Raw genomic sequence first — 144,179 nt, 5'->3', positions numbered from 1 at the left:
GTTCCCTCATGTGTTAATCAAAGGAGGATTTTTATGAAGCCAAACTCTACTCATTGCTGCTTCCAAATTCACAACCCCTTCGCCATAACAGAAGCAGCAAATATTGGGAATGATCATCTTGTCAGAAGCTTCTCTTAACCATTCTTTTAAAACTGTATTTTATCTATTCCTCTGTTTATTTAATCATGGACTCTTTGTTAAGCTTCCTCCCATTTTGAATAGTGGGATTAATGAAAACACATAATTTTTCCTATTATTTCACATTGAAATTCAACTATTCTGTCTCGTAAGTGGTGGAGTTGGGGCTAAAGAACAGGCTGAGTTTGTCTTCACCAACATTTAGTGCTGCTCATATACCCTACATTGCATGTACACCCCAGGGTGAAGATAAACCTCCCCGGACCCTGAGTTTAAAAATGAATTAATTTACATTTAAGCCCCTTCCACAAGGACCTGACAAATCCAGACAGACAGAAGAGTCACAGCCCATTAACATCTTGTCAAAACACACTCACTCACTGGTGCTCAGATGTCCATGCTGTGTGACAGAGGCTTCTGGGCCCAAAAAATGAACAGCTGTCAGACTCTGCGGCCTCTTTCAACCACTGCAAACACCCTTGATTTTCTTTAGAAAGTCAGATAATTTCACAAAACAACATCCTGTGTTGTTGTGTCTTCCAGCAAACCTCCTGGCTGGCAAACCCAGATCCTTCCTCCCCGTGCAGCCTTACCAAATTCATGGCATTGAGGTGTGTAATTCTACAGTGCAACCACTGCAAACCCCCTTGATTTTCTTTAGAAAGTCAGATAATTTCACAAAACAACATCCTGTGTTGTGTCTTCCAGCAAACCTCCTGGCTGGCAAACCCAGATCCTTCCTCCCCGTGCAGCCTTACCAAATTCATGGCATTGAGGTGTGTAATTCTACAGTGTATCCTGAGACTTGGAATTGCTCACACTGGGTTGGGAAATAATAGGAAGAGAAAAAAGCTTCCCTGAATTCAAGGCTTTCAGTCCCATATGCTGAAGTGATACCACACAGAGGACAATTCAATCAGGAATATTTTTGGCACGCTAAAAATATCATTGCTTCTCTGTTCTGTAACTAAACCATTAACTTCTGCTCCCTGTGCAAAATGTGTGTCAGACAAAGAGAGGAGGGAAGAGCCTCCAGCCAGAGGGAAGGAAGAGGATGGCAAGGGTTAGGGCGAGCTGCATGTTTGCTGACTTTCAGAGAGTTCCTGTGTTGGCTGCAGGCTCCAGGAAGGGTGTTACTGTGATTGCACGTCGCTGTCAGAGGCAGGAGTGCCTGTTTGCAGCTTTTCAGGCTGTTTTCTGAAGACTTTAACAGTTGCTGACTTGTCAAAAAAGTCCGTGGTGCAGCCTTAAGGGGTTTTGAAATCTGAGATGAAAAAGACATGGAAGGGAGTTCAAAGTGATAAGACCCCAGCCCTGCTATCTTGCTATCAGGCAGAGGCACAGTGATGCACTCTGGTGGGAACTGACTGATCAACAAACCAAAGGACTGGGCTGGGGCTGATGAAGGTTATTTTAAATCCTTTTTCATCTCCTTCAAAGTAATAGTTTCCCTTTTCCCATTCCAACTCCTCATATCACCCCTTGAAAGAGAGTAGACAGGTATATATCAGGAAGGAAGTTGGTGAAGTTCATCCAGAATTGGGTCATAGCATGGACCACTACAAAAAAAATTGCAAACTCTTGTTCGGATCAAATAAATAAATTTATAATTGCTTCAAAAAGGGAACACTATGGAACTGGAGGATGGACAGGGCAGGGTGCCCTCACTGCTGAGGAGAAAAGGACCTTCATTTTACATCTCAGGAATTCTACTAGTTATCAATTAAGGAGCTGGTGATGGTGCAAAGTGGTCAGCTGTGAGGACTTTCTAACCAGAACAAAAGACTGAGTGTCCACAACAACCCCTGAAAATGCCAGGGCACCACATCTGTGGAGCAGGATTTATGCAGGAAAGGCTCCATGTTCCAAAAATGCTCAGCTGTGAAGTGAGCACACAGTGGAAGAAAAGAAGAACAAAAGGAGATTGGATTCAGCAAATCATCAAAGAATAGCAGAACTCCAAAGGGCAGCTCAGCATCCCCCAGGACGGACCCCATTGCATTCAAAAAATACATCTCTCTGTCAGGGACTACAATGCAGTCTTTGGAGTAGCTACAGACTGAGACATGAATAATGGAATAAAGAGAAAAAATAAAAATGAAGCTTCAGGAAAGGAGTTGAAAATCCAAATTAGTTACTCTGAGCAGACTGCATCCTCCCTTGCCATAGTACACCACTCTTAGGGAGAACTGACTGAAGCCAACAGGAAGGTTGAGGAGTAAGGAGACTTGGAAGATGAAAAAGGAATTTAGAATACAGCCTTTGTTTAAGAGAAATTATGATAAGATGAACTGAAGCAAATCCAAGAAGTTTAAGAAAGGTGAACACTCATCCAGTAAGAAATGTGTCAACAACCTTTTTGCATCCCAAGCTCACTTTTTTCCCTTGTGGTTTGGTGTATTTCCAACATGAAATACAATAAAAGTAATCAATAAACAGGAAACCACAACAACTAATCAGGCTAATTTTTTGTGCTGCTTTATTTCTTGATGTTTTTACACCACAACTGTGTATCCAGTTCTTGGTGAGCCCAGCAGTTTAAGACTGATATACATCTTCCAAATTAGCAAGGCTAAAGTTTCAGAGGGTGACATTTCAGTTAGGTCAATCAAAGCTATTTTTATCATTCAAATTCTACCTGCAGACCCCCTCCGCCTCTGTTTCATGAGCTGGAGGAAGGAACAAAAGTGTGGGATTGTCTTCCATTCCTCCAGTCACAATGTTGTCAGACCCAGCTGAGCTGGTTGTCTAACCTACATTGTCAGTGGAAAAAGGAGAATACTTCTATAAATGTGATTCATTCAAATTATCTAAAAATATCATTAGTATGAGATGAGTCCCACCCTACAGATGACTACAAAGGGAGCCATAAGCCATGTGGGGACTGAGCTTTCAGCATTAGATGAGGTAAAATTCACATCTAGAGTGCAAAAACATGAGGAGTTTTGTTCCCCAGACCTTTGGCTCACACAGTGGCAAAACTGGGTTTAAGGACTGCAAAGGTTTCTGCAAGCCTTTGTCTAGAAAGCAGTTGTAAATCTTGGGATTTGATATCTTTCCATAAATTCTGACTCAGCTACTGCCCTAAACCACTAAATCAAGCCTTCTACACTAAAACAAGCCCATGGGGTACCAGCCATCCTCTCATTTGTGTCCCACATCCTGCAGCATCAACTTCTGCTGCAGGTGGATGTGCTAAAAAATGCTGTGATCCCAGTGAAACTTCCTGCATGGTATGAAAATTTTCTGTCTAGCCTGTTGATAACAGAAATGCCTCAAAATTTTGTTCAAGCTTTAAATTACTCTGTATTTTCATTAAAAAAAAAAAAAAAAAAAAAAGAAGAAGAAGAAGGAGAGTCCTGTGTTGCAAACCACCATGTTCTTGTGTTAGGAAAAAGGAGACCTAGGGGTTAATTTACATTGTGCTCTTGTTTCCCCTGTTCAAAAAGGCTTTTTGACTACTGAATATGAAAGAAAACACATGCCTGTGGCTCCAATAAATTGGTTTGATCCTGGGTAGAAAATGCCAGGTAACATTATATCCAAAAGGCTCAGACAGAGCCACTTTAAGTGTTGCTCAGCATTGCTCATCTGTTGTTCAGGTGAATTTAAATTTTTGGTAAGGGCTTATATTTTCCCAGCCTGATTAATGAAGTGGGAACAGGAGCATTTCTTTCTAGCCCAGACAGGAAAAATCTTGCTCTCATTTTGGAGGTGCCACTGGGGCACACCTCTCCCCAGCTCACAAGGGCACTGCACACATTCTCATCCTGCTCCCTGGGAGGTTGCTTTGCCACCTGGGATTTCCTCAGTTCCCAGGAACATCTCAGGACCAGAAGAAAGAGCAGCAAGCTCTGGCTTTGCCTTCACAGCACAAAGGGAAGTTGGCAAATGGCCCAGACAATCTGAATAAGAAACTAAAGTGGGAATCCCTCAGAGAGAGTTGAATATTCAGTTTTTTTCTATATTCACACTGCCCCATATGCAAGAGGAGCAAGGTTGGAGCGAATGGGCTTCCATGAACTGATTTTTGTTGATCCTAAGTACCCTCCATCTCCCTAGTCAGAAATTATTTGTCGAAAAGATTTTAATAATTTTTCCTCTGTTATGAATAATTGCTTCTTTTATTGTGTAGTTGTACATGTTTTAAATAGTCACAGGCTTTCTATGGGAAAATCTCAGGACAATTTGCAGCTTGGAAAGGTCTCAGGCTTGCTCAGAGTCAGACCAGAAAAGATTCCATGCTCCCTTTCCTGGAGTGGACATTCACTCCCTTTCCTGGATGCTTTTAGTCTGGCACAATGTGAGTCTGAAGGGAAAGAGCCAATCTTGATTTGCTTTTTATCATTTGTAAGATAAGCAAAATGCATCCTGTCTCACTGCGCTGCTGATGTATTCTATCACAAATGAATGTTTGACAACCATTTACCAAAAGAAATATGTATGTTTTCCCATTTTCCTGTGTGCTTGAACAGTTCAGAGTACCTGAAGTTTAATTAAGTAGTTATTGCTTTTAATGTGAATACCTGCCTCACAGCAGCAGTGTGATGACTCAGATCAGAAGCCAGGGAGAGGGGAAAACACTCATGAAAAATGAAAACCACTTCCCCCTTATCACTGAGCCACCATCCAATCTCGCTGCAGGCACTGCAATTTTTCATTCCTTGTTTGCTTCTAAGGGTAAATATACAGGGTGTTGGTATTGTGAAATGCTAAGGATGTTTTGCTGTGTAGAAATGTATCTTGTGAGTGTCCAGTTGAAAATGCTCTTTTATAACTCTGTTTTGATCAGGTGTGACCTGCTGGACTTTACACCTGCTCACTGGCTCATCTCACACGCTCTTCTCTGGCTGGCAAGTGTATTGATACCATCTTAATCCCCATGTTCCTGCCTTCCTTTCCTCATGGGATATAAGGAAATCTTCCACATTACTTGCCAGTGTGGTGGCTGCGAAAGGGAGATGAAATTCCACACAGTTTTTAATGGGGGTGTTTTCTGTTCACGTTGCATTTACAGGAGCATGGGCAGATGGGGGGAATGGCTTTAAACTGAAAGAGGGCAGGTTTAGATTGGATATCAGGAGGAAATTCTTTATTATGAGGGTGGTGAGACACTGGAACAGGTTGCTCAGAGAAGTTGTGTATGCCTCATCCTTGGTAGTGTTCAAGGCCAGGTTGGATGGAGCTCTGAGCAAGCCGGTCTTGTAGAAGGTGTCTCTGCCCATGGCAGAGGGTGGAACTGGATGAGCTTTGAGGTCTCTGCCAACCCAGGGCATTCTAAGACTCCTCGAGCAGAAAGTACCCAAACCAGATATGGAGACTTCAGACCTTCATCCCAGACAAAAAACGGCTTCAGTAGATTGCAAGTGGCAGCTCATCTTAGGTCATTAATGTTCCTCGTTGTTCCAACAGGAGAGAAATGGGCTGGGAAACCTCTGCATCTCTGGCTCTTGAGCAAAAACCAGTGGACTTGGGCTGAACTATGTACACAATATAATTAAGCAGACTTTTCAGGATTTCCTCTCCTTTCCATGGCACTCCCTCAAGGGAAAGAGCAATGTCACTGCATCTCATCAAGGTCTTCACATGAGCAGAGTATTGTTTACAGCAACCGAGAGGGAAATAAGATCCTGGCAGCTGACTGCCATTCCCTTTCCATTCACAAGCAGCAGCAGTGCCCATGAAGACATCATTGTAAAGTCAGTTTTGATAATACATAATTCAGTGCCTTCAATTTGGCCCTCAAGGCAACTGTGGTATTTTATATAATGGCTTTACTCGCGAGGGGCAAATTAATTGCATCTTCCTGGCTGGTTGCTCAGAGCTACAACTTCATGTGCATGAGACAGACTCCCCTTAGGAGTCCTGATTTTTGTCAGAACAATCTGAAATTGTCTCCGTGTCATTTATTACAGCAACAACAACAACAACAACTGAGCAGCCTATCTAAAATACAAATCTAGGTCCATTTAAAACCCATACGCTTTATTGCTGCTATGAACAGCATGTTTTAATGAAAGTCAAGGAAGAATAGATGTCAGTGAAATTTGCCTGGTGTAATTTTGGGACACTTGGCTATGGATAGGAAATGCTCTGAGGAAAACAAATGTGGACATATTGCAAATGGATATCTTCTTACTTATTCATTCATGCTTTCATTTGGCCCTTGGGGCTTGTAGAGAAATTAAAATGGCAAAAACAGAATGGGATGACTCCAGTAACCCCTGCTGTCCAAGCTGTCATGTATCAATAAAGACACTCACCTAACAATGGATTGTCCACATCAAATGTTCCCTGCTATCCACACAAAGAATCATTATCCAACCTGTCTGGAATCATTATCCAACCTTATCACCTCAGTTCAGTGAGGTGAGCATCCATAGTCATGGGGATTTGAAGTGCAACAGACAAAGCAGAAAGTTTTTGGAAGTATGATTACATATTTGTTATAGCATCATCTCACATTGGAGGCCCTAGTTACAGACAGAGTAAAAATTCTCTTTTAAAAATTGGACAAGCACAGAGTAAAAATTCTCTTTGCTTCAGGCCTGTGGCAAAGCTGTTGCAGCTGCCTGTTACTTCTTTGCAGAAGTTTTGGAGAGGTGTTGAACTGCCCAAAAATTGTCCCACTCAGTTAACCCTGATCTGGCGTTTAAGTGGAGGCTTTTCCATGTCTAGCATTGATGGAGCCTGTTCCAGTCCTTTCTACCACTCAAGGTACCACTAAATCTCAGTGATTTTGCACCAGAAATTTCACCTCAGTGTTTCTCAGTCATTAATAAACCTCTAGACCCTTTGAGTATCTGTAAATTCATCTCCCATCCTTTGATTTTTCTCATCTCTGCAGTGCCATGTTAAACATCTCACATGTTTAAGTCAGTATTTCCTTAGTTCATATAAGGGACTGGTGCTACATCACGAGACACAAGAGTTTTTGGTATTTTAGAGGCAATTCCTTGTGATAAAGTGTGTCTTTCTGCATTCCTGGCACAGATGCTCCAAATGTAAGTTGCATCAGCCCAAGCACGGAAACAGCTGGGCAAATCCAATGGTTTCTGGCAGGAATTGAGTCTTTCAGGGCTTTCACACAAGGAAAAGGAACAGAAGAGGCAGCCTAGAAAGGAAGAAAGCTCAGTTTCCTATGAAGTTCAGCAGTGGAAGTGCCTTCATGAAACATTCATGCTCACTTTGAATATTATATAAGAACTGTTAGGGAATGATTCATGCCGTGTGTCATTTACTCACCAAGTGCACAGATTGTTTATAAATATGTTATAGTCTATCTTTGGAAATATAAACGACTGTAATTAAAGACTCCTGTTTTTAAGCCTGGTGAAGTCAGTTAACTGTGGATAATGGTTACTGAATGCTGTTTTAAAATACCATCTGAAAGACCTTTACATATTCATGGGGTTGCTGCTTATACCTTGCTGTTGGGGACTGCAATTTGTTTTTCCAGATAGGGCCTTAGAGAAGGGATTTAGATCAAGGGTACAGTTGAAAATGCACACTAGCGGGAAGTCTCCACTTCAATTTCTGTTGATTACAGTGGACCAAATCCTCCGTTGGTGTAAACCTGCTTACTTAACTCTCTATATTGAAGAATTCATCCTGACCTTTCTGTTCCCATTTGGCTTTTGCTATTTAGTTGTGCATTCCAGCAAATGAGCCCTAATGTTAAAGACATGGAAAAGTGCTTTTCTTCAGCTTCTGTTTTCAGTTGCACCTAGATTTGACAATATTAGTTGTGAAAGCTGGGATCATCCAGGTATCTCTTCTTTGACAGTTATTTTGAAAATCTAAACAAATTTACCAAGATTGCCTTCAGCAGAATGGAAAGAAAATTCACTGCTATTAATTTTTACCAAGTGCTTCTCTTGGAAATTGGATTTGAAAGGTGATAGAGGGAGAGCACTTATCTTAGCAGAAGACTCCAAACTTTGAATATCATCTTCAGTGCACAAGGCCTGGACCAAACTCATCTTCCTGAAGGATACACAGGCAGGACCATGGATAAAAGAGTCATCTTCTTCTTCCCTCATTGAAGTCACATCTCTCCCTCTGGATAATGCTCAGTGTTGTGCATTTCATGGGACTCCTTATTGTCATTCATGACAGTTCCCATGTCTTGGATCCAGTGGCAGAACCACATGAGCGCTAAAAATCTGTTTCAAGCCCTGATGGCCCAAATAAGAAGTGGTTAGAGCTGCCTGCAGCAGGTTTACTTTGGACTCCCCTTTTCTTTTTGGTTAATTTTTGTTCCTTAAAAAAAAAGGAGAGGAAAGTGTGAGGAATACTCAAACTTAAGTCTGGTTTTGAAATAAAAAAATTGAACAGCAAAACAAGGTAAATGGCAAAATCGTGCTTGGCCTCTGATGCAAAATATAAGTCAGGAGAGCAACTCTTCAGATTTAGGCCAGGACAAATGAGAATGTAAAACCCATGCAGAAAAGGGGAGAGGGGACATGTACTGCAAGGCCTGGCTGGTGAGAGGCACCAGTGGTGGGCAGGGAGGCACGTTTCAGCTTTTTGCCCTGAGCCTGAGCTGCAGCATTGGAAAAGGAGTTTGCAGGAGGAAATTAAGGAGGTCAGTAATGCTTTCTGGCTTCCTCCCTGCCACGAGCCCAGCTACACTGGCAGCTACATCCAGGGGTGGAAATCCCTCAGAGGAACTTCTCTGCATCCCATTCCAACAGTCACAGTTTCCTGTGCTGGCCATCCCCTCTGGGCAGCTGAGGCCAAGGATGTGTGCACAATGGCAATCAGTCAAATAGAAGAGATTGCAATTTAATTTCATTTCAACCTCTCACCCGAGCTGTTAACGCTTGGGGAAGGCTTTTAATAAAATGGGACAAGCGGTGATCTCATTTGCCGTAACTAACGCTATCTTTACAGATGCACCATCTGATTCCAGGCACAGAAGAACAGAGGATTATTGGATTAATTCTAATCTCATAATTGATTCATTCTGGGTTTAGTCTGCTTGTAAAGCAAGATAAGATCTTAATATTGTGCATGCAGCACAACAACCACTTGCCTTTCAGAGCAGCCTCTAATTTCTGTGAGTGATTAGCTCATACCACATCCCCAGTTTGGCACAGACCCAAACTAGGGGGATATTTGGAGCAACATCCAGACTTCACAGCTGGCTTTTATCTAAAGAAGGGGCCTGGCTATTTTCATGGGCATTTACCATTCAAACAATATCAAACTCTAGAGCTGGAAACAAGTATGAGTTTAATAATTTACAAAAAAAAAAAAAAAATAAAGGAGAGATTGTCCCAATAGGGGTTACAACTGCATGGCTGATTTGACACAGGGAAAGGGGGAAAACAATGCAGTCAAAGATGTGATGGGGAACAAAATACTTATATTCCATATCAATGTCAGGCCTGGAGTTAGACCATGGGAACAGACACAGACACATTGATTGCTCTCAAGGTTAGGACCTGGACACAGTTAATGGTTATCTTGGTATTACTGATGACGCGGAAAATGTTTCTGGCTGCTCAGAGAAGCTCTGCTGTCAGTGTGCACAGTCAGGGCATGGCCTCGGGGCATGTTGCTGTGAAGTGACTCCTGTCTCACTGTGCCACATCTACTATCCACCTGAGAACCTCTCATCTCACCAGCTCGACACATCTCAAGGGAAGGATGAGCAAGATCAGCTGTCAAAACCTATTCCTGTAAGATGTTTCAATCGGCCTGACATCCATAGCACTTGTCTCTGTCTGTAGCCTCTTGTTCTGCTGTGTTTCCATTAAGATTTTAAGCCTTTAGAGAAAGGGAATACATATGTCAGTCTGTCTTTACAACACCCACCTAAAGCCTTTCTCAGAACTCAAATCTTTCCAGCCATGGATTTCAGCCTCAGTGAGTGGAGAAGACTGAAGTTTACTCAAAGCTAAGACCCAGGTAAGATGTGCAGAGGGGAACAGTATCTGTGTGCAGTGAGACATTTGGGCCTTATCTCGGCAGGCAGTAAAATCTCAAGTTGCACCTCCAGATGTGCTTGATGTCATTGGTAGTGCCTTGTAATTCGTTCATGGAGTGACAAGTCCCGAATCCTCCAGTTTGTACAGACATGGGAACTGGCACAACCTTTTGCCTGGACCAGCAGTGACTTCCCTGCTGGGAATAAAAGTTAAGAACTTGTGTAGGTGGTGCTGGTAGGAGTGGGGGACTGGTGAGATAATCAGGTAAGGTACAAACTCTCCTCTTGCTGATTCTTCAGCACATCTGATCATCCAGACTCACCACAGGCTGTCATTTACTCTGCCACACTCATGTCCTCTCAAGCTTGATGTCTGAATTCATGAACTCAACCTCATCCTGAACTTCTGCAGCAGATCCTTGATTGCTGTTGCTGTGGGAGGACATTCATGTAAACCAGTCAAGGGTTTTGCAGAAACAAGATGCAGCAACTGCCATGGGGAACCTCAATTTCAACAGAGTCATAGAGAGACCCCTAAAAAGGACAAATAGTGCAAAAAGTTTGCGAATAAAAGTAATACCAGGGTGACAACAATGCAGTTTTCATGTCTGCTGCCTGCTCCCAGGTCCTCTGCTCTGTCTTTTCAGAACAGGGGTGATTTCTGACTGTTTTGTTATGGATCCTACACCGAGAAATTAAGTGGAAACCACTATCCAACATCCCACCAATAATCTCCTTCTTCCCAGCTTGCTGCAGGACCACACTTCTGTGTGTTTTGTATGAAGATGTCTGGGCCTTGGAAAGATCAGAGACATGGAAGAAGACTGTGAAGAGCCTAAACCTGGGAGGAGGAGGAGGATGGGAGTACACCCAAACCTTCACTAATGGTTTCTTCTGTTGTTTCTCTCATGAAAAGGGCTTGGGAACTTACCCTAGAGTCACCAACCTGCCCAGGAGGCTGGGGGAAACAGAACAGTGAAGAGACAAAAGAAGGGGCTTTCTCTGACCCATAGCTCCTGAATCCTCACTGCCAACAGGATCATGATACCTGAGAGCATCCAGAGCCCCTTCTTCCATCTCTCATTCTTATGAAATGGCATCTTCCACCAAGCCCAACTGGGTTACATACATCCCTGTGAATGAACCAGTGTGCCTGAGGCTTCACAGGCTAAGATGACCCCAAACATCTGCTGCAGAATAAAGAGAACTATTTCAAACCTCCATCCACTTCCTGGCTGTACCCGCACCCTTCCTTTGTCTCCTCTTCATCTTTGCCTGCATGCCTCCAAGCTGAATTACCTTTCACAGAATTACAGATTCCCTAGTTTGGAAGAGACCTTAAAGATCATCGAGTCCAACCCTTTGCTCAGCTGTCACTGGCACCAAGTTTTTCACCCCCTGCTTTAATAAAATCACCCTGGCCCCTGCTCTCCTCCCTCAAATAGATTACTCCAGTATTTCAATTATTGTGCTGGTAATTAGAAATGTTGGTGAATGAATAGCAGCTTCATTTAAAGAGAGGCCAGAGGAATATCTTCTCCCCCAGGCACATCCCCAGGCATTTTAATTGCTGAAATGCTGAAATGCTGCTCAAGGCCAGCAAGAGGACCATCAGTTGCTATGAGGTGGCTTTTGAAAAGGTGGAGTGTGTCTAGCATGGGTGAGGACTGGGTGGCAGGAGATGTTATTTGTGTCTTTTTTTTTTTTTTAATATATCCACAGAAAAGGGAGAAATAGAAAGGGAAAAGCTCTTCCCACACTCAACTTCTGCACCATAAAAATAACACCTGAATTCAAGCAATGAGATTTTAAGGGCTTCATTGTGGTTTTCACTTTATTTTTGACTGTAGGATTCATAAGCAGTAGTCAGGAAAGAATCTGGAAACTGGAGAGGAGTGTTTAGCATAAAATAAGTGGGGTTAGAAGGTAGACACAGTGTGCCTGTCTCTCAGTAAGCCGTATTGCCTGCTGTAACAACCACATCAAACCAGAGCACTCCCATGGGCACTGCTGCTCCCCTGTGGATCATCTCTCTACCTGGACACTTCAGCTGGAAGTGGTGAAGGTTTTAGAGGCTTTGTCTTGTTAGAAACAGAATGTACATGAACCAGAGAGAGCTGCCAGCTTCCAAGGAATTTCAGTTTTCAGGGGATGATCAAAACAAAAAAGGAAGCCAATGAGGTCTTTTTGTAAAAGATCTTTTGCTTTACTTTCAGTGTAACATTTCCCTAAAAGAGGTACTTTTTGGACAATTGTGCTATAAACTTCAGAAGAATTGCAAATGGAATTAAACATTACAATGCTATAAAATTAATTGTTATTATTTGACTTTAATATTACTCCAGCTGTGATTTGCTGTAGCAAACTTATGCAGGAGAGGTTGGCTGCAAATCACATCGATCCTTTTCACTGCTGAGAGTTCAGTGCAAAGTTAAAGTGGCATCTGCAGTGCTGATGTTCTGGACCAGAACAACCTAATTCTTCTTGACAATAGTCTTGTGCTGCTCTTGGTACTTTTGCAGCACAGCAACGCATCCTTAATGCTGGGAAGAGCAATGGGGTTTGGTGTGTGTCCCTTTGTGCCTGCTCCTCCTCCAAGTGAGGAAGGATCTCATTAGACAGGAGCAAGGGAGGAAAAAAATATCACCTGATTTTAACAGAGATATACATTTTGGCCTCTAAGAAGAGCTCAGTATTTTTCAGGCTGCCTCAGAGTAAATTCCTGGTCCCCGTGAAGCTGTAGGAGCATTGTCAGGGACTGCAGGACAGGTAACAATGTGAAACTGAGAGGTTCAACCTAAGAACCTCCCCATAGGAGTTTGACACAACGGCATAGACATAATCCCACTGTGCTCCAGCAAGAGAAAATGAATCATTTGAATTTTTAAAGTGTTCATGGAAACAGATTCATCCCAGCCAGCATCCACACAGAATGGATCTATTAAAGACACTGTCTTCAAATGACTTTAACTCTTTGCCCAGCCCCAGATATGTCCTTAACACATCTGCAAAGTTTTGTTGCTGATGTCCTTTGATCAGGACAACTTTTATGAGTGTTTCTCCATGAAGTCTGAACACCAGCCAAGTAGCAAACACTAAGCATGTGTGACTGCAACGTGTCTTGCCATTTAGATGATGCTACTTCAGACCCAAAGGCAAGAGCAAAGATAGAGAATGTGTCCCAGATGACAAATATTGGCAGAAACCTTGCAACTTGGACAAAGATTATTGTCTTTTTGTTACTACCCATGCAGTGAATATAAAGGCCGTGGGTACAATGCTAAGCCTTGATCTTACATAAACTTCTGAACATGAGTAATTGAATACACAAATACATCCTAATTAAGTTTGGGCTGTCCCATGATTACCTACAGCTCTCAGCTAACATCAGTCCCTTATGTTGGCTGTGTAGGTGCACATCAGATAAATTACAAAGCACAAGTGGTTTAGGGACAAGAGACATGATGCTACATGAGGTCATGTAGGAAATCAGTGCTCAAGTTTTGAGAATTCCCACGTGGGTGGACTTGTTGGGAAGAGCTATTTCTGGGAGTGTTCATATGCACTAACAGGAAATAAGATCTCTGCCATAGAAGCTCCATCTCCCACTTTACTTGCAATGCACATGTGATTGTGTCCATCTGACCCCATGACTGGAGATGCTTCAAGGTCCCCACAAATGTGTGGGGAGAAATGATTCAAAAGGTCCCCACTGCAAAATGAGTCACCAGCCAGGCTTGGTTTCTGTTGATGCCTTGAGAAGGCTGCCCTAAAACAGAGGCTACATGGAGTTAAAGAATAAAGCAGGGATTTATTAAAAGGATCTCTTCCATGGATCCACCTTGGGCAGCACAAGAGCCCAGCCAGGGCTTTGCCCAAGATGAACCAAAATGGTCCCAAAATGCACGACCGCTCCTGGGGTCCCACACCCCTACAAGTTCTGGTCCATTATTGGACCAGATTATTATTAAATCCATAGTGGAGTTAATATTATCTTTTTAAATTATGGAGTCCGTTATTATTAACTCCATATTGGAGTTAATTGTCCAATTCCAGCTTTTGGTTATGAAGTCCCATCCTTCTTGTTTTTCTCTCCTCAGCCCACGGTGTCTGTGCTCTTGGGCCTGGGATTTGGATCATTTGTTCTTGGTGCCCAGCTAGAGAAGGAATTGTTTTGTCTCCCTACTCTGTGAATAGAACTAAATATCCTCTTATATGAAGCCCAGACCCACACACTAAAGCAGCACAGAATCTGAAAAATACAACAGCTAAAACCTGAGGCATCACTGTTATAATTTCAAGGTAAGTTTGTATTTTCAGAGACAAAGGTCAGGGGTTTAAGGGCAAATGGGTTCATTTGCAGGTTAGTCCAATCCCCCAGTGCAGTGAGAATGTTCCATTTCTGCCATGGATGATGCAGCTGGGAGGGCAAATCCAAGGATTACCATGAAGGCTTGACATCCAGATAACCATCTTCAAATCCCTTCTTGATGGGGATGGCCTGGGAAATTCACTTAGTCTCACATCCACAGTTATTCCTCATCCAGCTCCTGTACAAACAACGTGGACTGCATGTAGGGATGTTTCTGTCTTGTCAGCAAAGACTTGGATGTCTTTGGTGAGTGGAGCTTTAGACTTTGGAAGACATGCTCATAATTTTTAAATGGCCAACTTTTATGTAAATTGAAGATCAGACATGAAAAAAGGTGTAAGTGAACTGAGAGTGGCCAGGCAGAAGAATAATGGGAATCATTATGGGAACCACGGCACAGAGTGGTTCCTGAAACAGGCCAAATCTCAGAATATCCAAAATTCTTCTAGGATTTTCTATCAAATGTCTTTATTTTGTTGAGGAGAAATCCTGTTTGCCTTTGAGTGACATAATTGATCTGGTTTAGTGAGAACAAAATAGCCAGGCCTTATCAGAAACAGCAATTTGAGTCGTGAAATTAAATGTTTTCCTAATTTTTAACTGTTTTGGTGGGACCCCTCCCCAAAACTTTTCCACTCCTCAGTTACTGAAGCTGTCAAAAAAATACTGAATCATGAAAAAGCCATGTAAGAGAAAGTCCATGTTTCTGCTTTTTACATCTCTTCATATAAGCAGTTGTTGATATTTCTTCTATGGCACATTCTCCAGAGAGAGCAAAATGAAAGTTTTGTTTTGTATGAGAAGGAAACTTTAGAGTTCTTTTATTGTGATCAGTCCCTTTCTGTTCATGATTTTATTTACCCTTTTCTGGAGGCATACTTCATGTGTGGGGTAGAAGATAGAATTATGGGAAACGTTTTGGGCTCTGTATTTAGTGATGCGAAATTGGAGCTGGCAGCACCTGCCTAGCTGGGTAGTAACTGAAATCCTCTGATTCCTAGTGAAAAGGATTTAGTGCATTGATCCAGTTTTCAGTGGACAAAAGTCATTACTTCTGAATTAAAGGCATCACAGCTGCTCTGTCTGCCAGTGGCCCAATACTGAGAGTTTCTCTTAAGTGACTGTGGAAACTGATTTGTCACTGCCACAGCTGGGTCAGAGCAACACTGAAATGTGGATCTCTGTAAGGTGAGCAGAGGGACTTGAAAGCCCCATTTAAAAAGCATATTCCAAGCACAGTTATGGACTCAGATATGAATCAGTTACTTTGCAGTCTCAGAGAAAAGCATTTGTCTGAGCAACGCAGTGTTCTCATAGCTGTGGGGAGCTTCAAATCCTCAACTCAAGCCCATTTGATAGATGCTTTCTGTGGCAATAATAAGATTTCTCACCTCAGAAATACCATCGTCGGTTAATCCTCACACATGTAGATATTAGATCTTTTTCTCCCAATTGAATGTAAGCTTTATAAGGAAGAAAAGCAAATTCATACCCACATGGCATCCAGCAAGAATCGCTGCATGAATTATTAAAAGCCAGCATTCAAACCCTTCCCTTTCTGGGAGTAAAGGGTTGCTAAGGTGTACATTCCTCATAAAACCCAATTTGAAGTTAAAGAAAAGCTTATATCCATATCAGCACTTATCTGTCTACCTCTTCATTATCCATCTGGTTAGGACTCTCGCAGGCTTTTGAACTCAAGGTTAAATTCTAAACCCTCTAGAGATAATAGGGTTGAGCCATCAGAGCCAAAAGGATTAAAACTACATACTTAGTGATTTTCCTGTGAGTTTACACTGCTACTCAGAACCCAGCACTTAGTAACAGTTCAGCAAATTCAGAGATTCTAGGAATTAGCATTCCAAATTGTAAACAGAATAGACAAGCTGTTTCATTTGCCTTCACTTTTTGGACAAATTCTGCTAGGATGTGTGTAGAGGTGGTCATGCAGAACATACAGTTCCTCTCTCTTTGCCATGTCACTGATATTTGCAGGATGAAGAGAAAGGGATGGGTATTTTGGGTGGTTGCAGCCATCCAGGTGTCTGCTGCCTGCTGTTGACTCTGCAGCAAGAAAACACCAGGGAATGTTTGGCTACTTTGGTTGACATTTAACCCAAGAAAGAACCACAGATTTCATTGTAGGGCCACAGAAATCAGTGAAAAAGTTCACCTTTGCTTTCTGGATTTTAGATAAGCTACAGTTTCATTTATTTATTTATGTTGAATCCTCCAGTCCAGGGCAGTGGTCTTTCACAGTCCCAGGCAGCATATGCACTCAATAATATTGCGCACCTGAGTCAAAAATGACCCTGGAGTCCTTTTCTTTTTGCCTTGAGTGGACTCTGGAACAATAACTTTGGGAGATGCATCATTGCTGTAGCTCTGTCTATGACCAGAGACCACATTGCTCCTGTGTTGAAGCTGTCATTTGTCAGGGATACCCAAGCAAGAAGGTCTGGCAGACACACACAGAGCTTTGCTTTGGAGGCAGAATGAATGAAAAATGAGCCATTGAGTGTCTGGCTCGTGGCAAGCAAACACACACCACTTCAACCTTTGCATTGGTGTCAAAACAGCATCTCAGCTGTGCCAAGAATGGCACATTCAGGTTCTAAATGGCAGAAAACCTCTGTTGGCCACACTGCAAGACAGGAATGCAAGGTCTTGGAACCTCCAGAAATACCAATGTACACTCATGCACTGAGAATAGGTCTTACCCAAATTAGCTGGGGAAAACATCAATAAAAATTATATCCAGAGTTTTAAATTCATTTAGAGATGGAAACCCACTCCCACTTCCCAGCCCTCTCTACCACATGCTGTGCTCCTACTTTTTTTAGTCTCCTATTTCCATTCTCACTCTTTCCTCAAATTAGGACCCTTTCGACCTACCAGCCCTCCTCATCCCAAACATTTAGCCTTATTTTCCCTAAAAACAAGTCCCTGGAAGGACTGATGTCACCACAGAGAATGGATCTGACCCCCTTTACATACTTGAATCAGACCAACCTGCAGCCCTTGGCAAACTGTGGCCCATCTCCCCAGCACACAGAATAATTAATGGAAGTATTGCTCTCTTCATTGCACTTCCCGGGATTCAGTTGGCATTCCAGAGCCTCTGTTATCAGACAATTACAATTTAATTGTCTCAGCACACACACTTTTATTTAAAAACCCTCTCTGATTACTGCATTTGCATGTTGTCTATAATTTGCTTTCAGAAAGGAAAAAAGACATCAAGAACAACATTCAATCTAAAGGCACATTTCTAAGACATTTATAGCAGGCTACTAAATGCCTAAAGAGGAGTTGAAATAACTAGTTTATTAGAACAGCTTAAATGGTAGAGTCTGTAAAAATAGATTGAAACACTTTTTTTAAAAAACTAGATTATTTAAACAAGCTTTTCACAAAGGTAACATCCAGTTAATTTTTAATTATTTTCCATTGCATTGAAATGTACAAGAATACAAATTACCTTTTTTTCTTTTATTCTGCAGAAACGCCCCTGTGGGATATTTAGTGTAGCTGTTTCTACATTCTTGTCTGTGGATAAAGAAGACCTGGAGGGTTTTACATCTCCTACAGCTTGTTAGGGCTGGGATTCCACTGAATGCTTTTTATTCCCCAAACGTTGTTCCTTCTCTGCTCTTCTGTAAGGAGACCTCATGTTTTATCCCGAGGCGCATAGGAGTTCAGTGAAACCTACTGAGTGGAAGCAAATAATGTTCTAGCTCACCCCCAAAGGCAGTGTTGCAGCAATTAGGAACTGACTCTATTGCTTATTTGAAATAAAAATGGTATTGAAATTTGCATGCATTTAACCATTTGTAGTCAAGGAGATTATTCCAATACCTTACACCCATCTGCAATATGGGTGCAATATGAGCACTTGCTCATAACATCACCATTTTACATCTAGAGCAGCACTTCAGACTGCTATCAGTTGGACTTTTGAAAAGGCAACCTCCAGACCAAGTGAGATCAATAGTATTTAAAAATATACAAGGCAGGTTTTGGTCAAAATGCTTCCAGGATGTGCAGTAAAAAAGCCCTGGGGGTTGCCTGTGAGGTTTCTGTAACCAATGATTTTGGGTTTGTGCATTTGTTCCCCCTCTGTAAATCAATCCTTTGCCTCAGGGACATTATCATTCAGAGCTCGGCTGACCCTTGGGCTGTGAAGGGCTTGTTTTATCAGCACTGCAAAATCAAGCTATGCTGTGGCAAGTTAAAAGAGATTGCAACTATTAGTTAGGATTTTCTAAAAATTGCTGGTTGTTCCATAGAGTTGCTCATGGATTCAGAAGATGCCTCCTCCCAGCACATGAAGGAAGATGAGTTGGCTGGTGACAGTGTGGGGCTGGGAATACAAGGGTAGGAGAAGTTTAATCATCTTTTCCCAAATTTGTTTTCACTAGCCAGAGGATTTTGTAGATAGGAGATGATAAATCCCTAGCAACACAAACCCCTGACAGATGGTGTTAAATGGTTTTGAGAATATTTCAAAATCTGCCCTACTTTTTATTCCCCAAATGTTGCTCCCTCTCTGCTTCTTTTTTTTTTTTTTTTAATACAGAATTTTCCTACACTGTCTCCCACATTCTCATTTGTGTTATAATTTATGCTTCCTTATGCTCCAAACCGGAATCCAAATCACCAATTTAAACGGAGAAACAACCTGCTGAATTTTAAAGCCAATTCTTTTCCTCCTGTTGAGCTGAGTATCCAATCTGAGAGGAAGGAGAGTGTATCAGGCTGATGAGAATTTACTTCCCATTCTCCAGGAAGGATTGTCTGGGTACAGCACATGTAAATCAAGGGAGAGCTTGCCACTAGTCCCATTCTACAGAGAAACCAGCAAAGTCTCCTTTCACATGAACTTTGTTGAGTAAAAACTTTGTCTTTTTGATTTACCAGGGTGGGAATCCTACGTGTAACTCCACAGAGCATTTTAGGACTAGGAATGGCTCCTTAATGTGGTGCAAAGAAACAGAAAAATGTGAGGTTAAGAAATGTGGTAAGAATCAGCTTTTACAGTTTTCTTTAAAAAGGTTGGTGTTTAGGAAGCCTCTGTGTCAGCCCCCTGAGAGGAACTTCATGGCTTCCAGCTTTCTCTGGGATGCAGCTGCCACCTCCTTCCTTCAGACAGGGCCCAAAGTCCAATCTCTGAGACAACTGATGATGCATTGACAAAAAAAAAAACCTCCCAAAAACCCAAACCAAAGCAAACAGCCCCCCTGGACACACACTCATACAATGAAACACACACACAAAAAAAACCCCAAAAAATCCAAAGCAAACAGAAAAGGTGCATCTTCTTTTGGTTGGTATGAAACATCAAATCAGGACAAATTTTTTTTCTACAGATGGACGGGGTTGCCCATATTTTCATCAGTGCTCATAAGTGACCTCATCCTAAAGCAAAGGAAGATCAGAGACTAATTGCTGACCTTCTGCTGAGGGCTCTGCTACCTTCTCCATGGAGATTTGTTCCAATTTCTGCTCTGAGGGCAAACTGCTTTTTCTAAACAGAACCTGCAGATGGAAAAGGCAAACTTCACCTTTTGTCCAAGGCTTCACCGAATTCAAGTCAAGGGATTCTCACAGCAGTAAATACAGTTTCAGGGGAAGAAATCCACAAATCAGAAGTTAAAGTTGCACAGGACAAAGTAAATTTCCCATTCCACACCCCCAGTTTTTTCTCTTTTTGCCATCTCTGGTCACATGTTGAAGTTGTATATATTTTACCAAGTCATCAGATGATGCTGAGGGCCAGCACAACTCCCTAGCCTGGCAAAAAATAAACCTTCCCCTCCATCCCACTTTCCAAAAAAAAAAGGTTAATGAACTGTTTTTCCTTATAGTTCAACAAGCTAAGCAAGACCAGAGCACTCTGATAAGCAACAGCCCCAATACAAAGGGGAGGCAGAGCAGGAAAGAAAACAGATCTGGCAGCAGGAAAGAGGAAATGAGAAGAAAGTGTGTGACAGATGCTGCCTTTTCATGGCAGCTCAGATGTTCCTGTAGTCACACCCCAAATATGACAATGAAATTTTTTTTTTTGTTCCTGCTTTTACTTTATGCTTGCCCCATTAAGTCTGGAACTGGGTTTGCTGCAACAGGGATCTTGGACTGAACACCTGCCTTTCCCCATGGGTCTGGAAGCAAGAAAGTTCACCAGTACTTTTGGCAGATTTCAGATTTTAAAGATATCAAGACACCCTTAAGTCTAAAAGAACTGCCCTTCAGGACAAGAACACTGAATATTTATGGATGCCTGAAGAGAAAATGTTAAAGACCTCACAGCTGACAGCATTTTAACAGGTTGCCTGAACTAGTTTCCTGCCTATTTTCCAGCATGTGACTGGGAATGCTTGCTAATAGGCAGGAAAGAAATATGTAAACTTGTTTTCTATGTATGGATGATTACTGTTGAGCAGCCAATTACAAGCTGCTGCCAGTGACCTTTTTCTGGGTAGATGAGCCCTGGCTCCAGACAGAGATGTATTTAGGTCCCACTGGAGATACCTGCCCTATGGACTGCACAGGGAGCCGGGGCTGGCTCTAGAAGATGTACCTGTGACCATACCTGTGGCCTTGAGGACTTTTAGTTCAGCTAAAATACTGAAAAAATCTGTCTGAATCCAAATCTCTGTGGAGAGTCCCAGCTCACCCTGCCTGGCTGGTGGATGCCTATTCATATCTCCCTGACCAGCTCCTTTGTCCTGATGCCTCAGGTTTTAGATTTTATATTTTTCAGATTCTGTGCTGTTTTACTGTGTGGGTCTGAGCTTCACATTATGGGATAGTGAGCTCTCTGCACAGAGCAGGGAGACAAAACAATTCCTGCTCCAGCTGGGCACCAAGGACAAATGACCCAAACCTCAGGCCCAGGAGCACAAACAACGTGGGCTGAGGAGAGAAAAACAAGCAGGATGGGACTGCATGGGCTAAAGCTGGAATGGGACAATGAACTCCAACGTGCCAATGGAGCAGAGCTGATCCCAGTGAGAGCCCCCGGGAGCACTCGTGCATTTTGGGACCATTTGGGTTCATCTTGGGTGCAGCCCTGCTGGGCTTTGGTGCTGCCCAAGGTGGATCCACTGAGGATCCACTGAGGTGGATCTTTTTAATAAATCCCTACTTTAACTCTCTCTGGTCTCTGTTCTAGCTCAGCCGCCACAGGGTATCAGTTCCCAAATATCTTCCATGACAGAATCCACCCAATCCTCAAAAGTTAACTGCAAGTACCCAGCCCCAAAAGCCTTCCATTTTCAACAGGGTGGTGGTTTATCCACTTGTGTGGCCCCAAAACCTTTCTCTGCAGAGCAGTCGCCCTTAGGATCTCCCCAGGATTCCTTTGCTCTCCTGGGTGTCATCTCTGCCAGTGCAGCCTCCTGGAGGTAGAACTGCCATGGAGACCCAAAGCAGCTCAGTGTGGATGGAGATAAAGTTAAATAACCACTCAGGCAACACTAGACAGTTCTAAGGGTGACCCCTGCATTACAGCAATTGTCACATCCAAAGGCCACATGAACACCGCAAGGAAGGAAGGTTCATGGAGGATGTGCTAGAAATGGATTTATTCTCATTTGATGTGCAGGATGTTGTAGTGGATGTGAAATGAAGAAAAGGATCATGTTCAGAAGCTGTGACGCAAAGGGAAGCACTGTCTTGTAAGTTGTAAATAAATATGTTTGGATTCAATGACCTTAGAGGTATTTTCCAGTGATTAATGATTATAGGATTTTTTATTAGAGCCAGTGAAAGCCTTTTCTGTAGCTTGCAAACACTTGTGTGGAACATCATTTGCAGAAAGTTTTCAAGTTTCCAACTGCCGAACCTGCATCTTCCTCCCTCTGAGGAAAGATCTTCCTTCCATTGGACAAATTTTGTGGAACAGAGGACAAAACAGACAAAGAAGCAAAAATCAGACTAGACCTAGATCTGGCCATTCTGAGATTCACCAATCAAATGACAACTCCTTGGCTTTTACAATCTAGACAGTGAACAGAGACCCAAAAGCTGTAAAATCAAAGTAAATGGAAGGTTCTGGAGGGAAAGACATACTTCATACTCCCTAATTCTGAGGTGGGTTTTTACCAGGGAAGATTGCTTTCTGACCCAGTCCCTCTGGTGTTTTCTACAGGCAGTAATTTAGATACCTAAAAACCCTTGCATTCCAGAAATATTTAAAAACATTCTGAATTAAATGAAATTGGAATACTCCAATAAAGCCACAGCAGAAGCGGAACCACAGATATGTTTGGCTGGCAATCAAAGGATGGTTCCTGCCCATTCAAACAGTGATATTTCAGTGCAGTCTTTGGTTGGATTGAAGAGGGAACTGGTTAATTTTATGGAAGATTTACATTTTCTGAGAAATATTTTCCTGCCATATTTTTTTCTATTACTATTTCCAAGCCTCAAATTGCTCTAATCAGCCTCATGTTGTGGTACAGAACCAAGTCACCACTTCAAAGAAGATCCTCAGCCCCCCCCAACCATTGCTCCACCAAGGTTATTTAGTTCCTGGGCAGAGCTCAGAGATGGCTTGAGGCTAAAAAATCTTGATAATAATGTTACATGTAAACTCATGCAAGTAATTACTGAAGGAGGTTATAGAAGAGATTTTCCAGGTCACCTTTCCACTGCATGACACCAGGGTCAGTGCAAAGACCTTTGGGACACCAGGAGAAGACGATTTCATCTCTGCCTTGCTGTTTCTGCAGAACACCCCATGTAGCCCAGGTGCTCAGCTGGGTGAGGCATCGCTGGTTTGGGCTCTCTGATCTCCAGGAGCAGCTGCCAGGTACAGGAGAGGGATTATTTCGACGTGAAAAGCTGATGAAGCCTAAAAATGTCACTGCCCTACCAGACAGCTGTGAGAAAGCAAAGTGTGAGGATGTATGAGAGGAGGCAGGAAAGAAAAAAACCTGTTTACAAGAGCTTGGTGAGTCACATCATCTCAATAACTCAGAGATAGACGTAGTTATGCAAATGTCAGGCATCATGTTTGAACAAAAGGTTACTCACTCACATAACCTGAAGCTTTTACTGCTAATGAAGCATTAACTTCCATCTCAATATGGGACCATGAGGAATTTAGGACTTTTTATAGCTCAAGTCATGAATGATTGAGCGATATAAAAATAACAATATCCTGTATCTCGCTCATCTGAGACAGAGGCTTTAGTTTCTTCTTTTCTTTCTACCTGGAGTTTCTAATTGACAGGAAAACTTAAATCTTGATTTTTGTTTGTCACTTTACATTGTGGGATGAGGCAGCTAGAGAACAGTGACAGCATGAGATGCAGGTTGTGCAAAATGCTGCCAAGCCTGTCTTACACCAGTGAGGAAGTTGGGACATGAGCAATTATAGACCTGTTTTAGGCACAGAAAAAGATTTTGCTTTCTAAATGACTTAATTGAAAATGTAGAATAGAATAGAATAGAATAGACTAGAATAGAATATTTGGAAGAGTCAAGAGTCCTACATCAATCAGCTAGTCCAAGTGTCTGACTACTTTAGGGCTGGCTAAAGGATAAATCATGTTATTAAGGGCATTTTCCAAATCCCTCCTTAACACTGACAGGCCTGGGATGTTGAGTACAGGCTCTAGGGAGCCTGTTCCAGTGTTTGACCACACTCTCACTGAGGAAATGCTTCCTCATGTCCACTTTAAACCTTCCCTGGCACAGCTTTGAACCATTCCCACATGTCAACCCTGGATACCAGGGAGAAGGCATCAGCAATTCCCTCTCCTGTTGAGTCTCTGCCAACCAGCACCTCAGATCCCTTCCTGCAGGGCTGCTCTCTTGCCACTCCTCCCCCAGTTTACATTTATGCCTGGTATTTCTCCATCCCAAGTGCAGAATCCTGCATTTTGACTTGTACATGGAATAGAGGCAGTTGTTTTCCAGGAGAACTTCACCTGCAAGTCATTACTTCAGTCCAGACCGTGGTCCAGGGGACTGCCCTTTGTGGTCTGAAGCTTTTATGCAAAATCAAATTAAGCACAGCAATTTGCAGAACTTGTCAGTTCTAATGAGCCTGAACCATGGGAAATTTTAGAGTTCACAGAGGTCTGTGGTTGCTCAGAGGTTTGGGAGCCACTGGCACAGGGAATGCACTCACTTCATCCAATGGCAATCAGTGAGGACGTGCTGATTTGGAAAGGTTGGTTTGTTTGTTTTTGTCAGATTTGAAAATAAGAAATAAATAACAGAAGCTGTCTTTACACTTACGACTTTTAGGTGACTGAGCCTCACTGCAGGCTCCAAACCTTCCTACCCCTGCAGGGGGATGTAGACAAATCTTCCTGGTCACCTTGTGCAAATAAAAGAGATCAAATCCTAACCCAACACCCCTCCCCAGCATGGCATCACTGCTTGATGAGAACTCATATTGCTGAGATATAGAGTTTGCAGGGAAAATACATCTTCTTTAGCACCTTTGCACTGAAGGTGATGTGTTGGCAGAGGGGAAAATGAAGAGCTAGTTTTAAAGGCAAGATATTAAACAGAAACAGTTTTGAGGGGGTAATGATGGAAGGAGAAGGGGGGAAAAGGAGTTAGATCTTAGCAGGAGCTACCTGGGTCAGGAGGTTAATGAGATTTTGGGTAAGGCAGGAGGTCTACCCACAAATATATCTGTGTCAGGGACTTGGCTGTCAACCTGTTCAGCCCACTGGGCTCACCAAACATTGTGCTCTGAGCTTGCAGCTTCACACCAGCCTAACTCAGTCTGATAATTGGTGGCTGCAAGTTGTCCCTCTCCCTTCCCTCCTCCAGCTGCACATTCCTATCCATTCCTTTTGTGCCAGCCCCAGATTTCACCAGGTTCTGCTCCTTCGAGGGAGTGTATGAGTGCAGGAGTAAATCTAGTATCATCTTAAAAATAGATTTTAAAAAAGGGGAATTGTTTTTGGAGTGTGAGAATTGTTTTTGGAGCACAAGGTTGCCATGTAGTCACCCTAGTCGGGTATAAACTTATGCTGAAGCTCAAAAGGCTGTATGACAGCATGACCCTCCAATTCCCAGCCCTGCCCACTCCCTTAGGTGGATACTTCTGCTCCTGTAAGAACATAAATTTAAACTTGGATAAAATTGGGATTTGTCTGACCACCCATGCTCCTTATTTGTTAGCAAATTCCATGGTAGGTTCTTAGCAAGAGCCTCAGTTTTAGCAACAGTTTGTAAGTGAAGAAGCCTTGAACTTCATTTGGAGGAGACAAATTTAATTCTGTTGCCGAGACAGAAACATTCATTTAGACAGAGGTGGCTTAAAAGAGAAATCTCTCAATTTAAAGGTCACTCTCACACACATAATGTTAGAAAACTTGCACAGGCAAAAGGGAAACCACCTACATTACAGCGATGGTTTCCAGGTTTTTTAGAATTTGCACAGAAACTGTCAGAGTTTCTGCAGGAGGTCAATTAAGAGGGACAAAGAAGCAGCCACATTACACATTTTAAATAGTCAAACCCCAACAAGAGTCAGAAGTTCAGCAGAATTTCTTTTAGGTCAACATAAGAAAGACCTAATTTGAGCAACAGAGAATCAAGTAAGTTTTTGCAGGATGTTTTATTACATGCTGGTGGGATAGCATGGAAAACAGGGTGAGGACTGCTGGTTTGGGGAAGATCCAGGGTGGCAGCAAAGGACAAAGCTGAAGGCATCTTCTTCAGAGAGATGAAATGTGGGGGCTATTTCCACCTTTGTCCATAGAATAGTACCCCCAGCCTTTAGGTCTTTTAGGACACATGGACCAACTTCTCAGCATTGGGAGTCTTTGGCCAACTTTTTATTGGAATGGCTGTTTTTTCTTAATCTGGGTGATAGCATGGATCTGTGACACAGGGAGGAGGGAGAGGCACATCAGTGCATTTACAAGACATCCATTCTCCCTCCCAGAGAGGAAATTCTCCAGGCTTTGGAAATAATTTGTTCTCCTGCCAAACTAAAGGGAGATTGGGTGATTTGTTTAGACAAATGCCCAGATTAGATGGATTAGGTTAAAGTTAATTACAAAATTAAGGTGGGTCCAAGCCCTAGGAGTTCAGATGCTCTGAGTGGAAGCACTTTTGCTGTGTCCAGTCAGGGAAACAGGACTGGAATGCTGAGGTGATGACAGCACAGTGAGTTCTGGGTCAGGAATGGGGTTTCCATGGTGCACTAACAAAAACAGTAATTTGAACAGAAGATAAGTGCCATAAAGCCTTCAAAAAAAGCCATCTTCAGAGCCTGAATGAGCCTAAGAGCTTAAATCTGCTCTCATCAGGATTTTTTCCTTAAGGTGAATCACTGTGATCCTCTTCAAATTCATGAGAAGTCAAATGTTTTCTTTAGTAGCCCATAGAAAGGCATTAGAGTCTGGCTCTTCTTTAATAGCAATGATGACAGCAGTCACTTAAAAGAAATATTTAGCATTTGGTAAAGGCTACAGATGGTCTTTATCTTAGCTAATAGCTAAAACTTGCAAATATTCAAGCAGAGCAAGACCCAAGCTGGTAATCTCTGACTCCTACTGCCTGAAGTCCAGAGCTTTGGTCTGAGTAAAGACAGTTGGAGACTTCCTTCAGATTTTCTGTATCTCATTAAATTTTTTTAAAATAGAGGTGGAGGGTCTGCTTAGAGCCTCCTTCACATCAACTTTGTGCCAAGGTAAGATCTTTAAAAGTAATGGAGTTCCTCCTCATTACTTCTAAGAAGCTGAGTGATTTTATTCATTTTAACCTTTTGCTGGGTGTTAGGAGGTGCCATTTCTCTAGGCCTGACCTTTATCTTGATGAGGGTTATGATATTTATAGTAAATACATTTTTACAGTAAATAATTTTAAAATACCTTTTTATTATATAATTAGAGCCAGTCTGTGTAACAGCAACCCAGTGAAATTTTGTCTGTGGTGTCCACTGAGTAATATTCCATGTTTACTTCTCCAGACTGTTCATGACGCAGGCTGAGGCAAGGAAAAACAAGTATTTTGTGCTGTCCTAATACACAAGACAGCACAGATCTACACAGATCTATCAAAGGTGCCACTCAAACCATGAGATCTTTTTTGGAGATTCTGACTGCTGGCCACCAAACCACCTGCTAAGTACCTGAGCACCTGGCACTGAGTGTCTGGAGTGGCAGCCAAGAAAAAATAAATAATAAACTTGGAAACAAGCAAGCTTTGAAAGTCAGCCTTGAGGCTGTCACATCCCAGACACCACAAGAATCTCTGATGCAAAAACGAAGACCCTGAGTGGGAGGGAAGGTAACGAGTCCGTTCTGCTCTTCAGGCAGATGCTCAGGCTGAGGAGCACAAAAATAACACTGGCAGTGTCTCTCAGTGCCACTTGGAGAGGGCAAGCAGCAGTGCTGCTTCCTGAGAAGAGCTGAGTGCCAGGTGTGAGCTTGTAACTTATACATTCTAAAAATTATCCTCATCAAGGCTGTGCTGATTTTTTTTTCCTTTTAAAAACTTCTCCTGTGCTTTGTTATTGGTAAGAAACTCTAGTAAGTGGCCAGAAGTGAGCAGAGTGAGCATTTGGGGTCTTCTGCCTTGCTCCAGTCAAGTGATTCTGATGAGGCCACATCATAAGAAATTACTTATTTTGAGTTATGGCTTAGGAGATTTTGCCAGCTGATTTATCCTGAGGTCCGATAGGAAGATGGGAGCTGGGAGGTCTCCATCACTAGTGCTTTAGCTTGAGTTGAACCCTCAAAATGCCACGAGATTGGCAGAGGTGAAAAACCAAGGTATTCTGCAATGGATTTCACCTGGAAGTGTCTTTTCTGCACAGTGATGACTTGTTCAAACTTCCTGCTGGTACCAAACTAATCTTTCTTGTACTTTCTACACTGCAAAGAGAAAGAATTTAGAGTTCCTTGTCTCTGCAGTACAGAGAAAATAGAGCTGAACTGTTGTGAGAACAGTTTGACTGTATGACCCAAAAACCACTGACATAACTTTTTGGCCACTTGGAAACCTAATTCAAATTTTGGGCTGAGTTCTGCCATGTTTATATTGGAGATGTAGTAAAGAGAGGCAGGAAAGCAGTGAAATTTCCCCACTGATGATTCTTCAGAGTGCACAGGGGTGGCCTACCTACCTACCTACTTGTGGATGCTTTTATATATTGGACAATATTGATAATGGATCTGGTCAAATTCTGTGCAAAACCTCTGGTCTGAAGTGGGAAACCCCTCCCAGTGAGCAGTGCTCAGTTCATGCTTCATCAGGAATTTTAACACACCCTCCCTACTACATTTCCTTATCCCACAAAGGATTCAGCTGGAGCATCTGCAGCCAGAATTACCCAGAAGGGCACATTTCACACTGAGGGTTTTAAAAGGAATTCCAAAGTCTGAGCTGATGCCTCCCGACAGGGGGGAAATTGTCATGCACAGAGGTCCCTCCCTGGCTCTAAATCATCCTGCTGGGATGCAGGGATCCAGCCACAAATCCTTTTAGCTCGGGAGAAATCAATGCCTAGTGTTTCTATACCTTCAAATTGTACACTGCCATGCAGAGCCATGAAATTGTTTGTAAGTGTATTTAGTTGTACATATAATTACACAGATACATGTAATATATGCACGAATGTATGTGTCACACAGGGTCATTAAATCATTGGTATTTTTACACTTGTAGAAATACATATCTATCTAGGATGTAGATATTTCCCCCTCTTTTTATATATATGTACGTATACATATAAAGTACGTATAAATAAATATAAACAAAATATATAATTATATATTTTATTTGTATTTGTATCGCATATAAAGATATATTACGTATGTTATGGATAAAACCATATTAAATATATATCTATTTTATATATTAAATGTTCATATAAAATATATATAATGTAATACATCTCTGTTGTATATTTCTATAATACATATTATTTATAGGCAATCTTGTAGAAATTAGCTTCACTCTTCTGCTTCATAATTTGATGCTGTTGAATTTCTCAAGTTTTTTTTTTTTTTTTACATGAAGGAGTCTATGGAGAAATTCAAGATCCTTTTGCAGCTGCCCAGATTTAAGTTTTGTATTCTTATGGAGTAGGAAAGTCTGCCAACCCAGTCAGCTTCCCACTAGAAGTACCAGGGAATGGGAATTCTTAATAATTGGGTGCAAAACCAATGGATTTTTGCAATGGATGTTTCTCTGGGTCTTGGTTTATCATTTCTGAGCCATCCCAATTAAAAATCTTGTCAGCACAAATGATTTGTATTGAGCTGATGTCAGTGGAGAAGGATCTCTGCAGCTGAATTCAGCAGGGAAGGATGCACAATCCTGATGCAATTCCCTCCTCCTGAAACCAAACGGTGTGGAGACTTTTCTAAAAGAATTGCTAACAAGATTCTTTTTCCTTTAGAAAGTTTTCCTGCTGTATAAATAAGAACAGTTGCTTGTTCCTGGCGCTCCCCAGGGTAAGGCTGACACAATAAGGTTCTGCAAATCGTAACTACAGTTGTGGCATATCCACCTGATGTCACAGTGCCAGAAAACACACCAAAGAGTTTCCTCCTGCTCAAAAACTTCTGTTGACACAGACTTCTCTCTCAAGAGCCTCTTCTGACACCACACCAGTTGTAGCTGCACTACACAAGCATTAAGGCTCAGAATCCTTCTGAAATACTTACTCAAACCTAAACTAGCTAAGCCATTAGTCTCCCAGCAAAATCCTCTTCAGCTCAGACAGGTGAGACTTAACATTTTTTATATGCTTCCAAAGTTAAACCCAATTAAACTCAAAGAATGGACAGCACTTCTTTTTGACATCAATTTTCTCATGTAGAAAAGCCCTGTTCTCTGAGACTGAAGAGATATCTGTTCTCTGAGACTGAAGTGCAGGAAAGAATGTTAAAGTAGCAGAAAATATTTGAATTTCTGTTGAAGTTTCTAAACCTCACAAGTATTACCTTAATATGTAATAATTTCACTGTCCTTGTGCATTCAATTTTGATGTATCAAAACAAATGCCTCTGATTTATCCTTTTAACCTGTGAGTTTTACTCTGTGATCCATTGGTTTATTCTGGTGTGTTAACTGTATAAAAAAGGTTTATGAAAGGTTATTAGGAAGATCAATGTTATATTTAATTGGCCAGAATTTGGTTTAGATGGGATTCTTCCAGTGGGAAAATATCAGGAGCCTAAAAATAATGAAAATGAGAGAGATAAAATCTCTACAGATCAGGTAAAAGACCCAGCTTGTGTTTTCTGCAATTCCATCCATATCAACAGATCACTTCATAAAGTCTCCTATTTATATCCATGTGCAAGAAAGAAAAAGCAAATTTTAATGACCACAAGGATCTGCTGTGATCCAGAGTACAGTGAAGTAAACGGAATTTTCTTCCGCAAAGGCAAACTGGTGATGGTGGGAGCAGAGGAAGTTGTGTGAAGTTGAGTATTTAATAAGCTTTGGATAAGATGATTTCACAGGTCCTTCTCAGGAGCAGTGCCCAGGCTCCTGAGGAGCAATCCTGGGATTTAACCTCAGACACCTGCAGGTTATAAGGATCATAACTCTGCTCAGGCTTCTGGAGGTCCCTTCAGTCCTTCAGGACTAATAATTCTGAATGTGCTGAAATTAGTAATTCTCACTGTTTTTATCATTCTCTGGCTGCTGGGTGCAGCTTCATTCTTTTCCACCCAGCACTTCCAATACAACACTTCCCTCTTTTTTTTTTTTTTTTTTTGGTTTTTTTTTTTTGTTTTTTTGTTTTTTTTTTTTGTCTGACCCTCTCTAAAACACCAGGAAGATATGTTCTGCTAACTGCTTGTGGATTATTTAATTGCTATTTAATACCAGAGCAATGCTGTCCTCCTCCTGTTCCTGAACACGTTGGGTCACATGCTCAACCTGTTTCTATGTTCTGCTGTTTTGAATAATCCTTCAGGTTGGAAATAGGGGTAGTAACCAGAGTAACTGCAGTAACTACACTGCTCTGATGTAGCACAGAAATGTCTGAAGAATCTTCTGTAGAAACAAACAAAAAAGAAAATCAAGGGGATAACAACTGCCTTAGGGTTTTGCGGCTAGTAATCTTCAACAGTTTATTTTTAAAAAATCAAGAGAAGTTAAACTGCATCACAAATATTTGGAAGACAAATAAGCCTGTGAGTTTATCATGCACATGCTGGAAGTTCATGGATAGAGGTGCTCACAGGAAGGTCTGTCTGCAGGCTCAGTAAAACCAGTTCAGGAGAAAGCAGAAAACCACCATTATTGGCATTATCTGATATTTTCTTTATACTTCATGATGATTCTTTATTGTGGTTAAAATCAAGAAGTGATGCTGCTTGGTGTAGTAGAAAATGAGTATAGAGTGAGCAAACTTTTCACACCAAGAAATACATAGAAAGAAGAGAAACAGCAAACCAGAAAATTGAAAATGTGAGATCCTGCAGAGATGCTAAACATAGTTTTTATTTTGCAGAGATTTATTATGCAGTTTAAGTTAATACAGCTTTTCCTACAACTCAAAAGATACCACAAATGCTTACATTGGCTTCCTGAACCACCATGTCCAGGTGAAGTTCCTTTTCAGGGATTCCAATTCACCTGACTGAACCTCTTGACTTCAAAGTGGAATATATAAGTATTCAGCACGAGAAGCACCTCCAATATTTAGCACTGAAATGGGAAAAAAATTAGACTGACCATTATGGCAAACCCAGGAAACCTCCAGTTCTTTTAAATTCCATCCTCATCTCAGGCTGGGAGTTATTATCCATGACATGTGTCATTATGTCACATGAGGGTGCCTAGAGCTTTTTTTTTGACACTCAAATAATTAGTTATCTGCTAGTCCCAGCTATTTATAGTCACTGTAAATGCCTGTTTTATTGGGTGTGTGTGCTCTTTGAATGGTGCACGAGCAGCTGCTTCAGATGCTCAGCATTTTATGTCTTTATATCATACTAAGATCACTGTCTCACATGTCACACAAAGCCAGTGAGCGATAAGAGGCTGGAGCAGAATGAGATTAACTCATGAAAAGACAGATTTCCCAGGGATGTGGATGGTGTTTCCGTGATGTCACCTGATGGCAAACATGGTCAGTGGGGTGAGGAGGAATCCCAGCTCTCCCTTGGGTTTCTCAGCAATATTTCATAAACAAATTCCACCCCCCCTCCCCCGAAGAGTATTTTCAAGATGCTATGCCAAGGCTGAGCAGTGTTCAAGGAAGATGTGGGTTTTGCTGAAAGGATAAATTGATTGGAGAGATAAGAAAGGATGCTGCCAGGAGAAAAGACTGCATCTCTGTCAGCTTTAATTTACACTGCCCTTGCTGGACTTGATCATTCCTTTGAAAATGCTTCTTAACTCTAGCAAATAAAATGAGCCATGGCTGATTTCTGGGCCTCAGGGAAACACAGTGACACCTGAACTCTCTTCTTCTGAACCCAGAACGGGCCAAGCTCTTCTGGGCTGTGTCCACACCCTCCTTGGTGTGATGTGAGACCTGGTGCAGGAACAAGACAGAGCTAAAACACCCAAACAATTACTTGATCTGGCCTGAGTAATCTCCTGGACATTTTTAGTTCACTATAAAATGTAGCCTGAGAGACACAGCACTGGAAGGTGATGGATGTTGACCTACAAGTTGCAATCCTTCTCATACCTTTCTCTTAGGACATAAATCCACGTGTTTGTCACCTCCCTTTTCCTACTGCATTTTCTGTGCAAGCCCCAAAGTCCAGCTGAGGTCTTTCCTTTGCCCTCTGCAGCTGCAAAAGAAACAGTTTATTCTCACCAGTGGTGAGAAAGTTTTTGGCATTATTCTCTACAGCAGCAGGGTTGTGAATCCTGGAAAAACAAAGAAGAGCTAAGTGGCTTTGCTGAGCTGTATTTAAAATAATAAGTCTGGCCACAAAAGTTAAAGAGTGATTGCACAGCAGCTCCCTTCTTCCCAAACATTGCTGCTGCCTCTGGTCCAGTTCCAACAGGGATGGCTGAGTGCCAGGAACACCGAAAAATGCATATTAGCGTTGTTTTATAATGAGATTTTTCCTTCATAATAAATTTGCAGGATATTCCACAGCGTTTGTCCAAAATGTGATCCCTCAGATCCATGTGGGAAACTGAACTAAAGGCAGCCCGTTCCACCCTACCTTGTGGCCCTAATTAAACAAAAAATCACTGCATATGACCACATTTTTGCATACTGTTATTATGGATGCAGATCACCCTGTGCAATGTGGAAGCTATTTAATATCCCCAAGGCCAGAAGTGGGATCAGATCCTCTCCAATCCCACCCCATCTGTATGATCAAGAGAGGAGCAGTGCTGTAAAACCTTAAACTGCAGCTGCAAGCCAGCAGTGGAAGCAGACAGAGCTGCCATTCCCTGAAGAGGAGAACTGACAGAAGTTGCATTTTAATACCTGATTTTACACCACTGCTCCTTGTTTAATCAGATCAACACAGATTAGGCTGATCATACTGGGAAAGGAAAAAAAAGAAAAACCAACCAGCCCAGAACAACCACTTTTGTTGAAAAACATCAGAGTGTTTGGCAGATTATATAATGTTGCAGTAAGTAACTGCATAGCTTAATTTTATGGTTTCCATGGAAACCATCAAATGAAAGGTAAGAGTTCAGTGTTCTTGGCTCTGAGGAGCAAATCTCCTCGTCGAGATGTGGATTTGGGGGAGAAGGGATTTCATCTGTCCTGCCTGGCTTCAGAGTGAAGGGAACCATTTGGAAGCTGTGGCGATGAGATGAGAGGGTCTGGGAGGTGCCTGAGCCATTCCCAGCCCCAGCTGGGCTGCACAAGTGCCTGAGATGCACATAGAGCCTCATGAATTCTACACGTGCTGTGACCTGCTGGAGATCCCAGCCGTGCTCCCACAGGCTCTTGGTGTGACAGTGGGCAGCTTGTTTTCCGGTGGAAACCTGCTACTAATGCAAAAAACATCCACTCTCACCTTGTTCAAGGGGGGAAAAACCAAAAAACACCAAAGCTGCCAAGAGTTGCTGTAGAAGCAAAGGTTTCTGGCTGTTTCTGCTGGTTTTGGGCAAGAGCAGAGCCAGTTATGCTCCTCTCTTTGCTGTGGCTTCACCCTGCAGATCTCAGTGGTGCTGACCTTGTTGAGTTGTGGATCTGATGTCCTTGAGTGAAATAGTTTAGATCTATAATTATATTTAATGCAAGATGGAGACAGGGCTGAGAAGGGGCTTGGGGAGGTCAGACCCATCTGTCCTCCCATGGCTTTCTCCCTGACACAGACACAGGGAGACTGGCAGGTGGATGGAGAGGCTGTAACACACTGACCCAGCCTCTCCAGGCAACAAGGGCAAGAAGAGGGTCTGTTTCCGTCATAAAATCATGTAATTCTTTAGGGTTGGAAGGGATTTTTGTGTTGTCTCATTCCACGCCCCTGCCAAGGGCAGGGACACCTTCCACTGGACCAAGTTACTCAGAGCCCCAACCACCCTGGCCCTGAACACTTCCAGGGATCCACAACTTCTCTGGACAATGTATTCCATCAGTTTGTCATGCTTGGTGCTGTGTCCCTTGCTGCAGTGCCTGTACCCAGCTCCCCTTTGTTACGTGATGCTGCACTACTGCCAGCAAACACTCAAATAAACTGTTTTCTGGAACTTTGAACTCATACAAACCATGTACACAGGTGGATCTGCAAGGAATTTGGGATCCAGCTGTCCTTGCCTCTGCTGAGCAGTGACAAATGAGTAAAGTAGCTCACGAGTGTTTCTAGAACCAAGCCCTAAGGGGTTAATTCCAAATTGCCACGTGCCTCCTCACTGTGCGTTCAGCTCATTTCTTGCTCTACCCTTTTGTCATCAGAGCTGCAAGCGAGCCACCACTTTAACAAGCTTTCTTTTTCAAAGAACAAAATCATGAGGCAATACCACTTATTAGGCTGTGTTATTACATATTTTTCACGGCCCCAGAAGAGACAGGCTGGCTGTATGACAAATAGCTGGTCTGGGAGCTCCCCAAGCCATGCTGAGTCCTTCCTGGATCTGAAACCTTGGTTGGAGCCTATTTCCAAGTGAACAGAGAAAAGCAGCTCTATTACATTTGCATTCTGCCTTTAACTGCTGTGAAGCACCTTGCTCCTTGTTAGTCCTGCGCTCTGATACATTTTCATGGAAGTAGATGCCCAAAACCATCTAAGTGTCTGAGCTGTAATACCTACACTTGCAATTACTATTTTAAAAGGCTGAGAAAATTGGATTGAAGCAGATATGCAAGTATTCTGATCCTTATTTACATAATATATCTGCCAGTCTATCCCCCTGTGTTAACTCTGATGGCTGAGAAGTGCAAATCTTTAAATCTGACACAGGTTTGATCAGGGTTTTTTTTTAATCTTGCTTCATCATTCAGTGGTACTGCACCCATGTCTCCTCTTCTGCTGCTCTCTTCTTCTTGCCCAGTCAATATATTAACAATCCAAAATGCATGATGCTCAAGGTCACATGACAACCTGGTGTCAAAGCTGGGATCTTAAATGAAGGACAGTTGTGTCCCTTGGCAGCCTCGTGGCTCTGCATGGAGCCTCTGCTCCTTCTCCCACACATTCATTTAGGTTGGAAAAGAGCTCAAAGTTCACCAAGTCCAACCATTAACCCAGCACTGGCACAGCCACCACTAAATCATGTCCCCAAGTGCCACATCCACACAGCTGTTAAATCTCTCCAGGAATGGTGACTCCAGTGCTTGACCATCCTTGCAGTGAAGAAATTTTTCCTGCTATCCAACCTGAATCTCCCCTGGTGCAACTTGAGCCAGTTTCCTCTTGTCCTGTCCCTTGCTGCCTGGAAGCAAAGCCTGATCCCCACCTGGCTGCAGCCTCCTGTCAGGGAGCTGGGGAGAGTGTTTCAGGATGAGTTGGGGGATTCTTTCTTAACTCCTCTTACGTGGAGTTAATCAAACTTCCTCCTCCATTCCCAGCAAAACCAGCAAGCCTGGTGCAACAAAGTTATTTCTAGGGGCTGGGCCCTGGCACCATCACCTCTGTGTGTCAGAATAAGAAACTGCTTATCTATTCGCACAGAAGAAAACAAAATTAATGGAAAAAAATATCTGACAGAAACCTGATGGTTCTGTGTATCTGTAGCAAGTGCACTTTGCAGCCAACCCAAAATAAACACTCAAAATTAACCTGATTATAGTGCAGGATGGGTTTCAGTAAGAGATGGTCACCCACGGGTGCTGCTGAGCATTGGGAACTTCCACTGATCTCCAGAAAAACTCTACAAGGCTGGAGCTTTCAGCAAATTCAACTGGCAGATGCCAGTGGGATCCTAGGAGAGGGGAAATGTGTAGCTCTTCTCAGAATCTGTACCAAGTCCTCCAATATTTTCCTCAGAAGGATGTGGATGCCATAATGTTCCATGGGGTCAAAAAAGCAGCAGGAAAAACTCGTGGAAGAAAAAGGCATCGAGGAAGAGTCTGATTCTGGTTTTTAATACTTTGAGGAGCAAGTTGTTGGAGGGAAAAGAATACCTGGGGAGGGTACCTATGTGAAATACCACAAGGGATTTGTGCTTGACTTAGTGGTGGAGATGAACTGCTGGCTCAGGAAAAAATTAGCTCTGGAAAAGTCAGTCCTGAACTACCCTACTTCCCTTCAGGAATAGCTTTGAGATCCTCAGAGCACAGAAGGGGGTAAAATGTGCCTGGGCACTGTAGGGACCAACACCTTAAGCCAGGTGGGTTATTTTAGCCAGGCAGGCTCTTCCACTCACTCCTCATTTCAGAAGCTCTCTCCAACTCCAAATACTTCCCACTTAAGAGGTCCCAAAGAAAGGGCACAGATGGTAAGGCTGGAGGTGAGAGTGTTCCTGTCTCTACCTAGTCTTGCTCAACCATCAACCTGATTTTATGGATGGGAGGGGTTATTGTCTTCCTCGAGAAATTTCACATGCATGATGGATGCTCTGCCAGGGAAAATTAGATCATATGTTCTCACCATCCACCACGGAATACACGGCCCTGTTGCAAAACATTTCCTGCCAGATATTAAGGGGGGAGGTTTCTTCTGCCAGTGGCATTATTAAACAGCATGGGGAGAGTTTTGCATCCAAAATCCACCTTAATATTGATGTGTTCGTAGGAACAGATGTCTGCTTGCTTCCTGCACGATGTGTTATCAGATTAGAGATTTTACATCAACAGCCTTAATTAGAAGCATGTTATTATTCAGTACTAAAAGCCTCTTTTGGAGGTGTAAATCCTTGCAACACAGGGATCCAAACCTGCCTCCTCTCCAGTCCATCTACTGCGAGCAAGAAACTTTTGTCCAAACATTTTGCACTTCAGAGATACATATATTATTTTCAAGGTGGGTCTGGGCACTGTATTTAATCTGAGTTTACCCAGGATGGGAGAGGAAATCAGTGTACAGCAGGGCAAGGAATTCAGATCCATGACCCAGAAGGGCTGGGAATGCTCTGGGTGATTCTGATTATTGAAGAAAGTCAACGCCAAGTGAGGTGCCAATGCTGCACTGTTGGGATGGTAACAGTGAATTCTTCTTTGCAGGTGGGACTGCCCTGACTTTATTCTGTCCTTGCTGTGAGTACTAGAAAGCTGCTCCCTATTACCTGTTCTTTCACTCTCTGCAGTTGCCTCTTTGATTTCTTTCAAGGAACGGTCTCTGGAAGAAAATTTGGCAATGGTGCAAATGATGGGGAAAAGGCAGAAGGGAGAGACATTTAATACCAACTAATTCTGTAAGGTAGGGAATAATGTATGTTAGCTTGAGTGAGAAGCCTTTTTTGTGTGTGTCCCAACTGAAAAGATTTCAAGGCAGGAAAAGTAATTTCCTTGTTTTTCCTACATTAGTGCCTCTAGACATTACCAAAAATACAAACTTCTAATATTTTTGTTTCTCTTTGAAAACATCACCTTGGTACATGGATACAAAGACATGAGGAAAATTGAAGAAATGCATCAGGTGACTTGGCAAACCTTTTTTTTTTGTTCTCTCATCTTTCTGTGGGTAGGTTTGCCAGTTTGTAGCATGGAATTTTGTAAGAAACTGCTTTTAATTAGAAAGGATTTCAGATGGACATGTGTAAAAGAAGGTTATACTTCTCAAATGGGTTTTTAGTTCAGATTTCTTTCCAGTGATCATTTTCACAAAAATTCCATGTAAAAGGAATCATTTTCCATGTAAAAGGAAAATAAATCCTTTTGACCTTGCTGTTATAAAATACAGCACAACTGAACATCAAGAAAACAAAACAAATAAAAAACTTAGTTGAGAAAAAACACCAAAAATATCAAGAGAAGGAGTCAGAAGAAATATTTATGGAAATGTTCTGCAAAAAGTCTTGACATCTGAAACAACCTGGGATAACCAGAAGTTGTCTGAGCATTTACCACTCAAAATTGGCATCAAGAAAAGAGAGGCCAATCATTGCACGTTGTGTCTGGGTGAGAAGATGGGGATATTCCTTGGAGGAAGAAAGATTTGCAACTCCATGGGAGAAATTCTTGGTTAAAGGGTGAAAGGTTCCATTAAGTCAGAAGAGGAGAAAATCCTGGCATGACCTTCAGTCAGAAGGGAAACATGTTCCCAGATATTTCTTTTTCAATCCCAGCGCATAAAGACCAGGAGCAAGCTCCAAAGAAGCATGTGAGACCTCCAGCCAGGAATGAAGCAGGATTTGCTGTCTCCAGGATCCTGTCTCTTTTTTCCTGGAGTTGCACAGGCTTGGTAGATGCTCTGCTCTTCTTGACCTTGACCAGTGCTCCTGGCACCTATATTGAGGTCCAGGTCCAAGGAATGGCTCCATATGGAATCAGGTGAGCCTGGAAGGGCTCATAGGGAGGTCTGAAGGCTTCATGGAAACACATATCCTGATCCAGGGCTGAACTGGAGGCCTGAGCAGAGCCAGCTCTGTTCTCAGGGTATGGTTTATCTGCACAACTTATCTCTTGCTGTGAGTATCACGGCAATCACTTCATTTCTTCACTGGCAAGTTTCCAAACCCTGCCATGTTTTCCTTGGAAACATTAAGATTCAGTGCTTACATTGGCTGAGTCCTTGGAAGGATGCTGTCTCTCCTCTCAAAAACCATCTAAGATGTGCTGTTTATTTGATTTTCTTTTCTTGCTTTTAATCCAAACTGGTTTCTTATTCCAAATCTCTAACAACCCTGGTAGCTCCCTTACAAATCCTCACCAGCACTTTATAAATAGCCCAGAAAGAAAGTTGGTTTGCCTTAGACTTTCAGAAGAAGTTTGTTCATTTGAATAGTACTTAGAATACATTTGCATTTCCAAACTGTCTTCAAATGATTCCACAGATGCCAGAAAAGCATCAGCTGTTTCAAACTCCTTCTGACTCCTGCTCTTCACTCAGAAGCCGTGAGAGGAGCAGCATCACTCCCCATCATCATGAAACCAGAGGAAAACTGTAGTTGGTGGTTTCTCTGCCAGCCTTGCACTAAACTCTCCTTTCAGAAGTGCTGAATGGCCTCACCTCCCACCAAAGTCAAGGCAAGGTGAAGATGCTCAGCCCCTTTGCTGGATCAACTCCCTGGTTTCCAAGGCAACTGCTCTTGGGTGAGATTTAATGAGGAAGTGAGGACAACCATGAGGCCCTTTGAAGAGGCAGGGGAACGCAGAGCTCACAGAAATGATTGCGCTTTTTAAGGGAAAAGGACAGGCAGGTGGATGGAATGGACAATAAATTATCTGACATTTTAATGGGTTAACATGATATTGCAGAAAATTACCTGAATAAAGTGGCTCAATCCCTGTGGAGAAAAGTAAAATAAAAGAGGCATAATGGAAAGAGGGCCCATAAAAGGCTGAAATGGAGGTTTATTCAAACTGTCTGAATGGAAGTGAAAGGAGCAAGTTACAGCCCTTGTTACAGCCTCTTAGCAGCAGTTGGTCTCAAAATGAATTGGAAAAAAATGTATCTGTGATAACCTGACATAGCAAAGCTGGTTGGGTAAGCTCCATAAAACACAGCCTTTATATCAGTGCCACAAATCAGAAGCTATTTGCAAGAGATTTTACAGCAGAGGCAACAGGTACTTCTTGTTCTAATGTCAAGCAGTGTCATCTGTTACAAGAAAAGTGGAATTGTTGCTTGTATCCAAAATGTCTCAGATCATGTTTATGCTGTCTCATGCATTTCTTCATCCTGGAATTTTCCAGGTTTATTATAAGATGAGTAGACTTACCTTTTAACATGAAGAAAGATCTTGTGAAAATAAAGACCTATCTATTCTGTGTGTGGTGCAGGAGGGTTAAGGAAATATAGACTTCTAATTCTACAAGAAATGCTGATATTTTAATACTTTTCCCATTGTAATCATTCACCTTTTTCACTAGGATAAAGTCTGAGCCTTTTCAATTTAGTATAGAAGCCTTCTTTATTTAAAGTCAATCTTGACATGAAAGTAGCTCTGTCCACCACACCTCAAAAGGTTTGAGCAAACTGTAAGAGTAATTGATTCTAACCTTAATAATAATGATTTTATGATTTTGAAAACTCTATTTTGGGGAGATGAATGGAGGAGAGTTATATAAAATCAGATTAGAGATTAAAAAAGCATTTTTTAAAATTAATTAAGAGATGTTCCAAGCTAAAACATTTTGTATGGCTAATGGGTCATTTGTAATGATTTTTGTACCCCTTTTAAATGAAGCACTGGCACTTTCAGACTTGAAAGTAATTATTTCACAACTCAAAAGGAGGTATATTTCCTTTCAGAAATGCTGAAATAAAATGTTCTAACTGGTGCATGGATGGAAAAAAATTTTAAAAGGGAATTTTTGACAGAAAGGTCTTCATCCATTCCACCCAATCAGAAATAATTACAGCCTGTTGTCACCCTCTGCTACTCTGGAGTTGGGTTTTGATGAATGAAGTGTTTATAGAGCTTTAAATAAAGTCTTCAGCCTCATGACAGAAAGACATGAAGCCATAGTAAGGACAACTACAGAGCCAGTCTGCCTAGTGATAACCACAAATTTTGGGAGGAATGGTAAATATATGCCACCCTGAGCCAACAGCAGACTTATCCAACTACAATTTCCATCCCAGAGCCACAGCCCTGCACAGGTAAAATCTTCAGGTGCTGCCAGGGTGAAATAAGAGCAAAGATGAGGATGAAGAAACAGCTTTTTCTATTGTTTTGTTGACTCTGGTACCACTTAGCCCAGGTAAGATGTCACCTCCTCTGCTTCACAGGCAGACCCAGAATACCTGGAGACTCCGGCAAGCTTCAGTGCTCTGTCTTTCAATTTGCAGGCCAGGCTTTACCTCCTTGTTTTCAATCTGATCTTTCATGTATTTTTATGAAGGGCTCCTTGTTAAGAGGGTGCTGTGCTTTAATGCAGTTGTTGCAGGGAGAGAAGTGAGTGAACAGTTCTCCTTTCAAACACAATCCTGAAGGTCACAATTTTAGCATCTAGGAAATGGTGTTTTTTTGGCCATGTCAGCATTTTTTTTTTGCTCGTGCTCCTTTATGGATGACTTTAAAACAGTGTCTCCAACCGTAAAATTCTACCAGTGTTTAATCTCATTGAGTATTTTCTTGGATGCCATAGCCAAGATCACTCGACTAATTCAGCTTGCAAAGTACTACTGGGAAGGAGTATTTATGGTAGTCCCAGCAAGGACAACCAAATTAGCTGTAGCAAGCAGCCAGCCTGAAGAAGAAATAAAATGAGGGAGCCAGATAATTTGGAACAAAATGTAAAAGACACACAAATCATTTAATAAAGGTTTTTCCCAGAGGAAACTTTCCAAGCAGCTGAACACCAGGACAGCTGAGAGAAATGAGGTCAATTGTGTTTAGACACAATGTATACATTTTATTTTTTAAAATGATCATCATTTGTCAAAATTTATGGGCCAGGTTCTTTCCTCAGATTAACTGATACTGGAATTTAACTCATTACAATAAGGTTTTGTCTTCAGTAGACAGGAAGGTGGAGAGAGTGATTTATTTCAAGGAAACTGTAAAATATTCACTGAGGTGGAATTGTATTGTCTAGAACTGGGAAATAAAAATGGAGTATAAACAGAGGGCAGGATAGAATAACTCTGCTTTCCCAAGAAGTGCAGCAAACAAACAGCAAATACTTGTAATTCTTAAGCAGGAGCCTGGGTTAGAGAACTCTCTTGCACATAGGTTCAACATTACATATTTTACATTCTTCTCGTTGAACTAATAAATCCGAGTCCCGACACACATAATAGAAGCATTGGAGTCCAGAAGTGCAAGAGCTAACAGGAACAAATGCCCTCATTCTTAGAATAAAAATGCCTTTTCCATTTGCAGTGGAAAGGGAGCATTGGAAGACTTGCTTTTATACAACGCTTTTACAATGCATTAACCTAATAATAAACTCAGATTAAGGAAAAAAAAAAAAAACAATAATGAGAGCTGAAGCTTATTCATCCCCTCTGAAGCTGAGATAACACAATCTTCAGCAGAAAGCACAGTGGTATCCATGAGACAGCTCTGCTGCAAGATTCCAGCATGATTTTATCCTTTCCGGATTGCATCCTCCTAAATTGCCCCTCCTCTAAAATTAAAACAAATCAAATTCATTTTTGCCATCCAGAATATGGGGGCTCATATCCACAAACATGCACTGGAACAATCATAGAATGGGTTTGATTGGAAGGGAAATGAAAATCATCCACCTCTCCCATGGGCAGGGACACCTTCCACTCTCCCAGGGTGCTCCAAGCCCCATCCAGCCTGGCCTTGGACACTTCCAGGGATCCAGGGGCAGCCACAGCTTCTCTGGGCAACCTGTGCCAGGGTCTCACCACCCTTACAGGGAAGAAACTCTTTGGTCTCAGCAAGAGACACTTAAGAAGTTAATGGCATGGATATATGGATGAATATAGGGATGGACTGGACCCTACAACACCTACCAGAGGGATCAGGCCATGGAGAGTGAGATTTGCCCTTCCCAGCCGTGATCTGTCCCTGCACAAGTAGAGACATTTCAGCAAGGGAGTCTTCATGTCCCTGGAAGTTGTTCAGCAGAGAGATGAAAAGCTGTGAAATACAGAACAGACAAAGCCAAGGCATGGCTGGGACTCATTTACTGGTTTTCCTCTTTTCTGGGCCACCAGGAAACTGCCAGTGAGAGTCCTATTAATTAAGAGGCTTTGCTGGCCATAAATCACATGGACATTCCTGGGAAGGGGAAAACTCCTTAAGCAACCATGGTTTCTCCTGTCTCCTGTTGGAGCTGTGTGGCCAAAGTGGCATCAAGGTGATGGCATCAATGTTTGGCACAGACAGTGAACTCTGATGGAAATGCACAGAGAAGGGAAGGGTTCTCACAGAGAAGAAATGAAAGGAAGCAAGCAGCATCACTCCAAATCCACATCCCCCCGTTATCCTCTTGCCCACTGTCTTGTTGAACACATTGTGTGTGCATTTATTTTCTCTTTGAGGCCCATTTTTATTTAATGCCACAAAGATGTGCAGCTTGGAGAGAGCACGAATCCTTTGAATGTGTAATTAGGGATGAGGGGGGTACTCTCTCCCTCTGCCCACAGACTCTCAGCTCACATCTGGGTGTGCCAGCTTCTCCAGGCACTGGGGGGAATAAGGATACCCTTGAGACTGGGAAATGAAAGCAAAGCAGCCTCAGATCTGCACCCACACCAAGCTGCTGAGAAACAGCAGTTTAGCTATGCCCATTTTTTTCCTTCTTTTTAATTGACATAGCCCTGCATCCTTTGATCTTTGAAGGGCATGTTTATCCAACATTGTTCAGTGCAGCTATGCTGCTTCTGGTTACAAATTGTGAGAGTCATGTTCTGTTTCAGTGAAACAATAGGATTTAATTATTAGCAGCCTTCAAAGACAAATGCGGGGCTCGGAGTCTTCTCTGATTACAAGGTCGGAGCAGCAGATCAGTGGTTGGGAGCAACAGAGTTAACAGTATTGTTTACATAATTCTGGGGGAAAAGACTTATTAATTTTACATTAACTTTTCGAATTTTCTCTATTTGTAAAAAAAAAAAAACAAGTAATCAACACATAAATTCGAATCTTGATTGGATTTCACTTAAAGGTGAAATTTGTTAAAGGTTGGTTGTCCTTATGAAATGCACGTACTGTGTCTGGTTGCTAAATACAGGAATAGAGGGGACAGCTGCTATCACGAAGTCAAACAAGGTGGGCAAAATATTTGTTCTGGGCTTTAAAGATGGGGAAAACATTAGTTAAAAACTTCAGAAATTCTTCTTAAAGAGGAAGGAACTGACATACTCTATTCAGAAGAGTAATTCACTGCAGAATTATTGTAGGCATAGAATTAAGTCACCCACATGTAATGGATTCTCCATTACTGGAATTTTTAAGACTGGGCAAGGCAAAGATCTTCCAGGAGCAGTTTGGGAAAGGACCCTCTACTGTGGATGTGTGGGTACAGATTTCTGAAGTAAAGCTTGACTCAGATTCCCCGACATAAACAGACTTTGTACGTCATGATAACCCAAGTAATATCAGCTTTTACTGCTAATAGTTGTAGATCCTAATTATTTAGGCATATGTGTCATTCCAAGCACAAGATGTACTCAGTTTATGGCCCAGTGAGACATTAAATTAAAGATAAATCATCTTAGACATCAGTCTCTGGAGAAGTATGTGTTTTCCCTGTGTCCGTGGCTACTAAAGATAGAGGTAGTCTAGGCTAAAATCCACTAAAGAAAGTGAAGTGAATCTGAAACTTAGCTTGCAAATTGTTGTTTACAACTAATTTTTGGCTCGAAAGTTTTCATAAATAATCTGCTAATTGTCTTCCATTTATTTTCCTTTTTCTCTTAATTAAACAAGGTCTGAACACACCAAACAAGGAGCACAGAGTATGAGATAAAGCACAGAAAACCAAAAGAACTATAAAAGTTCTTTAACTCAGAAAAAAGGCTATTTTAGAATAATATTTTGCTTAATTAGTGTTATTGGAATAATTAATTTTGTCCTTTGACCACCCTGCTGTGACAATAACACAGGGTGAGGAGAGAGGTGTCCTCTCCAGATGTGAGAGTTCATCATCCTCATCACAGAGCCCAGCAAGGATTTAATCCATTGGTTCAGGGACCCCATTCTAACCTGATTTTCACCACTCAGTGGCACTCAATGCTGCTCCTTAGAGGATAAGAGAAAAGCAAGACAAGAAGCTTGTCTGGATAAACTGAGTGTAGTGTGCAACAAAAATAGGAAAAATAGGAAAAAAGTGAGCAGAGTTATGGAAATCAGAGAATTTGCACCTAGTGCAAACCTCAGTTTCTGGACTGGTGACACCAAAGGTGGAAAGAATGACAAGCATCCAGGAGAAGACGGTGATAAAACCTTAAAGTTTCTGTGGTCAACTGAAGAGTTCCTGCTATAGGTTTAGACACAGGCCTTCCCTCTGTATGCTGAATTGTGTTCTCAGTTTATAAGGTTTGGACTTGATGATAAAGAATGAAGTTTAGACTTGATCTTGAATCATATAATGATTCAATGTGTCTATAAAGTTTTTGGTTTTGCTCTTTTTGGTTTTTTGGGGTTTTTTGTTTGTTTTTGCTTGTTTTTTTTGTTTGTTTGTGGGTTTTTGTTTGGTTTTTTGATTGGTTTTGGTTTTGGGTTTTTGTTTTGTTTTGTTTTTATTTTTGTTTGGTTTTTTTCTTAATTTGTTTATTTGTGGGGTTGTTTTTTTTTAATTTCCAGCTGAGAGAAATGAGAAATTGTTGAGCTTGCTGCTTTTTTAGCTTGACTGAGAGCACAAACAAAAGTCTGGGCATGAAAGTATTTGGAAGGAACAAGATCTGGTGTATCTTTGGGTCTTCAGGCTGGTAAGTAGCTAACAAAATGTTATTTCTATATCATCATATAAGGCAGAGTTGTCTAATTTCCACTGAGCCAAGCACCTTTCCCCACTTCCTTCCTCATCTCTGGAAATCTTTGGACCTGTTTGAAGATATCACACAGCATAGTGTCTTGTTCTGGGATTAGTCCCACTGATCTGCTGGGTTAGAGGAAATCAGGTTAAAGTAAATCAGGTAATTAAGACCCCAATCCACTGAGATTCTTTATTCATTAGCTGCCCAAAGCCTGGTCCAGCAATTAACATTGTATTCCCAATACAGCCACCAGAGCAAACCATGCCAGGGATTTTATTTCAACACACTGAGATGGTTCCCATACTGCTGGCACACCCAACATCCACATTTCTGTTTTAGGAGGTGAAGTCCTCAAATCAGCATTCATGGCTTGGGCTGCAATTCCGTGGCAGAAGGCAGGGTAAAACTTGGAGATAAAGCAAAATCCCCAATCGTATTTATTGCCAGGAAACCACAGCTGGACAATGTCTGGGTTTTGCTTGGTCAGGCTTTTCTTTATTGTGTGTTTTGTCTTAGTGGAGTCCTATGACACAAACCAGCCTCGTTCCACAGAGCATCTCTCAGAATCCCAGTCCCCAGAGACATTATCATAGTGGGGATTACAGCAACAGGCAGTGTTGCTGTTTCAAACTCTTCAGTCACTTTCCCACTGTGACTTTTGATGCCTGTTGTTTGTGCTGGGATTGCTCTGTGTGTGTCAGGCTGTGGAATCTCACAGTATGGATGATTATTCTCAGCTGATTACACCAGTTCACAGATCTGTGTTCAGCTCCTGTCACACATTTGCCAACAGGATCATGGGCAGAAGGATCAACTCTGTTGGGTTTTTCCTTTCAAGAATGTAGGTTCCTAAATCTTATTAATTTCAGTGCTCAAAAATCTTGTAAAATTTGGCTTTTGGGCACAAAGCAACCTATGGAATTTTAAGCACCTACCTGAGGATATTATTTCTGAAAATCCCTCTCTGCTGCTGGAAAAAACAGCTATTTTCAGAGGGCAGTGCAAATTACCCGAGAGATCACTGCGCTCTTGGCCTGTGGGTGTCCTTGAACACCAGATATGCACCTACAGACTCATAAATAAAGTTAAATGGAAAGAAAATGTTTGGGGTTTTTTTTTCCCCTCAGAATTCATCCTGCTTTTAGACTGCTGAAGGGTCTGGAGTACCAGGAGTGGCTGAGGGAGCTGTGAAGGGGCTCAGCCTGGAGAAAAGGAGGCTCAGAGGGGACCCTGTGGCTCTGCACAACTCCTGACAGAAGGGGACAGCCAGGGGGGTGGTCAGGATCTGCTCTCAGAGAGGAAGTGAGGACAAGAGGAAAGGGCCTCAAGTTGTACCAGGGAGGTTGAGATGGATTATTAGGAAAAAAAAATTCTTCACAGAAAGGGTTTCCAAGCATTGCAACAGGCTGTTCAGGGAAGAGGTGGAGGCACCATCCCTGGAGGGATTTGAATAAGCCACGCAGATGTGGTGCTTAGAGATATGGCCTAGTGGTGGGTTTTGCAGTGCTGGGGGAATGGTTGGACTCAAGGATTTTAGATTCCTTTTCCAGCCTCAGTGATTCTATGATTTTGTGAAATGGGAAGGTTGAGACATCACTGGCACCTCTTGCAGTCACTGAGAATGTGGAGGGGAGCTCAGCTCAGCTTGGACACCCATCCTCAACTCCTTTCAGGCAGCTGAAGAGAACCCAACCACATGGCAATTAGTACTTTAATTAGGATCAGCCTGAGCAAATACTTAGGCAAAATACACTGCTCTGCCTGAAAGGCTTCAATCTGAGCTGGCATCAACGTCAGTGTGCAGAATTGTTTGTGCTGGATCATGGACAAAGTTACCAAGAAGCCAAATTCAAAGGAATGAATGGAGCTGGCCTGGGAGCAGGAAGAAGGCAGTGAGTATTTTTGCAGGCTAAAAACAATTGCTTTAATTATACCCACTCACCAAAAAAAAAAAAAAAAAAAAAAAAAAAACCAAAAAAAAAAAAAACCCCACGTTGCTGAGAAACGCTCTCTTTCAGGCTTCTGTTTTCCAAACCTAAATAATGATTTTCATATTCACTGACAAGCTTCATTAACTGGAATTAGAGGGTGTTTCTTACACACTCTCCTGTTCCTCCATCACCACTACATTGTCCATCAAGAAACAAGGGGAGAGAGAAGTTTGAGATTACTGTGTCAGCACCTCAATGGGAAAAATAGAAACGTGTTTTTCCTGGAGAATGAAAACCACGGCAGTAACTTACACAAAAAATAGCAAACACTCAGTGAAAAGAACTAGAGAGAAGAAAGGAATATCCTGAGATAATTTAGTGGTGGGGTGAATTTAGCCCAACAGCAGGAAAAAAATACTTAGACCTACACTGTATCTAATTACAGCAACTTTGGGTTTTTTTATGGGGCTTTTCAGCCGGCATCCATCCATCCCCTCGTGCTGACGGACAGTTCACACTATCCCAGCAGCATCTATTTGTGTCAGGGAAGGGGCTGCGGTGCCAAACGCTGAGTAAATGTCTGCTGCCCTCCTGTGTACATCCGCAAAAAAGACAGAGGCGAGGATGCCAGAGCCCTGGATTTATCTCCCAACATGTCCAGCTCCCGGGGGAACGGCTGGCGTGCAGTGTCTGTTGTGTATTTACCCCTGATTTGTGTCGCTGATTCATCCTCGAGTTGATCCAGATTTCTGCTAATGGATCCAGGCCCTTGTTCTGCCACCATCTGCTTGTTGTACCCGCCGCTCGCCGTGTGTTTAGATGCCATTTGTTGCTCCATGTGTGCAGTGGGGAGAAAGGGCTGGGAGTGGAAGAAAGGCTGTTCTGGATTGTGCTCTGCGAGAGCAGACACACTAAGGGTGGGTTTGGAACCAGCACAGGCAGCCTCGAGTTGCCCAGAGGGAATGGGCAGCAGTTTCCATCAGGAGACTGATAAAGCACAGACGTCACCTACCTAAGGCAGTTTTGGCATCTCCACTGCTGGAAAAAACACCTCAAGTCATATTTTCAAGAACCACTTCAACAGAATTCATCAGGTTCACAGCATCACTGCCCCTCGGCCCTGTTCCCTGAGATTTGTCTGTGATTATTTACTTGCAACACAATTAAATGGAAACTGAATTTTCTGCGTGTTCATTTCTGACTGTGAGAACTCCTGCACAAAGTTCCCTGCTTACCTAAGCTCAGATCAAGGTTTAGGGTGAGTGTCTTAATGGTGACCATTTGGCATATTACTCTTAGGACTGTTAGGCAGTAAGAAAATAACATGGTGTCCAAAAATACTATGCCAGTAAAAATGCCTTTTAGACCTTATTAAATCTAGGATGTATATTCATTTTCTGGATCCTCTCAGTGCCTAAATGGGGCTTATGAAAAATAGGGAGAGTGAATTTTCACATGGACAGATACAGGGGGAAGTAAAAGAGGAGAGATTTAGATTAGAAATTAGGAATTCTTCCCTTGGAGGGTGGTGAGGTATTGGAAGAGGCTGCCCAGAGAAGCTGTAGCTGGTCTGGATCCCTGGAAGTGTCCAAGGCCAGGCTGGATGGGGCTTTGAGCAACCTGGGATAGTGGAAGGTGTCCCTGCACATGGCAAGGGGTGGAACTGGGTGATCTTTAAAGTCATTTCCAACCCAAATCATTCTCTGTTTCTATGATTTTTCTCAGGATAAACAGACATGCACAAAAAAAAGTTGCATTACACTATGCAAAACAAATTTCTCTGGTCCTTATTGTTTCCCAACCACGGAGGAAATTGATTTTATTCAAGACACCTCCCCTCTACATGGTTTCAGTTTTGGTGAAGGTGAGCAGGTTTTGAAGAGCTAATTATAAAACTCCTGTTTGAGGAGAGTGAGACCAAATCTTGCTCTTAGATGTGCTACCTTCCTTGGTTTCAGCTGAGTGGTTTCAATAGCAAATCCAGTCATGCAGGTGTAATTGTGGAAAAGAAAAGCACATCCTCAGGGTTCAACAGTCCCAAAATATCCTTTAAAATGATGACAGGTAAAAACCCCAAAACCAGTAAGCCTGGGAACCTAGGTTTTCCTGTTTGTTCCTGTGTGGCTGAGATAAATTCAAGTGTTTCATCACAAATACATCTAAAATGAAAATAAAACTAGCACGTTTATTTTATTTTGGTGTCAAAATTTGTGGGTTAGAGGGATTTCTTTTATAGAATAATCATTTACAGGCAGAGCTCTGCAAAACACCGAGACCTGGCAGTTTGATCCATGAATTTCCTGAGCTGAAAAGCTTCCCTGTGGAATAAGATCAGGACAGAACAGCATGACATTACACAACTGTCGTGTAGAGTTAAATAAACAGTGTGGGGATTAAATGCCATTTCTCAGATAGAAGTAAGCTGTAATGGTGCTGCCTGCTTTCATGTAGGGTTTTTTATGAGTTGTTGGATGGAGAACCCAGCTGACAAGGACAAGTTTCCAGCTCCATCCCATTTCCTATTCAGCTGCTTTGGCTGAGGGAGTTTGCAGGGCTCTGCTGGGGCAGAGTTATGGAGCTGACACTTTCTTGGCTTCACATCCCTGCAGAGGGAAGGAAAAAAGAAATCAGGAGTTGTGTGCCAAGACTTTGCAATCTTGTCACATCCTACTGGCACTTCTGCCAAGGGTGACAGGGAGGAGAGGGGTGAATGGAGGGACCAAGGGAAGGCATGGCAGTGCCTGTCTCTCTCCTCCAAGGGCTCACCCAGGTTCTGTGGTCTCCATGCCCAAGCTGGGGCATGAGGATGAACTGTGAAAAGCCTTGAATAACGCCCCCAGAGTTGAGGGGAGTGAAAGGGCAGGTCAGCTCCTCACACTGGCTACAACACTTGGTCCCTAGAATGTCCCCAGAAGATAAAGTGACCCTGCTTTGGGCTCAGAGAGGCACAGGGATTGCCAGAAGATCTTTGCCCTGGCTTTTTTTAGGGGGTTTGGTGGAGCTGGCTGACAAAGGTCAATATATCCTTCCAGCAATATCTGCCTGCATTGAACTTAGAATGCAACTGGGTGATGCAAGCCTGGAATCCCCAATTTGTTCTTTCATGCAGCAGTGCTAAAATTGAAACTCTGCTTTGAGGGAACCCGTCCTGAAGGAAAACTGTTCTGTGGTTGATGTGCAGATTTGTGCAAGGGAAGAATTAAAGTATTGCTTTTCTTCTCCCAAGTACACAGAAATGTCCATAGGGAGTTTTCCATGGAAAATAGCAGTAAGGGAACTCTAGGGAGCAAAATACTGAATTCAATGGGCCAGCATAGTAATGAAAGCCAGAGTTTTCATCAAGACTTTAGATGTGGTGGGACTTGAGCCCTCTTCTCCGTTTGTCAACCAATTTAGGATAATTCTGAATCAGAATGAGGGGAGTCACATGAGGAATTGTTTAAATGGCTCAAAACTGTTGACATGGCTACAGAAACAAGAAGGCTGTTTGGATTTCAGAAGGATTAAGCTCTATTTATTTATCTCCTGCCTGCCCAGGAAGAAAACATTTTGATTCTGTCACCTTCTCTTGCTCACTCATATGGTCCTCTCTTTGCTGGAAGGACCTTCCTGTTACTTTTGGGTGTAGTTTAGTACCCACCACATATAGGACCTCAATCTTTCTCTTTTAAAATGTAATTCCCCCATGACTAGGACACTCCTTTACTCTCAGACTGGTGTGAGGTTTCTCAAGATGACAAGCAAGATTTTACCACCTTGGAAGTGAAGGAGTAAGGACAGGACAGGCTCTTCCACTCAGCGAAGTAGAAGGAGGAGATTAAAACAGGAATACAGACCCAGGATGAATCCTAAAGAAATGGGTGACTTCTGTCCTTGTCATGGGCATGATGATTGTTACTGCAGGTAGCCACACTTAAGCAACAGTCACCAGCCCAAATGTCCTGGCTGTGCCTTCAGCAGTGGCTGCTTTCCTACCTACTTCATCCTAGAGAAGTCCTCTTGTCACTTCTGGCTGCTTTTATTTCTGTTGAAGCTTGAAATACACATATGGGATTCTATCACATCCACTGGGAACATCCTGTGGGGGTAGAGTATAGCTGAAGGCAAATCAGGTACTCAAAAGATGGTCCAGTGACATGAAAATAATTCCACACATATGTTCTCTCAGGGTGACTCCTTCCTCTTCTCTCTCTTCTCTGGTTTGAATGAGAAAAACTTGCTGAACAGGCACCCCAGGGGGCTGATGTATTCCACAACCCATGGAAAGCAATTCCAGCATCTTCCCAACAAATGCTTTTTCCTGCACATGCAGCTCTTTCTTCCAGCAACTGGTTGCAAATAGGCTTTATTACTCAATGGCTGGCTCAAGTAGACGTTTAACAGGCTTTAATTCTTCATCAGGCTTCAGATTTTCCACACAGGAAATCTTCCTCTTTTTTATCGCCTCTCTTTTCTTTCCCTTTGTTAAAAGCGGGACATGACAGCCTGCAGGGTGATGTCTATTGTTGTGAGTTGAAAGATCTAGCACACTCCAGAGTCTGAGAGCATGAATGAATTATTAACATCCTTCCCCACTGCTATGGGTAATGTATGCAGCACTTGAAAAGCCTTTTCTTCCCGCTTAAAGCAGCGTTGATGTTTAGCAGCTATTCAAAACAGCCTGGCAGATGCTGTGTTAATATTGCTCAACCAGAGCCTGACAGGGGTGAATTTTGGATTCTTCTGGTTGAGCAGGAGAAGGACCATGGCCCAGGAGTGGAAGCAGCAGCATTCCAGCAGTAATTAAATAGCTTGTCCCAACAGTCCTGCTAATTAGTGTGAGAGAAGGAAGGGTTGCACTACCCAGTTTTCAACCATGGCTGCTGCTGCCTAACTTCTCTCAGATGACCAGGACAGGCTAAACAAGCACAGTCACCTGTAGATCACTCTGTGGTCAAAGGAGTGCTAATTTACAGAATCACAGAATCATGTAATGGTTTGGGTTGGAAGGGACTTTAAAATTTGTCTCATTCCATGGCAGGGACACCTTCCACTATCCCAGGTTGCTCCAAGCCCCATCCAACCTGACCTTGAATACATCCAGGGGTATGGCAGCCATAGCTTCTCTGGACAACCTGTGCCAGGGGCTCTCCACCCTCTTAGCAAAGAACTTCTTCCTCATATCTAATCTAAATCTACTCTTCTTCAGTTAAAACCACTCCCTCTTGTCCAGTCACCACATGCTGCTGTGAAAAGGCCCTCTCCTGCCTTCTTGTAAGCCTCCTATAGGTACTGGAAGGCTAATTAGCTCCCAAAAATGTTTTGCATTATTCTCCAGTTTTATCTGCCCCTCTCCACTGAGTTTATGGAGTCTCATTGTCACAGCCTGTCTCCTTCTCCTTAGTGACCCTCTTGCACCACATCTCCAGCTCCTGCTCTGCTTCAACTGTGGTTGTCCGCTGTGATGCTCCTCTGCTGAACTCCCCTGCCTGTGGGTGTCTAGGTTTGGAAAGACAGGTGTCTGCTAAGGAAGGCAGAAGCCTCCTCTGAAATGAAAAAAAAAAAAAAAATGTAGAACCCCTCCCTCCAAATTGTTATAAATTTGAAATTAGGGGGGCTCTCAGGCAAAAATATGGGAGCAGGAATAACAGTTCATTATTAGGGAAGAAAATAAAAAGATAAAATAAACAATGCAGTGAACCAAAACACCACTGACAGAATCAGAATACAACCTGACACCCTGTTGGACAAGGGTGTTGGTAGCAGTCCAATTGAAATTGTGGCTGCAGTCCTTCTGGAGTGTCAGGTGTGGTTCTGTTGGAGCAGTGGTCCTGTAGAAAGGTGTAGTCTTCCTCTGAAGAGGCAGTGGAAGAGGCAGCTGTTCCTCTGGGAAATCCAGTGCAGGAAAAGCCGTGCTGGTGTTCCAGAAACTCAAGATTATATCCAGGTAGGAATGCTTGGCTCCTCCTCTGGGTGGAGCATCTCGCAATGGGATGTTACAGTTCTCATCAGTCAAGCAGTGACATTCAATGGCCCGTTATCAGCAGATGTCTCCCCTGAGAGAGGATTGGTTGTGGAAGAGATAAGGAAAACTGCCCAATTAACAGAAGACAACTGCCATACAGATGGGAAATTGAATACATCTTGCCTTTCAGTCTGGGACAGTGGGGATGGTGATTCCAGGGAGCCTGAGCTGGGAACCTTTCCTGAAAGCAGTGGGATGAAAGCCACCAGACTTAGGTTGGTTGATGTCCCTTCCATCAGGCTGCCATGCACGCTGGCAAGGTTGTCACGTCTCACTTGTTGAGGACAGAGGATTCCAAACACACTTAGAGCACTTTCTAGTACAGGTTTTTAGACCAAAACATGGTCATTGTCTCATACATCAAGAAAGGAAGAGGTTGAAAAGTTTGTATTGCAAGGGATGAACATAAGTGTTATCCTGCAGGTAGGAAAAGAAAATACCACGAGAAAAATGGTCCCATGGGTTCTTTGTTCCTGAATTTCTAAGCAAATGTGAGATATAACAAAATAGCAATCCTGTTCTCCTCAGGGAAAATTATTCTCAATAAGGAAGTCTGATTTCTTGCAGTTTGGTGTCATTGGCCTCACATTCCCTCTTCTACAGTCAGCCCCATTTGCTGTCCAGTCCTCTATAAGCTTCATTCTCCAAAAGTTTCTTGCCTACCTTCTGCTACCTTCATTTTCTTCCTGCATCACATTTTCTCTCTGAAATACCTCAGCTCTCCTCCTGTCCATTAGCTATTTAGTCGTGGGTTGTGCAGAGTGAGTGTGATGGTCAGGGGATGCAATCACAGCAGAAAAACCAAAGTGCTTGTGTTCTTCTCTGCCTCCAGCTATGAACACCTGCAGGGCTGCTTGGTAGCACCTCTGGGGCTGCTGTCCTGGTGTTAAGCTCAGTTCCACCTTTTTGGTGGTCCCAGACATTATCAGGGAGGACTGGAAGCAGATATGTGCTCTGACAGGCACTCTGTGCTCTCAACCACATTTCTGTCAGAGATTAAAGAAGTTGAATTCCCCCCAGTATGTCTCTCTGTGAGAGATGCTGTTAGCTGACCTGCTGGACCAGAAAGTTTTGTTCCTCAGACCTTCAACACTTCACTTAGCTGCCTGGTCAGAAACATTACTGCTCCCAGGGCTTTCCTTGTACGTGGGAAAAATTTAAACATCTTGAGAGAAGAGGCTGGGAATGGGAAAAGAAAAAATCACAAGCCAGAAACATCTGCATTTTTTTCATGCTGTTTTTCATGCTGAAAACCAAATCAGCTCTGCAGCAGCTGAGTGTTGACTCGGTCTGTGATTTCACCTTGAGGACTGAATTTGTCAAGGCTCTATGAGGGTTTTAACCCCGAGGCTGAAAGCTCTTGTGGAAGTGAAGGAGGATGGTATCAGATGAGCAGGTGATATTTGGAAGGTTTCTTATGCCCATGGTGCCATGAAAGAGGGTCCTGTCTGCACTGCCCTGACCTCTCTCCTGTGGCACAATCAGAAAAATCCAGTGTTTTTGGTCACAGACATGTGGGTCAGGATGTCACAGTGAGATGTGACACTCTCCATTTGTCCTGCTCCACACTTGATCCGGACCACAGGTGTGAGAATTACTGAGAGCCTCCCTCAACAAAACAAAACTGGGCTCTCCAGTGCTTGCTTGTGGCCAAGCGGACAACCCCAACACAGATATTCTTACACAGAGACAGAACTGCTCTTGTCCCTTGCAAAGTCCATGAAGGTGCAGCTGCTTTGTGCTGCAGGAGGGTGACACCAGGTGTCACCAGCTTCATTGTGTGGGACAGTCTGGAGACACAAAGATAGACAGGGCTGCTGAGTGGGGACCCTGATACTCCTCATTTTGGGAAGCCTCTGCACGCTGTGGATATTTGGACTCCCAGCCTCACTGTGGTGCCTTGTAGATAGCAGTGCCAAAAGTGTTTCTTTCTCTTTCTAAAGAGGATATAAAATACACAGGAAAATAGAGGGGGTTGTTCTTCAAACGTGCTCAGCCTTAAATCCTTGTTGGAATCTCACAAATTCTCGTTCTCCTTGCCCTGTGGACTTAAAGCCAATAACACACATGAGTACTTTGTTAACAAACATCTCACCCAGACTACTCAAATCATCAAGTTTCCTGAATTTTTCCTGCTGCTTCAGATCAAGGTAAAGCATTTGGTGAACACAGTAGCTTAAGAAGGCTCCTTAAGGGTGCACAGGCTGTATGAAAAGGAGCAGCATGAAGCTGCCTGAGATTAAAGATCTGCTTAGCCAAGTTCTGCCTCCTGCAATGTCCAACAGAAAATATAAAGAAGACCAAGAATATCCTGACATCAAGCAGCTCTGAGTCTTCCGCAGCTACCAAGATGATAAGTCCTTAATTATGTTTTCTTCCCAGAATATGATCTATCACTTTTTGAAATCTTCTAGGTATTCTCATCCCCTTGTCTTTTGGCAAAGTGTATCAGAGCTGTACTTCACACTGCTACAAGAAATATTTCTTTTTTTTCTGAACTAATCAGACAGCAATGCTATTTGACGTTCCCCTGGGGTTTAGTGTTAGGAAAATTAGATAGAAGTTCCTGTATTCATTTGTACCAGATGCCCCCTCAGCTACCATTTTTTTTTCAGAAAAATAAGATCCTAGAGTTTGTAATTCTTCATTACACAGAAATAATTCTAAATTTTAACATTTTGTCACGCTGCCACTGTTTCCAGTCCCAGGATATTGTGCTCTCAGGAGGGGAGACAGGACAGCAACAATAAATAACATCAGCTGAAGGCCATGGAAAGATTTATATAATAGTGTAATGATGATTTCTGTTATTGTTCTGTTAGCAAAGGCTGCAACACAGAACACAAATGGCATTTTCTTGATCGTAAAGTTTTGTCTTAGAACAATTAAAAACCCCAAATTACTCTCACATCCATCATGGACCTTGCAGAAGAGCCACAATTAGAGAGCAGGAGTTGTGGTTGCCCATGAATTTCATTGGTCTATTTGAGAGTCCTCAGCAACCCCAGATGGTTTGTTCTGTGCAATAGCAAGAATTCTGGATGAATATAAGTCCTCAGGTCAGTGCAGCTCTGGAGCCTGTCTTCCCTCCCTCCCAAAGCTACTAAAAAAAAATCTCTTTTTAATAATTTTTTTTAAAAAGGCATTTTTCATTTGAAAAAAAGCATCAAGACAGCATGCTGAAGAGCATAGAACTAGAAATCCAGAGCCTAGACACAGATACACACAAGACAGTAATGCTGTGACTCTCTATATTTTCTAAATCCCAAGGGCTTCATATTTTTCAGACAGTCCCATATTGTCCCTTCTGTCTGAAACATCAACTTTGTGTCTCATCAGCTAAAATAGCTCAATTTTCAGAGAAATTGGGGGTAGAATTCATCCCACCTAATATCATTTCTGTAGGTGTTAGTCACTCTTTCCCCACTTATAATTTAAGAAAAATATGGTCATTTTTAAGACATGATTCATCTGACCTGATTTCCATGTCTACAGTTGTCTGAGTTTAATGTGTTCTGGAGGGGCCTGTTTCTTTCAGGATAAAAACCCTAAACTGCAGAGGATGCTGAGCACCCATCAAATTCATGGGCTGGCACTTGCATTCCAAATTTGAACATCTGCATCTCTCAGGGTTCCAAAAAGAGATGCATCATCTCCTTTTGCTCTCTGTGTATTACATCCATTTGCTTTTTCCAGGTGGTTTGATCTAATTTCACCTAGATTTCTGTGTGACAGAAACAGTCTTTTCCTGAAGAAAAAAAAAAAAAACCAAAAAAAAAAAAAAAAAAAAAAAAACAAAAAACTCCAACTTCCCTCCAATGCACAGACACATTCCCTCAGTGCTAATGCATGTTTTATGTCAAGTAGTAAAACCCTCGTGTGTCACTGTTTACACATCAACACAACGTACAGGATTAGGCTGTAAAAGGAACGTGCTGATTTCGCTTCCTTTTGCCAACAGGGGTAAATTACTCCATATGTCAAGCGGCAGTGAAGTCTTGGTGTACAGTATTAGTGGAACTATCCCTTAATACCTGTGGGCCGTGGCCAGAAGAGGATAAATATTGGTTTCCTGATCATCGGGCAACAGCTGGGAATTAACTGAATTAATAGTGTTCAGAGAAAGAAATATTAAAGGAAATCACAGGGATAAAATGAACACAGGGATTTTAATGGTATTTTCAACTATTTTTTTTTTTTTACTGTAGGATATACAATCCAGAACAAATCCAAGCAGGCGGTGACATCAATCCCTCCCTGAGACAGCCTGGAGCCACTGGCTCTTATCCACTGCCATTTATATTCTGGTCTAGTTCTGAGCCAGGACTAGTTAGGAGTGACTCAGACCCTCCCAGTACAAGGGTTTTTCAATAATTGTGAGCTACTGAGGGAAAAATGGATGCATTACTCAGAGAATTGTGATAAACTACCACAAGTTTGCTATGGTGGAAAATAAGATAAAAGTACAACTTAAACAATCACAGATCCAACATGTGGTTCTGGATCCAGCATCACTGACATTCATGTTTGAAATTGTCCTTTTCCATTTTACTCAAATGACAAGTCCACACCTCAGACTTATTTCCACTGGCCATTGGCTCCCCAGCAGCTATTGAATTTCTTCTCATAAATCTAGGAATAACTCTGGGAGTCCCAGCTGTCAGGAAGGTTCATCCATCCAGAATGCCATGAAGAAGATAACCTAAAGGACAAAAACTTGGAACACAGTGTTCCTCTTGGCCCTCAGGAAAATCAGTCCTTTCTGTGAAGGCAAGCCACACACATTATTAGTATTCCTTTAAAGGAAAATAAAGCTGGCATGTTTTTGAGAAAATTAGAGACACACAGGGAAGAACATGTTCTCTTTTTCTCACTCTGAAGAGGAGGCGATTTTGATAGTACAATTTTTTGACCTGTGAAATGCAGCACATCAAATCTGTGGCATAGCTTTCCCTATCAAGTTCTCGTTTTATAGGATGATCACTAACATTCCATAGGTTTGTTTGCACTGAAATTTAATATATGGCAATATAAGGGGCACAACACTTTAAACTTATCACAGGCCTTGCCTGAAGTGCAGGCCTCCCTAATTCATGTTATCTACTTTTTCTTTCACTTATAAAAGAAAATGTGACTGTGCCTCAAGGAATTTATCTACACTGTCTTCATAAACACCTATTTTAATTTTTTTGCTGCAACAGTGAGTGCCTGCAACAGAGTTCAATAGATGAAGAAAGCGATGGAGAAAAATCAGGAAGGTGGTCTTAAGAAATAAGTGTTAAGTAAGGAGAAAAACTCTGCTAGTGCTCAGTTGAGCTCCACACTGCTGTGCATTTCAAACCCCCTTTTCTTTGGAGACATCACCCAGGGGCATTGCAAGTGAGGTGAGGCCTCACCTTGAGTGCTGTGTCCAGTCCTGGCCCCTCAGTTTGGGAAGGACCTTGGGATGCTTGAGCACATCCAGAGGGGACAAGAAGGCTGGAGAGGGGCTGGGAACACAAAGCCTGTGAGGAACGGCTGAGGGAGCTGGGGGTGCTCAGCCTGGAGAAAAGGAGACTCAGGGTGGCCTCAGCACTCTCCACAGCTCCTGAAAGGTGCCTGTGCTCAGCTGGGGCTGGGCTCTTTCTCCAGGCAGCACTGGCAGAACCAGAGCACACAGGCTCAAGCTGAGCCCAGGGAAATTCGGGTTGGATATCAGGAAAAAGCTTTTCCAGAAAGGGTGACAAAGTTCTGGAATGGCTGCCTGGGGAGGTGGTGGGGTCACCAGCCCTGGATGTGTTTAAAAAGCCTGGAGGTGGCACTGGGTGCCAGGGTTTGGCTGAGGTGTTGGGGCTGGGTCGGACTTGATGGTTTTGAAGGTCTCTTCCAACCCAGGGATTCTCTGAATTCTGTGAATTCTGTGAATTCTGTGAAGTACCAGCTTAAGCAAGACAGAGATGAGCTGTGTGAGGGTAAAAGGAAGTGATTCATTGAATCATGTTCTAAGAATGGGAATCTTGTACCCTGACAGCCAGAGCTGTGCCTCAGACCACCAACTACCCTCCTACAGACCTTCATCACCTCCTCATGTATTTTTGGTCAGAGGCTGGATCTGCTTTTTCTGATCAACACCCTGCACTGATCAATTCACATCCCACTCCCATATCAGCCCAAGTACACAGCCCCTGGGGCCAAACCTGCTTGAGCTAAATTGATTCCTGATGCACCTTTCCTCTGCTCTTCTCTTTGTGCCTCCCTGGTATCTCTGGGAATACAAATGCTTCCATTTGCCATGATCCTTTCATCTTCCAGCGGGTGAGGCCCTGCTATTACAACCCTCTGCATGTTGTGTAATTATTGTAACAGCTCCCTTCGGGCTCGAGTCATTAGAGCTGTCATTTGATTAGGTTTTTGTCACGGGTCTTTTAAAGAATGGCTTTACCCTTCACACATAACATATGTTAATTTATTTCCACAAACATCCAAGTGTCTCTGCTCAGCTTGACAGTGACTTAGATTTTGTGTTTCTTTTGCACATATTACTCTCTTTTAACTGCTGACCAGATGGAAGAGACAATCCCATGCTTGATCATATTTATTATCATAATTTAGTCTTATCAACAGATCCAACACATGCATTTAACGTACACACGTGAATCAGCATGAGTTCTTCAGACAGCTCTGTAATCATAAGATTAACATTTAACAATTAGTAGTTTTCCTATAAAATTTTATTTGTAGGAAGAAGAAATTAATCTTTCTCATTTCTAAGCTAGCTCAGTGTGCTTTTACAGGATATTTATGTTTCCACTGGCTTCAGTAAGTATTTAACTCTCAGTTGTGGCTATCAGCTCTTTCATGGAGCCACACCTGGAATATCTGTAAGCAAAACACACTCAATTATCTTCTACCATGGATGTTCTTGAAGAGCTTCATATGTTTGAGAAATGCTCATTTCACTTTTACCATCTTAGCAATTGTTAACCTGCTACACTCTGACCACAATAACAGTCACTTAAAAGTTGTATAATAGTCCTTTATCTGTGTTTAGACTCTATTTGTTACTAAGATGACAAACCCATCACAGGATTTATGCTGTCCTGACCTGTAAACTCAAGTTATTGACCTGTGGGGAGAAATTTTTTCCTATGTTCTGGGCTTTTGTGGTCATTCAATTTCATATAACATTTTCTATTCAAGCAGCTGTTGCCAAGGAACAATTTGGATTAGTTCCCTAGTAGAAGAAAATCAAAGGAACAGAACTAATACCCTCTAGGCATCACAGCTCAGCACCACAACATGGTGACAATCACAGCTTGGTAACGGGATACAAAGCTAAACTGAATGATTTGGATGTCTGGTATCATTTCCTCCTAAGGAAAATACAGGAACTTGCAAAGTGACTCAGTGGCTTACGGGGTCAATAACTGTCCAGCCACTAAGAGCTTGATTTTCCTGCATAACTGGACAGAATGGATTTGCTATTTTGGTGTCCTTCACTGCCAGTGACAACGCCCAGCATGACAAATATTCATAACTCAGGTGCTTCTGCCTTTGGCTCCAGGTTGTGATGCCCTGTGGAGGCTGAGCTAGAACAGAGACTAGACAGAGTTAAAGAATAAAGTCGGGATTTAATAAAAGACCTCCATGGATCCTCCTTGGGCGGCACCAGAGCCCAGCCAGGGCCGCACCCAAGATGAACCCAAATGGTCCCAAAATGCACGAGCGCTCCCGGGGGCTCTCACTGGGATCAGCTCTGCTCCATTGGCACGTTGGAGTTCATTGTCCCATTCCAGCTTTAGCCCATGCAGTCCCATCCTGCTTGTTTTTCTCTCCTCAGCCCACGTTGTTTGTGCTCCTGGGCCTGAGGTTTGGATCATTTGTCCTTGGTCCCCAGCTGGAGCAGGAATTGTTTTGTCTCCTACTCTGTGAAGGGAGCTCACCATCCCCTAATATGAAGCTCAGAACTCCACAAGAAAGCAGCACAGAATCTGAAAAATATAAAAGCTAAAACCCGAGGCATCAGTTGTCCAAGCACACTGTAACAGGAACAGGGAAATGTAACAGGAATTTACAAAATGGTCCCTGCTGAATCTTCAGGCCCCCAAAAGGACTGAAGAAAAATGGTTCCTTTAACTTTTCTCATTGATGTGGATGGGTGAGGTGGCAGCACTGAGGGTTTTTGTGATCTGTTCAGCTGCAGAACAAATATTGTGGTGGCTTCCTGTAAAGGAACCGTCTGCTGAGGCAGAACACGACAATCCGTGCCCACTTCAAATGCTGCGCGCTCCCTCCTGCACCTTTTGCTCCAGACACCCAACAGTAAGTCGGGAGGAGATTTTAGGCTGTTTTTTTTTTTTTTTTAGAAGTGCTAATTTTATTTTCATTGACAAATTTATGATCAAGCCTTGCTGCATACTTGTTTTGTCAACCAGTTATCACTATTTGCTGTCGAAAGAAAACTTGGAGGATAGGAATTGTCCTTTCTTCTGGGTCCTGGCTCATGTAGAATCCCAATAAGGGAGCCAATTACAGGAAGTAACTTAAAAGAGACCCTAGGTAGCCAAGACAACACAAAAGCAAGGAATTATTAAGGCTGGAAAAGCCCTCTTAGGTCATCAAGTCCAACCATTAACCCAGCACTGCCAAGGCCACCATCAAAACACAGTGCCAAGTGCCACCCTAAATGCCACATATCTTCTGAACACTCCCAGGAATGGTAATTCCATCACTTCCCTGGGCAGACTGTTCCAGTGCTTGAACAACTTTTTGATGAAAAAAGATTTCCTGGTATCCAATCTAAACCTCTCCTGGAGCAACTTGAGGCCATTTCCTCTCCTCCTGTCCCTTGTTCCCTGGGAGCAGAGCCCAACCCCCCTGGCTGTCCCCTCCTGTCAGGGACTTGTGCAGAGTCACAAGGTCACCCCTCAGCCTCCTTTTCTCCAGGATGAACCCCACTGCTCCCTCAGCTCTTCCTGCTTCTCCTGGTGCTCCAGACCCTTCCCCAGCTCCGTTCTCTGGACTTGCTCCATCACTTCAGTGTCCTTCTTGTATTGAGGAGCCAAGAGCTGACCTGAGCCTACAGTCCTGTACCTGTAGCAGTGAGATAAATAGGTCAGGACACCTTCTCTGCCCATTGGCACAGCCTCTCTGGTGTCTGTGATGCCTTGTGAAGGCTGAGCTAGAACAGAGACTAGACAGAGTTAAAGAACAAAGTCGGGATTTAAGAGGCCTCCATGGATCCTCCTTGGGCGGCACCAGAGCCCAGCCAGGGCTGCACCCAAGATGAACCCAAATGGTCCCAAAATGCACGAGCGCTCCCGGGGGCTCTCACTGGGATCAGCTCTGCTCCATTGGCACATTGGAGTTCATTGTCCCATTCCAGCTTTAGCCCATGCAGTCCCATCCTGCTTGTTTTTCTCTCCTCAGCCCACGTTGTTTGTGCTCCTGGGCCTGAGATTTGGATCATTTGTCCTTGGTCCCCAGCTGGAGCAGGAATTGTTTTATCTCCCTGCTCTGTGAGGAGAGCTCACCATCCCCTAATATGAAGCTCAGAACTCCACACAAAAGCAGCACAGAATCTGAAAAATATAAAAGCTAAAACCTGAGGCATCGTCTAAACCAAGCACACAAAGTCAGACCAACCCCTCACATGGTAGGACAGCACGGGGAGCATCTATTTGGGATGGTGAACAGCTCTGCACAGAGCTGGCAGCTAGGGTCCATGGTGGGAAGGATGTTCCTCTGGTCTGTGTGCCAAAATAATTACAGACAGCTCATGCCTGTGTAATGTAAATTGATTGTGCGCCAGACCATGCTTATTTATCTCACCCTGCTTCGGTTTCACACATTGAAGAAAAGAAAAAAAGAAAGACCAAACACTTATTTTTCTTAAAAGCACAGTCTGATTTTCAGGGAGCTGCTTTGCTCCTGCTGTCTGCCCTGCTCCTCCAGCGCCCATGGGCTGCACATCAGGGAGGAGAGATGCCTGAAACCCCCAAAGGTGGGAAAGTTTGCAAGTATTCTTCTTCAGGAGGCAAACAGCTGCATTTGGGTGTTACATTTTTCCACCTCAAACCAGCCCTCAGTGGACCAAGCAGATAAAGCTCCACCGCAAGCTAAGGTGCAGCTCATGTGACAATCTTTTCTACTGAAGACTCGAAGGCAAACGTTTGACACATGTCTGGTTTTCTAACCACAGAGACAGTATCTCCTTCCTCTGGGCTCCGTGGGGAGGCAGAGGCTGGAGAGTTTCTCACTCTTCCCTCAAGTCCCCTGAATCATTCACCCTCAGAGATACCTGAGCAAGAGGAAAATAAGAAACCTCAGGGGCAGTTAGTTTGTAGTGTCCCATCCCCATCAGTCCCAGCTAAGCTTTGGGGCCTTGATCCATGGGACTCTGCAGTTTTCCCAGGTGCAGAAGTCCCAAGCCCCAGTGAATCCACAGTATGGATCCTTTTGCTGGTTTCCATCTTCCCCTTCATACCTTCACCCCAGGGAAGAGTAATGCAGTGCACGAGAGGCTGTTGGGGTCTGATAGGTGCTACTGAATCATCATAAACAGGGTCAAAGAAAAACAATAAAAATGTGTTCCCATACTTCTTTTGTTTTTACTTGCCACAGGAAATAGGCATCAAAGGGCTGCTCTGAGGAGGCAGAGTGAAAGCAGAGTTGCTCTCATAACAAAGGCCCTTTGTGATTCACAATCTTCTGCTTTTCCTAGAAGGAAAGTCAAATATTATGGTACTTGTTTATGAGGAAGTTAAAGAAGAGACAGCCTCCTGGAGGCCTGATCAGAGGATTTGAACCCTGTGGAAAAGTCTGTGACTCAGAGATTTCATGCCCAAATTTGCTGTGGTCACACCATGCCACCAGCCCTTGCATGGTCCCTGCACAAAAACATCAGATCACATAATCTCAGAATATCCTGATTTTGAAGGAACCCACAAGACATTTCACTTGGCTCTGGGAATTATACTCCCAAGGCAGTCTTGAAGAGTAAAGAATGGGAGATCATCATCTCAGGAGAGGCCTGGACTCTTGGTCCCTGGACCGGGTCCCTCCAGACCTTTGCAGCCCCCAATCCAGGTGGTACCAGTTCAGATTCAGGATGAGTGGGACAAGAAGTGCTGACTGAGACTGGTGGGGTAGGTTAGCAAAAGACATGGAAATGGGCTCTGGCTGATGAGTGGGAGTGTGTGAGGGAGATAACAAAAGGAAAAATTGGTGTGGCCAAAAGTGCATAGCAACCTGGGCAGAATTCAACAAAGAAACTCACCTCTAAAAAAAAAGAGGAATAAAAGTGTAAAGATTTTGTATTTCTGCTTCTCTAAAAATGAAATGTTGGGGGTCTGAGCAACCTGTTTGCTCTGAGAAGCAGAGTTAACTGTGAACACAGACAGGGGGTTAAATACAGGGGAAATAAAAGAAACCACTGAACCTGACAAGGAACAAAACATTTCAACCTGACTTAAAGAGACCTTCTCTGGGCGGCTTTGTTGATTTCCAAAGAACTCCCCTCAACAACTTCCTTCTATGAAATCATTTCCCACTCCCTGCCTGTATTTTTATTTTATTAATTTCATTTACTGAGCTCAGAAGTTTATGAGTGCCCTGGTTCTGTCCACTTCTTAACTCAAGTTGAACTCCTTTTCTTTGCTGCTGGAGGGGCAGCTGGGAGGTAAAAGCCCTTCTGCACCTCTTCAAAACACAGTTCTGCACATATTCTTTCCCAGGCCCAGATGTCCATAATACCAGAAGAATGACTAGAGTACCTCTAGTCAACAGAAAGCAGAACTTGAAATGACCTCAGCTGCTTGTGGGGATTCACGATGTCAAGTTCAGGTGTCACACTTCTGGCTGTGTCTCCCAGTTTTTCCTTAATGTGTCCTAACCACATTGTCAAGGCTTAATTCTCAATCTGTCAATACTTTTCTCTTTCTGATGTTTCAGTTCCTGATTACTACCCCACTCTGAGCTCCTATCAAGGGATCCAGCCTCCCACAAAGCCAGAATTTCTTTTCAATCTTAGATCAGCCACAAAGTCTTCCATGTTTCCACCTTCTTTTGATAATAGCTGGCTTAAAGGATCACTCTCACATGTCTTATGCAGAGTGCGGTACTCCTTCCATCCCTACTCCACACTTTTGTTGTTAACGTCCTCTGCCTCAGTTAGCTGAAAAACATTAAAAGAATGAAGTGTTTCACAGCCAGCTGCTGTCAGAAATGTTTTCCTTCCATGGCATGCTTATCTAGATGATGCAAAATGAAGCAGTCACTCTCCTCTCTCCCTAAAGATGTAGTTCCATTAGTGCTTATATACAAGCACATCTTCCAGGCACTGCATTACTCCTTTACATAACTTTAGTTTATTCCTTACACCAATGCAAGTTCTCTAATCACTCTCAATGGCTGTGCTAGGCCCCTGCTTTCTCCAGGGTCTGAGTTTCAGTTATTTCTCACTGTGCAACCAGGATGTTTTCACACTTGGAGATTACTGTGAACTATTCTGTTACCACACATTAGCTGCTTCTGATCGATTGCTTGTGTTTCCACATTTTCCAGTTCACGGGAGCTTGCCAAACCAGAGCTTTCCAAATGCAAGGCTCTTTGTTTCCTTTATTTAGAACCACTGAGGTGTCTCGCTCATACCTGGTGGTTTTCAGTAACAGTGATGTGGCTACATCTCTGTGCTCATCCTAGAATATTGATTGCAGGATAAAAGCTCTCATTGTTGGGAAAAACATGTAAAACTCGCTTGGTGTATCGATTGGCTCGTTACTGTCTTGTGAAATGAGATTCACGACCTGACTTCTGCTGCTGTGTTCAATACACATGTGCATGAGACTGCTGCTGGAATAATGTTTGAGCTGCCTGCCAGCCCTGTCAGACAATAAATCAAGGCCAGAAGAGATCTCAAAAGTTTGAGAAGCTGTGAAGAGTTTCAGTCCTTCATTCCCAGTTCCTCGGTCCCAGCAGAGTTAATCTTCACAAGGATTCTCCTCCAGCTCAATTCCCAGGATCTGATAAGCTTCCAGTGTTTAGGGAAGCTTCATTTTTGGGTCCTCAGCAAAGAGTTTTAAGAAAGCCTCATTTTCAGGGGTTGACACTCAGCCTTTTTAACAGATTATCCCTATCATAGACACAAAAATCCATAAGCAGCTTCAAAGTATTCTGAAAGTCCTCTCCTAAGAGGACTACTTAGATTCCTACTTTTCTCTTTGACTTCCAGGACTGGAACTCTGGCTCTCCAGACATGTCCAGTAAGAAGGAGTTTGACTCCAAGTGAACAAGCCTCTGACATTTAATGGTCAATCTATTTCAATGACAATTTCAGTATGACCTCAGTGCTGCTGACCATGTCCCTTTAATGCTGCCACTTTGTCTCGAGTGCCCATCTTTCTGAAACAGAGCATCACTCATCTTAATAAGATCAGAAAGGAGAAACTCTTCCTCACTGTCAGGAGGGAAACTTCATGAAGTTCAGAAAGTAAATGAGTCGTTTAAATACTGCAGTAGATTTTTCATGCAGCACTCCTTTGTCCCATTTAACTTTAGACAAGTTAAACATTACCTGTTTTAGGATTTTGAACTCAGGATTTACCACTCACTGTCTAAGAGCAAAACTTTGTTGCATTAATTGTTATTAAAACTCTTCTTAATTCAACATCCAGATGTACAGGCAGTCTGCAAACATCTTTTATTTTCTCTTGTGCAGTTTGATTTGTAACTCAAATGCATAATTTCCACTAAATATGACGTGGGTTGGAACCTTATGTTGCCCACTGAAACCCACTGAGGTTCCCATCTACAGTAATCACTCTTATTTGTGCTGTACACAAATATTTACAGAAGAATATAAATCTAGACTCAGAGGTGGTGTGTGTTCAGAGAAATCACAGAATCACAGTAAATTGGGATCTTAAGAGATCATCTCTTCCATCATCTGTCTCAGAGTGGGTTCAACCCTACCTGTTGCAGTTCTCTACAGCACAGAATCACACAATGGTTTGGGTTGGAAGAGACCTTAAAGACCCTCCAGTTCCACCCCCTGCCATGGGCAAGGACACCTTCCAGTGTCCCAGGGTGCTCCAAGCCCCATCCAACTTGGCCTTGGACATTTCCAGGGATGGGGCAGCCACAGCTTCTCTGGGCACCTGTGCCAGTGCTTCACAATAAAGGATTTCTTCCTAATATCTAGTTTAAATCTTCCCTTTTCCAGCCTGAAGCCTTTTCCCAAGCCTGACCTTGCTTAATTCCTCATTGAACTCTGCCACAAGTTTTTGTACATGTGCAGGTTCACCTGACTTGTTCTTCAAACCTCAAGCGATGGAACATCTCCAACCAACCTGGTCAGATTGTCTTGGTCACCTCTGATGAAGCGGCCCCAATGTGTGCCCTAATTCCTCCTTGCTGGAGTTTAAACCCATTACTGCCAGTCCTGTTCTGTCTTTAGAACCAGTGAATGCACCTCACAGCAAATGCTCTTTTGGTGTTTTAGGGTAATAATTGCCTTATTGTGGGTCCTTTTTTACAAAGGAAGAATATATAATAGGGCACCATTTCTTTTCCTCTTAAGCACTTGCTGTCAAAGAGAGACAGAAAGTCATGCTCTGACAGCAATGTGGTGTGTCATACATTACCCTATATGACTTCTTATTTAATTAATAGCTGCATCCTGCAAACATTTGCACAATTTTATTTCAGTAAGCTTGTGGACACATAAATATTGACGACATTCATTCAAAGAAACATCTTTCTTCCTTTTTTTAAGATTATGTGCTGTTCATGTGCTTCAGACCTGATTTAGAAGTCCAAACAGCTGAAGTCTGAATTGATCCTCATATTTCTGCAGAAATGTGCTAGAAAACAGTCTTTCCTTGAATTATTGCATTAAAAAAAAGGAATAATTTACACATTTATACAAAACCCTACATGAATAATAGGTTACCAGGATGTGCCATTATCCAGTCAGTTTTCGAGCTTGCATCATCTGTTGCACGTCATGCTGTCAGACAATCTTCAAAATTTCACATTTGAGATCTACCTCAAACATAAATCCCCTTTAAGTAGTGCATTTCAAGAGTCTGTCAAAAAAGCCCCAGGATTCAATGTGTTTTAGTGAAATTCAAAAGAAAGTACGCATCCATACACATGCAAACACATGTATATATGTATATGCATCTAAATGTGTATATATATGTTTAATTTATGCATTTTGAAATCCAGATTTAGCCATAAAAACTCAATTCACTGTTTTTCTCTTCATATGGGAAAAGATGAGTAAATCATCAACCCAGTGCTTGGGTCTGAATCTCTTCTCCCCAAATTTGGCACAAACAGAAGTAACACAAATGAATTATTGGGAGTTACACCAACATGAAAGTATAGCAACGGAGAAAAGAATAATAATCCTCTGTGCATGAAGTTGAAGAGGTTTATTTTAGTTTCTTTTATTCCCAGGCTTTTCAGCTGGAGCGCCGGAGTTTTTTTAACTTCGTATGGTGTAACTTGAGGCTGCTGTAAAGACTCCTTTATTCTTTTAAATATTCTTTCTTCTTCCTTTGTGTCATCTGTAACCTTTGACTCTCCCATGGAAAATGTGTCCCTCAAAGACTCCTCACAAGAGGGATTGATTTGAGGTAGGTTTCATCTTGATTGCATTTTGTAGGACAGGAAATATAAGCAATGTTGACCTCATCCTATGACCTGAGGTATGAAAAAACAAATAAATTAAAGGGAAGGATTTGCATTTGGCTGTTTGCCCATGGGGTCAGTTTTAAGGACTTGATGGCCCCACATCCTGCAGGACCTGGGAGCAATATATACATGGCTTTTGCATAAGCCCAGGTCTGATTTATCCAGTTTGGATCCAGTGCTCCCAGTGCAGATATCCAGAGCTCAGCTCACTCAGCACCTTGCTGTTACCTGGTTCATTGGCAAGTCCCAAAAATTACCCATGTCACCTTCCTCCAATTACATCCCAGCGTTGTTTAAGGCCATTGCTGCCATTTCAGGCCAAAATGCCTTGTCCTCAGCAGACACAGAGAAACATACATCTCTTCCTTTACTTCTAATGACTAATTTGAAAGAAGTTGGTGTATTATGCTTTGCTGCTCATTTCTCTCGACCTGAACATCCTCCATGGCTTCCATCTATTTCCATGGCCATGTTCCCTACACCCCAATCCCTGTTACCAATTTTTCCTTTCCATGGAGCCTGTTTCAGTGGGACTTGTCCATTACATCCAGCCTGGCTGGATATTTACTGTTCAAGCTGCAAACTAAGCTTTGGTTGCAAGTATTTCCCTAATATTTTGCTCTCCTCTTCTGTTCCTGACTCCCTTGTTTATTTTGCTTAATTTAATATCTCAGGATGATTCAGGAACTCACAGGAGCCCAAGGGAATTCCAGCCACCAAGACTGATCTGTTGCACCAGGCCTGGAAGCAGCACAGAGCACAAAGCTGAGACCTGTGCTGTGTTCCAGATCCTGCCCTCTCTTCCTGCCTGTTGCTCTGTTTCCACCAGATATTCCCAGCCCTGCAGCAGAGTTGGTGGAATGAATGGCAGGACGTGTCCTTATCCTGGGAAATCACACTCTGCAGTGATGCTGTCTAGTCTAAAAATCTCTATAGTGAAAGCTGTGGGGTAGATTGGTAAAACCAGATGGAGTTTTTTAGCTTTTGAAAGGTTTATAATCATAGAATCAAGGAAGGGTTTGGGACCTTACAGGTCATCTAGCTCCAAGACCCTGCCACAGGCAGGGACATCTTCTACTAGACCAGGTTGCTTCAAGTTGGTTTGATATAGCACACAATAAAAATTCATCCCAAACATCAGAAAAAAAAAAGCCAAAGTGGAATCTCATTACCAAGGAATGTACATACTAAGCAGATTAATATACTGTGGATCTTTTTTCTTTATTTACTGTATTTTAAAATACCATTAATTTTATTTGCTTATCTTCCAACATGACATGCTTAGAGTATGACATGCATTTATCCCATCACCACTTAACATTAACAGTTCAGATCCACAGGTCCAAATTACTCAGCATGAGGATGCCACTGTGACACGGTTGAAGGTGCAAAGTGGAATCAACAGAGTAAAATCAGTACAAATTTTGAAATGGACACTTATTTTGATGCAGGTAATCTTCCCTGGCAGAGTAAATCCATGAGAAGAGGTTAATGGCAACCCAAAACACATCAGCCTGTCAATGAAGGACATGTACCATCCCAGCAGTTTGCATTGACAGCAGTATGAGGTTAATTAGCTCAGTAGCCAACAGCATTGCACAGCTTTTAACCTTTACACTGAGCACCTTTTCTCTGTAAAAAAAAAAAAAGGAAAAAGCAATGTTAGGGAAAGACGTCAAATCTTGTATAACTTCAGCTAGCATCTGGAATATAGATAAGTTCATACACACAAGAACCTTTTTCAAAAGGGTTTTAAGTTGGGCTTCTCCGTTGGTTTAACCTGGCAGGAAGCTGAACAGAACTGCTCACTCACCCTCAGAGGGGTGGGAGAGAGAATCAGAAAAAGGGTAAAATTAATGTTTACGATAAAGACAGTTTAATAGCACAGAAAAGGGATGAAAGAATAAGAATAAGAATAAGAATAAGAATAAGAATAAGAATAAGAATAAAGATAAGAATAAGAAGAATAAGAATAAGAATAAGAATAAGAATAAGAATAAGAATAAGAATAAGAATAAGAATAAGAATGAGGATAAGAATAAGTACAAAACAAGATATGCACATTGCAATTGTCACCTCTTACTGACCCAGCAAGAGTTGGAGCAGCAGCTGCCACCCTCTGGACAATTTCCCCCTGTTCAGTTTTCCTGTTCAGAGAGATGCTGTATGGTCTGGAATATACCTTTGGCCAGTTTGGGTCTCCTGGCTGTGTTCTCTCCCACTTCCTTTTGCCCCCCAGGCTCCTCACTGCCAGGACAGCATGAGAAGCTGAAAAGTCCTTGACTTAGTGGAAGCACTGCTCAGCAACCACTAAAACATCAGTATGTTATTAACTCATCTGATCCTAAATCCAAAATCCAGCCCTGTACCAGCTGCTAGAAAGAAAAATAACTCTATCCCAGCCAAACCCAAGAAATACATCCACAACTCAGTGGATTTTTTTTACCTCTTTAAATCTATCCATTGCTCTAATAAAAACATTACCTCTCTCTACAAACCTCGTGTTACTGATATCCTCAGGACATCAGGGCTACAGAAGCACTTCTAGTAAAAAGTCAAATGAATAATACATTAAGGAGAATTTCTCTGTAAATATGTCTTTCAGGTCTTGTGTTTACTCACTTGTAAAAAAACATGAAAGAGAGAGCTTTGCTTTACAGCTCAAGAAAGGTGCACAGAAAGATGACAAAGATGATAAAAATATAACCTTGGACTCACTTCCAGACTGAGGAGGTGGCTGAGGAGTACAAGAAGGGTCTATCACATTTTTATCCCTCTCCTAAATGTTTTTCCCTTGTTTGACAGACTGATATGATGCAAGGAGAACTCCCACAGCATCTCTCCTGAGCCTGCAGCTGTTGTAAAAATGAAAGAGAGATGGGGAATATGCTCAAGAATGGGCTGCTGCTTGCTAATATATCCTCATGCCACATCCCAAGAGACAAAACAGTTGTTGACAGGTTCCTGCTGTGGAGCACAAGGGTATCAGAGCCCACTGCAGCCTGATTGTTGTGATCTTGGCCTGAAAACAAGACCCTAAAGGGACATCTCAGAACCACAGGAACATAAGACGTGTCATGGAGACAAGCCAGGCCCAAGGGCAACATAGTGTGGACATAGCCATGAACATTCCCAGGACAGGCAAACAGTGCCTGGTTTGGTTAGGTATTAATAAACATTTTTAGGTGAATCTCCACAAAGCAACAACCTCAGCTGCTGTCTGGGAGAGACCAGAATCTGGTCAAAAAAACCCAGACTTTCTGAGGCCACTCTACAGCAGAAAATACCTTTTATCCCCCTACCTGTGGTCTGAAGTCTCTGTTAGGTGCTGAAGCTGACTTCCAGCTCCTTCTTCCAAGCCACTGGTATTTTTCAAATGTTACTCTCCTGTGTTTCCAGCCACTCCTGTGTGTGCTACATCTTGGCCACGCAAACATTTTGCTTCCTCGAGACAGACCCATGGTCCTGGGTATCTGTTTTTTATTTCAGCCTCACAAGGGGATCTGTAATACTGCAGCAGTGGAAACAATTCATTATCCCAATTAAATCAGTGTTTCACTTCTTGGTTTAATCTGATTTTTCCCGGCCTGCAAAGGCACCTCTGGGATTTATTTCAGTGTTGGACATTGCTGAGGAACTTTCCTTTGCTGTGTCCCTGATTACAGGGCAATAATTCCTCTAGAGCACATGCTTGGAGGCACACCTCAGCCTAATTCCATATAAAAATGGGGCTTGTGGAGCCATATCTTGTGTGTATCCCTTGCTGCACACCTTTGGGCCAGTTTGAAGATCAGCCTGAGGGCTCTAAGAATTTCATATTTCACAGAAATGCGGAAGATGGGGATCCATCCCCACCTACAAAGGTTGTAGCTGCAAACACAACCTTTATCAGACCTTGGAGAATCCACTCAGGCAAAACCTCTGTGCTGCTCCTTGCACCTTGCAAGTGAGTGAAAGAAACAAGTTCCCTACAGCAAATCCACAGGTAATTCATGGAATGACTTCTTTCCTCCTTGAACTGTCAGCTCTGAAATAACCCAGCCCACCACATTCTGCTTCTGTGGAAAAGGGGGAAATGGGAAAGGGGAAAACTGAGGCAGGGATCTTCCTGTGTGCTGTTGAAGGGAAGAAGATCCCAAATTTCCTGAGCTGCGTGCTTTAGCCCTCACCTCATCCCACTGTGCAACACCTTGAGCTGAACACTTGCCATCTCTGTTTTCATGGGACAGTGGTGCAGGGGGTGGTTACAGAGAACAGCCCCAAAAACCCCTTTTGGCAGCTCTCCTGTCATCTGCCAGCACCAGGACAGCCCACAGCTTCCCCTGTCTGAAACAATTCCTCCACCAACATCAAATATTCATTTGTGGGAGGAGGCCAAACATGAAAGATCGTGGTAGAAAATGTGGGTGAAAACCCAGAAGAAGACAGGATGTTATGTTCACCAGACATGGGTAAGAGCTTTGTTTGGATGTCAAAGAATTGGTCAATCAATTATTTTTTGCCTTCCAGGAAAATTGTGTCGCAGGGTTTCGGTTTATACCTGAGAAAACAAAGTTATTTCTAACAGCAGCTGTAAGACTGTGAGGTGTGAGGGACATATGAACCCAAGTGATATCCTGCATATTCATGGAGAACCAGGGAGCCTTTGTGCAAGGCAGTTTGTGTCATTCCCTTCCAAGACTCTCTGAAGATTAGTGATGACAGGCTAGAACGAAAAAAGTGTGGGGAAACATCTGGGGATTATAATTTCAATGAAGAAGATGGATCATGCTTTAATTGCCTGTTTTATTTCTGCATTTCAGTGGAATACTCCTAAAGCAATCATTGACAAATTGAATTCTCATGAGAAAGAGGCAGGGCTTCTTTCACTGACCTAAACTTAGATGCCTGGAACCATCTGAGGATACCTGAGACGTTCAGGTGAGGCTGGCTACGTAGGACCTGTGCCTTTCTGGACATGTGGCACTCAGGAGCACCTAAAATTGCACCAGACACCTAAAGAGAACAACAGTCTGGCACCCTCAGAGTCCAGGCCCCACAAAATCATCTCCATTTTCTGCTGAGGATGTGACATTTCGGTGCAGTGCAGCAAGTGCTGAGCCTCTAAATGCCGAGGAAAGTTAAAGAGCAGTCTGGCACTTCACAGCCAGCCAGCAAATCCCTAAAGCAAAGTACTTTGCTAACTTTTATTTTAAGGTTTCCTTTGGCAAACATAGCATGTCTGAATACAAATTATCACAAAGATCAAGATGTTCAGATCTGAAAATACCTCAAAACAACTGTCTGGTTTAACCTTTGTATATTTTACGTATTTTTTCCTGATAATCATATTCCACCCACTAAAGGATTTCAGAAGCACCGGAAGGCAATGCTTCTATAGAGGGTATTTGTTGGAACATAATATCTCCTGTAAAATGTAGCTGGGAATTATTAAATAGCATCCTGAAATAGGTGTTCCTCATTAGACCTATGCTAATTCAGAGGATCATGCCATTTTTAAACAAGATGGTACATGCAAATAACATCTGTCTCATTTCTAGAAAATGACCCCAAGCTTAAAAATTTGAGTCTGGATCTAGATCTTACACCTCATGAACCGTCAAGAGCTCCAGGCTTGGGATCTTGCTGAATAAAAGAAAAAAAGAAATAGAAATAATATTGACACAGAGGTCCCAGTACCCAAGGTCTCTGATGAGCCCAGCAAGCAAGGTAGGTGTGGAGTCACGGGTACCAGATAAATTCAGTGATCAGGAGTTCAATCACTGAGTCTTTCTCAGCTGCAGGAGTTAATTGCAGGTGTGCTGTACCCCTCTACTGGGTTTTTCACCTTATAAGTGACATTTCTTCCCAGATTTACCAGAGATGAGGTGATATGGGGTGAGGACAACTGGAGACGGATGACTGCACCTTCCCAGGAATGGAAGGTAAATACCTGGTAAATTCACAGGACTTCAAATACCTCTTTTTTTTTTTTTTTTTTCCATCAGCTTAAAAAAAACAAAATCAGAAGGTGAGATAAGCCTCTTGTTTGTGGTGTTTTCTTGGTACCCATGGAGCGTGAGGTCCAGCCTGGAGCCTGCTCTTCAAGAAAGGTATGGAAAAGGAAAGGATGGCAAAAAACACCTCAGAGGCTAAGAAAGCATCACCTCCAAGAAAAAGTAGAATGAGTTGGAGCAATTTAGTGTTAAGACAAGACAAATTCAGTGCAGGCAAGACAGTGCCCAGTCTCTGAGACTTACTAATGCCCAAAGAACAAAGAAAAATTATAATAAGCCAAACACACATGTTTCCTTTGATATTTTCCTCCTCCAGGAACTTGCATTTCCAGGATTTCCTAAACTAGAGAGTCAAGTGGAATTTAATAACCCTCAATGGATTTTTATCTGTACATTTGTCTAAGTGCTTTTTGAACCTGCCTAAGCTTTCAGTGGTCACAGCATCCTCCAGTGAGAGGTTTCATAGCTTAATTACAGGCCTTGCATGCTGCAGGAAGAACTGCATCTGCACATTTGTCTGAACTTATTTCTTTCATATAATTTGATGGTAATTTGGTGTTCTTGTGCTAGAAAAGACTGTGGGCAGTCATCTCTTACGTGTTGTCTCAATGGCACTTGTGGTTTTTAGAGGTCTGCATCACAGGATAAGAAGTCGGAGGCTTATCATGATGGATTTGGATTGCATGTTAATGATAAATTGTCTTTCTAGTGGTAAAGGGAACGAGGTGGTGAAATAGATTGTATGGTAGGAGGATAAGCTTGATTGCATGTGTCAAGAAGGCAGACAATCAATGCTGTTCATGATGCAGTTTATCCCATTCTGAAGTAAATGTCCACATTCAGTCAATTAAATTGCACTCTAAATTCCACTGACTATTGACTGGGTCTTCAGTGACAACCATGAAGCTCCAGAAGCCTTACCTACAGAATGATAACTAAAGTTAGAGGAGAAAAATACCACTCCTTTGAGTCCACTCATGCAAAGCAGGACTGACAAACTTTCATCTTTAGCCATACTAAACTGTAGAATTATTGGAAGCTACAAAAATGCCATGACAATGATTTGAGTCATTGCTACAAAGACCAGCTTTTCCTGTGTGTTCTTTGATGCCAGGCTCACAGCACCAGGTCAACTCCCATATCTTTTGACAAATAAAATTTAAATTGTGCAGGGCAGCAGAAAACAGTGGCTGAGCTCTGCTGGGTCATGGAGTGGAAGTGAAGCCAAGAAATTGAACTGTGGCAGGAAAGGATGGAATCACTTGAGTTCCTTGCTCTCAGGAAAGCCTGTAACAGGTATTTTTCCCATTCAGAGCCCAGTGCTGTGGCTTTGCACACCAGGATGCTCCTTCCTTTCCCAAATCTGCAGACTTGAGGGATCAACAGGTGACCTTCCCTCACAAGGGCAGGCATTGACATGAAATTATTTCCATGGTGGAAATGACTAAAAGATGAACTTGGCTTTCACAGGCACTGCCATCTCAGCCGTGACACAGCCATGGAGATCAGCACCAAGGACTGACCTGGACTCCACAGCCCACATCCACACAAGTACTCAGGTTCCTAAATCAGGGCTACATTCACAGCACCACAAAGGTGAAGCCTCAACAGTTCCATGTCCAAGGTCCCCCATGGAGCTGATTCCTCAGCCAGTGCCATCACAGTGCCTAATTCCATGCCAGCTGGTTAATTCACCACCTTTCCACTCCTTCCAGGTGCATTTCATTACCCCTACAACTAATTAGCCAGATCTAAAGAAATGCTAATGTTTTAATATTTTTTTTTCTTTTTTATTTTTTTTCTTTTTTTTTTTTTTGTGAATAATGGCCACTCTTAAATCTATGTACCATAATAATGGCAAGTAATATGAGCAGCATTTAACAGCCACTGAGCTCAGCACAAGCCCAATTGACATGCAGGAGCCTTTTATAACCAGGTACTCTCTGCACTATCATCAATTATCTCCTAATTAAACAACAAAATTCCCTTGAAATGCCCTGGTTAGACATCATTACTAAACATTTTGCCATCACTTAGTGGATTAATGTGTCTAATTAAATTTCTTGCAGCGTGGAGGCAGGATCATGGCATGATACTTGAAATGAGGTGTGCAAACCTCTATAAATTGTTTGAAGTCAAAACCTGCTTGGCTTGTATTGACAGAAAGGATTACTTTAAAAATCAATAGCTTTCTTCTGTTTTTTTTTTTTTTTCCATCTGGGTGAATAAAAACAAAGAAGCTGCACACAAACTCCAATGACAAATTGCCACTGGAAATGTTGGCTTTTCCATGCTCAGAGGAGAGACAGCTCATTTGCTCAATGTTTTCAGGGGTGGGAGTCTGAGTATTTTACAGCAAGGATTTAATAAAATTTTCCAGTTAATTTTCCATCAGTGAGGAAATCTGAATCCTTTATACACCTTCTGGGATGTCACTCCATACTGGAGCCTAACTTCATCTGTAATAGGGAATTCTTGCACTGTTCATATGATCCTATGCACACCAGAAAGAATTTGGGGATGATCTACTCCTGAGAGTGACCAAACCCAGGCTACTACTGCTGTGATCCCAGGAATATTTCTAGATCCAATCTACTTCCAGGAAACTTGTGGGTTTGCAGGTCCACCTTCAGCAGCTGCCAGCTTTCCGGTTAGTGATGCAGACTGTAAAAAAGCTCTTTTAGGATGGGATGCCCCTGTGGAGCTGGGGGCTAATCACATGTCACAGTGACCCTGATGACAGTGTTGACTCTCAAATCCATGACAGCAAAGGGCAAACCCAAATCACTCTTCCTCTATCCTAGGAAGCAATAAACCAAAAGCCTGTCAGTGAAAAAAAAAAAAAACTGAGAAAAACATGATTAGGTGGTAAGATATTTTCATGTCCTGAGGATGTATAGAGGGTTCAGATTTGTATTCAGATAAAGTGATCACAGTGAAACTAAAACTCCCTGCATGGTAACTACTTCTGAATAATGTCAAGGATGTTGCCTGAATTATTATAATCTCTGAGGCACCTACCAGAAGCAAGTGTGTCCCAGATACTTGTTGGCTGGATGGGGTCCTGAGCCCCCTGCTCTAGTGGAAGGTGTCCCTGCCCAAAGCAGAAAGTTGGAACCAGATGATCTTTAAGGTCCCTTCAAACTCAAAGCATTCTGTGACAACGTTGTTGGCTGGCACTCCAAAAATTCTGGTGTCATGTCTGACACACTCTCCACCAGGAGGCAGACATTAAACCCCTTTATTTTGCAGTTGATGATCTTGAATTTTCACTTAATCTGCCCCGCTGGGTTGAGCAGAGGCTTTTCCGTTCTTCTCTTTCTGCCAAATTGAGAGCAGAAGGATTCAAAGTGAAAGTCACACACACACACACACACATGCATACACGTATGAAAATGATCCCTTTGGCTTTCCTGTGGTCTGCAGTTTGATCTCTGAGCTGCTTTGGAAGATTGATTGGCACACGAGTGCACCTCTGGCAGGTTGGACAGAGATATCCTGGTTATCCCTTACTGTTCTGCTGTGGTTTTTAGTGTGCTCACTGCCCAAGGATGCCGCTGCCTGCCCTCAGGCCAACGTGGTCATAGGTCACATGAGTTAGAATCAAAACCTACTCATCTCCAAACAAGCACTTCCTGCCTTCCCTTCAGCCTCGCATGTGTCATCATCTTCTGCTTATTATACTGCCCAGTGCCCCATCACAAGTGATCAGTTCCCCTTTCTGCCCTTGCACTGCAGACACCACACAAAGAGAAAACCAGAGGGGACAAACCGCTCACAGGGAGCTTGCATTTTATTTGTGCAAGGGGTAAAAGCTCTTGCTAGTGGGCTTAGTTGAGCAGCCTGATGAAAAACAGGCAAACAAACCTGTGCAATAATCAGAGTGATGCCTCGGGGTTTAGGCTGGAGGAGGAAGGTCACATCCAGGCTGTGGCTGCTGAGAGGTGTGGCTGTGTAAGTCAGTGGCACAACTCCTCCACTGCCTAGGTGACAGCCCTCTCTTCAGCCAGCTGGAGAGACAGTGCCACCTCTGCTGCAAGGAATCCAGAGAACAGAAGAGAGACTTTTGACAAGGGCTTGTAGTGATAGAACAAGGCACAATGGCTTCAAATGAAAATTTACATATTTAGATCAGATATGAGGAAGAAATTATTCCCTGTGAGGTTGCTGAGGCCCTGGCACAGATTTCCAAGAGAAGCTGTGGTTGCCTCATCCCTGGAAGTGTCCAAGGCCAGGTTGCACAGAGCTTGGAGTAACCTGGGATAGTGGAAGATGTCCCTGCCCATGGCAGGGGGTTGGAACAGAATGATGTTTAAGGTCCCTTCCAACCCAAGCCATTCTATGTCTGGGGACACTTGGGCTGGCTAGACACGAGCAGCCACCTCCTCTACAGCCGCACACACCTCAGCAGGAACAGCAAAAGCAAAATTACATCAACTTTGTTCAAGTGGGAAGAAAATAGCTCTGCAACTCCAACCTGAATTAAAGCTATAGCTGTTGGTCCTCTTCACCTCCTGCTCCACATCCTCTAGATTATCTCCTCAAAAGCAGACTCTCACTTTCTGAAATGTCTCCTACATCATCTCTAGCAGCACATGGCTGTGCCCATCTCTGCATTTTTTCTCATTTTCCCTTGTGTCCATCAGACTCATCAGCTGAGGGACTGGAGCTGACTCAGACACTGTGCTGAGGCACAAGAGCAAGGACTACAGGTTCAAGTCAGTCCATCCACTTCCACAATTTTTTCACATTAGAGAGGAGGAAATGTCTGCACAGGAATAACAGCCTGGAACAGCTCCCCTGGCTCTATGTCACTGCCATGGCACAGAATATCCCCCCTGGCTTCCAATATCTGGGCAAATGCATTGAGAACATTTGCAAAATTAATAGTGAGAGTGGTGGGGAATACAAATAAACACATGCATGGGCAGATGGGGCACAAGACTGTTCTGTTCCTGCAATTCTCTTGTTGTCACCTCCTCCCTGCCCGGCTGCTGCAGGTGACAAGGCTCTCTCCTTGGTTTTAGATGCAGACACCTGTGATCATACCCTGAGGTCTCTGAGGGTGTACATCTGTAGGATCTTCTGATACCCTATGTAGATTATTCCCCTGCTACATCCCTGCATCTAAACATCTCTGCAGAGTGCATATGGATGTGGCTTGGCAGTGTTAGGGTTACAGTTGGACTTGGTGATTTAAAAAGTGTTTCTCCAACCTAAGTGACTGTGCATGAATATGGATTTGCATGCAAAAATACCTTGGGGTTTGTTACTTGTATGCCTCTAGATTAATGCACAATGGTTTCAGCATCCAGTTTTCTGGCTCTTAAAAAGCATGGTTTTTACTCTTAAATTAAGCTCTTGACCTTAACTCTTCAATTAAGATCTCACTCTTAAATTAAGCTCTTAACTTACTCTTCCAGCAAACCTCAAATACAAACAAGTCCATGTAACTTTTTGTTCCAGCACATTCCTTCTGCCCCCAGACTCAAACAAAACAAACCCTTTCAGTGACACTGAAGTAAACTCATACAAGTGTTCCTCTTGATCCAGACTTCTAAAATGATTGGAGATGTTCATACTGTGGTTTAAATGACAACAAACCTCCTCAAGTCAATGAACTTTTTCTGATTTACGAGAAGCTGCCTCTTTGACTTCACCTTCTTGACAAGATGGATATGAATCTGACTCATAGTTCTTCATGGAAGTGAAATTCTACATGAATTTCAGAAGGAAAAGACATAATTCCTAAAGGGAATACATACTGCCTTATCATCACAGTTATTATTTAGCATTTATATTTCACCAGCATCTTGGTTAAAAACCCTCATGCTAGGATGTGTCCAGACCTGTAGAAGTGAAAATTGCTGCCCCAAAGAGCTCAGAGATCCAAATCAAAAGAACTGGGGGAAGAAAGGCACACCACTGGAATGAAATTACAAAAATAGATGCATAGTCTTCATACCCAGTGCTAAGTGTAGTGACATTACAAAAAGTCAAGGCCCTGTGCACCTCATGACCTTCCAATTGCAATACAGAGCTGATTCCCCATTACTGAACATGCAAGGGCATAAGAAATAAAAGGAATTAGGAGTTTGTGCATTGACATTTTTAAACATTCACTGACTTTTAGGGAAAGCCCACAATGAATATTAAACAAGCCCCTGCCTTTCCTAGGGTTGGTGGGTAAGACCTGACTTTCTCAGTTATGTGAGGTGACCTTTCAAAATCATTTTTGTGGCTGCACTGTTCCCCTGTTCCCCTGGCTCTGCAGACTTATACACTCTGGGACTTCAAGAGAATTAAGTCTCTTCCATTGTTAATAAATGGAGCCCTGCATTCCCTCACCTGGAAAAGGACTTTTGACAAATGCTACTGTGCACAGCAGAGTGCTCACAAATTATAAGAGTATTTGAGTAAAAAAAGCAGAGGCACCAATGTAAAGAATTGCTGGTTTCAATCGTTACATTTAGTGCTACAGCACCTTGATGCCTTACACAACACCCAGATTAAGTCCAAATCTGCAAGGCTGTACTGGAAGATAAAACACAAAGCCTTCTTATCACCAAAGTCCCACTTGAGCCTTCAAAATAGATTTCAGGTACAACTGGAGTGCTGCACTCAACTCCTGTGTGGGGGACCCTCTATAATACAGTCATTTAATTTCAGGGCATGTTTGAGCTTTTTCTTATGTATCCTGATGGAAATCGTAGGATCAACCACTTGGGATCAGAAAGCAAGAAAACGGATTGTAGTTTTGTTTTTCCTCTCCATCTTTTGTTTCTCCTCTCATTAGCAGGCACTGCCAAGCAGGCTTCCAGCCACTTAATCCTCTCTGCCAGCTCTCTCTAAGAATCAGACAAAGCTGGAGGTAAAAAAATGATTCATACACAGATGTGTCTGTCATTGTCTGGAAAGCAAAATGTTCACATCCACCAAGACAAAACAGCCTGAGTTGACACTGTGATGACCTACTTTTAATAATAAATGAAAGCTTCAGGACTGTGTGTTTGGGGTAAATGTGTGAGGCCCCTAGAGCACAGCTAGGAGATACCCTACAGGAAGGATGCTCTGGGATATTTTCACCCTTCAGGTCCTGACCTTCTCCAGAAAGAGAAGATAATGCAGCAATACCGTGGCTTTCATTTGTTACCAACATACAACAAGAGCACTGAGGGACAGAGAATCATTAAGGCTGGAAAATACCTCCAAGACCATCAAGTCCAACTTTCAGTGAAGCAGCCCAGGATTTGTTTCATGCCAAGGGGCCAGAGTCCTTGCAGCCAATTGTTAGGCTATCCCAAAATTGCATTTTCATTGCTGTAGTGTCAAGGATGATATACAAAGATTGTGATGTAATGCACAGATACCAATGAACAACCAGCCCTTCCTCCAGATCTGTAGTGTCACAGAGCAGCTCCCTGAGCTCATTTCAGCTGAGCTCAGGTATTTCTGCACTGAACTGAGGGCAGCAGCACCGGCATCGCTGAAACCACCCTGAGTGAGGTGACATCCTCTGTGTTCACACCTGCCCGCAGCAGTGTCCCCGCTGCGTGCTGCCCCAAACCCTCACCTCCTGACAGGAGCTCTTCCTGTGACTCTCTCACAGCCCTCTGCTCTTCTCACAGCTTAGACAGGGTACTGGAAGCCGCCTACAGCAATAATCTATCCTTAATTCCTTTTCCTTTTTTCTCCCCCGGTCTCCTAACAGGAGCATGGAGGTTCAAGTGCTTCTGCCCACACTGCAATACCCCTTGGCCAGAGTGGACATGAGTGTCACACAAAGCTATGTTTCAAAGGGGTTGATGGAGTGGCCTTCAGCCATTGTAGGAAAATAGAAACAGTGAGCACCACAGCCATGAAATGTCTGGAGATCTCCCATATTATTTTTACCTTTGCCAAAATCCCATTTCTACTGCAGCTAGCAATGCTGCAGACACTTGGGCACCTAGGTGGGTTACAAGTTGGCTGTGGACAGTGACAGAGTGAGAGAATCATTGCTTACTTTAACGTCAGGTACCTTCCTAAAGCTGGAATTGCTCAGGACATTGCCCCAAGTGTCTCCTCCTGAGCCTAGTTGAGAACTCTGGAGCATCTACCTCTGAGGGCCAGAGCTGGTCTGAGGGCACTTGGTTTTCAGAGGGAAGGTGACACATTTGACACCATCTTATTTTGTTAATTTCCATACTGCTGAAAATTGAGTCAATTTTGTCACTTTCTGTGTGTCCCAAAGCTGAGATCATTGATGGAAAAAGTCTCCTGGACACCCAGTGTCTTCCAGGGAACTGAGGTTACTGTGGCAAGTCATCATTTGGAGAATTTTATGGACATAATAGAAAGGATCACAGAATTGCAGAACCACAGAACCACTTAGGTTGTAAAAGACCTCTGAGATCATCAAGTCCAACTTATGACCACCAGTCACCACCTTGTCAACACAGAATCACAGAATCAATTAATGCAGGGTCACAGGATCGATTAAAATGTGTGGCAATGATGTGACAATGGTTCCCTTAACCAGACCCTGATGTGTTTCCACCAGCCAGCCCTGATGGTAAACGCTCTCACAGCAGAAATTTTCATAGCACCGAGAAAGCGTTTTGACCTTTCACCTTAACCACTAAGAAAAAGCAAGCCAGCAAACCCACTCCTCACCCAAAATATTCACCACACAGAGGTCAGGTCTGAAAAGTTACCGTCAGCAGCCCCTGCTCACCCTGACTCACGTTAACCCTGCAGCAGAGGGGATGATTTCTGGGAAACCTAGAAGGAGCGCGCAGAAAACAGTACCCAACTGAATAACCCATTATTAGCACAATTTCACTGGGAAACAACACTGTCTGGCAGCACCCTTGCTTCTTGTGAACAGGGCACTTCACAAGAATTAATAAGTTGAGGTCATGTGAGAAACACAGAGAGAATTCGGAGAAATAGAACGAGCACCCTCACAGATCATCTTTGGCTCTCAGCTGCCCGTGGTGGGTTACAGAGAGGTAAAACTCACAGGAAGGGCTGGGTTTGGGTGGCTGGTCCTAGCTGGGGGGTGGCACTGGCAGAGCAAGCAGAGGGGGCAGATCAAAGCTCATTTTGCAGCACACAGAGGGGTAGAGGTATGGGAAAGGAGCAAGGGGCTGCTCAGCACCCTGTGTTGGGCTGGGGGGAGGCAGAATGGGCTGAGTCAGGGTCAGCACCTTCCAAACTCTGTCTCAGTTTCAAAGACCCATTTCCTAAACTACTGATGACTTGTCTCTAAGTCCTTCTTGGAAAAAGCACTACTGAGAGTGCAAAGGCCCCTAAAGCACCTGGTATCATTTTGGTGAAGGGGTCAGTTTGGTGCTTACATCTTCATCAGTGCTGTGTGCACAGCTACCAGCTCCTGCTACATCTCCCCAAGCTTCTCCCTTGCTAAATCAGCTCTTCATTTGCCTAAATCTTCACCATCTGCAGCAGTTTCCCTCATTCTTTAAGCAGAGGGTGTTGAGGCCCTGGCACAAGTTCCCAGAGAAGCTGCTCCACCCCTGAAAGTGTTCAAGGCCAGGCTGGATGGGGCTTGGAGCAACCTGGGATAGTGGAAGGTGTCCCTACCCATGGCAGAGGGGTTGGAAAGATCTTTAAGGTCCTTTCCAACCCAAACCATTCTGGGATTCTGCCATTAACTTATGCCTGTGCAATAATCTGAGGAAAGACTCTCCAGTGGGACAAGTCTCCACATTTCTTCTGTCAGGCCTGCCCTGTCAGTTCTCACCACACACCTCACAGATGTGTCCAAGTGCAAAAGACACCTGGAAATAAAATGTCCTGGGACTTATAAGGTATGCCTGATTACCCAAGAGCCAGGCACCGCCCTTCTGTGTCCCAAGCCTTTGATCCCTTGTCTATAAAAGAGGGAAGGCTGATCCTTTTCAGGATCAGTAAGGAAAAATGCATTAAAAACTAGGAGATATTAATATAGTGGATGTGAAAACCTTTGGTCCTGCCTTAAACATCTTGTTCTCTCTGGCGTTCCCCATCTAGACTATTTGCTGTTAGAAGCAAACAGCAACAGTAAAAAAAGGGTCCCTTTAAGGACCCAGCACAAGAGGTTTCTCTATTGGACACAGCACTTCCCAATTATGAGTGATAAACTGCTTTGATTTACTACAGTGTATAGCCCAGAATCAAAGCTATCAGGCAAAACCTCCCTCTCCTCACCATTACATGAGATGGGCAGGCATCTAAGATCCAAATTTGGTGTCTTACTGCTCTTTCTGACAGACTATTTCAACTGTGTGTCTGCTGAAATTGTACAGATTAAACAAAAACAAAATTTTTGGATTCCTGGGAGGAGTTTTCAAACCTGCTGTGAGTGCACACTCACTACATCAAATGCAAGAGCCCTTAGCAGCTTTTAGTTTGAAGGAGGTGACTCCAATAACCTCTGTCCCACCTCTGCAAGCATCAGCAGCATCTTCCAGCCATGATGTTCATTTCAGATTCCAGATTCATTTCAGATTCAGATGCTGCAGATTCGATCTTGGTACAGACCTCAGTCATGAGAGGACCCCATGGCGTGAGCTGTCAGCAGAAAGGAACAACATTCAGACATCCACATCTAAAACTGAAAATGAAAAAAAAAGAAAAAATCAGCCTCACAGTCATCTTGCCTTTAGAGTACCCTCTAGAGGGGTAAAAAGGATAACAAAGACAAATGTAAGCATACTGGAAACCTTGCTGATCTCTTAACCCCTGTGACCTCCCTGGGCAATGCCTTCTACTGATTCCAAATGAAACCAACCAAAAGGTCTTTTAATTGTCAAGACAGAGGACGTATAAACACATAACAAAAAGATCCCAGTGTCATTCAGATGGATTCTCCATCCTTGGAAGCATTCAGAAGGTGCCTGGACGTGGTCCTGGGCAATCAGGTCTCTGTGGCCCTGCTTGAGCAAAGAGGTTGGACAAGGTCCCTTCCCAGCTCAGACATTCTGTGTCTCAGTGATTTCTAAGCTGATTTTTGTCTGTTGATTTTGCTTCAGATTTCGCTGTGTTATTAGTTAATGTCACCAAAAGAGACAGAAATGGTCCTGCAGCCCTCCAGGACCAGTCTCTTTGTCTCCAGTTGTGGTCAAGAATAATGCTTGGATTGGCTTCCCATGGTCCCCGTTTCAGGGAGAATTATCAGGGGTTGTGTCTCTGCAGGAGTCAGAGGGGGGATATTGTTTTCACACAAGCAGTGGGAGACTGTTCTCCAGGACAGGAGAGGAGCTTTCAATCACAAGTGACTTTCCATCTTTCCAGCAGTTCCAAAGCAGCTCACCTCTCATGCCGTGTCACCTGGAGTGCATGCTCACACACCATGAACCTTTTAGAAATGTGGAGGTTTTCACCCACTCCCACCCCTCCACCTCTTTCCCCCCATCACTCTGATCAGTCAGCCCTTCATGTGGCCATTTCCTGTGAAAATGATGCCTCTTACAGGCAAAGGGCAACCCCATGTTTTTTGTTTTCTTTTCATGGGGTGTTTTTTTGTTTTGTTTTTTTTTCTTCTTTTTCAGTTTTGCTTTGCTTGTGTTTCTTACGTTCAGGCTGTTGTGCTGCTCTGGCTGAGAGCATTGAGGTGATGGGTTGAGTCAGCAAAGTGAGGAAGCCATAGCCTGGAGTGGGGAGGGAGGAGACAGGCAGAGTGTGGAAACCAGCAGAGGCTTTTCCTCCCACAACCTGTGCCCTAAAGTGCATTTTATACACCTGCTTAAACTGATTACTTTGAGTGCTGCTGACAAACCAGAGTATTGAGCCCAAAATTACAGATAAAAAGCTTTGAAACTTTATAAAATCAGAGATGAGCAAACTTTATGGGCTGGGAACACATTTAGCACCATTTGCTCAGTTGATCCTTGGCGTGAGAATAACAACCTGAAGGATTTTTTAACACCAGCACCACAGTTGATTTATTTCTCTTTATAGCTTGAAAGGGACAACACATATCTCCAGTCAAGGAGTTCCAAGAAAGTCAACTCAGGCTGGACCCCACAGAAAGATTTACTCAACATTTTCTGGTGAAACCTGGCAGATGGGCATCATCACACAGCATTTTGCAAGCAGTTTGATTTGCTCACTGCATTTCCTGTCCTCTTCTGGGCAGGCCAGGGAACCCCTGAGGTGGAATTGTGTAACCTCCAGCTGGGCAGACATCTCATGGGAACAGGGGGTTTGGGAAGTGCTGGACCTGCTGTATGGTAAAAGGGATGAAGTGACCTCTCTGCTCCTTTCTGAGCAGTTATTTTTTTTTTTTTAATCACTGCTAGAAGAGAATGAAATGTAAATTAAACTTCATGGTAACATGCAGTGCACTCTTGTGGAAGAAGTAGAAACCTTTGAGGGTGAAAAGAAAAAAAAAAAACAAAGACAAAAAATTCTGAGAATAACTTGACCTGCTATATTTTTTCTTTATTTTTCAAACACATTAATTCATTCATTTCAATGAATTCAAAGCACAGACCATGAAGAATAATATATCTGCTTTCACAGCAGTTATTAAATATGTTCCCTTGTTCCATCCCCTTCTCTAAATTAACAAAGAATTACAAACAATGACCCTTAAAAAAACAAACAACAGAGACCAAATATTTTGAGAATTAAACTCTTCAGAAAGGCCCACTGTCCAGGTGAAACGCTCAATCAGTTGTGGACTTTTTTTTTTCTTTTTCTTACTGAAAATGTGGGTGGTTTTCAAATACAGGAAAGAAAACACGATGGCTTGTGGTGATATTTTCCACCAGAAAGATGCAGCTTTAAGGGCTTTTGGTTTCCAGATACCTCCACCCACAGGAGTGGCCTCCTCTGTTGTAGAAGGCGACACCTGATTAGTTGTGGAGTCAAGTTAAATGACAATAACAATGCTCAGCAGTGGTTTGTGTGCTTCAGCGGAAGCTCAGTGTCAGCTAGGTAATTATCCTGAGTCTGGGTAATTAATATGGCAGCTGCCTCCCAGACCACAGAGCTTTTAAATATGATAAAAAGCTGCTGTGGGAAAAAAAAAAAAAAAAAAGAAAAAAAAAAAAGTGGAAAGAAGTGAAGAATGTATTCTCTGTATCCCTTGTAGACAGGGTGGAATTGAAGATGTCCCTGCTCGTTGCAGGGGGTGTGGACTTGACAACCTTAAAAGATCCTTTCCAGTCCAAACCATGCTCTGGTTCTGTGATCCCATAACAAGAAATGGGCTTAAATCCCAGCAAGGAAGGTTTAGGCTACACATGAAGGGCACTGAAGGACAACTTTGGGACAGGCTGTGGCAGACAGGTGTGGACCTCACCAGAGGGCTGGAGTGACAAGATGGGTGAGTGCCCCTTCAGAAAGGGCTCGTGCTGATTTATTTTCCCTTGCAGCAGGTGTTGGAATCCTTGGCTTGACACGCCAACAGTTTTCCCTGATCTGAGATCTTGCTGTTGCACAGTCAAATGTGTTGCTGGGGGAGGATGCAGGCTCAAACCTTCTGCCAGATTGGAGGTAAGTGGCCTGGTGCACTGTTTTGTGTGTGATACATGGACAGTAACCCTGAGCCTAAATATTTGCACATCTGCTAAGTTCCTATAGGCAAAGTGATCCTCATGTAGCCGCCACCTGCTGCGTCATGCTCTGACCCCCAGAATCACAGAATCTAGGATGGTTTGGGTTGGAAAGGACCTTGAAAATCACCTCATTCCAACCCCCTGCCATGGTTAGGGACACCTTCCACTAGACCAGGTTACTCAGAGCCCCATCCAACCTTGTCTTCAGCACTTCCAGGGATGGGATCTGACCTATGTGAGTGAAGCAATGGGGTCAGGGAATGGGGGACCTACCATGGGGCTGCATCCCAGCTGGGGATATGCCAGTACACCACCCAAAGCTCGCACCTAGCCTAAGTGCAGATAGATATGGTCCTCTAAACATCAGGTTCCTGTGCAAATTTCAGCAACAGCATCAGCAACCAGTAGAGTTGAAAACTGAAGCTTGGGATGGGAATACATGGAGTTTTAATTATCTACAGCTCGCTTTCAGCTAGGCTGAAAGGACCTATTCTTTTTATATGCTTTTGGTATCAATAGCCTGGTATAATGGACTCTGATGCAGACAGGAAAGATGATGTATAAGTTAATGGGGTGTGAGCAATTAAAATGCAAAATCATTTGCCTCATGAAATGTCTTTTCCTCTCCTGCCAGTGACAGGAATAGGTATTACAGTCAGCCCTAATTGTCTCAGAAAATAGGAAAGAACCACTTTTTGAAAGCAATAATTTCTCCCGATTTCCAAAATCCCAGCAGCCTTTCCCTTTCCCTCGCCTCCTTTTATTTTAATGCATAATTTACATTTTAGAGATTAGCATCAAGGACAAAATAATCACAGTAATATTCAAAGGGCCATCCCAGCCTGCTCAAAGTGAACACCTACTGGCCCTAAAATTTCTAAGCACCTCATTCAGATGATCTCAAACAAAACATCTTTCACAGAACTGGCAGGTGTCCTGTTCTGTACATTGGCCTTTTAGAGAAACACTATTTGAGATTCTTCACTGGAGCCTTTGGAGCCATAGAAGGTGGCTGAACATGGTCTCATATTTTCTGTGGGTACACCAGGAAGCTGAAGGACACCTTTAGGTCTCCTTGCTATAGCTGTGATCATATTGATTTGTCTGTCAGCAAAGTCCACGAGCCTCACAGGGCTGGTGTGGCCCTGGAGGATAGGGGAATTTCCCACTGTCTTCTCCAGAAACCCTTGCCACCACATTTCTGGGGTTTCCTTTCCTTCTTGTGGCTCCTCTCCCATGTTCCTGGACCAGTTTCCTGCTCCAGATCCACCCATCCATGACCACCAGCATCACACCTTTTCCGACAGCACAGGAGGAAACCATGATTCCTGTGGAGCTGAGAAGTTCTCCTGGGGAATATCCTGAGCAAAACTCACTTTTGACACCCTCAGCCCCTGAAAGGGGTGCACCAAACAGGTAGAACCCGTCCTTCTTCCACACAACAACCTGGATTGGGGCTCCTAAAACCTATGTCCAAAAACATAACACAGTGAGAGAGGAATGAGGACAGGACTTTGCAGACATCCCCTCTGCACCCCTCAGCAACACCCCCTGCCAGCCACAACAACAGCGCTTTGCAGCCTGGACAAAAAACCAGGTTGTTTCATTATTCTGGGAGAGAGTTTCACTGCAGCCAGTTTCCCTGTCGGCAACAGGGAGCCCCAGCCCTAGGGCAGGGTCCTGTGCAGGATCGACACCATGCCCAGCACCGCCAGCCCCCGGGGTCGGGATGGGGGCAAACGGAGAGGACACCCGGGGGCGGGGAGTGGGGTGGTGCCGAGGAGGAGGAGGAGGAGGAGGAGGAGGAAGGGCGGCTAGGGCAGCCCCGGTGGTGGCTGCGGACGGCTCGGGGAGCGCTGCTTCCTTGCGGGGGCGGCGGGAGCGCTGAGCCGGGCTGGGCTGGGCTGAGCCGGGCTGTGCCGGGCGGAGCTCAGCTGAGCCGGGCTGGGCTGTGCCGGGCAGAGCTCAGCTGAGCCGGGCTGGGCTGTGCCGAGCCGGGCTGTGCCGGGCGGAGCTCAGCTGAGCCGGGCTGGGCTGTGCCGAGCCGGGCTGTGCCGGGCGGAGCTCAGCTGAGCCGGGCTGGGCTGTGCCGGGCGGAGCTCAGCTGAGCCGGGCTGGGCTGTGCCGCGCCGTGCCGGGCTTAGCGGAGCCAGGCAGAACCGAGCCGGGCTGTGCCGGGCGGAGCTCTGCAGAACCGGGCTAAATCGAGCCGCGCTGTGCCGGGGCTGAACCGAGCCACGCAGAGCCGAGCCGGGCTGTGCTGGGCGGGACTGGGCTCAAGCCAAGCCGAGCTGAACTGAGCCGAACCGGCCTGATCTGATCCGAGCCGAGCCGCGCTGCGCTGCGCGGGCAGCAGGTACCGCCGGCGGAGCGGAGCGGAGCGGGATGCGCGGGGATGCGCGGGGATGCGCGGGGGATGCGCGGGGATGCGCGGGCAGGGCCGGGCAGGGTGTCCCGCTGCAGGGCGATGTGCCAGGGGAGGGTGGGACCTCCGCAGGGAGAACCCTGCGGCAGCACCGCGAAAGTTGAGGGCACTGCTTGGTGCATTTCAGTGTCCCCGGAGGCTCCGCTGCAGCCATCGGCGCTGCTGTGACGGGATTTTAAAGGTGTCAACTTGATATTTGTCCGGAGAGTTGTGTTTGATTTTTTTAAATATTTTTACCCTTAAATAAGAGTCTAAATTGCTCTCAGCTTCTCCACCTGATGTGTCCAGCGAGTGTTTGTGGTCTCGCCATCACATTTTCCTGCCTTCAAAAAAAGAGCGTTGTTTCCTCCCGTGTATCTGCTTATAACAGAGAAAAGGGGAAAGTGAGAAACACAATGAAAACCGACTACAAACAGTTTTAGTCAACAGAGTGAACAAACTGGGGAAGATATAGAGGGAAAACCCTTTCTCCTGCGGGGCTCAGTGATGATTTGTAGGTGTTTCATGGTTACAGCAGTATGTGATAGGACAACCAGACAGAAGAGTAGTTTTAGATGCGATGCTGCATCTCAGCGGCTGAGTATATGGCTTTGGGGTCGAGTTCGTAATGTTCCAGAAACAACAGCTGCGATAAGTTTGAGGGCAGATTTGGGCAGTTAAAGAGGAACGAACGGCCTCCATCCCTCCTCCACTCCGCAGTGCTCGAGCTGCATTTCCTTTCGGAGGAGAGGACTCGAAGCCCCAGCCGGGCTGAGCTCTCTGCTACACGTTGCACTCGAGCGGAGTTAAACTCTTGGGTGTAATCAGATCCTTTCTACAAGGCAAGTAACCAACTTCCCGGTTGTACTTTAATCTCCAGGAGTGTGATACTTTTCAGAGAGGAAAGCTTTTCACAAGTTTTTGTTTGTTTGTTTGTTTGTTTGGTTGGGTTTTTTTTTGTTTGTTTGTTTTTGTTTTTTTTCCATTTGCACCGATGAAAGAACAGTAGCAAAAAAACTACTTCAGCTGCTGAAAGCCACTCAATTGAGGCATGCTAACAGCAGATTATTTAGTAGGGTTACTTAGGGCAGGAAGAGATAAAGTTTCACTGAACTTGTTATTAAAAAAAAAAAAAAAAGGCGAGGGGAGCAGCACAACTATTTGAAGTGAAAAGGGCAACGTTCAAACTTTTGTATTCTTGAACAGCCAAGCCCTAGAGGCCCTGCATGCATGGTTGGTTTTTTTTTTTTTTTCCTCTTTTTATCCGTCTTTTTAATTGAAGAAAGGACTTAACATCCCTGTTGAGGCCACCAGGCATTGTGAGTTTCTGGGGAATGAGCTTTAGGAGCGGAGTTGAGGGACCAGCAAGGAGCACCTGCTCCAAGGAGGTCCTTGTCCCACCTGGTTGTGGTGGAGCAGGACTGCATTCAGCTGGAAGTGCCAGATGGCCTCCTAAGATGCTGCTTTCCTGGAGTTCACCATGGAGCTGCCCTTGCCTGAGCGCCTGACATCAGAGTTCAGTCTGATGTCTGAATTCAGTCTGAATCCCAGTGTTGTTGCCCCTGTCTCTTTTTTGCTGTCTCGGCTGGACATGAGACTTTGGTGTCTGCCAGCCTTTACCTGCCAAGGCTCCCCATGCCCTGCTGGACCCCTCATTTTCCTCACGTGCCTCTTTACCCAAGCCCTCTGTGGACATGAGGTGAATTAAGGAAGTGATGCTCAGCCTGTGTGGAGGTTTTGGCCTGGAAAGAATCCCTGCCTTAAGATGGTGCCACAGTTGCACTGGCACAGGCAATGCAGAGTTTAGTTAGACTTTCCCCTCACTCTTACATGTATTTTATGATTTGTTTTTTAAGGTCCTACTGAAGATTCAGATCTCCCTCCTGAACCTCTACCCTGCAGCTCAGCAGCCCCCTGTGCCCAGGTTGGTTTTGTACTCATGTTGCTGCACTGGGGAAACCATTTTTTTTTTCCACCCCAAGGAGAGCTGTGAGGATTATTACACTGCCAGGGTGGAGCTAACTAAGCTTTTTTTTTTTCCTGCCTCAAGTGTGTTTCCTCTCAAAGAAAGCTACTTGGTTGACTCTCAGAGCTTCTCACAGAAGCAGCACGTGGCTCAGTAGCCCATCAGAGGTGGAGAGCTCAAACCAAAGAGGGAGAGACAAGGTAGGAGGGATGGAGGGAACGAGAGAAGCAGCTTAGCTTTCCCAGCATGCCAGTTTTTTATTTTTCTTCCTTGGGATCTTTTCCAGGTTAGTCTTTGTTTATCCTTCCACATTGTTCTGAAGGAAATGATATGGTGAATATAACTTCCGATGGCAACTTTTTGTTTTCTTCTCTTATTAGCTGAATTTAATTGCAAAGAGCTCTGCAGCAGCCGGGGAGGGAGGTGAAGTATGCAGCACCTTCCAGGGCTTTGCCAGGAGAGCTGTTCTGCTCTTGGCTTTTTTAATGCATATCTTTGTGGATCCAAGTTAAAACACTTGGCTGCAAGTTCTGCTGTTGCTTCCCATTTTGCCAAAGCCAGGATTTGTGTAAACAGAGTATTGTTCTTTGCCCAAGCTTTGAGAAAGTGACTCTTAAAATAGAAAAGGAAGAGAAAGTCAATACAGGAGTATGAGCATCCAAAACCTGTATGTGTGAAACCATGGAAAAGATTAATCAGAGCCTTGAGCCTGTAGTCACAGGTACCAGGAGCTTTGCACAGCTCTCTCCCAGGGCTGCTCACGTGCCAGTTCTCACACAGAAACATTCCCTGGATCACGCTGGTGATCGACATTGGAAGCAGCCTGCAAACACTCACTCACAGTTTGTTTCCATCCTGTGCTGTTGTTCTCTGTTTGCCTCCTTGCCTTGCATCCAGCTCCTGGTTGGGAGGAAAACATTGGCAAAGGCAGCCCAAACTGCAAACCCTTCTCTGTAGCCAAATGCACAGTGTTTTTATTGCATCATGGCTTGTTTGTATCAATTTTGTAATTTATCTGCATCGTTGCTTCCTTGTGTTAATATTGTTATTTATCAGGCCTGTTGGAGATTTTTCATCTCTCACCACCAGCCAGATCACATCCAGCAGCAGAGATAACATTTATTAACTGTGATGGTGATAGTGGGAGGGACCCAAATTACTTTTCAAATCACACCCAGCTGCCTTAGCAATGGATAATTCTTCTGGTTTGTATCGTACCTTTTAGTTACACCATTGCTTCTGAGTGGTTTTCTGGGACAGAGTGGTGACATCCCTTTTGGGGGTATTTTTATTTCCACCCATGTGTAAGAACATGTGCTGTGTTTGCTCCTTTGGGGCAGAAATGCTGAATGGAGTAAGTGTACAGTTTTAAAGGATATACCCAGGGTGAGATGAAAAGAAGCTGGTGCAGCTTTCTCTAAACTGTGCCCCATCTCTGTCACCACAGTGCCACGTGTAGTGAGGATGTAGGGCTCAATTATCTCCCAAGTGAATTTCCTGATATTTATCTGAGCTGTAAAAACTCAAGAAATATCCAGGGGATAAGCTCAATGTGATATCTGTTTTGTTTCTTTTTTAAATGGTCATTTCCACCTCGCATTTGACCCATTTTGGGCTGGATTGCTTCTCAGTAATCAACTGCCTCAATTGCTATGGCATTTAAAGTGCTTGGCATTCATTGTGAAACAGAAGTCCTCTTTTCCTGATCATGCCAATTATCCACAGAAAATAAAAATAGAGCATTTCCGTAGGAAATACCATGCTAAAAGACAAAAAAGTTTCTGGTTGATAAACAAGTGAGGAGAGGGAGGTGATGAATCTTGGGCCCACCCATGTATCATATTCAGCCTGATTCTGTTAGAATCATAGATCACAGAATGGTTTGGGTCAGAAGGGACCTTAAGATCATCCAGTTCCCCCCACTACCATGGGCAGGGACACCTTCCACTAGCCCAGGTTGTTTCCAAACCAGGTTGTCCAACCTGGCCTCAGACATTTCCAGGGGTTCTTATGAGAAATCTGCATTCCTTTACCAAAATATCACCTCCTGACATAGACAAGGAACCCATAGTGATGAAAAAGATCAGTATTCATCCAACATTACCAGACCATGGACAGTTAAAGGAAAGTATTTGATGTGACGTCTAGAGGAGAAAGTTAGAACCTCTTCTGTGATACTTAAAGAAATCCAAAAATGACATTAAAAAACTTTTTTTACTTACCACATGATAATTATCAGCAAACATGTCAGTGGGAGGACTGTTCCCATAATTAAAATGGCCCTGAGAGGAGAGGGGGATGAGACCACACATGAATCCATGAAAATTAGTTAATTCTACATACATATGCATTCATACCTACAATGTGTATAAGTGAAAGCAAACTTGGCAAAGACAATGGTACATATGGAAGTAGAAAAGGTGAAAGAAGGAGATGGAAAGAAGGGGGTGGTGTTGCAGCCTTGTGTGTAGCAGGATTCCAGCTCTTCCTGGGCACACCGACCTGCTCCCTGGTAAGGGGTTACAACAGCAGGATCTAAGCTGGAAGCATCAGGGTTTATGGGCTCAGATTGCTGAGGACAAGAGAAATGGAGGAGTTTTCCTTTCCAAAACACGGAAGATGGTCAGGGTTTTTTTAAGTTCTTTAATGGAAAATATTTTGGTCCACAGCAAAGATGTTTTGATTCTGAACTGTTATTGTGCCTTGTAGGGATTTAGTTAAAGATGATCCATGCATTTCCATTCCGTTGTTTCCTGGGGCTTCCAAAGTGCAACATGACATCTTTATGTGGTGCAGAAAGGTGTTGGCTCCCTCTCCAGTGTCCGTGGCAATACTGATCAGGGAAGATGTGGATCTGTAGATAAAAAAATGAGGATATGTAGGAACCTTATGGATGAGTCATTATGATTGGTTTGCTTTATCAAAATATTTCAGACCCTACAGCAAAACCCATCACATTGCTTCAGAAAATATCCATATTTTTTAGTTGAAAGAAAGCGATTCTTTATGCTTGCTAGAATTTTCTATGGCAACAAAAAGCACTTTCTCACCACCTGCTGCCCATGGGTTTCATCATTTAGAAAGGCAGGAAAATGATGTTTGAAAAGGTGATCCCAGACGCTGGTAGTAACGTGAGGGAGGGTGTGAGTGTGCCTGCAGAAGTGGACCCCTGAGCTGAGGAGGTGGGCTAGCCCTCAGACTCATCAGGACTGCAATCTGAGGCAGGAAAACACCTGAGTGGAAAAAAAAAAAAAACAAAAAAAAACTGAGAAAAAGATGGTAAGGAGGTGGGTATAAGATAAGTCTATGGTGAGAGGAGTGTGTGGGGCTGGAACAGCTCATACCAGCCTCCCTCCTGCAGAAGGATGAAGGTTTAAGGTATGGATTCAGCTGTGTTTAGGTCTGGCACATGTTACTGAAGGGCTTTGGTGGTAAAGGTATGGCTGATGAAGCAGTGGGGGATCAGTGCAATGTACAGGAGCAACCTGGTCTAGTGGAAAGTGTGTCTGCCCATGGCAAGTGATCTTTAAGATCTTTTCCAACCCAAACCATTCTATGATTCTGTGATGGATGAGGCATTTAGAAGATCCAGGAAGAGTACAGCAGACAGCTAAAACCCTGAAGAACAGCTCTAAATCAAGCACAGATTCCTCCTCTGTCATGACACTGGGGTATTTTATTGCAGAGCAGCCACCCACCCAGGCCAGGAAGTGCAATTCCTGCCTCAAATGTCATTGCACCATGTGTTTCTGGACAAGCAAATAAACCCAGTCCATCCCAACAAGCAGAAGGGCTGTCACACCACTGTAAATGCACCCATTTGCTGAGAATGTGGATTTAGTGTAGCTCATCCCAGGGATGCAGGGATTGAGTGTGAAAGAGGATTCTCAAAGCAGACCGCCTGTAGGGCTTTGGCTGAGTTGTTTTGTGAAGTTATTCTTTTTTTTTTTTTTTTTTTTTGTGAGTAAGGAACCCTTCTGACAAATGTACTCCTAGCTCTGGGCTGACAGCAAGGTTTTTCTTGGGTTTAGTAGGGGAATATTTTATCTCTGTCCTCATTGATGCAGTAACTCATCACTTTGTACCCAGTTCTTTCCTTGGGATCAAACACACAATAGCAGTTGCCTCATTTGGGCTAAATGACTGTTGGAGAGATCCTAATCTATAAAAACTGTCCAGATATGCGGCCTTAATTTTATTTTTTAACTCAAAAAACCCTAAAAATGTAAACCAGAGAGAATTGCTGGAGGGTGGAGGAAGAATTGTCATAGAATCTTTGAATCACAGAATGGTTTGGGTTGGAAGGCTTCTTCAAGATTGTTCCAACCCTCCTGCCATGGTCAAGGACACCTTCCACTAAAGCCAGATCCTGGTCTGCAACCCTTCCAGGGATGGGGAAGGAGATCACACACTCTCACATAAAGCTGGAGTGACTTTCCTGAACCATGCAGGTGTGTCCCAGCTTTGCCTGGGTACAAGTGAAGCCCTGATTCAGCTTGGTCTTTAAATGACCCTGTGATTTTGTAAATAGCAGGTAACAATCGCCAGGGATGCTCAGGGACACCACAGCCAGTAGCAGGATGGCTGTCACATTCCCACAAAAGCCAAAATTTGGGATCACCTGGTGCCATAAACCCTCAGGAAGGAACCTGACTCCAGATTGTGCTGAGAGCAGAAGCTTAACTTCTATTTTGTTTCAAATCTAGGCTTACGTGTGATTAATTTTTCACTTGGATCCGAGCGTTTTTTTCCGAGGAGGTTTTTGATGTGGTCGTTTCACTTTGCTGTGCAGTTTCTGTGTGCTGGTGAGGCTGCTCCTCTTTCTCACCTAAATCAGGGACAGCTGAGGTGGGAGGAGAACCTGAGTGAGAGGTGAGGCATTGTGGGGCTGATACACTGAGAACAGAAAGAGCAGCTGAGGCTTATGGAGATCTGCTCTGACCTGTGAATGGGATTTAAAAACGCCTGTGCCCTGCTTATCCCCAGAAAAGAGAGCGACAAGTGCAGTTTTGGGAGTCACTGTTGCTTGTCTGGAAGGACTGTGCATGTGTTGAGGGCTGAATTTACACAGGTTTTCCCCTCCCACCCTTATAGTAACACTTGCTATTTATGTTTTGATTTACAACACGGGTGAAATAGTAAAAAATGTGCATCCTCCAGCTTCCGTTTTCAGCTCCCCTGTCCCTCCTCCCCCTCATGCCAGGGGAGGGTGTCAGGACAACTACAGACATTGTTATTAGAACAATTAAAACATGGTTAAGTAAATAAAAACTCCTGAGAACAGCCCTTTTTCTCCCTGTCCCCCTCCCAATCAAAACAAGGTGATTCTCTGCAATGTATTTTGTAGTGAAATTGGAAAGGATGGTGCTTTTACCAAATCTCTTCATGAGAAAATTCAATTATACAGCCCCTGTGAGTTTTCCCAGTTCCTAGTCATTAGCATTGTCCTTCTGCCTTATTTATAGGCCAGATTCAAACCCCATGGAAAGTAAATAAAGGTTTCAGTGCGTTTTGATTCCGTCTGTTGTACTTAGGGAGAGCTGTAAACCACCATGTCCTCAGCTTTTTTTTGCCTCTGTCTGCAACGCCCGTGTTAGCTCCTGGGGGTTTCAATGCAGAACAAACACCCATGAGCTGATCTCTGAATTAACTCAGCTTCTGGCAGGTGGGAGCCATCCCCTCTTGTGTCAGAAGCTGGGATGCCAGACACACACCTCCACCTGAACCAGGCTTCCCTCAGCCCTGGGGGAAGGAGGCATTTGAGGTCTCCAGGCATTTGACCCATTTCAGTCGGCCACATGGAGATAATGGAAATTGAAAACCCAGCAGATCTCTTTCTTTCTGCTGTTTGTGAAGGGGCCTGGGGTGAACAGTCCACATGTAAATGTGTGTGGAGGAGGTAGGAGAGTGGATGTCTAAAGCTAGGTGTCAGGAATTGGTTTATTTGGGAGAAGAGGAGAGGGAAGGGGCCTTCAGTGTGTCCCAGTTTGGGATTTTGTGAGTGTACCTGGACATCTGGGTGTGTGACTGAGCTTTTCTCTGGCCAGTGCTCTGTGAGGAGGAGCAGCACATTCCCTGTGCTCTGCACTGCCTAGCTGAGCTGGGACAGTGGTGCTGACGTGAAGCAGATACTGTCTGCATGTTCATGATTTAGCTTTTCTCACAGTGTGAAGATGAACTCATGAAGGTTTGCTTAAGCAGCCATATGGTGATATTAAAAAAAAAAAAAAAAAAAAACAAAAACAGAAACTAAATTAGAAACTAAAACAACAACAACAATTGGTCTAAAATTAATTTTCTCTATGTTTTCTATTTCATTCTTCATCCCACTGGGTGTGCTATATCCCTCCCAGTCAGGGAGATAACTAAGGGCAGAAACACAGAAAGAAACTGGTGGATAAATGATAAAGTTGATGTGAGTTAAATGGTGAGTGGAGTGGGAAGATATGGCAAGCTGGAAAGTCTCCCAGGAACTGATCTGGAGCTCTGACACTGAGAATAGGACACCAGACTATAAATGGGAAGAGAACTTTCAGCATAACTAAAGCCAGAGCTTCTTTATTTAAGTAGAAGTGCAGTTTTTAATTGAATATGACTGAAGAAGAGGAAATGATCTGTCAGAGTTTATTTAAAGAGGTGGCTGGAGTCCAGAGGCCTTGGGAGTGGGAAAGACACAGAAGGTGGAGTTGGGATGGTGCTGACAAAAGGTGGCACAGATGTGGCACCTGAAATTGATGGAAGCAACAACAGCAACAACAAACTGGGGGTGATTGTGGGGAAGCCATGGCAGCAAAAATTGGTGGAGCAGAGAATGAAGGCAGAAACTGTAGGTCTGCCAACATCTGCTGTGCAAAAGAAAGATTGGTTCTAATATATCTTTATGTAATTATATTTAGCAGAATAAACATGAAGCTGCAAAGGTGTGGAAAAGGCTGAATTACCTGAGATACCCCTGGTGCTATTTGTTGTAAAATGTGAGCTGGGCCAGGTGCTCCCAGGAGCAGAGATTACTGCAGACTTCTTGGGAGGATTTCAGGCAAGGAGGAGGCAGCTGAGGGCTGTGGACCAGAGCTGGGCTCGTGGTGTTGGGCTGCCTAAAATGTGTTACCTGGATGGTCAGACATCTTTTTGCAGTTCCTATCTGCTGAGCTTGATAAAAAACCATCCAGTGCTGCAGAGGAGTGAGGAGAAAAGAGTGATTCTCTCTAAATAATGGTGCAAGCTCTGGAGAAACACGGGACAATCCTAGATCAAAATTAGTTTCCTAAAATACATAGAATTATAGAATGGTTTGGGTTGGGAGGGACCTTAAAGATCATCTGATTCCAAGCCCCTGCCATGGGCAGGGACACCTTCCACTATCCCAGGTTGTTCCAAGCCCCATCCAGCGTGGCCTACGTCTCCAAAGCCCATTTTGTCACACAGAAATCAGGTGTGCATGTCCAGTGCGGACTCCAGTTATGATCTGAGTCTCCTGTGACAAATTTGCCCATTTTTTGAGGAGTGTGTGGTAACACCAAGCACAGAAGAAGCTTCACTGCTGACAGATGGCCAGACAGATACCTCGAGGATGAGGTAGACACAGTCTTCTGGGTGGCAGAGGGGTCAGTGAAATGCTCTTTTCTAACCCAACATTTCTGTAATCCAGGGTCCAAATACCCTGAGCAGATTTCTGGATTAAACAAAGACCTTAAATACCTCTGCTGAATTAGGTTCATCACAGCATGAAACTGTGCCTGCACAAGGAAGGATGTTTGTAAGTCTCTACCCCTCTTTGGGATTTTTTTTTTCTTTCTTTTTAAGAGAAAGAAAATAAAAAATAGGTGCAGATGCCAGCACTGGCAGGAAGTCAGTGCATTAAAAAACATCCTGGTACAAGATGGTGAAGTATTTAAGGAACACTCCACCTGTGTCATTAAAAAAAGCACTAAAAAATACCCAAAAGGCCAGAGCAAGAAATCTGTGAACCAGTGCCAAAATCATGCAGAAGGAGAGAAATTGCTGTGCTAATGAACAAGAGGCAAAAGTAAAGGACATATTGTAGCTACATCTCAGCTCGGGATATTTTTATTTCCCACATTACATTGGAAGAATTTTGTGTTCAGTGTTTTTTAAACAGTGCTCTGCCACTTCTGGTTTGGTCAGTGTTTGTTAGCAGACAATTAAAACCTGAAAATATAGTATTAAAAATTATAGGTAAGTACAATAGGGATAATGACTTTGAAAACATTTCTTCTGAACTTGTGTGGTCCAGGTGTTACAGAAATGAAGTGATACAGGAAAATAAATTAACCATAAGTTTTCCAAGAAAATAAGGAAGCAAAATTGTCAGGTTGCTCTTAATACACTGGCCCCAAAAATGCATTAAAAAAATGAGAAAAATTTTACAAAGGAGAGTAAACTAAATAGTTGGGCATTTTTCCAACAGTACAAGTGAGAAAGATTGCTTTGTTTCAGGACCACATGTGACAAAAATTAATTAAATGTGAGGAAAAAAAAAGGGATCTGACCTGGCTTCAGGGACAGGACCTGGAGGGGTTTAATCCAAATAAAGATTTGGTGGGTCTCCTCTGCTTCTATTTCCAGTTTGCACAAATAACAAGGGTTTCAGCTTTAAACACCCTGCCAAGGTAGATAAATTCACATTGTCTGCTGGAAAACAAAAGGCATGTCTGACAGAGAGTCTTCTTCTGCTGTAAGAATTTATATCCTTTACGAGCAAATTAAAAAGTTCTCAGGGTTGTTTCTGTGCATTGGACACTTTTTCCATTCCTAAGCACATTCCAGAGTGGATGGTTTTGGTGTGGGGTCCTCACCCAGATGTTTTTTCACTGTCATCACTGTTAGACACGAATGCATCTGCTCCTGAAACAAGCCCTAAAATCTGGGTCCTTTTCACTGCACAGCTGAACATCAGTGCTAGGACTGACCTTGGCCATCTTTGTGTAATCATGGGGCAGAAACAGCAATTCCAGGATGGGACTGGCTTTATCTGAAACACTCTCTTTAGGATGGGAAGATGCACCCCTATAAATGTTTATCTCTCTGTCCTGGGTGTTCTGGGAGCTGGGCTGGCAGCCCAAATGTGCAGTGCAGTTGTCTCTGTACATTCATGTGAATCCACCCTTAATCTCTTCACAGGCAGCCAGGCCACGATTTCCCAGCCTCTTTATCCCAACCTAAAGGCAGTTGCTGCACACCACCCCCACACATCATCACCATCATCATCATCATGATCATCACTATCATCATCACTCCTGCTTAGGACAGGCCCCTGCATCCCTGCAGGGTCAGTCAGAACGGGGGGTGGATGCAGCTGCAAACTCGCTGGCCAAGCAGAGAAAAGAGAGGTTGCTTTCAGAGAAATCTGCTCTAAAGAGACATCAGGCTGTGCTGGAGGAGATTGGGAATCTGCAGCATGACAGGGAGTGAAAAGCTGAACAAAATCCTTGGGCACAGCCTATGTTTAGGTCAGGTTGAGGGAATTGTTGCATGGAGACCCAAGGGGATAGCAAAGCACAAATTCCCTGGTTTTAAGGTCCAGCTATACATGTGTCCCTAGAAAGGCTGACGATTCCATCCTAGAGTCCATGGATGGATGTAGTGACCACTGGCATTCCCAGCAGCTCTTCCTGCAATTCCCCAGTGGGATGGACACCAACCTTTCCACAACTGTAAATCTGTTCACCTGTGTTAACTCCACTGTGGCATAATCATGTTTAAGGTCTGAAAACAGACCTGAGGCTCTGTTCTTGCCTTGTGCACCACAAATGCAACAAAAGAAAACCCCTGAGCTCAGCAGAGTCCAGACATAGTTTGTAGGGTACGTGTAGGAGATAGGTCCTATCACCAATACACACTACGTGTTCCAAACACAGCTTCACAAGACATCCCAGAGGATTTTAAAGAGAAATGTCCATCCCTGTGCCTGACACTGGTCCTAGAAAAGCCTGCAAGCCTCATTTCCAGAAGGGAAAGAAATGCTTTGCCCAGGTCTTCTGCGTCTGCAAGTGATGGGAAAGGGTTTGTGTGGGGAGCATCACCTCTGTTTTGAAATCAAGTGGTTCCAGGAAGTTTTGGGAGGCTCTTCAGTTGCATGGAGTCTGGTATTGTACCAATCCCATCAGAGACTGCTGGTCCTGGCTTGCCTCACTCTCTCTCTCCTCCACCTTTGTGAGATGTTGAAGATGGGGTGGCTGACTACAGAGAGAGGGAAAATCAAAGGGCTGTGCAACTTCCCCCTCCTTTCCCTCCTCTGATCCACATCCTTGACAAAGGGAAGTTTGAGAAACGTTGGATGGCACCCAGAGGGGTTCTGAACCTCCTCCTTCATGAGGTTTGATCTCCTTTGAAACAACAGCTGATAGGGGCACCCAAAATGAGTCACTTGGGGGAGTTATTTAGATCTCCATTCCCTCCTGTTTGGTCTGTGGGATAGGAGGAGTCAGGGGATGGAGAAAGGGACTTCAGCCATCCCCACTGATGTTTAGTGCTGCTCTTGAAATCTGCAGGAAGGCCTTGAGGTGTGCAATGCTCATGTGCAGGTCTCCACCAACGTTACAAACAGATCTCTGCAGGGTCAGGACCTGCCTTTTTTGCTGGGACATGCCTTGGAAAGGGGGTGAAAGAAAGTTCATACCCTCCAGCTATAACTGCTGGATCCTTTCCCTCTTAGTGATGCTGATCTGGAGGTTATGAACTCATTTTGCAAGCAGTTTTGCCTCAAAAAAAGGAGAGCTGGAAATGTTCCCTCTGACTTTGAGAAAATGACAGTTTGATAACATTAAAAAGCAGCATCTCAAATCCAGAAATATTTCCCTTTTCAGTTGGCCCTTGTTCAGTAAATTGCCATTTTTACTGTGTCACACATGCATCCATTTTCAGTCAGTGAAAGGCAAAAGTACAAATCCCATCACAGGCAGCTGTCCTCCATCCAGATCTTCTGCTGACTGGGTGCAAGAACTCATTTCTTCCTCTCTACTTAACCACAATTGATTAGGGATGTTAAGGAGTTTATTACTTCCTAATATCATCTGGGAATGATTTCCATATGTTGCATTATTCTCCGGAGTGGGCAGAGCTCCCCTGTGCCAGCAAAGTGGGGTGCAGCATTGCTGAACCCCAGTTACGCCGTGTTTGATGTTTCACTGTAGGAGAGGTTGCAGGTGGCCTCTTACAGAAAGCTGCATTTCATCCTTGGTTTCCAGATACCTCACAGTATCCTTTCCACAGGGAAATTAAGCAGACACTCTCATATCCAGTGCAGCTGTTTCTGGTGTTAAATTAAACTGCTGCTATTACAGCGAGCCGTGCTGGAGCTGAGTTGTGTTGTTGCTTAATTGTTTGTGGCCATGGATGCCAGCCAAGTAGCAGTCCTGTAGTGGCAAACGCTGGAAATCTGACCTGGAAAACAGATGTTTGGGCCAAAGCCAAGGTGGCTTCAGGAAAGACAGTGTGGGAGAGAAGAGAGAAAAGCAGGAAACCAGTTATCTGTCTGATTTATTGGGCAGGGTAAAGAAATCCACCCCAGAGCAGAGTGCTCACACGAAGCTGGTACAGCAGTAAACTCTGGTTTTAGCAAGCTTGAGCCAACCTTTGCAAGGCTTAGAAGGGCAGCTGTTGGTTTATCAGTGCTGACTCTTGCTGTGCCAAACCCATGTGCTTTGCAGCTGGTGGAAAGTTCTCACCTGCTTGCTGGAGGCTGCAGAGCATCTCCTGCAATAAACTGGTTTATGTGAAATCCCAGCACAAGTCTGTCAGATTTGATACATTGAAGGGATCCATTGAAATTTTAACGGTTTGAGGAATCTGATCAAAACCAGATCTTGCAGTGGAGGTGCTTCATGTGAACAGATCATCCCCAGGTATTCCCATTGGCTCTCAAAGGGGGGAAATCTCACATTCGTGGTTCCAGCTCAGGATCTGAGGGTGCCAGTTTCTCTCTGTTCCTCTCTCAGGAGCCCAGGTGACTGCCTGACGTGGAAATGCAGATGCTGCAAACATCTGGGTCTTGGTGAGATCTATCCCCCTGTGTCTTCACAGAACCACAGGCTGCTTGAGCTTTGAAGTGACCTCTTCTTGTCCCCCTCTCCTGTCTAAACAGGGGCACCAGGAGCTGCACTGGATCATGCCCAGATGGCTTTTGAATATTTCAAGAGTGAAGATTCCATGACATCTCTGGGATACCTGATCAGGAAGTGCTTGATTGCAGAGAGCCAAAATCTAGCCAAAATCCCCTCCACTGGAGGGGAGGGAGGGAACATTCAGCATTTAAGATGAAGGAAAGTTTTAAATGCCACTGCTCAGGGAGCTGATCCACAGACCTGAACAGGTGTCTTGTAGCACATCCAAGCTGTGATTTTTGGACCAGTGATAGGTGTATTTAGCAGGACAAGATGCTTTCACAGTTCTACCTATGTTGTGAATACAATGATTTAATTGAAGTGTGACAAATTGCAGCTCAAAGGTTTAGTCCTAGTTTTATTTCTTTAGTACCCGAGGCAATAGTGTCACCACATTTTATTGCTGAGGAGCCATCAAAAGATCTTTGGATTCCTTTAGCAACACTCATGTTCTTAGAGGCCCAACACACTGACTAATAATTCTGACTGTCACTCTGAGCTTTTAAAGGTGAATTTGGAAAGTTGTGGTAAGGGAATGCTTAACCCCTTGCACTTCCTCCTGCTTGTGGAACAACAGGTTCCTAAAGCCAGAAGTGTAGGAACTAGGGATTTGGAAAAGAGGATCATAATTTCCTCTTGCCCAGCAGTGACCAGAATTGGTGGAGTATGGTAGAGAGGACATTTCTGTTCACACACAGAGGTTCAATGAAGATATTTTGGCTGTTGGTTTTAGTCTTTGCCCATCTTTAGCTTTCCACACTGATGCTACAGAATATACAGCTCCTTGGAATTCCCCTCTGCTTCCAGAGACCCTTTAATTTGTTTTTCCTTTTGTCTTTAGACTTCATGGGCTTCTTGTTTTTTGAAACAAATGAAATGTCTAAGTAATAATAAATGTCTGCATCTCACAGAGAGGGAAAATATATATACATATATATATATATACACACATATTTCTTTCCACTGAAGAGATTTTTCCCTTCTTAATTTGATCAGGTTTCTCTGCTTCTGACAGTTGAGGCAGAACTTTTAGCCTTTTCTTGCCATGGAGCACTCAAAACCCACTCACTGTACTTCTCTGCAGTGCCACAGGTCTAGCTGTGCTTGGGGATCTATCTAAATGCAAGTGGCTCTCCAAAGCAGCTTCATCTGGCCCTTGGCTAATGTGAAACATCCTTCAGAGGTGCTGCCCTCATCCAGAGGAAAACAGCATTGTCCTGATTGCCTGTATCCAGCCCCACTTGATGCTTTGCCTTTCCCAGCAGCTTCTGGGACTTTGCAGAAGCTCTGATGTTTTCCTGGTCGAGGGCAATGCCACATGCAGAGATCCATAACCTTTGCATTCTTAGAGATACACAACAGACATGAGTCACAGCACATTTTTCTCTTTCTCTGCCCCATGCTCCCTTTCCCAGAAACATGATGGTTTTCTTCTTTTTTGAGTGCAGTATCTGAGAGAGTTTGTGAGTTTTTTTCTGTTTTCCTGAAAACTCAGCCTGGTTGTTGGCTAACACACCCAGGAACTCAAATCGGAATGAGAGTCTTCAGATGCTGTTTATTGTATAAATTGGCCTGATGTAGAGTAGTTAATTTAGAGAAACCTTCTGGGAAGGCAAATTCTTTGTCAGAGAACACGGACAGTTGGCTTCATGAGCCATCTGTGTCGGAAAATGTTGGAATGTGAGTGCTCAGTGCTTAGGAATACTCAGCCAGAAGATTTGGTGTTCCAGTCCCAGCAATAACTGCAGCAGTTTGTCTTTGTTTTATAAAACAGGAGGAAGGAGAAGATCTCATCCGACCCAGGATACAAGTGGAATAACAAGCTGCTGCAACCTGGCCATGCGCTGAGGAAAAGTTGTTCTGGGTTTTGTAGCAGCCCCAGACTTTTGTACGAGGGGCTGATGGAAACTCATTGCTCCACACTGCTGGGGAAGAGAGAAGACACTCAAGCAAAGGGCTACATCTTCATTGCTCAAGTTCTCCTCTCTCCTTGATGGTCTTGCCTCCTGTGTCCTTGAACAGAGAGGCAGGTTTTGAAGTCAGCCTGGCCAGAGGAGTAGTTATTCCTTCAGCTGAGAAAAACCTTTCCATGTTGTCCACAACAGTGATGAAAAGAGAAGCCCCTCTCAGAGACTGAACTTATCTGTCAGGAAAATACCATTTGCAGGTAAGAAAATGCTATTCCCAGCAAAAAACATGGAACTTCTTCCAAGTGAGGCTAGAGAAGCTTCCCTTCAGAAAGATCATTTTTATGTGTAAAATGCAGAGGAAACTTGGCTGCATCCCACACCACGAGTCATTCATCCTTTTGCTGTTGTGCTTGAACAATGTGTCGTTGTCAATACATTTGACAGATAACAGGTGGTGATAGTACTGATGGCTTTTAACTCTGGTGGTCCAAGACAGACATCTGCAGCTGAGTTCAAAGTGCCTCTTGCTCCCCATTGACTGGACGAGAAGCCAGGAATGACAAGCTCAGATGATGAGACAAAAGTTGGGTGGCAAATCCCAGTTTTGGGCCCAGATGGCAAAATGATGGGCATTAGCTACAGCAGATAATAATTTCTGGTTTCACTAAATCTTCTCTCTGAAGGCTTTGAAAGATCTTGTAGAGAAAGTTTTGTAGTGTTTCAACCCAAAGGCTTTGTAGTGTTTCCTGGGACCTTGATTGTATTTGTTTCTGTTTTCAGCTGCTTAAAATAAATCCTGAGGTGCTGTTTTTTCTGGTGGAGTATTTTGTTTCACTGTCTATACAGTGTGGTTCATATGAGCTGAGCTTTCTCTTTATAGCTTCACTTGTGAATATGGTTCAGCACCCAGGAATGCCTGAGCTCCTTTCCATGCCGTATATAAATAGTGACAGTTATTTCACAGTTTCACATTCAGCTTGCAGGCTTCCAACAGTATTCCCAAACCCCTCTCTACTCCCATAGCATTCAGGTTCCTGATGTGACTCAACATCAATTACAGCAGAGGTTTATCCCAGGACAAGAAAGCTCTGATTTGTGACTCCTGCGCATTGTCGTCCTCATTCCCGACGGTCGGCGTGAAGTCAGCAGTGCTCAGGGCTGCTCCTGTGGGTTTTCCCAGCCCTGTGATGAGTTCAGCTCCGTGGTTAAGCCGACAGCTGAGTTTCAGTACCTTGGGCACGTCCAGCAGTGCTGGCTCAGTCTGTGGAAGGAAGTCAGAGAGGCTCCAGCTGGATGGATAACTAGCGGCCGGCGTCCCGCTGCCCGACGGAGATAAGGGGCTGGTCAAAACCAGGGGAATTTTTAGACTCTCTCCCAAGTGTCGCCTGTCTTTTGTTTGGCACAGGACTTGTCATGTCTCCCTTCCTGCGTATTGGTTTGTCCAACTATGACAGCGGCCCTTACCTGCCGTCCCAGGGGGAGGTGATTAACCCCTACTGCGCCGTGATGGTTAAAGAAGCCGTGGAGTCAGGTAAGTGGGGAGGGGTGAAGTGTGGATGGGGGCTTCTCTAAGTCGTGTCTGCGCTTTTCTGTGTCATTTCCTGTGTGTAGGCAACTAGAATGAACCATAAAATAGGTTGGCTTGGAAGAGACCTCAAAGATCATCCATTTCCAACCCCACTTTATAAAGATTTGTGAAGCCCTTTGTGTGTCCCAGCACAGCGCGAGTTTGGGTTTGGCGTGGTCTGTAAGGCAATCTGATTTTAAGATGATGCCAAACAAATCTGTATCTTCAATTTGAGGATATTATCAGCTGCATTGCAAGCCCCAGCATGTGACAGAGCAGATGAGCCGAGCTGTATTTGGTTTCACCCTTCCATGACCAGTTGTTGGTTTGTCAGTGGGACTCCAGACAGGTGAAATCTGAATGTGCTAAAATACTCTGGCAGGGCCATCTTTGTTCATCACTTTTTAGGGGAAAACTGACAGACCCAGCCACTTCCATAATTAAAAACGAAAAAAAAAAGACACTCAAACAGCCCAGTGTCTGCAGAAATAGTTAATTTATCTGTGTAATTACTGTGCTGTGTAAAAGGTTCGAAAATGAAACCTCCTGAGAAGCTGTTTGCTGTGTCTGAATCTATGGGTTGTTGCACATGTATCCTGATTGAACAGCAATGATGAGTCCTCCTTCGGAAAACATTTATTATATGTCTTATGCATGAAAATAATTCCAGTGAAAGGATGAAAAGTTCTACAGTTATGCTTTTGAAGAATCATGAAGAGCAAGACCTTCAGTGTTAGGGAGTTAGTCATAATGGCTGATATTTAGCTTAAATCCTTGATACATTTCTAATTTGACTGCTGTGATTCTTTGAAAAATAAAATCCACTCAGAAATCCCCACTTATTGAGAATCCCCATGACTGTAATCCCCAGAGGATGTTAAAGTAGTTTTAAAAAATTTGAATTTTAAAATAGTTCAGTATTTCACTGGGGTTCATTTTTTGTTTAAGAGTCAGCATTTATCACATTGAACTTTGTCTTGATTTAAATGATACTTCAAATAATAATGGAAGGTTTGGTGAATAGTAAATTCCAAAGGAAAGAAAATACTGCATGACAAGATATCCCTAAGATCTCACTTTTATCAGAAAATGCCTTCTGTTTTAGCTCTGTGCAGAGCTTGGCTGTTTGCTTTAATGAGGCTTTTGAAAGCCATAACTCAAATTGAAATCTGTGTCAGTTCAAAAGTGAATAAAACCAGCTTGGTCAGAACAGACCTATATTTATTTGTCTAACACAGAGCTGAAAGTGTTTTCTGGTATCCAACAAACACAAAAGTATTTTCTAATGTTTGTGCTCCTCAGAGTCAATCATTATAATAATTATATTTATTTAAATTATCATTGTAATAATTATAATTTTTTTATTATTATTATTATTATTATAAATCCTCTACCAACAAGAAATAAAAAAACTGTGTTTGAGGGAACTTTTCTCCATTAGTGAGGGCTGAGCATAGGAAAGTGACTTTCTGCTATTAGGAGATTTCTGTTTGCTGGGATGTAATTTCATCTGGTGATGCCTCAGAGCATGGTGGGACAGTCAGAGGGACTCATCTCATCAGTGAACCTCCTGGGGCTGATTCACCTCAGACTCCCCTCCTAGGGTGGGCTGAAGCACCTGTGGGAGGTGTTAACCTGCTGGAGGGTGTTTGAATGTGTGGATAGCCAGCTTTACCTTAGGGGGACTGAGAAAAGTGAGGCCACCACGGAATCCATCAGCCCTGTAATTCCCAGATACTGATGTGTGAGCAATTCCAGCCTGAGGAACACGTCCACGATGAGTGTGGTGAATCACACCCTGGAAAAGCCCCATGCTCCCCTCTGGCCAGACAGACCACTCAGACCACTGACGTGCAGGGAGATGAGCCTGACTCTACATTCCAGGAATGCTCTCCATGACCATCCCAAGGAGCTGTCATGTTCTAACAGGCTTCAAGAAAGCAAAAGGTGTCCAGACAGACATTAACTAAATACATTTAAGGTAGAATCATGGAATCATTAAGATTGGGAAAGACCTCCAATAACGTCATGTCCAGCTATTAATCCAACACTGACAGTTCCACCACTAACTGTGTCTTATCCCTGCTTCATGATTATTTTTCTTTTGGTCATAATTTACTCTCCAGCTCCCTGGTTTGACAAAGCAGTTGCTACTCAGTTATAATTGGATGAAAAAAAAATTAAAATTAAAAAAAAATTATATATATATATATATATATATATATATGTATGTATGTATATATATCCCTGATATACACATTTTGGCTAAAATTTTGACATGACCAAGGAGTAGGAGTGGACCAGCTGCTGCACAGCTGGTGAGAGATGCAAATGATCCTGGCCTTCTGCTGTGACACTTGGCCATGGAGAAGTTTTTCAGGGCAGAAATGATTGTTGAGCAGGACAGGACATGCCTAAGTGTTCAAGGCCAAGGAGCAACCTGGTCTAGTGGAAGTTGTCCCTGCCCATGGCAGGGGGATGGAACTGGATGATGTTTAAGGGTCCCTTCCAACCTAAACCATTCTGTGATCTATGTTTAGCACTGGCAAAGTGTGGGGTTTTTTTGGGTTTGTTTTTGTTTGGTTGGTTGGTTGGCTGGGTTTTTGCGAACAGAACAGTGGTAGATGATAAATGTGTTTCTAAAAACAGGGAGTTTGACTTTGGGTTCATGCCAAAGGCATGACTTTGGGTTCATGTCAACCAGCCATAACGAAAAGGTCATTGGTCCCCAGGGATCTGGGAGTGATGAGCATCCTCTGTGGACACAGGGATGTCACAGCAAGACCACAGTGGAGAATTTCAGAAGTTCTGGATGGATCTTGGGCAGCCTTTTACATTTTTGCACTTGCTTAATTTGTAAAAGGGACCTTGTCACTTTATAATACAATATGAAGAAAAAAAAAAAAAAAAACCCTGAAAACCAAACCACACCTCCACACAGTTGGAGGTGTTACAGCAATTTATAACTGATGACAAAATATTTCAGAAATTCTATGTGCCTCTGAGATATAAAAAGAGTCTGCCCTTTAAAAGTGGCTTCTGCCTTCACAAGCCACCTGGCCTGGTGCCATTTTGCCACCTGCTTTGGTGACATTTGCTTCATGAAGGCTCCTGCTCCGTGTTTGAACTCAGCAAAGCCTCCAGGAAAAGGTCCCCCAGCCACAGTGTAAGCTGCTCCCTGGGAAAGACAGTTGCAATTTCATTTTTCAGGAACCTGGGGTTAGATTAATCCCTGGCAGAATTCCACAGCCGTCAGCGGGGACGCACCAGTGGTGACTGTCTGATCCCATATATCAGGCAGTTCATTCACATTCCAGGGTTTGTTTATTTAAGCTCGCTGTCCTGGAGTGCAACACAAATGAAAGCACTTGTTTTGCAAGTGCTGTGTTTCACATCTGTGGCTTTTTCACTGATGCAGCAAAGAAATGATAGTGCTTTATTGAGATTTCTGGTTTCCAGGATGCTGGAAAGTTTATGTTTCATTTTTGTCTCAGATTTTTTGTGAATTAGTCCTCTCATTTAGGGAAAAAATTTCTTCAGCACGTGTTACCTTCCAGCTGCATGTTCCTTTCCATCTGGGATTATTGGAAATAGCACCAGGGTCTTTAGACAGGGGTCATAGGTCTGCTGCTTTTTTTCTCTTATTCCTTCAGCTTCAGCATTTGATGGGTTGAACATTTGCAGAGGGCAACTGCGATATAAAATTTACCTTGTGTAAGTATCCAAGACTTTCACAGGGCTGTATGAAGTAAAACTGGCTCTGTGAGATAAATAAATTTGGCTGAGATTCCTTTCAGAGAGACACAGTTAGTGAGAGCCCGCTGCAAACCTCAGAGATTTTTTTACCCATCACCGTATTAAGTTTGCTTCTTTGTAAACTCTACATCACTGTGGGATGGTTACAGGTCTGCAAGACAGTCCATGTTTTAACATTGCTTAGTTGCCTGCTGGGCTGGACATTAATCCCAAAATGCACCCAGCTTTTGGGGGGTTTGAAGCAAACCTGTCTCATTTTGCAGTGCCCTGGGACAGGTGATAAACAAGGTAGTGGTCTGGGATGGGATTCACCTGATTAGAAGTGGGTGCTTATGGTGTTGGAGTCAGCATTAGAGATCTCAGCAGAGCTGGTGGAGTCAAGTGTGGAAATTACCTTTTTAAGGGTAGAAGTCAGTATTTGGTCTCATGGACTGCCCTCACTGCATGGATTTGTGTTCTCCCTCTCAACAGAGAATGGCCAAGTGTATGTGCAGAAGAAACCCACCATGTACCCACCCTGGAACAGCACTTTTGATGCCCACATCAACAATGGCAGGGTCATGCACATCGTGGTCAAGGACAAAAGTGCTGAAATGGTCTCAGAGACCACAGTGGAGCTCAAGGTGCTGGCAGAGAGGTGCAAAAAGAGCAATGGGAAGACAGAGATATGGGTGAGCATCACTCTCTTCTCCTGCAGGATGTGCTGGGGAGCTGCTGCAGGGCAAAGGGATGTGTCTTTGTGTCTGTGCCAGGCTGTGGCTGTCACCAGCAGCACAGTGGGGTCTGGCTGGAGTAATGTTTTGAGACTACTTGGGTGTGACTTGAGGGAGAGACTTGTCAGAAGAGAAGAGCTTGGCACTTTTATTTTTATTGAAACCTGCCCTGTGCTAGTGAAGATCCTACTTCAGGTGAGCTGTGCCCACGTATTAATCTTTGCTGAGGAAACCCACTGGGAAGAAATGTTAGTATGATTGGCTGAACATAAGTTATTTTATGTTCTCCGGGGAAACAGCTTTAAATTTTTTATCTAATATCAAGTAGCTGATTCACAGCTGCCTGAGTTCAGAGTTATGTGTAGAGCAACTCCTTAAAAATCACTGAAGTTATGGTGGCGTAAATTTGTACAGTCTTCACAAGAATGCTAAATGTAAGGTTGTGTTCCCTGCTAGTCCAAGCAAGAAAGATCTTGTCATAAGTCTTTAAAATGCAGTATCCAGTTTATACATAGTCCAGTGGATTCAGATTTCCAAAGGCACTTATGGATGATGGGTCAGGTAGGTGGGAATTGCCAAGTCCAGAGGGAAGGGCCCCCAAAAATGCCTGAATCACACAGAATGACTGGGTTAGAAAAGACCTTCAGGATCATCGAGTCCAACCCAGCCCCAACACCTCAACTAGACCATGGCACCACAATAATAAGCTTGTAGCATCCGTCAGGTTGACTGTAAAGAAGTTAGACTTGCAGAACTGAGTGCCTAAAAGATTTCAGCATCACCTGTCTGAAGCTGGCTGGGGTTTTTGAACTGTTCCCACCTTCCCCTTGTAGGATCCATTGGGAACAAGTTTTCTCTATAGATAGTGGTGGTCCTAATTTGGTGTCTAAAAAGCTGCCTACATCTTTTGTGGTTTAATCCCATTCATCTCTCCTATCATGCTGCTGAGTGTTTGATATGAGGTGATCAACCCTCCTCTCTCTGTAGTTTCTCCTACCCTACCTTGTTGCCTCACATGGGTATGAGCAACCTGAAAATTAGCATTCATTGCTGTTCATTGGTTCCCACTGGGAGAAAGAGGTCGCTTGAAAGTCATCTGAAAATATTTTTCCTTCTTTGAATGGCTGTTTAATGGACTTTTTTTTCTTTTTTTTTCACTTATCTCAACCAGCTAGAACTGAAGCCTCAAGGGCGAATGCTGATGAATGCAAGATACTTCCTGGAAATAAGTGGCAAGTGATTGTTTTGTTAATTTGTAGCTGTGATTTCTGGGCTGTGGGGCAGACATGGTGTCTTCATTAAAAGCAGAGCCTAAGCTATTACTGACTGATCCATAACAACAAACATAACTGTTTGAAACAAAAGCTCCAGAAAAGTAATTTTTATTGTGCGGTGACTATTCTTCTGTGATTTGCAAGGCAGATTTTTTGGCTGGTTTACCACTAAATGGCAGATATTTCCATTATGCTAAACAAGACAGAACTGATACATAAGGAGCCAGCTCCCCCTGAAATCATTCTGCTTTATGTACTACAAGAAATACATGGAGGGCCTGGAGCATGTCCAGAGAAGGGAATGAAGCTGAGGAAAGGTCTGGAGCCCCAGGAGAGGCTGAGGGAGCTGGGAAGGGGCTCAGCCTGGAGCAGAGGAGGCTCAGGGGGGACCTTGTGGCTCTGGTCCCTGACAGGAGGGGACAGCCAGGGGGGTCGGGCTGTGCTCCAGGGAACAGGGACAGGAGGAGAGGGAACGGCCTCAGGCTGGGCCAGGGGAGGTTCAGGTTAGATATTTGGAAAATTTCTCCTAGAAAGGGCTACATTCTGCTTTGTTGAGGAAATGAGTTTGATTCAAATGCTTGGTCTTATTCTCCCACCTTTGTGGCCAAAATTCTCATATCCTCAGGTGTAGGGTGAAGCTGTGAGGTGCAGATATCTGGAAGACACTTCCATTTATAGAAACAGAGAAGCACTTGAAGCAGCCATGGCCATGCTGATATTTTCTTAACCATCCCTACCTTTAATATAGATTGGACTGCTGTTTGTGTGTTAAAAGGTGTTAGGGAGGCCGAAGCATAGAAAATGCAAGTTGTGCTTCTATAACAAATATCAAGATCAGCATCAGAGCACACAGGGAGCAAGTTCCCACAGGTTACCTGTGTGGCTCCCTGTGCAGTGCAGGAGTGAAACAAAACAGAGATTGAGTTTCTGTGTGAATATGAGATCTGTAGGCACAAGCACATGTAGAAGTGCACGTGAAGGCAGAATTGGTTTGTTTGCTGTCCCAAAAATATTAAATAATTGTGAATTACAGCAAAGACACAGCAAACAGCAAAGCAAGTGTTGGCATGAAAAAATAACAAGAAGAGTATCCTGGGACATAAATATCTGCTTACTGTCACTTGTACATGCACACAGAAAGGATTCTGTTAAATACCTATAAATATATATATGTACACATATACATGTGTGTTTGTGTCCATGAATCAGTAATTATTAATTTTTATGTAATTTCATCCTTTTTAGGGCGTACTTCTTCAGTGCTGTACAAAGTCAGAGTTTTGTGTTTAAATTACCTCTCCTTGTGAAATTTTTCTTCTAGGTTTCAAGAGCAGTGTTATGAATAGTCAAGAGAGCTCAGTGTCCCAAGTCTAAAGTAATTTTAGTGTAGGAATGGTAAATAACTTTTGTAAGTTTCATAAAATGATATTTCTTTGAGTATTCATTACCATGAGTGAATCATCAGCTTCAGTCACGTAGTATTTGGGCAACTGCATTTTCTGAAGGCACCTAATCAGGACAGGGTACACTTAAATACCTTTCCTCTCCTCCCAGATGCAAAGGACCTGGCTGACTGTGAGACTGAAAGCTTCTTCTCCTTGCACCAGCGCAGGGGAGCCATCAAACAGGCCAAAATCCACAACGTCAAGTGTCACGAGTTCACAGCCACCTTCTTTCCACAGCCCACCTTCTGCTCTGTGTGCCACGAGTTTGTATGGTAAATGGAAAAGGATCTGTGCTCCTTCTCCTGTTAGCCCCAGGATCCAGTTCTGGTGTCCATGTGGCGCTTGGGAACGTGGTTTAGTGTTGGATGTGGCAGATCGGGGTTAATGGTTGGACTGGATGATTTTAAAGGTCTTTTCCAACCTAAAAGATTCCATGATTCCCTGTTAAATATCTGTGTTCCTCCTGTAAGACCCTTGGCATCTTACATGTAGAGTTATTGCATCACTTTAAGGATGTGGTCTGCAGTTGTAATCCCAACTGAGAAAAATTCCCCTTACTTTTTAATTTATTTGTTTACAAATATTTTTGGGTTTGGCAAAATGCACAGGCATTTCTCAATGGTCCAGTTTGCCGTTTGGATATCATGAAATTCAGGATGTGAATGTGTGCTGAAAGACTGTGAGAACCATGGAGAATCACTCCACCAATAGATTAAATGAAATAATCTCTACAAAGAGTGATTAAAAGCAAAGCAATTTTATTCTTCTTTGATAATTATTGCTCTCCTTTCTTCTGCTGAGGCTTTTAGACAACTCAGGATTAACCACTGCTCTGTTCATTTCAGGGGTCTGAATAAACAAGGCTATCAATGCAGACGTAAGAAACTTTTTTTTTTGTTTTCTTACTGTCATTATTTACTTAATCTTTTCTTAAGGAATTTCTTTATTAACACCATGACACACTTGCTGTTGCAGAATGTAATGCTGCCATTCATAAGAAGTGCATTGATAAAGTAATAGCCAAGTGTACAGGATCAGCAATCAATAGCAGAGAAACAATGGTAGGTTGTATTACAGTTATTTTTATTGCTATTGTTATTATTTTATTTTATTTTATTTTATTTTATTTTATTTTATTTTATTTTAATTCCTTTTACAAAATCTTCAGTGTCATTCAGACCTCTCCTACATCACTGCAAAGCAATTTCTGATGAAGCAAAAGGACCTACTGGGCTAAGGACTCTGTGATCTGATCTGTGCCCTTTGCTTTTTATGTTCCCAGTGATTTCATTACCTCCTACTTAAGATTTACTTAAATGCAGCTGCAGAATACGCAGTTGCTGAATCAGAACTGACATTTTTCTAATGCATAAACTCAGAGAGAAGTCATGGACATGAGGTGGAGATTTACATGAGAAAACTCTTCACTATCCAATGTTAGGCTGGACATCAGGCTGAATTTTCAGATTTGTGCTTGAACAAATCTGTACTTGTGTTATCTGAAAGAGTCAGTGGGATATCTGATATCTCCACTGTTATTTACCTCATTTTTCTCATGTCAGTTTATTCTAAAAATTTCTTTTTGGTAGGCAAAAACAGATCTTAAACTCCAGATAGGACTATTCCCTTTACCTTGTGTCCTACAACTTCTGTTTATTCTCAGTCCCACGCTGGCTCCTGTTCTCCTTCTACAATTTTTATAGATGAGATTGCTCTCACTTCTCTTCTGACATCTCCAGGGTAGATGTAACTAACTTTGTCATCACCTTTCATACTAAAAGAATTACAACAGGCCCTTCCAGGGAGTGATTCATGACAACAAATGTACACATCCATTTCAGGATGAGGTGAATAATTTTTAAAAGTATCAATGTTTCCCCACTGAGCATTAGGGGAGCCTGGGTATGTTAATGAGGCACAAGCAGTCCTTTGGTCAAGGCCAGGGATGAAATGACCCAATTCCCTCTGAATTGCAGTCACTATGTACCAAAATTTGGGTTTGTGTGCCTGATAAATAATTTCTGCTTGGCAGTCATACACGAGGATTAAAGGGCAGTAGAGAAACCAGCTTCTGTGGTACACATTTGGTTTTCCACATGGAGCTGAGGTGGAAATGAGGAGTGGCTTTTCAGCCTGGCTTTTTTCTTGCAGTTCCACAAGGAGAGGTTCAAGATCGACATGCCCCACCGCTTCAAAGTGTACAACTACAAGAGCCCCACCTTCTGTGAGCACTGTGGCACCCTCCTCTGGGGCCTGGCACGGCAGGGGCTGAAGTGTGACGGTGAGTCCCTGGCGATTGTGGCACCAGCTGAGCATGGGAGGGGTGGTTGTCTTTGGAGGGCAGCAGTCTGAAAATCCAAATCTCATTTATCGCCCTTCTCTGAAAAACCACTATGAGGTGGCACCTAGGAGGGTGAAGGAGTGGTCTACAGGACTGTCCTTCAAGGAGGATCATTCTTCAAGAATGAGGAAAACTGTCCATGTACTGAGAGAAATTTGATCCAGCAGGATGATGAGTTGCTTCCCAGAGAGACAGTGAGCATCACAGTGGCACTGTTCATCTTCCCAAATCACCCCCAGTATGAACTTGCAAGCTCTATTTCCACTGTCAGACTCAAGAGATTTCACTGTCTTCATAATTCCAAACCAATGGGAGGATCCTCTTCTGTGATTACAGTTTATCTCTGAGAAAATGGCTTGTAGTGTTAGTAGCCTAAACCTGCAAAGGCTGATGGATGTGGAAATGCAACCTCTGTCCAGAAGAAAATATAAAAAATAGTCTCCATAGGGAACCAAAAACTAGCTGAGTGCCATCTCAAGAACCCTTTAGGTGGCTGATCTCTGCCCCTGGCCAGTAGCAGCACTTGCCCCTGCCCAACCCTTTACACCCTTCATTGTCCTGACACCTCGTGTTCTTTCTTTCAGCGTGTGGCATGAACGTCCACCACAAGTGCCAGGCAAAAGTAGCAAATCTTTGTGGAGTGAACCAGAAACTGATGGCTGAAGCTCTGGCAATGATAGAGAGCACTCAGCAGGTAAATGGTTTAAGCTTTTTTAGATGCTCTTCTCGTGAGCAAAGACCTCTTCTAGATTTTGGCTTTTGTGAGTCACACTCAAGAAGTCACGGAGTTGTTCATTAGCTCAGCATGTGACTTTTGGCTCAAAACTTTGCTGGTTTCTGTGCCCCAGGCTCGCTGCCAGCGCGACAGTGAACAGATCTCCAGGGATGGACCTCTGGAGATTGGCTTCCCTGTTCCTGTGAAGGATGTGACACCACTTCAGGCCTTGCCAGCTTCAGGAAAAAAAGGTAATTCCTCCTGGTGATACAGGGCAGAGCTTTGTTGTTGTTTGGTTGGTACCTGGTCAGTTGGAGGTGACATGAGTGGGGAATTTATTGCCAAGCTCTAAACAGGATATTTGGAATCCTTCTGATCACCATGGCCAATTTTCTTTCTGATTTCATATTTTTAGGTGGAGGTTGACTTCTGGTAGCTTTGAAAACCACTGATAGACCTCCACTTCACTCACCCAGGAGCTGATCTAGGTGTCACAGCCCTCTGTGGTACAAGAACAGGTGTTTAGAAGGGTAAATAAGAGACTGTGCCCTTTGGACCCCAAGGAGAAATTAATGATGTCCCCATCTGTGTTTATTTTTGTTCTGTTCTACAAGTAGAACTGGCTGTGCTGATGTGAAACAGCAAAGCCTCAGGTGGCTTCACATCTGTTTCACATGCGGGTCTGTTTGCCTGCTGAGTAGTGTTCAGTGTTTTAGAACAGTTACAGCAACGGGATAAATCCAGTGAGGGGCAAAATTTCTTACAAGTTCTTATAAATCTAGGCTAGTGGAGTACTGAAAAAACTCAGAGTGATTCCCCTCCAGGCTGGCTGGAATGGTTGGTCTGGAATGCTTCACATCCAGAGCAGGAGCACAGTATGAAAATGCCACCCTACCTTTTCATTTAGCTTTGCCTAAGGTTTTGAAAAGACCTTGAAAAAATGAAACCTCATCATAATGGCAAGCAGCAAGAAGGACTGGAGAAGACAGGTGGCCAGAAATTAAGGATTTGGTGCCACAAAACAGAAAGACAGATGAAGGAGTTTGTAAAGTGGTTTGTAAATTTTAAAAGAGCTACTGAAGAAGATGCAGTTTCCACTGGAGTAAAGTTTTCTCTGGAGAGAAAGCAGTGTGGGAGCAGAGCCAATCTACTCAGAGATGGCCACCACACTTCCATTTGTCTGAAATACCCTTTTAAACCTCTAAGCAGAATACCTGTGAGTGCTCTGGGGATTTTCTGCTCCTGTCCAGGGGTTTATTTAAGTGCTTTGATGTGTGTTGCAGAGCCACAGGGCATCTCCTGGGAGACTCCAGTGGAGGGCACAGTGAAGGGAGAGTCTCTCATAGAGTCAGACCTGGGAGAACAGTCCCAGGAACAGCAGGAGCACCAAGTGCAGTTAAAACTGACCATTGAAGATTTTGTCCTGCACAAGATGCTGGGGAAAGGCAGTTTTGGCAAGGTAAGCATTGGGAGTGGGACAGCACTGTGTGCATTTGCATGTTGCTTTGTGTGGCACTAAACAACATCTGGTTTGAAGGGACACTTAGGAAAAAACATGGAATCATTTAGGATGGGAAAGACCTCTAAGGTTTTTGCATCTAACTGCTAACCCAGCACTGCCAAGTCCACCACTAACTGTGTCCCCAAGTGCCACATCCACGTGTTTTTTGAACACTTTCAGGGATGGTGACTTCACCACTTCCCTGGGCAGCCCCTTCCAATGCCTGACTAGTGCAGAATTTTTTTCTACTATCCCATCTCAACCTCCCCTGGTGTAACTTGAGGCCATTCCCTCTCCTCCTGTCCCTGTTCCCTGGGAGCAGAGCCTGACCCCCCAGCTGTCCCCTCCTGTCAGGGACTTGTGCAGAGCCACAAGGTCTCTGAGCCTCCTTTTCCCCAGGCTGGGCCCTGCCAGCTCCCTCAGCCTCTTCTGGTGCTTCAGCTCCTTCCCCAGCTCCATTCCCTTCCCTGGACACACTCCAGCATCTCAGTGTCATTCTTGTAGTGCTGGACCCAAAGCTGAATACAGGATTTGAGGTGTGGCCTCACCAGTGCCCAGTGCAGGTCACTGCCCTGGTGCTGCTGCCACACGATGGCTGATAAATCTCCAAGTCTTGAAAGAATCCATCCTCTGGCATGGCTGAATCCTGACCTCCATCTTCTCCTCGCCTTGTCCTTCTTCCTGTCTCATTAGTTGCTCTCTCATGACTGCCTATGAGGCACAGGAATGCCCCAGCTATGGTTTCAACTTCCCCTTCTGTGCAGGTTGATGGATCCAGGATATCCCCAGAGAGCTGTTGGGAAAGGTCTCTGTGCTCTCCCTCTTCATAGGGAGGTGGAAGCATGAGCTGAGAAGCTGAGTGTGGATCAGCTCTGCTTTCCAGAGCAGCAGGTCCCAGCTGGGAACAGGAACTGCTCTTTCCAGCTCTGATCTGTGCTGGAGCCCAAAGCAAATTCTGCAGCAGCCAAGAATTTGTGCTTTTGAAACAAGAACCACCTGTTTTCAGTGGATTCATTAATCCTGATGAATTGTGGATTGTTCCTCCCCATTGCAGATATCCCCTGGGAGGGGACTCATGTTACTCAGTGACAGCACAAAGCAGAGAGATGCAATTTCAGAGGGACTCCCCATTGTATTTTCACAGCCAATACAGAGAAGGAGTATGGATCACATTGCCCACATCCTGCATCTTTCCAAGGGGGAAACTGGACCTTGACAAAGGGCTGCTTTTTGCCTGCTAAATGATCTAGAGCAATTGCTGCAGCCAGTTCTTCAACTGGTGAAATATTTCCTGTATTGGCCTTTCATACTTGAAAGTAATAAAATCATAGAATGGTTTGGGTTGAAAAGGACCTTAAAGACCATCTAGTTCCAGCTCAATGGACAGGGAAATTTTCCACTAAAAAGTGTTGTGTCTACTTGTCATGTCCACAGTTTGCATGGGAGCCAGAGCTGAGGCATCTCACAGCTAAACCAGAGTATCCCAAACCAACATTCCAGACTAACCTGAAATCAAGAGTGTGGATATAATGGAAACATTTTTATTGGAAGGAAAGGATCTCTGGAGGTCTCCTTATCTAAACCGTTCCCCAAAACAGGTCCAGTGAGATGAGGTTGCTCAGGTGTTCATCTGTTCAAGTCTTGAATGCCTCCATTGAAGCACATGTTGTACCTTGTTTTAGCCTTCATGTTGACATGGACTCTCCAAGCCTGCAAGCTTCTGCATCTCTCTGAAGTGCACATTGTGGGTGTGGAGAGGATGGGCCATTTCGTGCCTTTCTGCAACAAAAACTCACCCACGAGTTTCCTGTGCTGGTGTCACTCCTGGTGCCCTCATTTGCTTGGAGCAAGATTCACTTCCCCATAGAGGGGACAGGGTGTGCAGAGCTCAGTGCCAGAGGGGTCTCTCCAGCTCTGTGTGATCCTGGGATGTTGAGGGGCAGATATCTCCCACCACCTCTGTATGTGGTCTGGCATTGCCTTCCTGCTCCTTGGAAGTCACAGCACAGGTCACAAATGCAGCACATTCATTCCCCAGTTTCCCCAGGAGAGCAGTGCCCAGCACAAACATGAGGTAAAAAGGGTGCCTGCAGCATCAGCACTGTGAGCATTTCTGGTCATTCAGTGCAGAGACAGAGGGAGGCTCTGGGCTCTACTCTCTGTCTGGTGCTACAAAGTGAAATGCAGCAGTAGCCAAAAGGGTAAATAAAACTTTTGTCAGGGCTAAAACAAGTCCAAGCTTACTCAGTAAATAGCGTCTGGCAGAGAACTTCAAAGACCTCTTTGATGAATCTTACACATTAATTCAGTCTATAGAAACAGGATCAGCAGGCTGTTAGTGTGAAGATCAGGACTGTCACTGCCTTCCAGGAGAGACTTCTTTGCTCTGTGGTCTCTAGAAAACCCTCCTCTGCTGCTCTGGGTTTCATTTTCCCTGCCTATAAAAACAGACAGAGGTTCTAACTCCTCTGGGACGTGTTTTCCCATTCTCAGAGAACTCCTGCAAAAGCATAGGGGAGCTCACACATAAGCCTGTGTGCTCAGACCTAAAAACTGAGAGGAAGGAGAGAAAGCTATCTGATATAAAACCAGTCTAACTACTGGTGGACATCATTTTCCACCTGCTGAAGATCTGGTGCAGGGTATTTGCATTTCAAATGCTGACGAAGCAATATTGTGTGTTTTATTATTTGAAGTCAGAAAACAGGAAATGTATCTCAGGAGCATTTGCATGAGGATGGTTTCTGTTACCAGAGATGTTTGGCTCTCTGGCATGTCCTGTCCATCCAGGCATGTAGGACCCTGCTCCTGTAATTGCCAAGAACTTCACATCCTTCTCCAGGGCTCAACTTCATAAAACTATTCTGGGTGTGGGGAGCAAACTCAAAGTCTTTAATGGCAGAATAGATATTGTAAATGCGGGTGAACCTGGTGGGAAGAAATGATGATGCCTGACTCCAGTTCAGAAGGCTGAATGATTTCTTTATTATAACTATGCTATAATACATTAATATACTATTTAAATGAGATACTAAAACTACAAACTTACTTTTTCTAACTACCAAATCTAACTCACTACTAACTCATGACCCTGTTCTCCAGAGTCCAGACACAGGTGGGTTGGATGGGCCACCAGGCTCAAACAATCCTCACCAGAATCTAATCAAGCAATCACCCCAGGTAAACAATTCTCCAAACACATTCCATATGGGGAAAAAGAGGAGCAGAAATAGAAATTGTTTTCTCTTTCTTCTCTCTGTGCTGCTCTATGAAAAAATCCTGAGAGAAGAATGTACCTGCCACAAACGGGGCCTTAAGCATCAAAGCTTTTAAGGTGTACCCCAGTGAATTCCCAGGAGCTCAGCTGCCACCCTCACATGGCTGCTCTGAGAGGAGATAATCCCTCTTTCTGAGCAGCTGTTTCCATTTTAGGTGTTCCTGGCCGAGCTGAAGAGCACAGACCAGTATTTTGCTGTGAAAGCCCTGAAGAAGGACGTGGTGCTGATGGATGACGATGTGGAGTGTACGATGGTGGAGAAGAGAGTCCTCTCCTTGGCTTGGGAGCACCCATTCCTCACTCATGTCTTCTGCACGTTCCAGACCAAGGTAAGACAAGGATCTGCCACCTTCATCCACAGCCTGAGAATGCTTTACTGAAATGCAGATGCTTGGTGAAGGGCTTCAGCCTGCTAGGGTCCACTTGGGACATGAAGTGGTGCTCAGGGAAGGGATCTTCAGATAAAGCACTCAGGAAATATCTCCAGAAATTTAATCTACTTTTCCCACATCAGTCTGGGGATGGAATGGTGTATTTGAGGATTATGGCATCCAAGGCTCACTGAGGTAAAATCTGCTGTTAAAATCTGCATCCTGGTACCCTGGGCCAAGGATGTGGAAAGGCCACAGCCCACAGCCAGGGTAAGGATGTGCCCATGGAGCATTGTGCTGCAGCTAGCCTGGATCAAAACCAACTCAAGAAACCCTGGTTTTGGAGGATAAACATGCTGTCATTCACTTCTTTGCCCCTGTTACTGTTAAATGGCATCAGACACTGGTGGTTCTGCAGTTCAGAGCAGCTCCTGAAATCTCGCTTGTGACTCCAAACCAAAATTGAAGTGACATTTAACTAATACACATATTTTCATGGTCCCACATGCCAACAACTGCTCAGCTTCCCAGAGCCACAACCAATAGCCTTAACACCAAAGCACACACAAGGTATAGAAAGAAACAGTGGAAGTTTGAGAGTTTGTCTTCTCTGTCCAGCCTACTCAGACCATTCCTGAGAGATGATTGATATCTCTTAGCTCAAATCCAGGGCAGCACTGTCTCATGGCTGCTTGTTCAGGGTTTTGTTTGCATGCTCCCAGTCCCTGCTCAGCCCCAGGCTTTGGTGGCACAAGGCACTGCTCAGTGTAAGGTTAGGACCTGCTCATGAGGAGGTTCTTCTGCAGGATCAGGAGAAACAAATACAACCTCTGTGGTACATCCCAGTCATCTGTGGGACGTGGCAGCTGTTTAAAGACAGGTTAAATTTATAACAGGGAATGTCTGGGAACTGCTGTAGGTGATGTGACACTGAGCCCAGGCATTCATGTTTAACCCCTTTGGGACTGACAGTGGGGATAATGTGTGCTGGGAATGGATCTTTGCCTGGCAAGGAAAGGAATTAACTCCCTGCTTGAGGGGTGCTGGTTTTCAGAGGAAAATATAAATGCCACAACTACAAAAGCAAAGAAGATCAAGATTTAATTGAAGAGATAAAACATTCACAACAGTCACAGCTCTGTGAGGGAGCTTTTACTCCAGGGATTGCTGCTTGTATCTCCAGAGGGATGCTGACTGAAGCCAGCAGCAGAGCCATGCTGTCTGTGCTCCAGCCTGGTCTGGGAGCTGTAGGTCAGGTTCAGGATGGTACAGCAGGGACAGTCTGGAGATCTGGGTTCAGGCAGTGCAGGCATGCAAGTGTCCCCTTCCCTCAGCAAAAAGAGGAGAGACCAAATGGAGTCGTGTCAGGATCCAGGTGGGATTTACCAACTATTTAAGGGGAAAAACTTAAGGATGGAAAAGCAATGAGTGCCTGAAAAATTCATGGGTGCCTGGCTTGAAAAGCCAGATTTTTTTTTTTTTCTAGACTTGTGGGCAGCAGCAGAGAATTGCCCTCCTGCCATGGAGAAAGAATCCCCATCCATCTCATCCCAAGCCATCGCTGCCACTTTAAAACTGTGTGGTCTCCCCATCTGTGGCTCCACAGAGAGAGGAGCTGGAATGGGGCTGCCCAGACCAAAGCTGCTCTGGCCTCTGGTTGATTTTTCAACTCTTGTTTTTTCTCCACTGACCTTTGCAAGCCAGCAGCAATCATTCAGTGCAGGAAAGCCACCCAGAGCTGGGAGCCGTGACAACCTTGGAGGGTCTTCTAGGGCTCAAAGGGCAGTGTGGTTGTCAGAATGTCTTTTATGGCAATCATTTTAGGATCATGGAATGGTTTAGGTTGGAAAGGACCTTAAAGATCACCTATTTCCAACCACCCTTCCATGGGCAGAAGCCACAGCACTGCTGTGTAGAGTCCTTCTATGGATTTTAATATTGAAAATATGACATTTTTTTGTTTCTTGAAGTTTCACTGGATAGATAAGTAGTTTCAGACAGAAACATATGTGCCAATGCCTTTCTGAGTCCCTCGTGCTTTGGCTTACCTGAGCTGCTCCAGGTGCTGAGTGTCTCTGCAAAGGACAGTAAAACCAGCAATATTCCTACACAAAAACAAGGACCTCAATAGTCCACATGTTTCCATAGGTGGGGAAAAAAAAGTCCTTTAATCTGTTGACAGTTCTCTGAGCTCTGGGATGAGCTTCTTCCTCACCTCCACCCAGGTAATGAGTGACTGCTCAATTATTTAAATCTGGATAGCTCTCCAGACAGGTTTAGATGGCACCAGGCACTTACTGCCCTTCTCTATTCCAGTGGAGCCTGAATGATCAATGCTTTCAAAACTCAGAATACTTTTCTTGTTTTATTGCATGAGAATAAATGCAAACCCATAGTGTTTGGTGGGGTTTTTTTGGTCCAATCTCTTTTGGAATTTTTCTGTTTTATTTTACTGCAGTCGTCTTTGTATCCAGATATTCAGCTGACATAATTACATACTCTGAATTTTAACAATAAGCTCAAAGAGCTATTCTGCTCTTCTGCTGTATTAGATTTAAAGGGATGCTGTTATGTTAAAGAGGAGGAAAAATATGTTTATAATTCTGTGAAATCCCAAAATCAGTAATGCCAAAACAGTGACTAGCATCCCAGAGCTTATGTTTTATTGTTTTTTGCATTTCGCTGATCTTCTGCCATAAAAATAGGCTTTCCCTTTTTGAAAGTCACTTTTATTTCTGTTTCTTTACTTCATTGACCAAGTTTTATTAACACCCTTTACCTAAATGCAAATTAAATCTTGAGGCATTTTGACTTGCCACACAAAATAGCAACAGAGAAGATTATCTCAACCCAAAAGAGAAGCAATCGTTACTGCAATTTAAAAGAAAATATTACAGAAATGTTTATTTTCTGCTTTACTGTTGTATTATATGTTTTCTTCTGGTGGTGAGCCTTTTTCACATGCTCTGTTGCCCTTGTGTGCTTAATACTGACTGAAAAATCTCTTACAGTGGCAAGAAGGAGAAAAGAATCATATAAATGGGAATGTGGTCCTAATTTGAAAATTCTTTGTCTATGTTTTCCATGGATATTTTCAGATTTCTTGTTAAAATATCTCCTTAGAACTCAGGAATTTTGCAATTCCTGAAATTATCTTTCTTTCCACGCACAATTTCAGTTTTCTTCTCTCTGGCTTGCTCTTGAGGGGCAGGGCTGATTTATTTGCCCTGAATCAGAGCATGGGGTTGGCACGTGGGCATTTCACACCCTTTGGATGTTCAGCTCCTCTGCCTGGTGGTGCCATGGACCTCCTGAACAGCCCTAGGCCCATCCTCCTACTTTTTCTTGGAAACATCTTGTAGTATTCTGAGTACTCTGAGCTTGGAAAAAAAATCTGATTCAAGGCCAAATTTGAAGCAGCTGATGGGAAGTTTTAGGAAAGCTTTGAGAGTTTTGCCTCTTGCAACCAACAGGCAGGAAAACTGGCAAGGTCTCATTCAATCCTGGCCAAAAATTTCAACGTGGTTTAGCACAAATAGCAGCATCTCAGCAGAGCTTTGGGATTTCTACAAGGTTGTGCCAGAGAAGGTGTGAGCAGCTGTAATTATAACATCTAATACATGAAGTTTTTGCAAGACACTTCTAGATGTCAGCCCATGTGGTGTGAACTGGGGGAAGGCATCGGCCAGGAAAAGAGGGCAGCTCACCAGTGGGGTTTTTTAAGTAAAAGATTATTGCCATATTCAATACACATATTGTCATTGCTTCCCCATTGTGCAAGCTGAGGAAAATCAGGCCAAAATGCATTTAGCATTGCCTGAGATTTCTAAAAATCTGCAGTCTAGCTGCACTTGATCCTGAAAAAAATTACTTCCTAAAATAAAAACATTACATTTTTTTTTCTGTTTTTCAACTGCTAAAATATTTCTGCTTCATGGATTGGCTTCTTTTTGTTTCATTTTTAGTCTGGTGATTTTTATTTTTTTTTAATCCACAAAACTTCAGACAAATCTTTCTCTAGCCTTGAGAAAATTAGTCTCTCTCCAAGATTCTGCTGGACACTGATAGGGAAAACCACTTCCTCTTGCAAGACATGGGCTGATAGTGCCTCAGTTTATCAGTGGGTGATGGACTCTGCCTGCTCTGAGTGTGAGTAAAGGTCTTGGAATCTCAGAGCTCAAGTGGAAGCCAAGTCTGCACCTTTATCTCTGCAAATGTATTTTATTTATGTGTATAAATGTATTCCTGTGCTTTGTACCAAGCAGATGGGCACACCACGCTGAGCATCCCAAATGAGCAGCTCAATACACAGCTAGAAATGCTGACAGTGCAAGGATTAGAACAAGGAATAAACAGTGAGAGCAGGGGCTGGACTGGATTATTGGGCAGCTGTAAGAAATGCTGCCATCTCCAGAAGATAGGCTGATATTACACAGGAGAGGGGGGGAAAGTATTTAAAGCAGAGAACAGAATGAAAGCTTGGGTTGCTCTGGTGCAAATTCCAGTGCAGATGAACGCCTGTAGCCACCTCCTATGAAGGAGTAACCCTGTGTTAAGTGTTCCTTGTGACAGTGGACACAGTGAGGACTGCATTTCTCTCTTTCTCACTGGATGGGATGCTCTGATGGGATTGCAGCACTGAGTGATGTGGTGGAAAAGGCTTGAGAGGCTTTTGGCTGCCAGCTATCCCATGAAATAAAATAGATCCAAGGTGTGGATCGGCACCCAGACTGTGCTGAGCTGCATGAAAAGGTGAGACCAGAGGCAGCTGCAGGAATTGCATCATGTCCAGCCTTTCTCTCGGCCAGGGACAGCCTAGTTCAATGGGAATGCAGCAGGATTAGGTCACTTGGTCTGAAGCCTTCTCCCCGTGGAGACATTTGTTAGGGTAACTGATCTAAACACAGGTAAAGACACACTGTCCTGCAGCATTAATTATTCTGACATTCATCCTCCTGGAAGCCCCGGGAAGAAGAATTTTTGCTGCTCAGTAAATGGTGCTCAATTGTGTATTTGTATGTATGCAAGCGCTTTCAAAATGCAAAGAAAACAAAATCTGAAAATCTCTGCAGAAAAGTGCTCTGGAGGGCTTCCAGCTGGTTAAAGGATTTTAAGAACCTGTTAAAGAATGTACCTTCAAAAGATCAATTTAAATGCTGCCTGCTTTATACTCATTGTTTATAAAGTTGAAAGCATCTCTGATAGTGACTATTCATTCTCGCAGCAGAGCAGGAGCAGGTTGGTTTAACTCCATCCCTGCCATGTCCTGCAGAGGCTGAGGGAGCAGGTGGCTCTGTGGGGAGGAGCTCAGCTCGGCACAGGCACTGAGGGATTGAAAGGGCAGGAGGCTGAGTTCCTGCAGTAATCCAGGCTTTCAGCACCTGGCTGGGGAACAGTGTTATTTTGTGTGCAGGAGCTGTGTTATTTTGTGCAGGACGCTGCTGCCCTCTCTGTGTGCCGTACAACCTTGTGTTGTAGGGCTCTGTCTGCTGCAGGAGCAGCACTTCACCCTCCCACAGAAGAGTTTTTCCTGTTCCTGGTGCTACAATGGAGAAAATCTCTGGGAGATGGTCTAGAAGTAGGGAATGGCTGATACATGGATGCTCTAAGACAACTGGTGTTAAATACATCAGGAAGTGTTTGGACAATGCTCCCAAGCACATGGTGTGATTCTCAGGGGTGTCCTGTGCAGGGCCAGGAGTTGGACTTTGATGATCCTTGCTGGTCCCTTTCAACTCAGAATTTCTATGATTTTATAACTATCCTCATGCAGTGTCCATCCTTGAGTGCAGGAAGAGCCTTTACAATTCTCCTTGAGCTCTGTGGTTGCAAAAGATGGTCCTGAGGTCTGCCATGAGACCAAACTTTTTCTGTTGTGTGAGTCCAGAACCATGACCAAAAGTCTGGATTGAGCATTTGCTACCCAGGGATGCTCCCACAGGTGGTCAGCAAGTTGTCTGTCACCTGCCTGCAGGGCAGAGGGGCAGGGCACTCTTTCCAAGCCTGCTGCAGAGCTGTGTGGGTCTCACCACTGAGGAACAACATTCCTGCTTGTTTGCTCAACATCCACAGGCAGGACCACTGCAGGGGATAAGGGCATGGCAGAGCCTTGAGACTCAGAGAATGGTTTGGGTTAGAAAGGACCTTTGAAGGTCATCTAGTCCAGCTGCCCTGCAGTGAGCAGGGACCTTGACAGACTCCAGCAGCAAGCAGGAGCCACGAGCTAACTTTTCCAGGACAAGAGGAAGTGAAGCTGGAGCCTGTGTGCAAGAATGTCCTCTGCACCACTCTGACCCTTTGACCTCCAGCACTCTCTTGAATTTTCAGTGGTTTCAAGAATGGGGTTTGCTACTTCCCATATTTAATGTGTTCTGTGGCTCTGTGGATCTCAGACCTAGGAAGCTGACTCCAGGAAGTTGTTGCTCTTTGCCCTTCTTGGTTACACCTCAGCACTCATAATGACGTAGAGCTGATCTCAACCAGTTCTCCCCCACGAGCTATTCTAGGCATTTGCACTTCTTAAGAAGCAAGGGGAACTTCCAAGCCCCAGAGCAGGAAAGTCAGAGTGATCCTGTCTGTATTTTCAATAGGGTTTATGTACCACTCTATAGTACCTGATATAAACTTTGGTACTAAACATCCTAAGTAAAGTTTGTATTCTCCAGGCTCCATAGCTTAAGGCAGTTGAGCAAAAGGGTTTATATATGTGGATGTAAATTAGTCTGAGGGGTTGCTCCACCTTTTCTTCCCTCAGAGATGATGCCAGAGCCCCCAGTTTTGAGTCAGAGTCCCTGGATTCAGTTAAACAGGTACATCAGATGGTTGCTCAAGTCCATGAACAAGCAGAGCGTGACTGCTCATTCTACTGGATAAACATGGATTTCAAGTAACAGTTAGAGATGTAGTCAAAATCAGTGGACTTTACAGGGGAACTGAGGGGTTTTCTCCTTCCCAGCCCACTAAAGCTGAGTCTGGCCCATTTCAAGACCCATGAGGTTTCTTCAGTCTCAGCAGTTCAGATGTGGTTACTGGTGTGTTGTTGGCTAAATCCCATCACCTCCCTGTGTACCTTCCCAAAGATCATCTGTTCAAGTATTTTCCTGAATGGGCTCCTGAGCTCACGTTGCTTCCACGATTTATACATTTCTTCACTAAATTTCCCACCTTCCTTTGGCCTTTTTACTTGCTGGAACTCATTTACATGCACAGCCCCCTGCAGATGCAAGAAACACTGAAAACCTGCACCCATCTGGTTTAGTGTTGGAATTTGTATTCTTTCCCCAGGAGGCCAGATCTGGCTTTGAGCTTGTTGGATGACAGGTGGGGTTTCCAGTGAGTCCATTTAAATAAGAGTGCTGTAATTAAGAGGATCTGGCGAAAGAAATTGCACAAATTAGAGCAGACAGCTGTTGTTTGAAAGGAACAAGCACTTTTGTGGTTTTTTAACATAGCCAGCTCTTGGCTTCCTGCCAGAGATACTTACATTAGATCTTATGGATAAAAATTTTCAACTGTTAGAAATATAAGTGAAAATAACTCTGTTTCCCCCCCAGAAAAAATGTAATGGGCAATAGGCAACACAAGGAAGATACTCATAAACTTTATAGCATAGCCTAGAGATGACTGACTTCAGGTGTGCACAGAACAGAGAGAGGCTTTTGAGGGGAAAAAATACCACATCCACTTAGTTTTATTCCTGCTTTTATGCACAAAAGGTGAGATTCCCAAAACAGAAGTTTAAACTGGGACCATAGCTCAGTGTGCAGATCCTTTTCCTTCAGAAAAAATGTGTCCTTTCTGCTTTCTAGAGACAATTCAGTGTGGAAGGGATCAATCCAAACCAGCTTCTGCAGGGTTCTGGTGGTGAGTTTTGGCTGATGAAGCTGTGAGAGGATCAGTGTCATGTACATGACCAGCCTGGTCTAATGGGAGGCATCCCTGCCCATGGCAGGGAGTTGGAACTTCAGGGGTCTTTAAGGTCTCTTCCAACCCAAACCATTCAGTGATTTCATGATTCTGTATCAAGGGTTGGAAAAGAAACCTCAGTGATCAGTTCTGCCCATTATACATAGAGAGATTCCTTCATTTCTCTGTACCAGGAGGAGAGTTTTTCACTGCCCTGGTCAAACGACTGATGGTTGCATGAAACTGGGGACCAGAACTCGACTTTTTCCAGGCTTCTCTGACATGCAGGTGCTCAATGGGTATCTAGAAATATGATTAAATCATTGCTTTCCCCACCAGCAAGTTACGTAGAGAAGCTTTCAGGCTTAAAATCAAGCATGTGCTTAAAACAAATTGCTGTGTCTGTTTGGTGTCTCTGATAACTTGAAAAAGTCAGACCCAGGTGCCTCCACAGAAGCTCTGCAGGAATGCAGGTGACACCAGCTTGAAGTCACACCACTGGATGGGTACTGTACTGGGATGGGGGCCAGAGGAGAGATCTGGGAGTGACTTTTGCCTTTTCCACTAGTCCCCTGAGAAGCTTGTCCATCTGTCCTTCTGCTGTACAGGCACTGTAAAGCTGCTGACCCCTTTCTGTGAGCCTGGAGCTCTGCTGGTAAAAATCCACAGCCCCAGCTGGTTATGATGTGGCTTTGCAGTGTTTGCTAGTGGTGTTTATAGAACTCAGAGCAGGGAGTGTGAGTATGGGCTTAGGGAACCAAGAGGAGAAATGTAAAAAAGAGCTGCTTTCTTTCCAAAACCCTCAGTGATACTTTCCTTCTGCTTTCTGAGCAGTTTGATTTTTTTTTTTAATATTTAAACTCTTACCTCGCTCTTCACCATCCCTTATTTATTCTCACCTTGTCCCCTTGTCTAGGAAAACCTCTTTTTTGTGATGGAATACCTCAATGGAGGAGACCTCATGTTCCACATCCAGAGCTGCCATAAGTTCGACCTTCCCAGAGCAACGTAAGATGTTTATCATTGCCTTTGGGCCTGACTTGATTTTATTCCCAGCTCTGCTACTGCCCTGCAGAGGAAATCTTGGGCAGATGATTTTGCCTCTCTTCACCTTGCCCAGCTGAAAAGTGGGGAGGATGCTTGTGCTGGAAGCCAAGTTCCTCTCTATCCCAGCTGTCTCCAAACTCAACAAAGCTATACAGGCCATCCTCCCAGCTCAGTGAAGGACTGGAGTGAGTCACCTCCTATCCTCTTTTCCCTCCCACAGAAGACTTTTAAACTCCATCCACACAGTTGGTTTCACTCAGACACGACCTTGCTTCTTTACAACACTCTGTAGCCAAGCTGCAGGACCTGATTAAGCTGAGGTTCCCAGCCCAGTAGTCAGAAGTGAAGCTGTTGTTTATTAGAAGTAATGGGATTTTCCCTTTTTTCCCCTTAAAGTTCAAGGGGGTGGGGTAAAATCCTATCAAAAGCACAAAAAGTTAATTTAAACAAAGAATTAATATACCAGCAGAGAATTAAAAATATATTTAGCTTTGATTAAAGTAAATAGAAGAATTAGAATAAATGAAAGGTGCTTTTGATCCTTCTGCAAGCAAAAGGTATTTTGAAAGCTAATATTGAAACCACAATAGGAATTACTTTTATTTAATGATTTAATAACAAAAACCCAACACCGTCTTTTAAATCAGTGTTTGATGATATTTTTCAAATGCATTTGAATGTCCAGAATTAAGGGCCAATGCATTGAAGACTGAGAGAGCAGAGCTGTGCCACACTGGATAGGGATATGATCCTCTGGTTTCATTCCCTTCTGGGACAGCACTTTCATTCTTCACACTGATGCTGCCTCTTTGCATCATGATGTGGTGGTGTCCTTTGGGTAAAAATGTGCTGAGAACAACGACTTCAAGCTCAAAAAAACTCCAGAGAACGGCCACCAGCCTGCTGGATAGCCCATATTATGGATAAACTTTCAAAATCAGAAAAAAATGTCTTCATTAAAGTGTGGTCAGTCACTGGAACAGGCTGTCCAGGGAAGTGGTGGAATCACTGTCCCTGGAAGTGTTCAAGAAGTGTGGATGTGGCACCTGGGGACGTGGTTTAGTGCTGGGTTAATGGTTGGACTCGATGCTGGAGGGATTTTCCAGCCTAAATAATTCCAGAATTCTGAGATTCTTTGAAAAGTAGGTCATAAATCTGGGCAGGGAAGAAGGCAGGGAGTCTGTCTGTGCTCCTCATTCCAGATTCCCCCCTGCTTTTGGGAATCTCACATCACCCATCAGTAAAACTCAGTCACCCCAAGCCTTCTGCAGACACTCCAAACCTTCTGGGAACCTAATGAAATTTTGGCTTTTGTGGGGGCAAGGTTTCCATCTTTTTGGGTCTAGTTGAAAAAATCTTTGGGAAGCTCCTGTTCTGACTTGTGCCTTCTGTCATTCAGGTTTTATGCTGCTGAAATAATTTGTGGACTCCAGTTCCTCCATTCCAAGGGCATAATATACAGGTAATTTAACTCTTTAGTGTAATTAATATGCTAAATGCTAAACCTTTTCTGCTTTTCCCTGCAAGCACCAATGCCAGCAGAGAGGCTGTTTTTTGGCTGTACTTACTGGTACTGCAATTCTCTGCAGATTTCCCTTTTACATAGTTTGGGTGTTTCATTTTGAAGAAAGAGTGTAGAAAAGGCAGTTTTGATCCTTCTTTCAGAACCCAGTTCTATTTCAGTTAGCATTAAAACAAAACCTTGGATGCATTTACACAGAGCCATTCACACAGTGCCCAGTGTAGGCACCTTGTTTAAGCTTTCAACATATCAAGGTATATTAAGGTAAAGTCAGACACAAGAAATTTGTTACATCTGCTGTGCTGGTTACCTTGGGACAGTGGTGACAAGCTCAACTCAAGTAACAAAAGCAGGGAGACAGTGATGCATCTTAATTTTGTATTAATTTTGTGCACAATGGGGAGATGGGATTCATCTCACCATCATGAATCTGAGTTGTCTGTTAAGTTCTTCTTGTAGTAAGCAGAGAGCAGAGGGCATTTTAAGGTTCATCAAGCCTGTGTTAAAATGTGTATGGGAAGTGCCCAGTTCTACCAGAAATTAGGCCACAGTCTGATTTCCCATGACCAAGAGGAGGAACTGAATTTTTGGGGAGCTCTGGTTAAGCTCAGCCTCATGGCAAAATTCAGTTACTACATTGCAGCCTTTAAAAGCAGAAAAGAAATAACTTGTCACAAATAAATGAGAAATCTCCCTACAGCAACGATGTTTGCTGAACCCAAAATGAGTTTATTTCAGTTTTTGTCATGTAGCATGAACATTAGAGCAAATGCTAAAAGTAGATGACTTGCTCACAATCCATTCTCCCTTTAAAACACGAGTTTTGATTTTTATTAGTACTCATGTGGGAGCCATTTATAGTCTTTATTGACCAGTGATGGTGATTGCATAAACATGAGATCAATATCACTGGCATTAAGCTAAGATGATCTCTGGGGCCTCAGCAACTTTTCTGGCTCCAATTATTATTCTCCATGAGTGAAGGGAAAAATTTTCTGGTGCCCAAATCACTTGGCCATGTCTGTTATTTTTAGTCAGTCTTCTCAGAAAATCTGATTAAAAATACCTGCAGGACATGGTGACTTTATGGCAGGGCTGCTAATGCTGGCATTTTATTTATAATTCACATTTTTAGTTGGAATCACTGCACCAGTGCTGTGCTGGGATTTGGGACCCATTTCCTCCTGAAAGGAGAGGGGTGTTTAGAGTCTGGAGCCTTGGGAATTGAGGGAAAATTGGGACATCTGGGCATTGGGTAGCGTGTGGATGGGAAGAAATATCTCATTCCCAGGAGTTGGTGATATTGCTTTGGGTGTCAAGCATTGAGAGAAAAGGTTTAACCAGTCCTAACCTCTTCCCTTTTTCACTGAAGACAATGACAACGGGGCCAGCTGAGAGCACATAGTCATCAGTATCTGTGTCAGAGCAAACTGAGCACTTGGGAAAGTGAATAGAAATAATTTTTGAAACTACATCTCTTGCAATGCCGTAAGAATAATGAATCCAGCTGTTCTGTCTCATGCACCCACGTTTGGAAACATTGGCTTAAATTTTAACGAATGAGCCGAGGTATTTTTTAGCAGAAACTCCAGTCCCTGCAGCCAATGAGTTTGAGACTCATCAAAATAATGAAAGCAAACTGTAGGTGATGGTTTTTTTTTTGTTTTGCTTCGATCTACCGGATGAATAAAAGCAGTGCTGGCAGCCCGAGATTGATCACAACGTTGTAACTAAAATAAGCCATTCCAGCTGGAAATTGTGACAACATGAGTGCCTGCCACTTGGAAGGCAAATGTGTTGGTTTTCTCTGTATTTCTCTTTGATTGATGACTCCCATTTCGTCTTGGGCCGTGTTCTTGCAGCAGTGAACAATTGCCCCGTGACAATTTAGTGTGTGAAAACCACAATGTCCCCCACCCTGATGAGGACCTGGCCCAAGCAAGACAAGGAGCTCTGCACAGAGGGAGGCTGAAGAACCATCTTCCCTGCAATTGTGGGCCATTATCCTAGGAGCATCAAGCATTAGAAATTACCTTTTTGAAGAACATTTCTGAAAAAAGCCCACATTGTAAAGCAGTTGTCGGCGGGAGGGTGTCCCTGCAGTAGCCTCCTTGTTAGGCCTCTGGCCTCAGATGTGGAAAATCACAGATTCACAGAGTGGTTTGGGGTGGAAGGAACCCTGAAGATCCCCAGCCCCCTTGCCATGGGCAGGGATGCATCCACAGGATCAGGCCCCAACCAACTTGGCCTTTTGGCCAAAATACGTATAGACTGTGAATTAGCATGAAAAATAACAGTTACACCCTCAGGTGTGGGTATAAGCAAATGTGTCTGGGTGCTTTGGGAGCCCCGAGAAGGAGCAGTGACTGATATCACAAACCAGGCAGTGCAGGAATGTGTGTGCTCACAGAGAAGGTGACCCAAATTCTACCCACATCCCCAATTAAGTGCAGGATCACTGATCCAAACATTTTACCTGGGCCGTTATATCAAATAAAAACAAAACCTTTAGGTAAGATCTAAGAAAATTAACATAGAAACCATGCCAGCCTTCCTTTCTTTCTGCCTTTTTCTTTTCTTCTTTACAAGCTTTTCTCTCCTTTCAGAGTTAGTTCCCACTTGAGGACCTCTTTGTTCTCCACCAATGGTCATGGTTCATCACCTCATTTGCTTTTATTTCTTTCTCTGTGCATTTCTATTTTCTTCCTCTCTCTGGGCTCTTTGCTTCCCAGAGTAGCTCAGAGCCTGAAAACTCAGACAACAGCCTGGCATCTGAGTGTGAAAGGCTTTGTAAATCCCAGGGTTCAGATGGTGCAGCCCAGCAGTGGTGGGGGCTCTGCTGATGTCTGGGATTATTCTGACCCTCTGCAGGGCTTGTGGGTCCTTACTTCTTGTGACATTTATAGAAGGAGATCTGGCAGCAGCTTCAGAGAGAATATTGAGATTCCCAGGGGATGAGAGAGTGAGGATTACCTGCTCTCATTCTCCAGGTTGTGTTAGGGCAGGAGCACCAGCTGGCACATAGCCCTTCTTAGATTCACTATTGTGCATCCTTGAAGCAAACAGCTTCTAAAAGCTGTCTTGGGTGATGTGATCCCTGGAAGTGTTCAAGGCCAGGCTGGATGTGGCTTGGAACAACCTGGTCTAGTGGGAGGTGTCCCTGCCCATGGCAGGGGATTGGAACTGGGTGATCTTTAAAGGTCCCTTCCAAGTCAAACCATTCTGTGATTCCATGATTCTGTGTCCTCTCCAGCAGATAAATCAGTGCTGCAACAAGAGATATGTGGAAAAGGGATGCTGAAGCCCAAGAGAACAGTTCCTCATTTATCCCTCAGGCTTCCTTTGTATTTCCAGCATGTAGGCACTACACAGAGGCAGAGAGCAAGTGTAATAAATATAAGCTGCTAAAATAACTTGGTGTGCTTCACACTTTGAAGAATGGGGTTTTCTTCTCTTCCTCCACAGAGACTTGAAGCTGGACAATGTCCTCCTGGACAATGAGGGGCACATCAAAATTGCTGACTTTGGGATGTGCAAGGAGAACATGTTTGGAGATGCAAAGACAAGCACTTTCTGTGGGACTCCTGACTATATTGCCCCTGAGGTAGGTGTGGGGCACAGGGAGCTCAGCAAGTGCTGTGGGACAGGAAACACATCTCCAGACAAAACTGTTGTGCATTGGTGGAGGTTGCAAAGAGTAATAACCTGGTTTGGAGCAGCTCCAGGCCAGAAACTGGATTTCAGCATGGCTCAGAGTCTGTGTTGCTGTTTGGCATTGCTTATTTTTGTGGCTAATTTTTTTTTTTTTTTGGTGCAGATGAAACTTGGCTTAAATCAAGAAAGAGAATGCTTGATGGAAATTATTTTTGGGCCATGGCAGAATAAACTCCAAGAGGTCCTGCAATTGAGGGACAGACATAGCTTGAGGAATGCTGACTGTGCCCTTTCCCTTATTTCTTTCAATTTTTAACTAGACATAAACTTGTTTTTTTTTTTTTACCTAGAAAATTTAGGTGTTTTAAACTAGATCCCTCCAGAAAATAGAAAGTTTCCTTAACCTGGTGACTTCACACAATGATAGATCTTACTATGGAGAGGCTTTGACTAATTAGTTGGCCAAAGAAAACAATTTTTAGCTCAGAGAAAAACGTACAAGTCATCCATGCCTCATGTCTGACATCAGTCTGAAATCCATTTATTTACCTTTCAAGATTCCATTTTGTAATTTTATTGTTTTCATGATGGATATTGGTATTTTCCAAAGAGTTGTCAAAGCCTTTAGGTTTTTTTTCCCCCTCTACTATAATTCCTTGGTCCTTCACTGTGCACTGAGGGCTCGAATCTGGCTGAGGTTACACCACTGCAGGCTCAAGGGTCTCTTCAAATCAATTGGATTTCTGTTGCCTAAGAATGGGTGTAAGTGTGCTCTGCAATCAAGCTGCAATTGTCTGTTATTCTACTTCTGTATGCCTTTATTTAAGAAAAAAAAAAAGCTATTTTCTGCTCCTAAAAAAAATATAGCCAAGTTTTGATCCATTATCTGTGATTTTATTTTATAGAAAAGAGAAAAAATAGTTCAGAGCTTTATTTCTACACCATGTTTATTTTAGGCATTCAACGAGTGCATATAAACCATTTTATCTCTAAATTGAAAGCACTTCTGGAGTTTATTGATCATCTCTCCTGCCACAGGCAGGAGCACTGGACTCTGTCAGTATTTCACTGCAGCTGCTGCCACTGTAATTTGTTACAGACCCAGCACCGTGGCCACAGCCATGCAAATAAGGGGGTTTTGGGTCAGTAGACAAGCAATTATTTTTTCATTTCAAAAAATACCTGACGAGAAAAAAAAAAAACCAGCCTGAAATGAAATTACTAAGTTTATTTTTGTCCCAAAGAATTTAAAACAAAATAAACCTTTTTCTTTCTGACTGCCATAAAACACTTCAATTTCACATACTCAATTTCCAGATACTTTAGACTTTTAAAGAAAAAGCCTTATAAAAATAATTTCTCTTTTCAATAGGAAAGGTTGGGATGATTTTGTTTGTAAGTGATCCAGAAAAAATATATTAAGGGGTTTTGCTGATTTTTTTTTTTCTTTTGGCTCTGAGTGGAACTCATTATATATATGACAACATACGTTCAAATCTCTTTTTTGTCCTTTTGGCATCTCCTCTTCTGGAGACAGATGTAGTATAGAGCATCCCACTGCAACAAAGATGTGGGCTCAAGAGTAAAGATTGTGCCTCAAAATTAAGTTTTCCCCTCTACAGCTCTCAAATTCTGATAAGAATCCTACACACCACAGTCATCATGTGAACCTTTAGATATCTCCAATGTAAAAATCTGTTTTTGAGGCTCTTTGAGAACCAAAGGAGACAAACAGGGGTTGTATTTTACAGCAGGTAGATATTTATCTGGATGTTTAAAACTGGGCAAATTCCCTTCCTTGGCCATAAAAGGAGCTGGTGATAAGTGGTTCAGCTCTAGATATCTCCACAACAGACATCTAAAGGCAGGTGAGATTAATTTTGCTTCTCCAGAGAGGAAGTTTGAGAACTTGGTGGTGGTCCTTTAGGCCCTGGTGAGGTCGTCATTCCAGCTGGACGTCACTTTATAGGTGACACTGAAAGGTGCAAACCAAGGGACCAACTGAGGACAAATTTCCATTCCTCCATCTAAAACCCAGCTGGTCTCAAGAGGACACATCAGCAACCCCTTTCATGGTTTTCCTGGGAAAGATTTTGCTGGGGTAGATTCACACTGTTTTAAGTGACTGATGGTCCTAAAGTACCTTTATGCTGCCACATTTGTAATTTTAAAACTCAGCTTGTGTCACTGGAATCTATCCCAAGATGCTGATACCTGATCATTTGTCTTCTTGGACTTCACAAGCCTGATTTGAACCCTTGGAGAGCAGGCTAAAAATGACTTCTCATCTCTTATATTTGAGATTTCTCTGGTAGCCAAGGAGTTGTTCAAGTCACGTAAGAATTACATGCAGCCTGTTGTCTGTAGTGCCAAGGACTGTTTTGGCACCCAGCTGTGGCTGTGCCTCGTTGCTCCAGGAGCCACATGCCCTGCTCCACTGGCAGATTTCTGGCTCCTGCTGCAGGCAGGGGGAAGCACCTCTGATAGAAGCAGCTGTTGCAAGGCCACAGTCTGGCCACCCTCCTGAAGTTGAAAAACTCATGTCAGACATTTTACTTCTGCCTTTGTGGCTCCTCTTTCTGGGCAGATATTGCTGGGGCAGAAGTACAACACCTCCGTTGACTGGTGGTCCTTTGGTGTCCTCCTGTATGAGATGCTCATTGGCCAATCCCCTTTCCATGGCCAAGATGAGGAGGAGCTTTTCCAGTCCATCCGTATGGATAACCCCTTCTACCCTCGCTGGCTGGACAAGGATGCAAAGGACATTTTGGTGAAGGTAAGAACCACCACCCATCAAATGGAAGTCTTTCTGCCAGAATTACTGTCTTCAATTTGTTTAACTTCAGCCCTTGTAGAGATGAACAGATTTAGTTTAGTCACTGTCTTTCCTGAGGCATCAAACCACACCTCTCCCATAAGGAATTTGTATATCTTCCTTCTCCTGATTCATGATGGTGGCTCCTCACAGACACCACGAGAGATCAGTTTCTTTTGCAGAGCAGTCCTTAAGGTGCAAGGCTCGATAACTCCTGGAAAAAATACTTCAAACTAAGGGTTTCATCAGACTGAGATGTTGAACATCTCTTTTTGGGGCACATGCTGGCACCTTTCTGCCCAAACAGCCAGTACTTCTGTCAGGAGTAGAGGTAGTAATCATCTTAATACCAATCAGTAAACTTCCTTGTTTAGGAAAAAAAAAAAAAATCCCAACATTTTCTCCATATGGCCTCTTCTCATTGCACTGACTCTGGATAATTACACATTCCACCCTGCATTATGACTGTGTTATCATTAGAAAATTTAACCCATGGGATCAACATTCCAGCTTTTTGTAAGAGAGCCTGAGAGGAGACTGGGAGCGAGAGGGAACATCCGCCAGCACGCCTTTTTCCGGGAAATCAACTGGGAAGCTTTAGAAGAGAGAAGGATGGAGCCCCCTTTCAAACCAAGAGTGGTAAGGATGGATCTTCTTTCAGTTCCACCCATCTCAGGTCTTTTAAACTGTGCATTTCTACTGGTTGCTTGACCTGATCCTCACAATACTGCTTTGTGGTGGCTGCAAGCCCGGGTCAGGCATGCCCACACCTGAGAAATCATAAATTACTCATTGCTTCCTCAGTTACTGCAGCAGGGTAACACCTTCCCATCATCACAGAACTGCAGCCCATTCTGAAGGGATTATCTTTCATTGCACTGCAGAAGGTAAAACAGTTCAGGAACCAATTGTTTGGCTACATCAGAATAATTCTGACTATGAAAAACAGTCTCGTTAAATTATTAAAGCCCTGTTAATAATAATAATAGAATTTAATTTGACAAGCACATCATACTTTCATTTTACAGCCTTCCACAACTGTTATACAATTGGTGAGTTCAGTCTGCCATGTTACAATGCTGTAACATCCCTGTCTGGCAGAATTCCTGAATCACAGGCTCAGTGCCTCCTTCATAATATTTATATTTACTGGCTCCCAGCTGAAGGATGAGTTGAGCCCATAGGAAGCAGCCTGATAGGGCCAGTACAATTGTAATAAAGATCTGACTGTTAGTGGTTTGACGTAATTTTTTTTTTCCTTTTCTTGAAGAAATCTCCAAGTGACTGTAGCAACTTCGACAAGGAATTCCTAAATGAAAAACCCAGACTGTCCTGTGCTGACAGAGCACTGATTAACAGCATGGACCAAAATATGTTCAGCAACTTCTCTTTTGTGAACCCTAAAATGGAGAAAATATTTTCCTGAGACCTGCCTTACTGAAGGAATTCTCTGTAATGATTTGAGTAGCACTTTGTCAACTGAAGACTGTGCATGGTTGTTTTTATCAAGAACCCTCAGAAAGAAATCACCTCAGTGAACGTTTGTACCATGCCTGGAGGCTTCCGGCTTTTTCCAGTCCATAGCAGATGCCAGCCCACTCTTCATTGATGATAAAGTTTCTTTGTGGTATCTTTTGGTCTCTCTTCTCTCTCTTCCCAATGTTCTTGAAGTTGAAAGCATCTGAAAATGAGGAGGTGCCAAAACCTGTTCCCCACTACTTGTACACACAGCCAACAGGTTTCTCTGTAAGGAAAAATAGGTCTATTTGAGCTTCTGGATGTCAGTGCCCATTTCGGCAACTCAGACCCAGACCCACCTTCTTCTGAAGGAAAAGTGGTTTGCTCAAGGCCTGTGGGTATCAGGGAAGACTCAGGTTGGATGCTTTGGTAACCTCCACTTGTACATGTGCAGAATTGCCAAAGTGTGCACAGCTTTGAAGAAGAAATTTACTCCCTACACCCTTTAAAAATGCTGTTCAGAGGTGTTAGGACTCAATTTTTCTCCATGGGACAAAGAGACTTTTTTCAGGTGCCCATTCCACCATCTGCACATCTCAATGGATTGTTACCAAAGGGAGTGCCAAGATTGGTACAGAAAACCAGAGGTTTACACTTAGTGCCTGAGCAGGAAGGTTGGGAAGTTGCAGAATGCTTCAAGAACCCTGTTCTAAAGCTTTAAGTGTCTTCTGATACACCAAACTCAGGGCAAGGTCTCAATGGGGCTTTCTGACATTTTAACCTAAAACCAAATTAGAAAAATGCAACGTTTCCCCAAACCATTGTTTTAGCACTGTAAAAGTGGCCTTCCAGTCACAGAATTGGAGTGTTTCACTTGAAAGGTACTAACTGGTCCTGCAAAGGCTGATTTACTTTCTCTAAATGATGTCCCAGCTC

The 144,179-nt window shown here is 43.5% G+C and overlaps 1 protein-coding gene and 1 long non-coding RNA gene across 2 annotated transcripts; both read left to right on the top strand.

Moving 5' to 3' along the window:
• Positions 1-29,857: 29,857 nt before the first annotated feature.
• Positions 29,858-40,163, top strand: LOC137473616 (uncharacterized). Its single transcript, XR_010998893.1, has 2 exons — positions 29,858-30,156; positions 39,753-40,163. It is a non-coding gene; the product is annotated as an uncharacterized lncRNA (long non-coding RNA).
• Positions 40,164-91,624: 51,461 nt separating this feature from the next.
• Positions 91,625-143,792, top strand: PRKCQ (protein kinase C theta). The gene is made up of 19 exons (XM_068189427.1): positions 91,625-91,836; positions 107,747-108,139; positions 109,288-109,413; positions 113,677-113,876; positions 115,090-115,150; positions 116,747-116,909; positions 117,483-117,514; positions 117,613-117,698; positions 118,789-118,918; positions 119,563-119,672; positions 119,827-119,944; positions 120,977-121,152; positions 124,627-124,800; positions 133,664-133,755; positions 135,194-135,256; positions 138,782-138,920; positions 141,558-141,746; positions 142,296-142,424; positions 143,056-143,792. The coding sequence occupies exons 3-19, from the start codon at positions 109,296-109,298 to the stop codon at positions 143,209-143,211; spliced, it is 2,136 nt and encodes a 711-aa protein (XP_068045528.1). The 5' UTR covers positions 91,625-91,836; positions 107,747-108,139; positions 109,288-109,295; the 3' UTR covers positions 143,212-143,792.
• The last annotated feature ends 387 nt before the right edge of the window (positions 143,793-144,179 follow it).

Source organism: Anomalospiza imberbis, chromosome 5 (assembly GCF_031753505.1).
Source record: "Anomalospiza imberbis isolate Cuckoo-Finch-1a 21T00152 chromosome 5, ASM3175350v1, whole genome shotgun sequence".
NCBI lineage: Eukaryota > Metazoa > Chordata > Aves > Passeriformes > Viduidae > Anomalospiza > Anomalospiza imberbis.
This window is presented reverse-complemented; position numbering and strand designations above follow the sequence as displayed.

What these genes read in the sequence shown, in the direction of transcription:
- PRKCQ (XM_068189427.1), top strand. Translation starts at nt 109,296, where the DNA reads ATGTCTCCCTTCCTGCGTATTGGTTTGTCCAACTATGACAGCGGCCCT. An exon ending in ATGGGAAGACAGAGATATGG is followed by an intron (nt 113,877 to 115,089) that starts GTGAGCATCACT and finishes TATCTCAACCAG; the next exon opens with CTAGAACTGAAGCCTCAAGG. An exon ending in TGATAGAGAGCACTCAGCAG is followed by an intron (nt 119,673 to 119,826) that starts GTAAATGGTTTA and finishes TCTGTGCCCCAG; the next exon opens with GCTCGCTGCCAGCGCGACAG.